This window comes from Odontesthes bonariensis, chromosome 2 (assembly GCF_027942865.1).
Source record: "Odontesthes bonariensis isolate fOdoBon6 chromosome 2, fOdoBon6.hap1, whole genome shotgun sequence".
Taxonomy (NCBI): Eukaryota; Metazoa; Chordata; class Actinopteri; order Atheriniformes; family Atherinopsidae; genus Odontesthes; species Odontesthes bonariensis.
This window is the reverse complement of record NC_134507.1, coordinates 41,456,028-41,588,054: the sequence shown is the minus strand read 5'-3', so window position 1 is coordinate 41,588,054 and position 132,027 is coordinate 41,456,028. Positions and strand designations below refer to the sequence as shown.

General features: G+C 41.2%; 3 protein-coding genes across 5 annotated transcripts; 2 read left to right on the top strand and 1 right to left on the bottom strand.

The window, feature by feature from the left end:
* Positions 1-40,462: 40,462 nt before the first annotated feature.
* nt5c2a (5'-nucleotidase, cytosolic IIa) lies at positions 40,463-112,744 on the top strand. Of its 3 annotated transcripts, XR_012772738.1 has the most exons (19): positions 40,463-40,764; positions 41,346-41,467; positions 46,472-46,545; positions 58,557-58,674; positions 58,794-58,889; positions 59,753-59,844; positions 74,059-74,116; positions 75,141-75,234; positions 75,339-75,392; positions 75,494-75,577; positions 96,529-96,570; positions 96,762-96,869; positions 97,510-97,576; positions 101,037-101,207; positions 101,372-101,423; positions 101,887-101,947; positions 102,912-102,973; positions 103,632-103,791; positions 105,503-105,555. XR_012772738.1 is itself a non-coding variant. In XM_075481707.1 (18 exons), the coding sequence occupies exons 2-18, from the start codon at positions 41,367-41,369 to the stop codon at positions 111,144-111,146; spliced, it is 1,677 nt and encodes a 558-aa protein (XP_075337822.1). In that variant the 5' UTR covers positions 40,463-40,764; positions 41,346-41,366; the 3' UTR covers positions 111,147-112,744. The 3 variants fall into 3 exon arrangements, 2 of the variants coding, with proteins under 2 accessions (XP_075337822.1, XP_075337832.1); XM_075481707.1 differs by lacking the exons at positions 102,912-102,973; positions 103,632-103,791 and adding an exon at positions 110,919-112,744 and having other exon boundaries at positions 105,503-105,679; XM_075481717.1 differs by lacking the exon at positions 103,632-103,791 and having other exon boundaries at positions 105,503-105,593.
* Positions 112,745-119,528: 6,784 nt separating this feature from the next.
* On the bottom strand, positions 119,529-125,970 carry borcs7 (BLOC-1 related complex subunit 7). Its single transcript, XM_075481730.1, has 5 exons — positions 125,805-125,970; positions 120,423-120,485; positions 120,111-120,154; positions 119,982-120,002; positions 119,529-119,866 (listed from the first exon to the last, which is right to left on the bottom strand). Exons 1-5 carry the CDS (start codon positions 125,934-125,936, stop codon positions 119,815-119,817), a joined length of 312 nt encoding a protein of 103 aa, XP_075337845.1. The 5' UTR covers positions 125,937-125,970; the 3' UTR covers positions 119,529-119,814.
* A 545-nt stretch (positions 125,971-126,515) lies between these two features.
* On the top strand, positions 126,516-131,994 carry cyp17a1 (cytochrome P450, family 17, subfamily A, polypeptide 1). Its single transcript, XM_075473054.1, has 8 exons — positions 126,516-126,827; positions 126,930-127,068; positions 127,417-127,652; positions 129,835-129,921; positions 130,445-130,663; positions 131,443-131,612; positions 131,765-131,891; positions 131,989-131,994. Exons 1-8 carry the CDS (start codon positions 126,516-126,518, stop codon positions 131,992-131,994), a joined length of 1,296 nt encoding a protein of 431 aa, XP_075329169.1.
* The last annotated feature ends 33 nt before the right edge of the window (positions 131,995-132,027 follow it).

Here is a 132,027-nt window from a genome sequence, read left to right as displayed (position 1 = left end):
TAACCATTGATGTTACTGCCACTGTGGTACTACGGTCTAGTCTCCAACGCAGTGTTTTTCTTACTGTTTTCATCGTCAGTGGTCTGTTCAGAGTTTTAGTCCCAGTGATGCAGTCTTTGTCAGTAGGTGAGGTTCCTCAGTCAGTGTTCTTTCGGTGGGATCTGGAGCATGAGTACAGCGAGTCTTGTGGCTCCAGTTACTCAGTCTGTCTCCTATCAACCATACCTTTACACAATCTGGTGTAGCTTCAGCTACCTTGTTTGGTCCCGTCCACAGAGGAGAGCCTTTTTGATGGTTCTTATTTGCTCTTTCCACTCGTCCTTGTGAAGCTGGGTGATAGACTGCACCGAGCTTATGTCCAATTCCAAACATCTGTTACATTTCTCTTAGTTCTTCATAAGAGAAGTGAGTACCATTGTCTGATCTTATCACTTCTGGTACCCCAAATATTGGAATAATTTCTCTTGTAAGCCATTTAATGACTTATTTCTCTTTTTCATTGTCTTGCCTTCCAGTTGGAGCAGCTGCTTCTTGAGTTGATGTAGGTGTTTAACAGGGCGCCGCCTGAGATCACAAAAACTTTTCTTATAAACGGATTAATCTTCCTTTTCCAATCAGAGCGGCTCAGACCTCTAATTATTTTAAATGTTCTAAAATTCTCAGTTTGTTACTATGGTTGAGTGGCATCTCTTTAACTGTAAACAGAATTTTATTTCTATTTCATCCATTCTATCCAATGCTATACTGTTTAATTCAATTATCATTTATCTGCAGGGTTAGAAACTGCTAATCGTGTTGATATATTGTTTCTCTTGTATGGCTCTCTGGTCACTCTGGCTGTTTTTGAATGCGTCATAAAAACAAACCTTATCTTGTCTTGTTATGAATCAGTCTCACTGCAGCTGTCTTTAAATGTCTTTCAGAGTTTTCCTCTTTAAGAAAGCTATTGGTGATATCTGACTCCTGTAGCGCCTTTTGTTGTGTTTTTGTTAATATCCTAATAATCTAACCTATTTTAAACCTCTCAATAAAGCACTTTGCTGCTTTGTTAAGAGAGCATTTTAATTGTTTCATAGATCTGCTGCAGTTAAATAGTTAAATGGTATATGGATATTGATAACTATTAACTCAGAATAGGTGAAGAGAGGCAGAGGAGGCCTATTTAGATCAGCTAAATTTTTGGAGTTATGTTAATATGATCTCTAAAATAATAAGGGCTAACCTTTACTGCTTTAAGATGATAACTGGCTGTTTGACATCTGACTGTCTGGCCTTGCTGTTAAATCCTGATTGTTCAACCTATGTCACATGGTCTGACTGTCTGATCTCAGTCCTGCTTCAGGTGGAAATCATAAAGTCTCACTTTGTAGAACATTTGTTTTTGTTCCAACAGCTTTTCAATCCAAGGAGGAAATATTCTGAACACTCTGCTTGTGTAAATCTTATTTCAGCAACAACTTGTATGAATGTCTTGTTTTCCTGGATTTATTTTGGACATTTTATTGCTTCTTATCTCTTCACTGTGATTCTCGCATTGAAAAGCTGTTTTCAGTTTATCTAAGTACTTTGGTATCTCTCCTAATCATATTCATGTTAAAATAACTAGATGTAGTTCTTGTACTCTTAAAGTACCGGCCAATGATCACTTAGAGTCTGTAGATAAACGTATTGTTTGGACTGTCCTCGCTCTCAGGCTGAATGAGAGAAGAAGAAGCAGGATTGAGATGAGGCACTCTTAGAGTGATAGAATTTTATGACAAAGAGAACAACTAATAACATTATGGAGCAGCTTGGAGGTTATCAGCAATCTGAAAAAGTGTTTGGAGCTTTTAATCTGTGTGATTAATTATTTAGCCAATCTTTAGTTAGAAACTTTGCTCTCAGGCCAAGTTTCCAACTCTGTTGATCTTTTTCCTTATAGGTCTCTTATTAGTGCGTTGATGCTGAAAAAAAATTATTAACTTCTGTCAATGAACCTTTGGAAAAAAAAATAAAAGATGTTACTTTGATGCTAGGTTAATTTGGCTTGTTGCTCTTGTGATTGTTAGTTTGGAGTTAGATTGATATTAGTTTTATTGCTAATGCCATAAATGCTATTTTATTGTTAATTTAGAGCTAGGTTAATGCTCAACCTGTTTTGATGTGACTCAAGCTAAAGGTGTTGCCCCAACTTTTGCCCTAACCAGATGCTTCCAATTGGATCTATTCATAGACAACAATGCACATCACAGCTCTGTAAATTCTAACCAATGAAGTTTTAACACACCGATAAGCACAAGATTTTATTAAGTCCTGGGACGCCCTATTGTAGCATTCGATGGGAGCCAGAGGCCTGATCCCAAGAATTCTGGTTTGGGTAGGGGTGGGGAGGGGCTTGCTGGGGACCCTGTTGCGGAGGAGGGTAACTATCGTACTCATATCGTGGAGTCCCTCCTTCTGATTGTTCTACGTGCTGTCCTTGGCGACACTCATTGGCCCAATGGCTATATCTTCCACATTGATAACACTTTTCATTTCTCTTTTGGTGACGGTGTTTATTTTTATCATTTCTTCTGACTGGAGATCTGTTCTGCTGAGCAGCAGGTTGGTTTTGGTAAGCAGGTGGTCCTGGGTATGGCCCATATGTGGGAGGTGGGGGGTGTGATAGCATAGCACGAGGAGGAGCCTGCTGGGGCATTTGTTTAACTTGTGCCTTGTTTTGATTTATTTTGTCTCTCATGTCTCTAAGTTGTGATTTTGCCACTTGTGCCTGAAGGGAAACCAACTCCGTTCTGTCCTATTCCTGCCCTTTCATTTCATTATCAATGTACTGAATGACGTGGGCTGCCCATAATGCATATGTCAAGCTTGCTAGTCCAACCACCTTTTTCAGCGTAGATTGCACAGAGGGAGTGAGTGAAGCTTCCACGGCTCCTCTAAACAGCATCTCAATGGTCTCGCCAGTTCTATCCTGCCATAATTCTCTTACCCGGAGCAAATAAGCTGTCCCTCTCTCATTTCTATTAGGTGGAATTCGGCACAGTTCCGCTGATCTCATATGTATAGGGAACTTCTCTCGTATCTGTGGCCACAGTAAATATACAAGCTGCTGGAGGGGCGTACTGTCTGGGTCCAGATCAGTTTGGCAGTGTCGTTCAATTTCTGTCAACATACCCAATGACGTGCATGAGGCAAATACTCGTCTGAAATCACCCAGGGCTGGGACTATTCCAGCACATGCTCCCAAGAATGCCTTAATCCATGGTGCCCCCCCTTTATTTATGTCTGGTAACTGAGATTTAATCATTACAGTGTCTTGCAAGGAGAATGGATTATATGTGGTGGTAATGCGACTATCACTAGTGGTCGCCGTTATCAATGGCATCTGATGATAATTCCGACGGGTGTCTGTGCAAGAGTGAATATTGCCACTACTCAGTTTCTGAGCAGGGACATGTGGCAGATCCTGACTTTGTGACTGGTCAATCTGATTTACCTGTTCAAGCGGTTTTCTTTGCTCGAATACGGAAGTCAGGTCACGTACTGTGGGACCACCATGTGCATCCCCTGATCTATTTATGTAGACAGGTTCAGATGGTGTAGCCCATGATCGGGTTACAAATGAATCACTTGAATGTTCTGAGGCCGGTGGTTCCAGAGTTCTGGTGGTGAATGGATTAGTGCTCTGTCGCGTCGTTACGTTCAGGTACTCTTTTGCTTGTGTTTGAGAGTTAGTATCTCCTGGGAATGGAGCTGTTTGCAGTATGCCATTTTTAACAACCACTAAAGTACCCATCGTGGGAGGTGTAGTGTTGGTTAGTGCCTCTGTCTTAATTGGTTCAATTTGAGGCATCTGTTTCTGGAGAGTGTCCAATAGCCTGCGGGCCTCAGCATAAGGAGGAGGAGAAGACAGTGTTGTCTTATTCTCCTCAGTTGCAGTTATGTTGTGTAGAGGTGTCTTATCTTTTTGTGTCAGGATGTGTCCCTGGAGAAGATTGCGGCCCTGCTGGCATGAGGTGCTGTATTAGTGCAGAAGACTGTGTCTGACAGGAGAATTTAACTTCACCTAAAAAACACTGACAGTCCGCGAGAAATATTGATGCCTTTTTCTCTTCTCTATCTGCTCTCGCTCTTTGCAGTATGCCTGCCTCTTTTAGCTGTGTTACTACTTGTTCTTTACTTCCGGTTGCTTGTTTTAAGAAGATACTGAACTCACTCATTGATCATTATTTGTGACATATTTAGATATTATTACACGTGTTAGTCAGAATGAGTGAAGGGCTCAGTGCCCGAGTGGTAGGACCCGTATCAAGAAGCTTCTACACAAGTTCTAAAACTCCTGTGCGCTTGATTCGCTCGGCGTCATTTCCCAGTCCACCACTCGTTTTACTTCACCAATTTCTGAAACACCCTATCTTACTTCCCCCCTTTTTCTATTCCAACCCCAATATGCACAAGCCAGTTGAGATCTGTTTTCTGTCACAGCAAAAATCTCTTCAACTGGCGAACCACCCCCACAGTTTCATTAAAAATAACAAAAAGTCTGTCCCTGTGTCCTTTATGATTTGTCAGTCTGACCACTCCTGTAGATAAGTTTACGGACCCTTCCCATGAGGATAACACTTTATTTTTCTAGTCTAACCACCCAACTGCGGACGTTTTTACGGACTCTTCCCATGAGGATAACACAACCAAATTATTAATTAATAGTCTGACCACTCCTGTGGATAAGTTTACGGACCCTTCCCATGAGGATAACACTTTATTTCTCTAGTCTAACCACCCAACTGCGGACGTTTTTACGGACTCTTCCCATGAGGATAACAATTTAGAAGATAACCTCTCACACGGTTTCTTTTATTTGTTCGAATTAAACTTTTTGCAGGACACTTATGTTCTTTCCCTATGTGAGACTATGTGTTTTTATACTTTACATGTGACCCCTCAATAAACCAAACAAACAGTAAATGTATGCTTTGATTTTTACTGATCAGGGGACATCTTAATTCAGACAACTTAAGTTAGCTTGTCCAATGTGCAGAAATTTCACATATATTCATATTTAAGAGGTTTTTCTGCTCACCTTTTTTTCTCGGGCGCCTCGGATTGTCTGAACAAAGTGACCCCCTCAATCAGCTCCGGCAGTCCTCCCTCGGAGTCAGTCCAATTCACGGGGTCGCGGCACCAGCTGTTAGCCCGATTCTTTATATTGGAAGCCCAAGAACCAGTTGGAGCAGTCGTAAGTTATACAAAGTATTTATTGGAGGTCACAGGTCAAGTATCAGCGCTGGACTTGGAGAGACAGAGTTCTCGCATGAAATCCGTCCGACCAAGTCCCGAGATCCGGAAACATTTCATATTTATGTTCACCCTTATCTCAGAGGTTGTACCTACATTTGACGACGCATCATTGAACATTTACTCATGATGTGAGCAGGGCATCCACCGTCTTCGTCATGTTCTTTGGATGTGATAAGCGATGTGTGTGTGTGTTGTTGTTTCAGGCGTGCATCTACTGCACCAGACCTATCTGTCCTAAGAGACGCTTTATCTGACCCAGTTATTTTATCCCGCTACGTCATCTTAAAGTGTTGGACATACATTCGCGTTGTATGAGCAGACTGTAACGTACAAACTAGGAACATAGATTATCTAGAGAACTACAGAATATGAATACATAAAGTCTAAGAATAAAGCCAATTTATAACAGCCCCTCATATTGACACGCCCACATCTAATCTACCCCCAGAGACGCCGAGCAGCCTCGGAAGTGATGAGTTTTTGTCGATTTAGCCAATGATGACCTAGAATTGTAGAAAAAAACTTGACTCTCCCACCCCCTCCTCGAAGCCGGGCAGCCCTCGGCTCGGAAGCCTGGCTGTTAGTGGCGGCTTCATAACATGATTTCCTCAGTGAACGGCGTTGATTTCAGAACAAATCACTTCATTAAGCTACAGGACAACATGTTGTAGTTATGAAAGTAAATGCAGTATTGGGCATATCTTGTGTTTTGTGAATAACTGTTTTATCGTCAATTTAACATTGAAGATGTAGCAATTTCGCCAGAGAATGGGAGAGGCTGTCCGGCTTCCCGTGTTGTCTCTGAATAGCCGCGGCTGCAGTCAGGGTACCTCTGGCTAGCAACTGGAGGGCTGTGCCTCGATTTTTATAATTGGGTCTGTGGCCTTGTCCCTGACTTCTTTAAGTGCATCTCTGACTTCTGCAGCCTGGTATCTCACAGTCTCTACACTGTTGATTCGACTCTCCCATCTTGTATCTGACCAGGATTTCAGGGTTGTGGTCACATGTTTTTTGGGAGTTTATACTTACTACTTGCAACAGTAGCAGTATAAACTGTTGTTTTAATGGAATATACCATCCAACTTCTCTTGATCTTTTCTCCATTGATTAACTGTCTATGGAAGTAGTAGTGATGGAAACTTCTCCCATCTTTTCTTTTTGGGAATTCAAAGTCTAATTTTAGCTGATATGGCCCTCTGTGGACTAACTCCACCCTCACCTTATCAGACAGGGAAGGCCAGTCAGCAGGGTCTAAAGGTGCTGCCTTGAGAGATTCTTCATGGACTTTAGGATCTGTTAACGGGGCTGGGGTGCTTGTTCCTTCACCTGCAAGAAAATCAAACACACATGCAAATATAGATATTAATCCTTCAGTATTAGTTAAGTCACACAATGATTTACAAATTACAGGACATCAGTGATCGGATATATATCTATATGTGTATATTTATTCTCATTATTTTTTTTTTATCAGAACTTTATTATTTCAAAACAAATGGGAAAAAATAACAGCTTAGTATTTACTGTTATGTGGTGGTACAGAGTCAGACCGTCTCAACCATAGACATAATATACTATGTCTATGGCATGGATGTATTATATTAACTGGATAAGGCACTGCAAAATGGCCGCCGTTGATTTCAATGGAGTTGCCCGCCTGGCGCATACGCCAAAAAAGTTTCTGACTTCCAGGTTTACTTCCGCGTTATGCGGCCCATAGAGCATGCGCAGTATAGTCACCCTTCTTGAGGCTTGGGGGCCTCCCATCATGCCCCGGGGCGATGAGGAAGTGCACGTACATACACATCACAGTGCACATACACAGCTGTGACGTCACGCCGGGAAAAGAGGCTTTTCTGGGGCTTTCTGGCCGTTAGAAAACTTTTTGAGGGATAAAAAGTCCATGACTTAAAAATATAGAATACAAAGATTAGTAAATAACAGCGGTTACAGCTGGAGGCGTCCTGTGAACAGTTTTACAGGCATCTCTTTTACTATTGCGGTCTATGGGAAAAATGCTTTTTGGGCCACAGGGGATTTTTTGTTGCAATACCATTTGTCCACTGGGAAAAATTGGCGTGCCTGCTGAGAGGCAGTGCCGAGGTGTAGTCTATGGTCTCAACTCCACACAGAAACAATGCATACAGCATGATGTCACTTTGCTGTGTGCCGTAAAGCGAAGCAGAACACGGCAGCAGCTTGAAGCTGGGGGCGCGAATGTCTGCGGTGTGGAGGTTTTTTAAAGTGGATGAAAAAAATGTTGCAATTGCAAACTGTGAGAACTTCGGATTTCAAGAGATGGCAAGGACAAGGCTGCATTCAACACAACAAACCTGACAAGGTAGAGATGTTGGTTTTCATCAAGAAAAACTTACATTTCCTTCTGTGAAGCCAGAGGAGGAGAGTAAGAATTAGGAGTGCAGTTCCGAAAAGCACATTTACTTTATAACACTGTGGCACTTTTATTTGCTTATTTGTTTAGGCTACATGTGTTGTGTATTGACAGCCTAAGTTTGTCCATCCAGGGATAAGCCTGGTTTATAGTCGGTAACGCAAGACGCAACGCAAGACGCAAGACGCAACGCAAGCCCTTGCGCGGTTGCAAGTCCCCCCTTGCGTGCTTGCGTGTGTCACCTCAATTTTCTAAACTTTACGCAAGACGCAAGCACAAGCCACTGGCTGTGTTCGAAACCGCCTACTACTTGAAAACGGCGTACTCATCGATCTGACAGTATGCAGAGCGTTTACACACAGTGCACTTCACTCCTGTCCGAGCCCAAATCAGCCAGCCTGAAAAGCTGATTTCCCTTAAGCTATAAACTCTGTAAATATATAACTTTAGCAACATTTGAAACATTTTCAGGCGAGAAAGTAGTCGTTTAGACCCCCAAGGTGTTGAAAATCTGACAAAATACCGGCTATTTACAAGAAGAAGAAGCATGAATCCACTCGAAGAGGTCCTGGCGGTGAATTTGCTTTCATCATAGTAGGCTTGTCATTGAAAAAACCCACTACTGCACCTACTGTCCTGGCGGTGAATCGCCACACAGCACACGCAACCGCCGACAAAGCAAAATGAAGTATAAACGTCTCGAGCCATTAACATACGCGCAAGACGCAAGCGCAAGGGCAGTTAAAAGAAGTATAACTCAGCCTATACTGTTACGCCTCCTGTGTTGTACGTTGTGAAGTGACGTCTTGATTCCTCTGTCCGTTGTTGAAGAGCAATACATGCAGACGTGCAATACTTCCTGGTCTCCCGTTTCCTCATTAATAGTTAAGCTTTAATATAACAAAGTATATAACAAAACTGGCGATGAGGTATGGCCTCACGTTTGTTGTTTGTTTTTTTTTGTCAGCGGAAAATCCGAGTTTAATTTGCTTGCGTACGTCGCGACGTTGAGGCTACCTGAGCGATGATGCAAGCTGGCTGCTCCGGTGTGAATGGGACTGTGCCGTGCCGGAGGACAGCGCTGCTACGGGGGGAGGAAAAAATCTCTGCGGAGGGAAGGAGACTGAAGTAAAGAGATAAGGGAAGGACTGTGTGGCACAACAGAAAGACATTAAAGCAGTAAGTCAAAGAAGAAGAAGGAAAAAAAAAAGGTAAGACTAATTACTGGAGGAACATTCTCTGAAATGGCTGCGCTAGTCAGAAATATAGGACCTAAAGAAAATGTGGAACAATGGAGTTCATACACCGACAGGTTTGAGTACTTTGCCCTTGCTAACAGCATCAAAGCTAATGTTATTGTACCCACGTTTTTAAGTGTTATGGGAGGAAAAACATTCAACCTACTGCGCAGTCTAGTGCAACCTGCCAAGCCAGGATACAAGTCCTTTGATGAAATAGTGACGATATTGAAGGATCACTATTCCCCGAAGCCATTGATCATTGCAGAGAGATTCAGATTCCATATAAGGAACCAGAGAGAGGGTGAATCCGTTTCACACTTTGTAGCTGTACTGAAACAGTTATCGGAATATTGTGAATTTGGACTTTCACTAAATGATACCATACGTGACCGACTGGTGTGTGGTCTACACAGTGAGGGTATTCAGAAACGATTACTGACTGAAGCTAATCTGAGACTGGATAAAGCCATTGAGATCAGCACATCAATGGAGATGGCTGCCAGAGAAGCACAGCAGCTAAGTGCATCAACCCAAGTGCATAAGATGTATGCTGAATCCACCCAGAAAGCAGCACCTGGTCAGCTATGCTACCGTTGTGGGAAAGCAGGGCACCAGGCACCAGAGTGTTGGTGTAAGGACTTAGACTGTAGGAACTGGGGTAAGAAAGACCACATCAAACGTGCCTGTAGAAACAAGACTCAGACACACAAACAGTTCAATGAGAAAAAGAGAGGTGGTTTTCACAGAAACAAAAAGAAACATGAATAAGATGGAACACGAACAGGATGAGTAGAGTGATTGTGAGTCTGATGAAGATACCGTGCATGTTTTATCTGTCACAGGCAACGATGATGATGGATACTGGGTCACACCACTACTGGAGAATAAACTAGTGTGAATGCAAGTGGACACTGGTACACGTGTATCCATGGTGTCAGACGTTGTGTACAAAGAGACACTGCAACAACTTCCTCTCCGAGAGACCAAGCTGAAGTTAAGGACATACACTGGTGAGCCTGTCCCAGTGTTAGGAGCTGTGAATGTGACGGTGGAATACAACAAGCAGAAAGAGACTCTTCCACTGTACATCATCCCAGGAAATCGTCCAACTCTGCTAGGTCGCCGGTGGCTACAAAAGATCAAGCTGAACTGGCAAGGAGTGTTCATGGTTATGGATGGGGAAACAAGCCCTCTACGGGAGATCTTAAAGAAGCATCCCAAGGTTTTTGATGGAGAACTTGGCAGCATGAAAGACGTCATGGTTAAGTTAACAGTTAAACCCGGCAAGACACCAAAGTGCCTAAAACCTAGACCTGTCCCATATGCCATCAAACCGAAAGTTGAAGCAGAATTAGACAGGTTAGTGAAGAGTGGGGTTCTGGCAGAGATGGGGACTCGAGTCACTGTGACTTGGACTCGAGTCGACTCGAGTCTCTGTTTTGATGACTTTTGACTTGACTTGACAAAAAATAAAAGACTTCAGACTTGACTCGGACTTGAAAGTTAAAGACTCGGGACTTGACTTGACTTGACTTGACTTGGCGGAAAGCAATTATGCACAGATTGAGCGTGAGTCACTGTCCATAGTGTTTGGAGTTAACCCATTTAGGCCTAAGACGCCTGGAAAAGAATGCCTGTAAAACCTATGGGCGATTTCAGAAAGACCCCCTAAAACCTGAAGTTTTTCTGGAAATTCGAGAGGCGTCTGGCTGCAGACCTGCACTGTCAGGACCCATGACCTGCACTGTCAGGACCCTTAGTTGGAGACATGCACTGTGACGTCATCTGCACTGTGAGGACCCGAAGCGACAAGCGAGGAGCACGTATTTTTCGTTCCCCATTTGAACTGTGGAGACGACGAGGTGAGTAAAAGTCGAGTGAAAACAACTTTCTTTCATACGAAGAAACAGAAACAGTCTTTATTCACCTTAACGTTACGTTGCACACTATATACTCTAAAGTTATATTAATTTTAAAGAATCAGGGTTTTTTTAAACTTTTGGCTAGTCTTCAGCGTTGTAATCGTATCGATAGTGCTCACTTAAATGTGCCATTTTTCGTATCGATCCACTTAATGGGAGAAAGAACAAAGGAAGCGATTATCAGTGAGATAAAAGAGGCCAAATACTTTTCTGTTATCGTTGACTCCACTCCCGATCTTGCACATGTGGACCAACTCACTTTTATTTTCAGATTTGTTGAAGCTGGGGGAGACGTTGTTGAGCGGTTTCTGGGTTTTGAGCCTATTGAGAATCATAGCGGGAGCAATTTGGCTGAGTGTGTTGTTGCAATGGTGGAGAACCTGGGCCTAGACATAAGTAACTGTCGTGGCCAGTCTTACGACAATGCAAGTAATATGTCAGGAAAGTACAATGGAGTTCAAGCTCATCTGAAACGCATAAACCCATTGATTTGTTATGTCCCCTGTGCTGCGCATTCATTGAATTTAGTTGGTGTCAATGCTGTTGACAGTAGCCCAGAAGCTGGGCGTTTCTTTGACTTCCTGCAATCTTTGTACACATTTTGTGCCTCTTCAACACACAGGTGGGGAAAGGTTTTCAGAAATACAAATGTGAAACTCACACTGAAGTCCTTGTCAGGCATTCGCTGGAGTGCAAGAGCTGAATCAACAAATGCTCTGTGGAAATATTATGCACAACTGAGAGATTCACTGAACAATATTTCCAAAGATCCACAGGAGAAACGTGACACTAGAAGTGAGGCTTCTGCATTTTGTGGCAAGCTGGACACCCTAGAGATAGCTGTCATGGCATACTTTTGGGATACAATACTGCAGCGGTTCCAAACCACAAGCCTGCAGTTACAGAAGCCTAACATCAACATAAATACGGCAACACAGCTTCTCAGTTCTCTTCGTGATTTTGTGGCAGCACAGAGAGACAATTTTGCCCATTTTGAAAGATCAGCCTTAAGTGTTACTGATTCAGTCTCCCAAGACTACAGACATGATCTCCAGCGCACAAAGAAGCGCAAACATATGGCTGATGAAAGTGCAGAGCCAGATGTTAAATTAGGTGGAAAAGAAAAGTTTCGAATTGAAACGTTCAATGTTCTAGTTGACAAGCTTGTGTCCTGTCTTGACCATCGGTTAACTGCATACACACACTTGACCAATCTTTTTCATGTTCTTTTCATGCCTGATAATATGTCAATCAGTGAGCTCACTTCAAGCGCCGAAGCACTTGCTGCAGCATATCCCACTGATCTAACCATGAGCCTGGCAGATGAACTTGTTCAATTCAAATCATTCATTCCAAAAGAACAAAGATGCCCAAATACAATGCTAAAGACCGTGGTAAATTTGGATTTGCAGTCCACTTTTCCAAGTCTTTACATCGCACTTCGACTGTTCTTGACTCTGCCAATTACGAACTGTGAAGGGGAACGGTCATTCTCCAGAATGGCTCGAATAAAAAATGAGCTCAGGATGAAAATGACCCAAAATCGTCTGAACTCCCTCTCACTTCTTGCAATTGAATCACAGTTTGTGCAACAGCTGAACTTTGATGAGTTGGTAGATGATTTTGCACGAAGGAAGAGCAGAAAGAGACTTTGGTAGGGGAGTGTGTGTCGGGGGGGGGGGGGGGTGTTGGGTTGGCATGGGCTCAGAGCGGGAGGGGGGGAGGGGGGGCCCTTGCAATCTCCTTGCCCCGGGGCCCAGACCCACCTTAATCCGGGCCTGTACACACGCTTTTATTTTGAAATTTTATTTTATTTTCGCAGCCAGACTCTCTTGGGAAATTCAGCAATTGTGTCAACGCCTACTAAATGATTGATTTCTCAGCCTCTGTAGCAGATATAAACAAAATTCAAAAAGTATTTGAGAGCTTACACCTGTGGCTTTCTTTGGAAATTGAGTTTATTTACATACACCTTCACGGAAATAGAAAATGTAAAAAGTAAAGTGCAAGAACAGCACTATTTTCAATAAAAAAAAACAGTAGTAAAATAAAATAAAAAGTCAAGTGCAGGAACAGCGCTATTTTCAATTAGAAAACAGTAATAAATAAATAATTTAATTTTATATTTAAATTATTTATTTATCTATTTATTTTATCGCCAGAAAAGTCTTCGTACTGGCAGCACAATGAGCCCATACACATTCCAATAAACGTTTTCATCTCCGGCACAGTGTGACCACCTTGCCATCTTTGCTCGAGCTGGAGTCTGAAGTACCTGGTCACTGTATCTATTCGTCTAGGAAACGAGATGCGCCCAAAGCTCCTCAGTAAAAATATGATTAAATGCCTGCAACGATGTGGCATCTGCAGGTAAATCCACTTTCACCCCTGGTGTGCGGTTGAAATCTCTCCGTCGATTACGGTGGTAATTGTAAGTCTTCCACTCACATTCAAACCCTTCAAAATCATCCTCAAACATATGTGCTGGCCATAAATCTCCATCAATTGGGTCATCACGTTCTTCAGCATCATCAAAGCCAAGAAACTCCTCACAATCGCTCCCGTCTGAAATGTCTTCCCACTGAAAGTCCTCCAAGCTAGTTCGATGAAACTTAACTTTTTTTTTCTTTTTGTCGATGTAACTTAACTTCATAACAATGACACGAGGAACATGACGACACTCTCACGTGTCTATTATAATGCATTTAATTGGCGCAGAGGTTAATAATTGGTGCAAAACAACCTTATACATGAAAAAAGACATGTACGCTTTCCCGGCCTTAAAGGTAGAATAATGCAACAGCGCCCCCGGCTTTAAAGGTAGAAATGCGGCAACGCTTTCCTGGCCTCAATGGGTTAAGAAATTCCATCAATTCAATTCATTTTTATTTATATAGCGCCAAATACAACAAATGTCATCTCAAGGCACTTAAATACAGTGGAAACCGCTTATAGTGATCACGTTGGTCCAGAGCCAATTTGAACACTATAAGCGGTTAATTACTAAAACCGAATTTGTACTGTATTACAGGTATTTCACTTATTTTTTTATGCAGAATATCATCTAAATGCCATTTGTATCGTTTTTCAATGAGAAAAATTAAATGAAACGGATAGCTTCAGCATTTACTGAATTTTATTATGCGCAAAACCACAAAGTAGCAATTCTCGACAAGTAGGAGAAATCGACTGAACACCGGCCTCCCATCTTACAAGAACCAGCCTGGAGCTTCCAGCGGTCACACGCGCAGTCAATCCGCTCTCCAGCACCCATCCTTGGACACATGCTCCTCCATGACTTCCTTTTTCCAGCCATGATTCGCGCGCTTGCTGCCCGGTGTCAACTCGTTACGTTAGCTAGCGAGGCAGAAGCACAGGGCAGAAGCAGACGTCCAGAAAGGAATCAAGGGAGTAAAAAATAAAATAGCTACACGTAGTTTTAAAATGATTTTTGCACATGTTTACATTCATAAAATGACCAAAAATGAACATTATAAGCGGATTTCTTGATTACTATAAACAAATTATTTAAACAGCATTTGTATAGAAATTATTCTGTCCGAAGCCTTTTGATCTATATAAGCGGTTGATTACTATATCCGTGACCACTATAAGCGGTTTCCACTGTAATAAAGTCCAATTCAAGCCAATTGGAATTAAATTCATTGTGATCATAATTATTTATAAAATAATCCAATTCATTCATATAGAGCCAATTCAAAAACTATTTCCTAGCTAAGTAAACCAACAGATTTTACCAAAACTTGTCTTCAGTCCAATCTCCCGTCCTGAGCGTGACTAAGGCGACTGTGGAGAGAAACGACTTCCTTTTAACAGGAAGAAACCTCTGGCAGAACCAGACTCAGGAAGGGTGGCCATCCGCCTCCACCAGCTGGGGTTTGAGAAGACAGAAAAGAGGGAAAAAAAACAAAACACTGTAACAACCATTCAAAGGACATCTGTTGGAACAGGGAAACACGAGTTAATGACCACAATAATGTCACATGTACATGTAACCCGGAGGTATCCCTGAGTCACGTGACTTCAGTTCAGTATGTCAATTTATTCTCAGTAATAAATAAATAGTTACACTTATGATAAATAGTTTATTTTTATTTTTTTTGTTTATTTGTACTTGTAAAAACACACTATATGGGATATAATGTGAAATATTGAATTTGAACATAACTGTAAAATATATGCGAGTTCATGAGGGTATCGCGGGAATTGAGGGAAAAGAGAGGGAGAGAACGGGAGGAAGAAGCTCCAGGCAGGTTTGCTAGGAGAAGTGTTTGAGAGTTACACGATTAGTTTCCTCTGTTAAGTCGTCACTTATCATTTATTGTGACACTTTGTGTTTTATGGCGCAAGCTCAATCCGGGTTTGTGAATTTGATTTATTACATTGTTTTTACTATTGGTGAAGTACTACGAGTGTAGACACCGCCATTAGGCAACGCACATGACAGAGTGGTGCATGCTAGCTAGCCACAGTAAAAGAAGTGTACACCAGCGCGGCCATTGTTGCTGGTTATTTTGATAGCAGGACAAAGTAGTGAATGTTGCTTGGTTAGCGCCTCAGACTACCAGGGACGTCTGAGGTTCCACCAGGTTAACCATCGAGGGATCAACGCGCCCCGGATAGCGCCACTGGCGACCAGGACAAAGTCAGTGGTTCCTCCGGGCACCGAGGGAGGCTCGCGCTTTGTGTCTCCACGTTTGCATGGGAGACGTGCGACACCACAGACAACCCGCTGCAGCTCGCTGGGGTCGTGAGTAAAGACAGACTTTGACAGGAACAAACTTGAGAGAATTAACAGGCCTGCAACGTTTGTTGTTTTCATAGCCGGCTTTTTGTTTCTTTTATTTGGTGCACCGGTGCATTTTTGTATGAGTGTTGTGACTGAAAGGGTGACGTAAGCCTCACGTTTTACTTTCGGGAGTGTGGGTAACATTTGGTTATATAGCTACTGTGGGGCTACTGTCTGCCATAGTAGCCTAGTCTAAGGGAAGTATTGGCCAAGTGTTTTGTTTTGTCTTTGATTAAGGGGAAGAGGCTTTTGTCAATGTTTATGTTGGGTTACAGGGACAACTTTGTGCTGGGTTAGAGGAGGAGGAGCCTACTCTTCCATGCTCTTTTGAATTTAACGGGGCAGGTACTAAAATTTAGGTACTAAAGGGCTTATAATTATGCAGAGTGTGGCCACGGTTTAGAGGTGTGGTCGGTAAAAGCAGTGAATATAGTGACATATAGTTTGAAGTGTACTATTGAGTACCTTTGCTTTATTGTTGTTTCATTTTGTGAGCTTAGACGGGGGCAACATATTAGTTGAGAGTGGGAGATTACCCATTTGTGCATTTTTTGTTTGAACTATTACATAGTTTTATTTTTTCTATTGAACATATAAGTGGTGCTTAAATAAATATTTTCTTTTGGAAATTCATTGTATAACTTGTCAGACTCCACTCACTTTAGGGTAACTGCATTACCAGGTACACATACTTACTATAGCTCAGCACGAACCCACTTTTGTCCACTTATTTATCTGAACGGTAAGACGGTAACGGTAAGACGTGTTGCATCACTTCCTGTTACCTTGCTTGTGCACTGTGGAATTTCTTGCTCCGCTTGGAGTATTGATAATCACTTTATTTCGATCTATAACTTACACAATTTTGCATAGTTAAACTCTATAGCTTACCGTTCTGTTCTAACACACTCCTACAGATCTTTATTCTCACTTTTTAACGGTGTGTCTGGTTCTCTAGCGTAGCATGGCTACCGGTTCTCTTCCTCCTTCTCCTGCTTTCACCTGCTCCGTGTGTCAGATGTTTAGTTACTCCTCTGCCTCCTTTAGCGATAATGGTACATGTAACAAATGTAGTCTTTTTGTAGTTTTGGAGGCGAGGTTATCTGAATTGGAAGCTCGGCTCTGCACTGTTGAAAATCAACCGATAGCGAGCCAGGTCCCTTTTGCCAGTGTGGAGCCACCTAGCGTAGCTAGCTCAATTAGCCTCCCCCTAGCAGAACCTGAGCAGCCAGGATTACAACGTGGCTGGGTGACTGTCAGGAAGAGGCATAGCTCTAAAGTCAAGCCCGTTGTTCACCATCGACCTGTCCACGCTTCAAACAGATTTTCCCCACTCAGTGACACACCCGCTGAGGAAAAAACCCTGGTAATTGGCAGCTCTATAGTCAGAAACGTGGCATTAGAGACACCAGCGGCCATAGTCAAATGCATTCCAGGGGCCAGAGCGGGCGACATAGAATCCTATTTAAAACTGCTGGCTAAGGATAAACGTAAATATGGTCAAATAGTTATTCACGTCGGCGTTAATGACACCCGGTTACGCCTATTGAGCTCCTGCGGTCACGTGACTTTTGGTAGTCAGCCGCCATTTTGGCAGTAAACATGACGACCGGCGCCAGCGTTCAAGATTTCCTACCGAGCGAGTATACGTGTCATTTTAATTCAAGTGAAATTCGGCTTTATACTACAAAATTACAAAGATTAAACATAAGCGACCCATATAATGCACCCGGGGTACTTTTCAAGATTATAACATCCTGCTCTGAAGAAGATTTACCCGACTTGCGCTACGCGGACATCCACAGCTATCTGGTAAACTTTCCATCAGTTTACTCCGGGGACTCCCTCAGAGCTTACAAAAGCTTGGAGGCTTACAAATGGTGTCAGTCCGGCTTCGTAATGCACATTCAACTGTGGACTCTAACATCCAAAAACGTCGGCATCATCACTGCAAGGGTAAGTCACGCTAGCATGTTTGTTTATTAGCTTGGATAGCTACTGCAGAGCATCTGTAACTTGCTTGTTTGTATTTTTGATCGTACTCAACCAAAGTGGCTGGCGTTTTCAAACTTTATATATTTTTGAATTTCATAAATAGGTTAATCACTCCCAAAGGCTTAATGACAGTCAACTGAAGCCATGGGTGGTGGTGAGGAATGACGGTGTTGTGCTGGGAGCCCACTGCAACTGCACAGCGGGACTCGGGGAGAGCTGCTCTCATGTGTCAGCTGTTCTCTTCAGTCTTTGGGAAAAAAACAACGCAAGGCACGAGGAGATTAGCTGCACATCCAAGAAATGCAAGTGGGCCTCTACCAGTGAAGATGCTGTGAAGAATGTGGAGTATCAGCAGGGCAAGGACATCATATTCAACCATACTCAACAAAATAAAAAGGGGATTTCCACCAAGTGTACCTCTGCGCCCCCATCTTTCCCACCCCTGACTGCTGCTGAGCAAGCACAGTTCTACAAAAATCTCTCACAGTGCCAGACTCAAGATGGGAAGTCCTGCAGACCTGCAGTCCTGTCAGTTGTCCGCGGGTACGCCACATCCTATGTGCCCAAGACTGTCCAGCTAAATTTACCTGAACCCCTTACCAGTCTGTACGACAAGAAGGCAAGAGACCTGAACTTGGCTGAATTACAAGAGCGTGCAGAAAGAATATTTGAAGACCTTACTGTCACTGAAGAGCAGGTACAGAACATATTCTGTTTACTAATGACTGAAATCTAAGATCTACCATGTTATGTGCACTTGTGGCCTACTATGTGTGCTAACTTGCAATGTAAATGAGTAACTGTTTGGATTGCCATGTTTTCAGAGTGATATTGTAGAGGAGGAGACCCAAGCCCAGTCCAAGTCCAGAATTTGGTTTGATCAAAGGAGTGGTAGGGTGACAGGATCTACCTTCAGATCAGCAACCAGAACAGACCTCAGAAAGCCAGCAGTGTCTCTCATAAGACAGATATGTGACCCAAAGTCCCATGTTTTCAGCAGTGAGGCTACCAGGTATTCACGAGCATAGAGAATTCCAGCCAATGTACACGGTACTGACAAATCAAGGGTAGTGTGTGAGCATTACAACTGCATGTTGAAATCAGCTGGAATTTCCCTGTAAACTAAAATAGGGTGTGCAGTGTGTAATCTCTTCTATGTGTTAACTTGTCATTCCCATATGTTGTACAAGAAAATGAGTGTGAGGTGAATGAACAGAGAGGGTAAATGCAGGCTATTCTAGGCTATTTAAAAAAAAAAAAAAAAAGCAGAAGTGTAAAACCAAGTACAGCAGTAAACATTTGTAAAGGGCAGGGAGGTAGCAATGTAGGGTGGCATTACTATTGTCCAAAACTCATATTTACATTGTTTCCTCAGATGGGGATGCAAGAATGAAGAGCTGGCCAGAAAATACTATGAGATGCAGCATCGCATATCTCACACAGACGTCCTGGTGCGACCAGCCGGATTTCAAATTTCATCTCTGCACCCATTTATCGGGGCCTCACCTGATGGGTATGTGTCCTGTAGCTGCTGTGGTACAGGGGTCTTAGAAATTAAGTGCCCATTTTCGGCAAAGGAGCTTTCTGTCAAGGAAGCGGTCAATTCTGTTGTACACTTTTGCCTTGAACCAAAGTCTCAAGGAAAAATTGGACTTAAGCGAGACCATGCACACTTCTACCAAGTGCAAATGCAGCTATTTGTTACAAAATTGTCATACTGTGACTTCATTCTGTGGACTGAAAAGGAAGGTGATTCACCCTTTGTGGAACGCATTACGTTTGATCCAGAGTTCTTTCACAAAGAACTTGAGCTTGCTCGTGAATTCTTTTTAAAATGCATCATCCCAGAACTGTTAGGCAAATGGTTTTCTGCACCAAAACAAGTAACTGCAAGCACTGATCCCCAGCAACAGTGGTGCTACTGCCGTGCACCTGCAGCAGGAAACATGCTTGTCTGCGCTTCAGGGTTCTGTGCCGTGAAGAGGTTCCACCAAACCTGCCTTCACATGAAAAGGCTACCGAAACAGTGGGTGTCCTAGCTGTAGGAAACGAATCAATGCCCAAAAAAAAAAAAACTTAAGTACTTAGTCTTACGAAAGGTGTGTGTGTACTGTGTTAATCTACCTGTACTGTACTACCTGTTCAGTGAAAACTTGAATCCTGCACCTGTAACTGAAAGCCATCACTTGATTGTATATTTTATATTTTTCTCTATATATTTTTTATCACATTAGTCATACTGTTAATATCTTTACTTTTGTAATTGTATTTATATAGTGACAATAAAGCGCTACTACTACTAAATGCGTGAATGTTAATGAACTGATATTTTATTGTAAAGTATTTAACTGTTAAGCCAATGTTGTTTTCTTCTGTCTGTAGCAGTATCTGTAGCGCTCTTAAAACATGGATAAAATCTCAAATCTAGAAACTCAAATCTAGTGAGTGAGAAAAGTAGTCACAACAAAGGTTAGAAGCAAATCAAAGGTTTATTTTCTGTTGACACAGATTCATCACTCAAAGGGCACCACAGAATCTGGTACATTTGTTAGTCCACAACATACACTCACAATTTTATCAAGATGAGTTACATCATTTTCTTTTTCTATGTCTGTGAAAGTTATTGGCACAGTGCTTTGTAAGATGGTATACTTCTGACGGAGTACTCCTATGACTCTTTCGATGTGAATCCTCAAAGAGGCTAGAGATCTTGTATTCTCTATGTCAACAGGATCCAACTGTGTTTTTCCACGAGTAAATGCTGGAATTTTTAATTCAGCCTGACAGCTTTCAACAGACTCTTTCACCAGAAACCCCCGGTCTGCCAAAACAACATCCCCTGGGAGAATATTAGGTAAAAAATTACTGTGTTCTGTAATGAACTTATCACTGGTGCGACCTCCCCATCCAGTAGAAATGAAACTAATTGAACCTTGAGGGCAAATGCCAATTAAATATTTCATGGTGTGATGTGATTTGTATCTTGAGTAACACTGTGCACTGGGTCGCAATCTACTTGGTTTCTCTAGAAAAATTTCAAAACAATCAATGATACAAACAGTCTTCTCGTAGTCACCATTTCTAAATATGTATGGAAGGGATGTTCTTAAAGATTCTCTTTCAGGCCACACCACTAGACTTGGCACCAGTCTACAATAAATCAAATTCACACAGTGTTTGAAGTGCCTGGAGACAGTAGTTGGGTCGATACCAAAATAAAAACCTAAAAAGTCAAATGTTAAGTTCATTCGAAGCTTCATCAAAGTCAACATGTATTGTTGAAAACATGTTAGCGATGATTTAAGCTTGAGAAATGGAGCCAAATTCTGAAAAATGGCCATAAGACATGTATAGGTTGCTAACCCAGTGAGGTTATTTACCTTTTTATCATCATTCCTCAAACTAATCTCTGTCAGGGTCTTCCTATTTATTTTGTCCCTTAACAACATATTTTCAGTCCTTAGAGCTTGGCATTCTAGCTCAAGACACTGGATGTGGTTACGACAGGTTTCAGAGGTGCATGGTGGTGTTGCAGGATCAGGCTGGACAGTATCTTCATCGCCCGAGTATTCCAAAGGATCTGTGATGGGGGGCTCCTTCAAAGGCTCTGTGGTTTGGTCTTCTGTTGCTGGCTTGTTCGGGGGACAATCAGTTGATGTCCTGATGAAAACACAGAAGCAGCAAAATAAGCTTTCATGCATACAATACTGATGGCAGTTTGACATGTTTAAATCATAATCATATAATATTAGTTTTTCAGAAAAGAGGCCGCACCTCGCACAATCGTGTTGACATGTTTAATGGAAATCATATGATATTAACCTTCATTAAATGAGTTAACTAAAAGTTGACTATTTAATCAGACAGGAGTTTGATCTACCCACCTTTGACAGAGGGCTTCTGCGGATAGCTTTGCCTGCTCCATTTTGTGTAATTTTGCCTTCTGCCTTCTGTTGAAAACCTCCAGTCTCGTTATTCGTCTCCTCTTCTCCGGAGATGGAAGGTAGTCAAAAATGGATGGAATAAAATCCGGACTCAACGGGTTATCACTCTTTCTCCCTACAAAATAAAAAGGAATATTTCAACACAGGGTTTGTTTACCGTTAGCTTGCTACACGCTGACTTGCTAACAGGTTACTAGGCTGCGCCAGAGCTACACTTGTTGAGTTAAAACGGGACATCACAGTGTCCGTTACTTAGCTATAACAACAACTGGGTGCTGTAATTCAAGTAGGTACTTCGGTAACATGAAACTGGCAAGAAAGTTTTTGTAGCATTGTACTGTGGTCTGTATTCCTTCACCCACCTGATATGAAGTGATCACTGCATAAGCGAAATCCAACGGCCGGGGGGTCCCATCTTTCAGACGTGTTCTGACGGCTCCTGGCTCTTTTAATCGCGCTGATCCACTTTTCCCTCCTCTCCGCTTCTTTTGGAATGCGATAAAATGATAACCCTTTCTTCTTACCTCGCCTATTTCTGCAACCTGGTGCACAACAGTTATCTACCATCCTGGCGTGTTTGTATCCTTCCCGCGATTACTGCCAAAATGGCTACCCTCATCGTTTCTCGTCACGTGACCAGCGTATATGACGTCATCCGCAGGAGCTCAATAGGAGGTCACTAAAATTAATGTTGCATCGGTGTGTAATTTTGCCAAAACAATGTCGGACTCCGTAGTTTTCTCTGGACCCCTGCCAAATCTGACCAGTGATGATATGTTTAGCCGCATGTCGTCCTACAATCGCTGGTTGTCTAGATGGTGTCCAGCAAACAACGTGGGCTACATAGATAATTGGCAATCTTTCTGGAGAAAACCTGGTCTGATGAGGAGAGACGGCATCCATCCCACTTTGGAAGGAGCAGCTCTCATTTCTAGAAATATGGATGAATTTATTTGCCACCCTAAAACATGACAACCCAGGGCTCAGACCAGGATGCAGAGTTGTAGTCTTACACACTTCTCTGCAGCTTCCCACCTGCTGCTACCCACCCAATCGATTAACACAAAAGGAGCAAATCCTCTTGTGCAAAAAGAAATTATTAAAACAAAAACTTTAACTGAACAAAAACATCAAACTATTAAATGTGGTTTGCTGAATATCAGATCTCTCCTTTCGAAGTCTCTGTTAGTGAATGAGTTGATTTGTGATCATCATATTGATATATTTTGTCTTACAGAAACCTGGCTGCAGCAGGAGGATCATGTTAGCATTAATGAATCAACTCCCTGTGACTGTTTAAATGTTCACGTTCCTCGAACCACAGGCAGAGGAGGAGGAGTGGCAACTATTTTCAGATCAGGGTTACTAACCAGTCCCAGACCCAAGATTAGTTTGAGTTCTTTTGAATCTCTGATTCTCAGTTTTTCCCACGCAAAGTGGAAATCCCAGAAACCTCGTGTGTTTGTTGTTGTGTATCGTCCACCTGGCCCTTATTCTGAGTTTCTGTCTGAATTCTCAGAGTTTTTATCCCAGTTAGTGCTGAGTACAGATAAAGTCATTGTAGTGGGTGACTTTAATATTCATGTAGATGTTGAAAAAAACTTTACTCCAGCAGCACTTGACTCTCTTGTTGACAGCACTATAGTTTCAATGCGTACAGCACTGGACAATGTTGCCCCTCTGAAAAGGAAGGTGATCAGTCAGAAGAGGTTGGCTCCTTGGTATAATTCACAGCTGCGTGCTTTAAAGCAGACTGCAAGAAAGCTGGAGAGACAGTGGCGTTCCTCTAATTTAGAAGAGTCTCAGTTAGTCTGGCAAGATAGTTTAACAATGTATAAGAAAGCCCTTCGTAAAGCTAGAACTGCTTATTATTCATCATTGATAGAAGAGAATAAGAATAATCCCAGGTTTCTTTTCAGCACTGTAGCCAGTCTGACTAAGAGTCCGAGCTCTGCTGAGCCAGGTATTCCTTTAACTCTCAGCAGTGATGATTTCATGAGCTTCTTTATCAATAAAATTGTTTCTATCAGAGAGAAGATTGATGAAGTCCTTCCCACTATTATCAGTGATGTATCATCAAGTACAGCAGCTTTAGAAGTATCTTTAGAACCTGATTTATATTTAGACGGCTTCTGCCCAGTTGATCTCTCTGAACTAACGACAGCAATAGTCTCTTCTAAACCATCAACTTGTGTTTTAGACCCAATCCCAACCAGACTGTTCAAGGAGGTTTTCCCATTAATTGACACTTCCATATTGGATTTGATCAATCTGTCTTTGTTGACAGGATATGTACCTCAGACTTTTAAGGTTGCTGTAATTAAACCTTTACTTAAAAAACCTACTCTTGATTCAGAAGTGTTGGCTCATTATAGACCTATATCCAATCTCCCTTTTATGTCTAAAGTTCTTGAAAAAATAGTTGCAGCTCAGCTTTGTGATCACTTACACAGAAATAATCTGTTTGACGAGTTTCAGTCAGGATTCAGAGTGCATCATAGCACAGAAACTGCACTGCTGAAAGTTACCAATGATCTCCTCTTGGCCTCTGATAGCGGACTTGTGTCTGTGCTTGTCCTGTTGGATCCCAGTGCTGCATTTGATACGGTCGATCACAGTATCTTATTACACAGACTTGAACATGTTATTGGGATTAAAGGAACTGCATTGGGTTGGTTTAAGTCATATTTGTCTGATGGATTTCGGTTTGTTCTTGTGAATGAAGAATCTTCCTCACACACCAGAGTAAGTCATGGAGTTCCCCAGGGTTCTGTGCTTGGACCGATTCTTTTCACTTTATACATGCTTCCATTAGGTAACATTATTAGACAGCATGGCATAAATTTCCATTGCTATGCTGATGATACTCAGCTGTACTTATCTATAAAACCAGATGAACCCAATAGGTTGGTCAGACTACAAGCATGTCTTAAAGACATAAAGACCTGGATGACTCAGAACTGTCTGCTTCTAAATTCAGACAAAACTGAAGTCGTTATCTTTGGACCTGAGCGTTTCAGGGAGAAATTGTCTAGCTATATAGTTACTCTAGATGGTATTTCCTTGGCTTCTAGTTCTACAGTGAGGAACCTTGGAGTTATTTTTGACCAGAACTTATCATTTGACTCGCATATAAAACAGGTTTCTAGGACTGCCTTCTTTCACCTTCGTAATATTGTTAAAATCAGGAACATCTTGTCTCAGAGTGATGCAGAAAAACTAATTCATGCATTTGTTACTTCAAGATTGGACTACTGTAATTCTTTATTATTGGGCTGTCCCAACATATTCTCTGAAAAGCCTTCAGTTGATCCAAAATGCTGCAGCCAGAGTTTTGATGAGAACTAACAGGAGAGATCATATTTCTCCAGTTTTAGCTTCTCTTCATTGGCTCCCTGTTAAATTCAGAATATAATTTAAGATTCTTCTCCTTACATATAAAGCTCTTAATGACCGAGCTCCATCATATCTTAAAGATCTCATTGTAAGATATTTTCCTAACAGAGCACTTTGTTCCCAAACTGCAGGTTTACTTGAGGTTCCCAGAGTTTCTAAAAGTAGAATGGGAGGCAGAGCCTTCAGTTATCAGGCCCCTCTATTGTGGAATAAGCTGCCAGTAAATGTCCGGGAAGCAGACACCCTTTCCACTTTTAAGACCAGGCTTAAAACTTTCCTTTTTTATAAAGCTTATAGTTAGGTCTGTTGAATCTGATAGTGTGTCTGCTAGTGTGTCTTGTTCTGCCTCCACCTCTGGCACCCTCTATACTTTCATTACCCCCTACCCGAACCAGGGTTTGAATCCCATTCCCGCCTATCTTACCTCTTTTATTTCTCCCCCTACCCGAACCAGGGTTTGCATCCCCACCCCGCTGTGACTGGTGTGCAGTTGGTGAGAGTGAGTTGTATGGCTTTGTTTTTGCTGGTATTTTTAGTGAATATAGGACTGTTTAGGTGAATTTGTCTGCTGTATCTGCTAGTGTGTCTTGTCCTGCCTCCACCTCTGGCACCTTCTATACTTTCATTACCCCCTACCCGAACCAGGGTTTGAATCCCATTCCCGCTTATCTTACCTCTTTTATTTCTCCCCCTACCCGAACCAGGGTTTGCATCCCCACCCCGCTGTGACTGGTGTGCAGTTGGTGAGAGGCTGAGGTAGCTTGTGGCTGTAAAAAGATGGTTGTTGTGGTGTGAGGAGCAGATCTATATAGGGAGTATAGGGAATTACTCACTGAGTCTGGTCCTTTATTTATTTATTTATTTATTTATTTTTTCGTTAGCACAAGTTTCTTGTGTTTACCTTGAATAGGGATGGCTCAGGTAATCCTGAAACATCCCATAGTTAAGCTGCTATAGGCCTAGACTGCTGGGGGGCCTCATCTGTCACACCTTTCCTCACTTTACTCTCTTTATGTATTTGTGATATTATTGTGGTCATTAACTCGTGTTTCCCTGTTCCAACAGATATCCTTTGAATGGTGTTACAGTGCCGCCGCCGCGGCACTGTAACACCATTCTATCTAAGTGCCTTGAGATGACATTTGTTGTATTTGGCGCTATATAAATAAAAATGAATTGAATTGAATTGAATTGAATTGAATTGAATTGAATTGAATTGAATTTAATTGAATTAATAGGAAGGGCTACATACATAATATCATTTCAGAAATTAAATGGGGGAAAAAGAGAGTAAAGTGAGGAAAGGTGTGACTGATGAGCTCCCCCAGCAGTCTAGGCCTATAGCAGCTTAACTATGGGATGTTTCAGGATCACCTGAGCCATCCCTAACTATAAGCTTTATCAAAAAGGAAAGTTTTAAGCCTGGTCTTAAAAGTGGAAAGGGTGTCTGCTTCCCGGACATTTACTGGCAGCTTATTCAACATAACTGATAACTGATAACTGAAGGCTCTGCCTCCCATTCTACTTTTAGAAACTCTGGGAACCTCAAGTAAATCTGCAGTTTGGGAACGAAGTGCTCTGTTAGGAAAATATCTTATAATGAGATCTTTAAGATATGATGGATCTCGGTCATTAAAAGCTTTATATGTGAGAAGAATAATCTTAAATTCTATTCTGAATTTAACAGGGAGCCAATGAAGAGAAGCTAAAACTGGAGAAATATGATCTCTCCTGTTAGTACTCATCAGAACTCTGGCTGCAGCATTTTGGATCAATTGAAGGCTTTTCAGAGAATATGTTGGGACAACCCAATAATAAAGCTTTACAGTAGTCCAATCTTGAAGTAACAAATGCATGGACTAATTTTTCTGCATCACTCTGAGACAGGATGTTCCTGATTTTAACAATATTACGAAGATGAAAGAAAGCAGTCCTAGAAACCTGTTTTATATGCGAGTCAAATTAAAAATTCTGGTCAAAAATAACTCCAAGGTTCCTCACTGTAGAACTATAAGCCAAGGAAATACCATCTGGAGTAACTATAGAGCTAGACAATTTCTCCCTAGAGCGCTCAAGTCCAAAGATAACAACTTCAGTTTTGTCTGAATTTAGCAGCAGACAGTTCTGAGTCATCCAGGTCTTTATGTCTTTAAGACAAGCTTGTAGTCTGACCAACCTATTGGGTTCATCTGGTTTTATAGATAAGTACAACTGAGTATCATCAGCATAGCAATGGAAATTTATACCATGCTGTCTAATAATGTTACCTAATGGAAGCATGTATGAAGTGAAAAGAATCGGTCCAAGCACAGAACCCTGAGGAACTCCATGACTTACTCTGGTGTGTGAGGAAGATTCTTCATTTACAAGAACAAACTGAAATCTGTCAGATAAATATAACTTAAACCAGCCTAATGCAGTTCCTTTAATCCCGATAACATTGTAGAGGCTAAGGCCACTCTTGAAGCCCCTGAGGCATTGCTTGACTTGACACCAATCAGACGCGCTTGCTCAGCAGGTGGAATCACTTGTATGCACGAATAAACAACTTGACGTCTTCTTTCTTTGCGTAATTTATTGTGGCTCACCGCAGTGTTGAAGTGTATCCAGTAGTAGTACATCCAAAGTAAGCATCCATTACAATTGTCCATTAAACGCAAATTAAACATGACAGAAGTTTATCATGCACACGCAGAGCGCAGCGGTCAAAACTGTATGTGTTCCCCTCCGTCAGGCAACACCTGTCACCTGAACAAAGGTTCCCCCTCTTTAATAAGATACTGTGATCGACCGTATCAAATGCAGCACTGAGATCCAACAGGTCAAGCACAGACACAAGTCCGCTATCAGAGGCTAAGAGGACATCATTGGTCAGTATCTCTTCGGCAGAAAATTCACGCTATTGACGGACCATCGACCTCTCACCTCCATCTTTGGTCCTCACACTGGCATGCCAACGCTGGGAGCCAGCCGTATGCAGCGATGGGCTCTGCTGTTATCTGCCCACCAGTATGTGATCAAGTATAAAGTCAGACCAACATCAGAATGCTGACGGGCTCTCAAGACTCCCTTTGCCTGTCACACAAGCTTAGCCCACACACACTGAGATATTTTACTTCAAGGATGTGACGGCTGCTCCAGTCACCTCAGCTCACGTGAAGAAACACACACGCACTGACCCAGTCTTGTCTGAGGTTATGGATATCATCGCTTGGGGGAGAAGAGGAGAGATGACACCCAGCTTTAAGCCTTATCTGGTGAGACGAGATGAGCTTTCAGTCCAGTCTAGATGCTTATTGTGGGGCTACCGCGTCATCATTCAACCACCCCTAAGAGAGAAAGTGCTTGCTGAGCTGCATACGGGACACTGTGGTGTGGTGCGGATGAAGGAAATTGCATGCAGCTATTTCTGGTGGCCGGGCCTGGATGCTGCTATTGAGGAGAAAGCAAAGTCCTGCTGTGACTGCCAGAAATTGAGAAACCTCCCACAGCTGGCGCCATTACATCCGTGGGACTGGCCTGAAGAACCGTGGCAAAGAGTCCACATAGACTTTGCCGGACCCTCAGCCTGTCTGATGAGCATGCCAGTGACCGGAGTCTGTCACTGAAAATACTCCTCTGACTGTCCAAAGTCTTGTGCAGTGGGTGGTGAACAGGATCCAGGATGGTCAGCAGCCTGCTCAGTGTCCTTTTCCCCGCCACTGTGATGAGGCTGTCCAGCACAGTGCCTGCGCCAGCTCCTGCCCTTCTCACCAGCCTGTCCAGTCGCCCCGCGTCCCTCTGCTTTATGCTGCCTTCCCAGCACACCACAGCGTAAAAGAGGACACTGGCAACAACAGACTGATAGAACATGCACAGAAGTTTGTTGCAGACATTGAAGGACCTCAACTTCCTCAGGAAGTAGAGCCGGCTCTGACCCTTCTTATAGATAGCATCTGTGTTGGTTGACCAGTCCAGTTTGTTGTCCATGTGAACTCCTAAGTATTTGTAGGTGTTGACCACCTCCACACTGACCCCCTCAATGAGGACTGAAAGCAGAAGAAGAAGCAGAAGAAAGCAGAAGAAGAAGATTTAAGATTTTACAAAAACATTTTATTTACATTTTAACAAAGAACATTCCACTGTGTAAATATTTCAAACAGAATAAATTAATTTTGGAGAAAGTGGGCAAAATGCAGTTCATTTTCAACAACAGTACAAAGGATATTTTCACAACACGAGATCCTTTTAAAATTTTCTAAATCATCTGTGAGTTTGTAAAAACTCAATTCTAGCCTCAGTCTGCACCTGAGGTTGCAGCACCACACTGAGACTGCCTCCTGACCTGCTTTGTCTTGTACCTTGTTCCTCCTGGAGACATAAATAGCCAGCTTTGCTTCACCAGAGACAAAATTTAATAGCAGAAACTCTTTTGTTGGCTTTCTTGTACCCTGCGCCATAAATAAAACGTGTAATACTAAAAGACGCGTTAAACAGTTTAAACACAGTTGTTAAAAGAGTGAAGAGTACTGTGAGTCTCCTACACTCGCTAAAAACATGAAAAACTGTCTCACGAAGGAGACTTAAAGGGCACTGGTTTGATACAGCAGGGTTTAAAATAGAGATAAAGCAATGGCACCATGTAAAATCCTCCACTGGAGGTCCGCAGTTTTCTTCTTGATGGGAGGTTTATACAGAACTCGCCACTGTGGACCAGCTCCCTCTACTGCTAACCTGCCAGTCCAAGCAGTGGGCTCTCTGTCACAAAGCCCCCTCTTGTTTAGTACTTTCACACAGTTGTAGTAGAGATTTTTCTTCTCAGCTGTACAAAAGCTGAGACTCTTGGGGTCCTTGAGAAGAGGTCCACTGACCTCTGGGAAAGGATCTCCAGGTTCCGGTTCCACCACTCGGTTGTAGTCCATATGGAGGCCTCTCTCACTCTCGGAAAGCCTTTACCCTCCAAAGCTACAGGACCCTCTTTGCCACCCTGGCGGACCTGATGCCCAGGAGAGAGCCCACAGCCTGTGAGTCCGTCAGCGCTGGCCCTGCAGTGTCCACCAGTTGCTTGAGCACAAGTGTTTTTTCCTTGCACAGTGCTGTCATCAGTCCAGGTGTAGCTCCGCTGGACACGTCCAGCCGGGCTCCATGCACCAGTGGCTCCTTTAGCAGCCAGAACTGGGAGTTTGTGCTTTTTTGTGAATCACGTTTAAAAAGGACGCATGACTTAAAAACACTTTGATAAAAAGGAGGCAACCCGTTTAACTTTTATAAAGTACAATCAGTTAAAAACAGTGCATTTTATCTCTGACAGCACCTTTCTCAGTAGTTCTCAACTTTTCCATGCCTGGGCTACCTCCTCCACGCTGCACAGAGAGCCACCAACCCTGATGCCATGCTCCGGGATAGCATGGAGAAGCCACATGACGCCATTGTGGCTTCCCAGCAGAGCTTGTTGTCAACAAAATGACAAAAGACTTAAATTAAACTTGCAACACACTACACAAAGTACTCAAAACCAACACAGCTAGGAAACATTGAACAAAGAAAGACAAGGATAGAGAAAAAAAAGATAAGAAAACCATTTTTACTCTCAGCCTTTCTCTCAGCTCTTCCACTTCCATACCTCTCACACCGAAGAAGAAGAGTGAAAGACAGGATCCCATGGTTCTAGAGCAGGGTGTCGTGCTCTTATGAAGACACAAGAGGTCTGGCACCTCCCTCCTCCCCACCACTTTCTATAGAAATAAATTATACAGTTCATCATAAAAATATTTTCTAATTTTGTCAACTCAGTACCTTTGCTGGCATTTGTCATATGTGCTTAATCTTTTCAGTTATCTTCCTGTTAAGTCTCCGTCATTCCTCTACAGGCAGCATTAAATGCAAGGTGCATCCTGTGTCATCTTTTTCAGCAAGAACTCCCCAAAAAGCCCCTATGGCCTTTTCCAGAAAGTTGAAACAAACTTTTTTCCCTGTTCTCTTACATTTCCTCCCAGAAAGACACATAAAACATACTCCAGGCATTTTTAGCAATGGATTCGACTCTCCAATTCTTTTTCTTTAAATTTCTAAACTTAAAAATGCAGAGTCCTTTTATTATTATCCAAAATGTCAAGGTGCGGGTTGGCAGGACACGGACTCAAGAGGTAAAAGCAAAACTAGTTTATTCACAAAAACAAAAAGCGCAGCTGAGTCAGAAGACAACACTAAACTGTGGGATCAAAAACATGATTATAACTGTGACATGAAAAATTATAACAATACAATTTTTTTGGAAACTGGGAAGGTGAGAAAGCATCAGAGCTGGTAACATTGCTGCCTATATGGAGTCACATTAGGTCAGTGGGTGGTCCCTGAATGCGTCCCGAGGTGTTCAGATCATAAGAATGTGGCCGTGTGAGTGATTGGATCTGAATGCATCCTCAATCAAACACAATCATGATAGATATTTTGATCTGTCCACTAGTGATAAAATTACCCAGGATGTTAGCAAGAGTTCTGCAAAGGACTTCAGTTCTACTTTGTTCAGAATTTGATTATCCTTCACCCCTAAGAATTTCCACAAAATTAGTTCAAAGTCCCGCCAGTCTTTGAAAAAACCTTGAGCAGAATGATGTGGTTATAAATCTATGTAAATTTCAACAGTGGATTGAAATGCTTATTGGGATGTAATGTATCTGTCCTATTGCCATGTCTCACATCAAGTAAACATGCTTTCACTTCCACTGAAATAAATCTGGAGACATGTCAATTGAATCCATACTTTCCCACTGTCCATATCAACAGACACATTTCCGGCTCACCATCCTAAAGACACTTCTTGCTCTTACACTTCACCTGTCAGTCATTCCTTGGTCCCTGGTGTTTAGTGGACTACAGGCTTCTCAGACCTCCAACAGCCCATCAAAGAAATGTCCTCCCTCCTGTCACAAGCCCTACCTCAACCCCCATCCTTCTCAGTCTTGCAAAACAAAAGTAAAAGTCACAATGAAGAGAAAATGGACAAGGCTTTGCAGTGAGGGCTGCTGCTTTGCAGATCAGTCAGTGGATACCTGATTGTCCCTCCTGGATGAAGTTCTTAATCCTATTGTTTCTCTGACAGGATTACTCTTTGTAGTCCCTCTCTCCCTGTGGCTGCACGTGGGAGAGAGGTCAGATTAAGGGGATTACCATGTATCCTCCTGATTTACCAAACTAGGATGTATGAAACCACTGACTTCATTGGAGGACCCTGAATGAGGAGAGGGAAAAAAAGTGCCCATGGTGTAGGTCATGAAAGACAGTGTGAACAATCCAAAATTCCTTAGATAACAATGTGATTTGTTTGCTTTTGTTCCCTCAAACTGGTCATGAAAATTAAAAGGGCCAGTCCTGTGGAGAACTACAAACCAACTGAGATGGGTTGACAGAGGAATAGTCTTTTTCATTACTATGATATTGCTTATGTGGAGTTATTAAACGTTGGTAAACCTGCTACAAAATTTGCAATTGACAAACACATACATAGGATCATGCAGTTCCTGATATTCAAGCAAGGAGTATCAATATCTTAAATAATAGCTTCAGTATGGACCAGTGTGCCATTTCCTGATCAACTTCTATGACACATCTGGTCTGATTAATAGTCCTTGAGGAAGGCAAATTGTACAGTTTATTTACTTTCACTAAGTTAACAGGTTACATATTCATTACATTTTAATTCATGTAAATATTCATGCAGGCTGGATGTCCAACTCAATATCTATTAAAATGAAGAATTATTATCCTTTTTCATTACACAAATATTTTACACATACACAAATGTACATCCTTTTCAGGTTCTATCATTGATACATGTTTTTGGTCTTATTTGAATTATGTCTCAATATAGACAATATAAATTTGTTCAGATAGAGTGGATCAATCAATCTTTATTTCTAAAGCAATTTTCATACAAAAAAACATGCAACACAAAGAGATTTTCATAGCCAATAAAATGAAAATGAAAAAAACGCCATTTTACCCATACAATTCCCCAAACCACACGTCCCACATATACATACACACACACACATGCACACAAATATACACAGAATGACGTTCTCTAAAAGCGCTGTCTTAAAGCTGCAGTCTGCAACTCTTTTTCAAGCATAATGCCTGGAACTGTCCGGGGATTCTGAAAGTAGTACATTAAATACCCCAATACAAAAAAAATGAGTTCTCTAGGTCCCCTATTTGTCCCGCTAGGTCCCTCCAAAGCCAGCAGGTTTGTTTACAAAATTGCAGACCGGACCGGTAAAAGGTAACCAATCAGGTTACGAGCTGGGCTCTGCTGCCTGTCAATCACCGATTGTGCACGCGCGATACAAGGTAGGCTCGTCCCCACGCTTATTTATCTGGAATATTGAACTTCATTTCGGGCTAGTCTACTTACTGTGTCTTCCATGATCGCAAATGACAGGTGAGTTGATGAATGAGGAGTCGTGTAGGCGCATCTGGCGTGCACGTAGACGTGCACGAGTTCTCATGTATTTTGAAGGGGCGGGACAGGAAGTTGAATAACTTTTTATTTTTCGGTTAAAAAATAAGCATTTCTTGCATTTTGCGACTACGGAGGTCACCGTTTTCAACTTCAAGCGTTCTGATAGATCATGTAAACTCTTAAAATGCCAAAAAGTAGGACTTTACGTATGACAACAACAAATCTTGCAGACTGCAGCTTTAACCCTCATTGACAGTATTGGGGAAACAAGAACACTGGGAGTTTGAATAAAAAAGAGAAAATTTAAAAATGGAAGATTAAAAGCTTTATTAAAGGTAGGTCTTAAGCTTTCTTTTAAAACTATCAACACTGGGGCGATCGGTGGTGTAGTGGGTTAAGCAGGCGCCCCATCTACAGAGGCTACCATCCTTGCTGCAGCTGGCCCCGGTTCGAGTCCCGCATCAGATGGCCCTTTGCTGCATGTCATTCCCCCTCTCTCTGCCCCCTGCTTTCTTTCTCCCAATTAAGCCTCAAGTTGTTCCACTAAGACATTTCAGCTGCATCTAAGCAAGGCTTACATAGCAAGTGCCCGAGGAACATAGGAAGCCCTGGCGAGTGGATGGTGGAAAAACAGAAATGGCAGAAAAGGAGAGCAAGACAAGAGCTGTCATTTTTCGGCAGCTGAACAAACAATGCTTATGGAGCTGTATGAGGATTTTAAAAGTAGGGATGGCAGCTGAAGCCTCATGAAGCTTCCACAGGGTTCATCTGATTGTGCCAGAAAATTAACCAAAGTTTCGGGGCTTTGAAACCACACAGAACAGCGACATCTGATGATGCACTGCAAGTATCATCTGCTTCAACCAGCCTCGTTGTTCTTGTTATACTTTAATACGTACAAAATAAAAAACGTAAAACAAAACAATTTTTGATTTATGTGAGAAGCGCTTGTGTTACATTGTGAATAATAAGTATAAAGTGAGAGGGGTGTGTGCTTATGAAACAGGGCCAAGCTAAAATGACTGCATGGGATACATTTCACAGATTTTTATTTAAAAACAGGATTTTCTCAACTGTGCTGGGTTTCAGCCTGTTTTGTCTTTGGCTGAAGACTTCGCCAGCCTTGGAGAAAATCCTCTCATAGAGCACAGAGGAAGCTGGTGTGCACAAAAAGTTCATCGCCAGCTTGTAAAGGTGTGGGTATAACACCTTGTGGGTGACCCAATTACTCAGCACATGTGTAAAACACATTATGTGCTGAAGACGCAGTAGATTAGCACATGCAACCATGTTGGCAGCACAGTCTGTGACCAGGGCTGTCACCTGGAGGAAAGATTACAACATGTTCACAAATCAGGTACATCAGTTAGTAGTAGACAATATTGCAGGATAATCTTGTCTTTTATTGGTCTCTCACCTTCCCTTTAATGTCCCACTCTTCCATGAGGACATGTTTGGCCTCAGCCAAGTGAGCTGCAGTGTGGGTTTGGGGAAACTTTTGAACCCCCAAGACCACAGAGGACAGCTCCACCTACAATGTGCAAAATCAGAGTGAGAGACATGAACCACAGCAATACACAAAGTAGCGGGTACTTACCTCTTCAGTGATAAAATGGCAGGTTACAGCCAAGTTGGCGTCCATGTTAATGGACGTCCACATGTCAGCTGTCAGCCAGAGGCCCTGCTCACCAGAGCTAAGGCCTTCTCCTTCGTCGCCTTGTACTTGTCCTCCACCATTGTCCTCAAGGCCTTCCTACTAGGAATTATGAAGGTGGGGTCCAAAAGGTTGACAAAGGCCTAAGGGTGACATTAAATGAAATACAGCTCATTAGGTAAACATGCATTGATACTATAAATGCTATAGAACTACTAGCCACCGTACCTTGAAACCTTTATCTTCCACAATGGAAAATGGTTGCGCATCCATTACAATCCTATCCACCAACGCAGAATCAAGCTTTTGCTTCCTTGACACTACAAAAATAAAATTCTGCATATCAAGGAAATAAACGCAGGGCAAACTTGTAAAATGCTGGATTTGAACTCATAACCTTCAGATGCAAAAGCCACCAAGCTAATCATTGAGCTATCAATTATGTGAGTGTTTGGACCCACCATCCACATACAATAAATAATTACCGGCAGAAGGAGGATTGAAGGTTTGGTTTGTTGTCCGAGGTGTCTCAACATGATGGATGGACCGGAGGTGTCCCATCATGGAGGATGTGTTTTCATGAAACGCCAGTTCTTGTGGGCAAATCAAACACAGCACCTTCAACAGACAGAAAAGAAAGAGATAAACAATTACTTTTTAAAATTAAGGACAAACATACTCCAATTTAAAGACATCATCAATAGCTAAGAATAATAGTACACTTTAGTTGTTTTAAATCATTCAGAGACACTTTGCGTAATAAACACACCTTTCTGTCAGAACACAGACAGAGAGGCGTTTGGTACACAGGACACAGCTGTGTAATAATGGCCGTAAGTGCTTTGTTTGTGATATGCACTAAATAAACAAGTCCAAAAATTAATGTATTGTCCTACATAACTTAAATTCTTAAATGTGCTGCCCCCTTATTTTAAGAAGAGAAGTATATTAGCATGCATACCCATAATAATAATAAAGCTTAGATTTACACTTGAAAAACAAAAACAAGCATTACCAATTATTACCTTATTTGGAGAAACCAAGGTGAATTGATCTCATGTCACAGAACGTTTCTTGCCAGAAGCCATGGAAAAGAGCAATGAATTTAATTCAATTCTGACAGGGCAACAGAACTAGTCGGGAAACGTCGTTTGGGATTCATTCTCCTTTTATAGAGAATAGTGCGCCCCAAGTGTTGAAACGATGAGAGACCTCTGAACCGTGGTTCGACCAAACAATGCATTCGGCGCTTCGGACGTCATCAATCACGTGATCAGCTCCATTTGCTGTGAAAATACGGGCCGTTTCTCAATATACGTTCTTGTCCGTACTTGTGTTCTTGTGTTCTTGTGAAACGTCATCAGTCGCAGCCCAAGTACTGTCCCAATACACAAGTTCGCATTTCGCCGAGAACGGTGAAAGTTCCCGGATGTGTTCTCGACACACCCATTTTACCGAGGATGCATCGGTAGCTAACTTGTGCTAACTTGTCAGCGCAAATATCCCACAATGCACTGCGCTCCTACCCGAGCCGAAATCAACAGGCTGAAGCTGATTTCATTTTAGCTCTAAACTCTTTAAATATATCACTTTATCTACGTTTAAAACATTTTGAGGCGAGAAAGTAGCCCTTTAGATCCCGATTTTATCGTTAATTTGTCTTAATACCAGCTATTTACAATTTTGTTCGGAAGAATTCTGCGCCTCAAAATTGTCAGCGCTTGGATGAAAAAGCCCAGCTGTTTAATCAGAGCAGGCTGCCTCGGGCACGAAGAACGCATCGTCTCAAAACTGAAAACGGAGCATGTGTACTTGTGATCTCCCAAGGTTCATTCTTCCGAGGTTGACTAGCAAGAACATTCTCCTCAAGAACACAAGTCTGTTCTTTGCATTCTTGGTATTGAGAAACGGCCACGGTAAAAATTTGGGGTGTTATGATTATTGTACTAGGGTATATACAACTTCCTCAGTCGAAATAAATGCCATGGGGGGGCATTGGGGACCCATCCAAGATGGCGGCCGCGCTGATACGTCAGCTCCAATAGGAAGCGTCAGTCTATGAGGCGTCTACGTATATTAGGTCTATGTGTAACATCACAGACATATAAAGATTTATTTATTTTTTTTCTTTATATGTCTATGTGTAACACGTGCTTGTGGTGTGCTTCCTCAAAAACGGTCCGTGTGGAACAATGATCCCTATGTAGAGCAGGGAGCATAAAAAGAAGCTTCGAGGCAGAGTTTTTGCCTCAAGGATTTTTTATAATCGAGTTACTCGAGTAACTTGAGGAATAGTTTCAGCCCTAAACATAACATGTGTCACTGTACTGCTGTAACCTGGTAAAGTGACATGTCCAAACAGCTTGCTGGTAAATATGTGCAGCTCAACACTTGATGCAACAGCCATCTCATTCACGGTGAATACACACTCCCATTCAAGGTATGTTAATGCATCTATTTTAAGTCTTGTCATGTGTCTGTAAGCACACCAGTTTCAAATTTAACATACCACATCCTTCTTTGCTGGGTTCTTATTTCTGGCATCTGCAGTTCCTGTAGGCTCTCATAACCTCTTGGACCAGCAGCATAGGGAATTTTTAATGTCTTCTAATTGTGTCATTGCTCCATTTAATTTAATTTGTAGTTAGTCTGCCTTATGCTTTAATTTGGTCTTTTGAGTAGGTTTTCTTCAGTTTTTGTTCCCTAATTTTTATTGTCTTTCAGAACTGATTGACTGTCTCCCTATTACACTGACTGGTTGTGGACTGAGTGGATGGTGTCTGCTCTACCTGCCTCTCTTCCTTATGGCCCTGTCACACTGTTGCGTGTGAGAGAAGCGTATGAATTGCGTATGAAAATTAATAATATAATTTTCATACGCACGAAAAGTCCTTGAAAATAAAGAATTGTGCGTATACTTACCGTATTGAACCTATGAGTAGCGTATGAGTAGCTTATGGTCAGCATATTGACAGCGTATGGACAGCGAATGTTAGCAAATGTCAGCGTATGGCCAGCGTATGTCAGGATATGAACAACGTATAACCAGCGTACTCTGCGTATGACTAGCGTATGAGTAGCATATGAACTGCGCATGCCCAGCTTACGTTTCAACGCGCCTATATCAGCAACCTTTCCACATTGCTCCATTATTGCAGTAGACGACGCGCTATCAACATCTCTCGAGACATTCATCTCGATCATGCCTCCCAAGAAGCAATCGTCGTTTGCCCGGGCCCTGGGCCGAGGCCGAGGTCGAGGAAAAGGCAAAAAAACACAAGAATCATTCTCACCCAAACCTGCTGAAATGCCTGATGCACCTGCGGCTGATGAGTTACATGCTTCTGAGCGATCAAGATCCCCAACTCCTCCTCCTGACCGCTCCCGTGAATCGTCGGTTGCCTCAGATATGTCAGTTGCCGCCTCCATCTCCGCCCGTCTGGCTGATGACAAGGGGAAAAAGAAGACCTTCATGCCAACATATGGCAACTTATGTCCAGCGTTCTCGACCTATCAGTAACGTACCTATATCGTACCTCTAGCGTATTCAGTGTATGCCTAGCGTATGCTTAGCGTATTAACCATACGCTCGCATACGCACAAAAGTTTTGAGCATGTTCAAAAATTTATTTCTGCCTCAGCGTATGCCAACGTATGCCAGCGTGCTTGAAACGTATACAACCTATGCCTAACGTTCCCCTAGCGTATGTCAGCGTATACCAGCGTATGAGTGATAATTTTCATACGCTGGCATACGCTAGTGCCATACGCAACAGTGTGACAGGGCCATTAGCCATGGCCACACTCTCTTCACCCTCACGTTACCTTCTGTCAGTGTATTTATCCTCTCTATACTCCTGTCTTTAAAACTAATAAAAATAGAATACATGGTTCTGGTAAATTTCAAATACTCAAAATAATAGTAATGATTAAATGTTTGTACTTATTGTGCCTGTATCACCTGTAAAGCAATAGCTGTGATTAGCAGCTGTTTGTTTTTTATTTACAACGTATGGGGCATTTTGTTGGGCAGGCACTGACACTTGTGATACTTAAATATGTTGATACAAAGTTGATCATGACAACTAATGAACTCCCATAAATTAGATTTGGGAACACAAAAACACAACACCTCTTCCAAACCCATTTTCAACGCAAACATATACACGAGTGCTCATTTTCTCCTTTGTCATTTTCTCCCTAACTCTCAACGTGGAGTGATTCAGTGAAGCCTGAAGACTCCCATCAGGGAGACAGCACCCTCATCCTTGTCTCAGCTTCTCAGATTTTTCCAGCACCTCCCTTGATTTTAATAAACTAATCTTCTCAGTGGTGTGGTCTTTGTTTGTGAAAAAGTAGTGTTTTGATATGAAAACCTCACTTTTTTTCTTTGCTGTCATAAGTGTCAGATTGCTTCTCCTAACTTGAGCCACTATTTGTTTCTCCTTCCAACATTAGTGGAGAAACACCTTTTTCAGATCAATTGCATACCCATACCCATTCAGCACAACAAACCATGGCGGTTTGTTTGACATGCTGTTCATCTAATTTCAATTAAAAATTGATTTAATTATTGTAGAAAATAAGCATATGTTGAAAAGACAAAAATTATTAATTTAGATGGTGTATTTTAATGTACAAGTTTATATCACAGGTTACTGCACATGCAAACCAAAAAAGAAACCTCTTCTTTTTGCATATAAAGTGAAAGGTGTTGCCTATTATTGCCTATTTATTTCAGTCCACTGATCCATGATATTGTCAATAGACAGTCATTGATAATCATCTGTTAGTTTCCTTGTGTCCTTGCTGAAAGTGACAATCTAATATTAGTCAACAGGCCCACAGTGTTCAGAGAAATTGCTGATACAATGATTTAGATAAACCGTAGAAATTTAATTGTATTTTTTAAACCACTCCTTCTCTCAATCCATCTTTTTTCTAAACCCGCTTAATCCACTTCAGGGTTGTAGGGTGGCTCCCATTGGGTAGAGGTGGGATACATCCTGGACTGGTCAAGACAAACAACCATGCACGCTCGCACTCACTCCTATGATCAATTAAGAATCATGGGTCAACCTAACATGCGTGTTTGTGGACTATGGGAGGAAGTTGGAGTAAACAGATAGAACATATGCAACATCCCAGCCGGGATTCGTGCCGGGATCCTCTTGTTGTGAGGCAAAAGTGCAAATCATGCAGTCCCTCCTTCTCAACATAACACTGAACATTAGTTCTGATCTATCATGCCATATGAGTACACAAAAGTACCCGAATATACATTTGGCCGTTGGCAAAACTCTCTGTAAGAGTTCCAGGTCCAATTACATCCTGTTATACATCTTCCCGCACAGTAGGTGGCAGGATGCACCAGAGTTGAGCCATAGCTCAAGAAGAAGAAGACAGACGAACGCCTGAGGAGAATTCGTGTGGGCTAGTTTGGATCAGTCAGAGGAACTCTTTACTGCAAATGGCTATTACAAAAGGTTGATTATGTTTATGAATGAGTTTCAATGATAAAAAAAAATCTTGCCGTAACTTTGAAAACTATATCTTGCACAAATATGTCCAAGGACAAGACTTTGTGATCCTTCCAGATGATCCAATATAACAGAAACCATCTTTGAAGGTGCAAAGCTATGCGCACGATCGAGACACAAAGTATGTCGCCAACTTGACATGTAAAGACTGTAAGTCGTGATATTAACAAACTGTCTATACTATTTGTGCATAGATGGATACTTTTAAATGTATTTTAATTAAGATTGATAGCTGACTTTAGCAGCTACTTTTAATTATTTGTATTCCGACTTTAAGTGTCTACCAAATTTATGCTAAATTACTCTGAATTTATTTCGTTTCTCATTGAGACAATTACTTATAGCTAAGAAGTCTCAGTAACGTCGTATTGCGATTTGCATCACTTAGCTCGCTGATTATTAGCAGTAGCATCTGAACTTTCATGACCATTACAGAACACTAAGCTAACTTGAACTGAGACATATTTCTGCTATTGAGAGAAACTATTCTCGGTGAGCCATCGATGATCCACGGAAATTACCGTAGATTGGAAGCTCCAGTCTCAAATTTATAATTCTATTTCAATGTTTCTTCTTCAATATATTAACGTCATACATGGTTTTGTTTATGTTATGTCAGGATGTCACAGGTACCCATCATTTGTCTGTTTTAATGGATGTCACTGCTTCCACAAATAAGGCAACTTATTGTGGTTGAACAAGGTTTAAATAATCAACTAATTTCACCCCAGAATCATTCTGAACGGTTAAAGATGACCACTTCGTGGAGTGACCGTCTGCAGAACTTTGCCGAACTACCAGTCAACATGGACGGAATGGCTATGAAAAAGTATCGACGTGAAGTTCACCACAGGTATAAAACTGCTTTAAATAGACGGAAAGAAAAATCCTGTGGAGTTCTTGAGCACTGATAAGTCTTTCTAACCACAAATGTTTATGGCGGCAACGATAAAGACAGTTTTAAAGTCAAATATTTACAGCACACTGGAAATGCTACATATTTTTGACCTTTTGTCAAAACAAATTCCCATGTTTTAGCGAATTTCAAACATTTACTTCAGATTTGAGATGCATTTATAATAGATATTTCTTAATACACAACAAAAAATTTGTTCCCCACACATTTACTCTATGCTGCAGAAATGATTTATTGACAATTAATTTGTAGTGGCTGTAAAATGATGACTTGCAGTCTGAAAAATATTCATCACTTTTATTTTAGGGGTACAGGGGTACAGTTAACACATATGGGCACAGCATGCTCTCTCCCAGTTTTTCAGCTTTTATTTATATGTTGCAGCTAAATAGCAATTTGAAGTATAATGTATGCTTGAAATAAACTTCAGTAGAAGCAATATGAAAATTAGATGAAATAATATCCCCAAAAAGTTCAAATGATTAAAAGTTTGTTGTTAATGTCTCACTCTCCTTTCCGCTTGTAAATATGATCATCTCCTCACATGAAAATGCATTTATAACGCTTATTCCACATTGTTGGCTGTTAGCAAAGTACCGTCCTTCCATAAAACACAAAAAAATGTCATAGATAACAATTAAATGAAACACAACTATAATGAGTAGCATTGGCACATTTAACACATATTGGCAGTAATCAACCTGTGTCCAGAGCTATGTTTAGGCTACATGCACAACAATATTCTGAGTGAGGACCTTTCTCTGAAAAAGATATCAACTTGTAAACATCAGTTACTGATTACCCTAACCCAAACAAAGTCATTTACAAATTAAGTGATGAGGAATATGTAGATTTTACTATGCTTTATCTAAATTATGTAGACATGTACACAACTTATTTGCAGTATTATACCCAGAGTTTTTATGGCATCTTGCCATGGCCACTACTGTTTTACAATGTATGTTCTAGTCTCAAGCTTTTATAAAAGGAAAGGTGGAGAAACAACGTAAACTGATTACGTTGTGTTTAGAACGTTATGGATGTAATGAAGGTTTTGTGCCTAGGAAACGTAATGTGGGTATACGTCATTAATTTGAGTATGCTCTGTAACATGTAAATGGGATTATTAATAGAATATCCTATTTGCAACTTATGTAGCAGCTCAATTTAAATATTGTCTTATTGAATTAGAATATTGCTATAAATGTACACATAGTCAATGTATAAAATGATTTGCACATGAAGGAGTGGACATAATAGTAGTACTATTAAAGGTGGGGTATGAGATCTTTGAAAAACGGTTCCTACAAGCTATATTTTTGAAAATACACAACCTTGCCTCTCCCTTCAGCCCACCCCTCGAAACCACGCCTTCAAAACATATGAACGAGTCGGGAGGGGTGAGGGTGGCTTACGGTTGATTGGCACAGGGTGCTTGCGCAAGTCTTGAAAGTCTTAATAAGTATGGAAATTTGTAGCACTGTTTTCCATACCTTGAAAAGTCTTGAATTTTGTGTGAAAGTCTTAATAAAGTATGGAAAATAAATGTATGGTAGAATTTTACAGTATGCTCAAAGGCATTGTGAAATTAGAACTAGGAAGGTAGGCTATAAAACTATAATTGTACTAACTGGTCACATACTGTATTAGCCTAATGGGATGAGATGTGAGTGAAGAGACTGAATTCTACATACAATCATCCATCCATTCATTTTTTTTATAGATAGTTTTTGTGACACTTGTTTGATGTGAAATTCATGTACTTGTGATTTTCATGTTTTGAAACGTTTTCATCAGTAAAAGCATAATTTACTGTGAATAATGCATTTGTTCATTGAATACTAGCTTATAAAAAATAACATTTCTAATAAACACAGTTGGTACAAACTCAACCAATGAAGTAGGCAGTAGGCACACAAGTTACAAGTACATAAAGTTAAGGTCTTGGGGGAAAAAAGTATCAGTTTTAAAAAAGTCTGGAATTTTAATTTGGAAAAAGAGCAAGCACCCTGTTGGCATGTCAGAATCCAATAGAAGTAACTTCATTACGTCTATTGGTCAGACATTTCCTCTTGCTACACCCTCTACAATGGACTAAAATATTATTTTTTTCCCCAAACATTCTATTTTAGTGGGTGCAATGGGGTCGTGAGGAGGTTTTCAGACAATATGATAAAAAATGCTCCAGAAAACATCTCATACCCCATCTTTTAATAGTAATAGTATCCAACTAGTATTTTAAAAAAAATAAAAAATGTTAGGTGTTATTCTATTGAGTGAGAGCACTGGGAACAAGGGTCTGAATAGTGATAATGTAAAAGAAAATTCCCCTCACTTTTACATTCTCAAAAACAATATACCTGCTAGATGCGACCTGAGGCAATTGCATATGATTAAATATGATTACAATTAATTGAATTCCAATTGGCTTGAATTGGACTTTATTATCTAAGTTCCTTGAGATGACATTTGTTGTATTTGGCGCTATATAAATAAAAATGAATTGAATTGAATTGAATTTCTAAAGTGCCACTGGCTTACGATGACTGGCTTAATTTTTTTTACCTGATATTAAATGGACATAGGTGGTATGAGACTAAGTGAAAATTGAAAAGAGTGCACCAGCCATAAAGATAATTTTCAGCTCGAAGATTTAGGAATGTAGTGCCTTTAACAGGAATGTGAACAGATTTTACCAAAAATTATCTCAGATTTGTAGATAATTTATACACTATATGTAGTGTCATTGAATTCATCCTGAATCAGATCTCAAAATGTGCTCATGTTTTTGTATGGTCTGTTACAAAGACCTTCACATGAAGCAACTATATTTAGATACCATTTGGAACCTTTGATTTAACTTTGAATATATGCTCTTAGATGTATATTCTAATGATACATTTAATAATAAGGTGACCTTTCTTTAAGTACAGGTAATGAATGACTATATAAACAGCAACATTTGTCAGTATCTTCCCAATTTAAGCCCCGGCTTGTTAAATGAGGAACTTTGAAACAAAGAGGGAACTAAATTAAAAATAAAGGAAATGCTTTCAACAACAAAAGTAATTTTTCTGTCATGTGTTTCCTTTAAATTTCCATCTGCAATAAATAACATAACATAGATGAACATGCTGCCTCTGTATGTTGCATATTTTCTCTTAATCATGATAAAGAGCATTAATGTAAATGTTTCATCTCTTTTGTTGAAGGAATCAACCAGAGCTTCAGTTCCCTCTGATTGATAGCCTACACATAGGGGTGAAATAACCAGGATCAGATTCTTTGCATGAATTTACCCACACATTAGCTACTATACCAGCTCAGCCTAACTAACAAGTCAGTACAAGAGAAGTTATCACTTACCAGTGGCAATGACAAAGCTAACTCTGAAAGAATACAGTATTGGATAATATCTCCATGTGCTTTGTGTAGGCAGTAAATTAGAGGAGATGGACGTTTTGGTTGATCCCTATAATAAAACTAATAGTTTATATACTTCAGACATACTTTAATGCTCTGTAACGATACAGAGCATCGTGACTGACAATATAATATACAACATTTGAATGGCTTTGTGTTCATCTGTGTTATTTTATTGATCAGAGATTTAAACAAAAGTTAGCCATCAATCCTGTTTCACACTAATATGGAAATGAGTTCTTCTCGCATAAAGTTTTTTCGGTCATATTATGTGAATTTCATGCAAAGATTATGGAAGTTTGCAGCCTTTCAGTTCTTCGCTGATTTGCAATACAATATATAGTATATAAAGTGTGTGTATCCTTCAACTTCAAACAGAAAAGTAAAACTGCAAAAAAATATTGTTTTGTCCTCTTGTCAGCATGTTTGTTCATCACATATATCAATTGATGCAGTCTCATTCTTGGTAATTCATGTAATGTTACCCCACCTTGTCTCTTGAGATGTTTGGTGGTTTCTTTTTTCAGTCTCTAAAGCATAGCAGCAAATTCATGAATATGGATTTTGGGCAGGTAGAGGTTTGTTTCTATGACAGTTTTTCCATTTTGGGTCAAAGGGCAAATTTTGGCCATTTTTCAGATTTACACACCTCGTAGAAAAATGTTCACGCCCCAGGGATTTTGAGCTACGGACTTCATCTTTGGTCGGTATGCAGTTAAGGGATGGGGGAACAAAAGTTATCAGAAATCTTGAGTTTTTGAGTATGTTTAGGGGGCTTGGCCAAGCGGCAAACTTGGCTTACTCGCCACTGTAAACGAAACGCTATAACTTTAACGTAAAGACTTAAATCTGCACCAAACTTGGTATGAGTCATCCATGTTGGATGCATGACGGTCCTATGTGGTCATATGCTGACATCATATTAGCCCCGCCCCCTCAGAACAGGAAGTCCCTTTGTTAACGTGCCAAACGTTCATCACATATATCAATTGATGCAGTCTCATTCTTGGTAATTCATGTAATGTTACCCCACCTTGTCTCTTGAGATGTTTGGTGGTTTCTTTTTTCAGTCTCTAAAGCATAGCAGCAAATTCATGAATATGGATTTTGGGCAGGTAGAGGTTTGTTTCTATGACAGTGGCGTTACATCCCTCAACTGTAGATGGAGTCAAAAAGTGCCAAATTCTTTGGTGTTAATCCAAATGACACTTTCCTTTATACTACATCCAGAAATATGATGAGGTAACTGCTCTTTAAAGAAGCAGAACGCCATACATTTTGATATTTTGGTGTGGAAACTTAAACATAGCCTACTGTTCTTTAGTTTTCCATTTGTAGCTTTAGTTTCTAACAGGACATTTCCAAAACAAAAATAAAAAACAAGGTTTCAGCAGATGAATGCTAGCGGAACTCACCTGACTATTCACAGTGAGTTTGATTGTGATTGATTAAATGGAGGAAGTGTATTTAATTCAAATTAAAATCAAATTCACTGTCAATACATTTTTCCCTTTCCAGAGTGTTTGTCAACCGAAGCTTGGCCATGGAGAAAATGAAGTGTTTTGGTTTTGATATGGATTATACTCTTGCAGGTAGGTGGAGTTATTTGTCTTAATTGATTTAACTGCATTAGAAAACATCAAACATGACCGGTTACATAAAGGCTGGATATTTATTAACTAAGCACTCAAGATAACTGCAGCCTGAAATAGACTAAATGTGAAACATGATCATCAACACAGAATGATATTTTTAGGATAAATTAGAACTATTCCAGAAGTGTGGGATATGATGAATCGTAATATCGATCAAATAATTACAGAAAAAAGAATCAATCTGACTCAATAACTTGGACGTTTAACTTTGACGTATTGTGGTTAAATAGTCAGTTATAAAGTATCAGGATACGTTGGAAGACGATATACCTAAAACTTTAATCAAATAGGAAAATTATAAAGTTTCATTACATTGCATTTTTCCTTTCCATTTAGTTAGTTACTGTGACTAATGAAATGAAAAAATGTAATGTAATGAAAATATACTTTATAATTTTCTTTTGGTAGTGTTTCAGTATTTTGTTGTATGGTTGTAGCTGCTGGCAGAAATTACCATTCTGTGTTGGGGCAGAGCTTAAGAAATCTTGTTGTTTAAACAATGGGCCTCATGCAAGAACGTTTTCGTATTTTTATTCTAAATTTCTCTTACTTTTTTCGTAAGAAGGTCTCGTACGAACAGATTCAACAAACGCTCTTAACTTCGGAGAAAGTGTGTAAACGACCTGCGTAAATGATGAATCCCACTCGTGCGTATCTAAGTGCACGTGCACGAGGATAGTAGATTTGCATTCTCCACGCCCAAAATGATACCATATTAGTAGCTGTGCTTCCTCTCTCCTGTGCCAGGAAGTGTTGAGTGTTGAGTCATGAGAATGGCCTCAAGGCGCAAAAATAACAACTTTACGGGCTCTGAGATTGAAGTTCTGCTTTCAGAGATCCAAAAAGGTAAATCTGTCATTTTTAGCAGTGTCAGCAGTGGAATTACGGCACCTGCTAAAGTGAAGAAATGGGAAGCAATTACGAGTGCTGTTAATACCATGTCACCTGTAGTTCGTAATGTCACCGAAATAAAAAATAAATGGTTTGATATGAAAATGGCTTAAAAAAAAAAAGTCTCGCCCTGGGCAGGCGCTCTATGACTGCAACCAAAGCTGTGATGTCAGTTGTTGCCTCATGATGGCACTTTGATGGGACGGTCTATGAGGGGGGTCTCCTGGCACCACACCTTCTGGTCTGCCTGGGCTGGTTCAGGTTGTAGGAGACCCTCGTTCATGGTAATATTGTGCAAATCTGGCATGCCTTCTCTGGGCTATAGAGCAGTTTGCCCCCCGCTGTATCAAGACACACCCACCTGGCCTTCAGCTCAGTGCGCTCCACAACAGGGGCACGGGTGCTTTGATGCGTATATGTGTCTCGTGCTCCAATTATGATTGGCAGTCCAGCCACGGCATGAAAGTCCCTCTTTATTTGTACTTGTTGGACAGCAGTGTATGGGAATTTGATGTACCATGGGTGATAAACTTATGAGAGTTTTGATGACCAAGGGGAGCGCATGACTCACAGAGGACTGGGACACACCCGATCTGTCTCCAATCTCGCTCTGAAAGGTTCCCGTGGCCAAAAATCCAAGGGTGGTGAGGACCTGGACGTGTGGTGGAATTGGTGTTTTTCTCTGGAGTTGTGGCTCTAGCAAGCTGCATATTTGCAGTAGCACAGTCCTTGGGAATCTTAATCACGATGTCAGCCATTCGTCTGTCTCCGCACGGGTATCTACACGGTCTCTTCCAAGAGCCTGATGCACTAAGGCATCCAAAAGTAGCAAGTCAGCCGCTGGTTACGCTTCCCATTGACCTTGTTATATAGAGATTCAAATGAACCTTCAATTAGTGCATAATTTAAGTCAAACAGAATAATGTCAGCATAATTATTGGGTATAATGTATATTTAGGCCCGAGTAGCTAAGCGCTGCGAAGGCCTATTGTATCTGTAGGATTTCACTACAGTGGAAACCGCTTATAGTGATCACGTTGGTCCAGAGCCAATTTGAACACTATAAGCGGTTGATTACTAAAACCGAAGTTGTATTACAGTAGAGGTATTTCACTTATTTTTTATGGAGAATATCATCTAAATGCCATTTGTATCGTTTTTCAATGGGAAAAATTAAATAAAACGGATAGCTTCAGCATTTACTGAATTTTATTATCATGCAAATTTAATTACAGTACTGCGCAGTGCGCAGACATACTGTAGGCTAACTCAAATACAGTACGTTACTTATTCTCTGCTGTGCCGCCGGTGCATTTTTTTTCTTACAAGTCAGAAAATAAAGTTTGAATTCAATCCGCCTTTCAGCACCCCTGCTCGGATCTATGCTCCTCCGTGCCGGTGTTCTGTCGATTTGTGCTACTTGGCGTGAAAACGAAACTTAGAAAATCGGCTTGGCGCATGCGCAAAACCACAAAGTAGCAATTCTCGACAAGTAGGAGAAATCGAATGAACACCGGCCTCCCATCTTACAAGAACCAGCCTGGAGCTTCCAGCGGTCACACGCGCATTCAATCCGCTCTCCAGCACCCATCCTCGGACACATGCTCCTCCATGACTTCCTTTTTCCAGCCATGATTCGCGCGCTTGCTGCCCGGTGTCAACTCGTTACGTTGGCTAGCGAGGCAGAAGCAGACGTCCAGAAAGGAATCAAGGGAGTAAAAAATAAAATAGCTACACGTAGTTTTAAAATTATTTTTGCACGTTTACATTCATAAAATGGCCAAAAATGAACATTATAAGCGGATTTCTTGATCACTATAAACGAATTATTTAAACAGCATTTGTATAGAAATGATTCCGTCCCAAGCCTTTTGATCCATATAAGCTGATTGAGCCGGTTGATTACTATATCCGTGACCACTATAAGCGGTTTCCACTGTATTATCATTATTCCCGGCTTCTTTTTCTTTTCCACGCGGAATCGCAAATGGCGGGGCCTGAACGTATTCGAAAACTCACCAAACTTTACCCAAAATTGTCCCCCGCGTGAAATCACATGATTTTAATGGAGTCGAAAGTGGGCGTGGCCAAACTGCTCTACAGCGCCACCTAACGTGAGATAGCCCGAACCGTACATCGTAGAGATCTGAAACTCGGTATGTATGTATATCGCCTCAAATCAAGAACAAAAGTCTCTTGGGGGTATGCTCTAAAATGTACAAGGAGGCGGCCATTTTGGGTCAAAGGGCGTAGAGAAATGTTCACGCCCCAGGGATTTTGAGCTACGGACTTCATCTTTGGTCGGTATGCAGTTAAGGGATGGGGGAACAAAAGTTATCAGAAATCTTGAGTTTTTGAGCATGTTTAGGGGGCTTGGCCAAGCGGCGAACTTGGCTTACTCGCCACTAAACGAAACGCTATAACTTTAACGTAAAGACTTAAATCTGCACCAAACTTGGTATGAGTCATCCATGTTGGATGCATGACGGTCCTATGTGGTCATATGCTGACGTCATATTAGCCCCGCCCCCTCAGAACAGGAAGTCCCTTTGTTAACGTGGAAAGCTCCATCTCTGGCCCCCTACATCTAATCAACATGATCTTGTGTCAGAATACAGATAACAAGTTGGTCTCACTTGCTTTAAAGCACCAACAGTTTTCAGTTGAAGGCGTGGCTCTGGCGGCTTGGTGAAGTCAGACATCACGCCGTTACCATACGTTTGGCTCTAAATTTTACAGTTTTGAGCCGAGATGCACCAAACTCACTGGGATCGATCGTAATCCACCCCCCAACAGGTGTGCAGTCCAATATTTGATGGGCGTGGCCTAATGCCTCCACAGCGCCCCCTAGAACATCTAAAAACATCAGCCCCAAGCCATAATTTCACCGACAATCATGAAACTCAGCCAGCCTGTGCGTCTTGTCAGGACCTACAAAATAGTGTGGGCGTGGCAGAATGGCAAATTCCAATCCCTCGTCGTTTGCATACGTTCGGCTCTAAATCTCACACGCATCATCCGATTTGCACCAAACTAGATATGAATGACCGTTGTTAACCTCTAAATAGCCCAATAGGATTATATTGGAGTGTGACTCCAGTGCGCCCCCTATATCATTTAAACAGCTATATCTCCTTGAGACATCATCCGATCTGCACCATATTTTTTGTGCATCATTACGGAGCAGCGCTTCACACGTTGGCGTGGTACATTTCTGACGTCGCTAAACCCCGCCCCCACAAAACAGGAAGTGACGGTAACTCCTGTCTGGAAGGTGAGATATCGCTCCAACTTTGAACACGTGCCACTGGTGTCGTACTGACGTGGACTGAAGGCCATTTGGGAGATTCGTCGCATGCGTGACGGCGTTGATAACCATGTCGGGGCGGCGGTGCCGGCGGTCAGGCGGTCGCAAGGCCGGAGCTGCGCTTGGCTGCGAGGGCCGATATCACTGCTCGCAGTTTTAATAATTTTTTTTTTCTTCAAAGTAATTAAACATATAATCCATTAGTCAAGCAAGCTTGATTTGAATAACAGCGGACTATTTTACGAAACTCCTACGACAGGTCTGGATCACTCGTAAATTCAGTTCGTACCTGAAAGAAAACGTAAAATACGAAAAGATTGGTGAATGCGCATATTCTCTTAAATCACTCGTACGGACGATTTAAGAACAAATCTGTGCGTACGAACGGTTCTTGCATGAGGCCCATTGTCTTGTTGAGCTTGGACATTATTGTCCATTTTGTTAAGCAACCTGCACAGCATTCCTTTGCAAAATCTGCTCTAAGGGCTCCAGAGCAGGTTCTAGCATACAGTCAGTCCTTTTTTTTTTTTCCACTGTTTGGTCAGTTTCTAAGATCTTGCAATGTATCTGGGCCGATTTTTATAATGTTTGGGGAGTCGGCTTTTACTCAATATATGTACTTAATCCCCCTGCATAATGAATTTGTGAATTTAGACCGGCCCTAAAAATTTTGAATGGAAAATGGATGACAAGCAATTTAATGGTCAAACTCCACAGTAAAACAAAACAATTTCCTGCTTTTTAATTTGTAGTAAATGACTATTGTCTAAGCCATGCAAATTTTTTCCTTTTAAATGTGTGTGCGAGCTTCTGCACAAGTGGTACAACAAGGCAAACATTTTTCATTGTAAATATTATGTGTTTATCAATTAATGAAATTGTCCATTTGAAAATCGTCTTTCCTTGATCAAACATTTATGGTCATCTTTACAGACAAATCTGTTTTTCGGAGAGACAATTATTACAACAATGTTATTCATGGATGATTCGGCTTTATTGAAAAAAAACAACAATTTAATAAGTATAAATGTGAAATACACTAGTATAACTCTGAATGTTAAAAAAATTGCAATTTACATGTACACATTGTAATAAATGTTTACATGTAAAGTTAAATGTGTGTGTCAACATAGTCTGAATAACAAAAACAGTACAACAATAGGATTAAATTTATAGTGATGAGGTACAAAACCAATTAACTTTCCATGTGTATCGTTGTGTAAGCTCTCCCTGCAGTTCCTACACATACACCAGGATACAGCTTTTGTCAGGGATTCAGCATGCTACCTCTGGAGTTTCAGCGGTGCATCAAAAAGTAGCCTCGGGGCCTTGGAAGAAAGTGGAGCAAACAGAGTCTGGAGTCTGATAGATAAGTTCCTAGGCAGACAGATCAGAGATCCTATGAGGTTAGGTTAAAATTTTACATCACAAACTGCATATTTCAGTATTTCAAAATGTATAGACATTGTAAATCATTGTGCAATATATTAATTTAAATGTTAAAGTCTATCAGGGCCTAGAAAGTAGTTAAACTAGACAGCCTCACAGACTGTATCACAGACAACCTAATCTTCTGTGTGAAGAATGTTATATTCAAAAGGACTGTATGGGGTTTCTCCAACAACAAACCTTGGATTAGTTGTGACATTGAGGCCCTTCTGAGGATAAAGAAGAGTGACTTAAAGGACTTAAAAGGGCCTTTAAATCAGGAAACAAGGACTAGCTGAGGCATTGGAGTGGACAATTCCATCATCTTCCTCCCTCAACAAGCTCCATCTCACCTGGAGACTCCTTGGAGCACTGTGGAGATCAGATTTATTTTTATTTATTTATTTTTTAAATTTATTTCTCCATTGCCTTTGCCATGTAGCCTCATTAAAGATGGGTATAACAGATTGTATGGAAAATTATTCCAGGAATTTGTGGACTTGTGCCAGCAGAACCACATCTAGATCAATGCGGGTAAAATAAAGGAGCTGTTTTTGGATTTCCACTGGCACCCCCACTCCACACTGATACCAGTGAACATCCATGGAAGGGACATTGAGTTGGTCAGTGGGGTTTCATTGCACTGAAAGAATCGGATTAATGGCTAAATTACAATAAGAATAATAGTTATTAAATTCATGTATAGACCTTAGTTCAGAAGGTCCTTTGTTCCCAGAGCCATAAGGGTTTTTAACAGTGACTGCTGAGTTCTTCTCAAATTGATTGATTGATTGATTGATTTTTTTTTTAATGAATTTTTTTTAATTTATTTTATTTTATTATTATTATTATTATTATTATTATTATTATTATTATTTATTTGTTTATTTAGTCATTTATTATTATTAGTTAGTTAGTAGTAGTATTTTTACTAGAAATGGTATTATTATTGTTGTTGTTAATATACAATCATTGTAAATATTTATAATTTTTTTTGAGCTACTTGACTAATCTGAATTTCCCCCATTGGGGGATGAATAAAGTATTTTTCTATTCTATTTCTATTCTATTATATTCTATTCTAGTTTGACTAAAAATTGGATCGGATAGGGTTACTCGCAGTCGGAAAGACCCCAAGATAACTTGGTTGAAAGTCGCACTAAACGTGGTTGTAGATTTGCGTTCTGCGCATGCTCGATATTTTTTCCCGGGGTCGTGACCCAGAAGTCAAAGGAGGCGATATTACTGTTGTTGTCGTCGCCGTCGGAAAGAAACAAACAACGCGATGGAGTATGCGCCGTTGTGCTTCGCGTTTGTGCAATAACCACCTCATCACAAACGAAATGTAGAGGGAAGTAGCTACATCTTGCTCTTCGTTCCCCAGCTTTCTCTAATGCCTGAGTTTGTTGTTATTGGTGGTGAAGAGGTCAACCGGAAGTGGCTCTATTAGCAATCGTTGAAATGGGTACAGCACCACCTATTGTACAAGGGTATGACATGCTTTGTGCCAGTGATTCCATTTACTCACAGCCATATATACTCGGATAATTGCCCTTGCTCAAATAAGGATCATAATCCAACTATAGCTATAATCAAAGGTAGGGTTAAATACACCTTGAGGACTCATTTTTGCAATTGTATATGCAGTTCATGGAGATGTTATTTTACGGGGTGTTGATGGTTACAACGTGGGATGCCGCCGAAGAACATATGCGGAGAATACAAGAGCACTATAGTCCCCGAAATGTGGCGGTAAATAACGTCCTCTGCTCGGAGGCTGAGGAGCTCGCGGACCTCCTTTGTCTCCCCAGTTGGCCATATTAAAAAATGTCTCGAACTTGATGTAGGCTAAAACAGAGTAAAACTTGTCCTCACCTGTCGCTGTTGTTCTGAATCAGCTGTCCATTCTGTCTTTTAAACTCCTCACGTCACGCCACTCCCACGTCCGACCCGCGTCGATTGCGTTCACACCAAACTCGGCTTGGCAAAAAGACTAGGGTCCGACGCGGGTCGAAAGGCGAGACGAGTTGACGCGGCAGCCCGGGTCGGCAGTGTGAACGCAACAGCGGACACGCTAAATTCGCGGATTAAACGCGGGTTATTCGTCAGTGTGAAAGGGGCTTTAATCTTCTCAGAAGGTTCAGGGGCATTCCTGAAGTCCTTCTTCAGGGCTGTTGGGCATCAGCCATTTTGTATGGAGTGGTTGAGTGTCGGGAGCATCGTCACAGCAGTTGACAGGAAGGAGGCTTGGCAGCTCTGTCCTGGGATGCTCTCTTTTAACCTATCAGGTTATTACTTCTTAAAGGTGTCAGACTCAACAATGAACTCTGCTCCTCCTGCCCCAAGTGACAGGCCACATAAACCAAATAAAATAGGTAATTTTTTTGGGAGTCATTTCTGTAGCTTCCTGTTGCGATGCTATGGTCAGTTATGTGTTAATTTAAAAAAATAAATAAAAATGGTGAGCATCTCTACTCATCCACTCCAAAGACTGGCTTGTGTGTGTGGCTGTCTGTGTTGCTTTGAGTATGATGCATTAGAAAAAAAAAAAAAAATCTTTTCCTTTGAGTCACACATCCATTTTATTTGAAATCTCGGAAACATCTCAATTCTTGTCTTTAACTCGACCAGGGGTCGGCAACCAGCGGCTCTGGAGACACATGTGGCTCTTTCATCCCTTTGCTGTCAAGAGTATCTAATTGTAATTTTTTTCATTTTAGTTCATTAGTTTTTTGTATGTAATTCTAAATGTGAAGATTATGGTGATCTTGTAACATTAAGATATAACATGTTTAATTTTTTTTTTTTAAATAAAAATCTGTTTAGTAAAGGATTTTTGAAATATCCAAAGTGCAATGACAAATGGACATTACAGAAACACGAGTAGACATGAATACAACACATAGCCCCAATGTGTCCAGATAGACATGAATTGGGTAATATGACTTAAAGAAAAGACAATATAGCAACCATTCTACAGAAAAGAAAGCAAATAAAATCTTCAAATGTAAAATAATCCCTTCCTAGTCGCTGCCAATACACCACACTAATATGAGCACATTGCCACATCTAGAGTCAGCGCTAAAAAAAAAAAAAGCATAAACCAAGAATGCATAGCGTGTTGTTAAGCTGCACCTAATGGCCAAGTCTTCACAGAGTCTGGAATGCATTAAGAAAAGGACCCCACGCTTAAATGTTTCAGCTAGTATCTAACAGTCTCCAAATTCAAGCAGGACATGATTTCTTCTAGCCATTGTGTATGAGTGGGGGAGGAGGCATCCCTCCACCTGAGTAGGATCAGTCGTCTAGCTAGCAGAGAAACAAAGGATATAGTACGTCGTTTTTCTATGGACAACTCGACCCCTGCCTCCATGAACCCAAAAAGAGCAATCAATGGGCTTGGTTCCAACCTAATGACTATCACCCGACAGAGTGTATGGAAAATTTCCCTCCAATAGTTGTTAAGGCTCGAAGACCAGTACATGTGGATGAGTGAAGCCTCAGCAAATCTGCATTTGAGACAATGTGGGCTAATATCAGGGTACATAGAGGATAGTTTTGCCTTTGAGAGATGAGCCCTGTGCACCACTTTGAACTGAATTAAGTTGTGACGTGCACAGAGGGAGGTCGAGTTAACCAGTTTAAGAATGGAAGTCTAAGTGTCTTCTGATAAAGAGAGACCCAAGTCTTCCTCCCATGCTGTTCTAAGCCTACCTGTGGAGAGGCTCCCAAGATCCAACACCATGTTATACAGAGCTGAGCTGAGAACTTTTTTTTAAGTGGATTGACAGAGAGGACTCTGTCAACAGGGGTAAACTGAACGGTCTTGATCGGTGTGAGTTTGTGCGAATTGTGGTTGTGGGTGTGTGAATCAAGTAACTTAATCCATGAAGTAAATTTTGAGCCAAAGCCAAATTTGTCCAGCACAGCAAATAAGTACACCCACTCAACCCGGTCGAATGCTTTCTCTGCATCAAGAGAGACAACGCATTCTGGGATATCTTCAGAGGAAGAGTAGATAATGTCAAGCAGCTATCTTATATTGAAATATGATTCCCTGCCTTTAACAAAGCCAGTCTTTGGATATGATTGTAGGAAGGGCAGAATCCAATCTATGGACTAGGACCTTGGCTGCAATTTTAGCATCCGTGTTAAGGAGGGAAATAGGCCTGTAGGAAGAACGTTCGGTCGGATCTTTACCTTTCTTTGCAATGAGGGTAATACAGGCCTCAGTAAATGATGGAGGGAGTGAACCTTGCCTGTAAGATTCAGAGAGGACTGAGTATAACAGTGGGGAAAGCAGCAGAGAGAATTTCTTAAAAAAGGGAAGCCATCAGGGCCCAGGCACTTGCCTGACTGCATTGAAGACATGGCTGAAGCTATTTCTGTCTGGGATATAGGCTCCTCCAATCTTTTCTTTATGTCTGATGAAAGACTAGGGATGTTGAGACCACTTAGAAAGTCAGAAATGGCATTAGAATGCCATTTGGTAACCGGATCTTAGAAATATTTCGTTTTGCTTTATGGCCTTTGAGTTGATTGACTAATAGTTTCAGATTTGTCTCCATATACATAAAACATGGTTTTACTCTTTAAAAGTGATTGTTCAATTGAGTAGGCAGTGAGCAGATCAAATTTGATCTTAAGTTCTAACTGTTTTTTATACAAATCTGGACACTTAGTCTGGACACTGTCAATCTCTCTGATTTGGTGGGCAAGGTCTGACTGCTCTTGGCGGGATTTTCGCTTTACTTGAGCAGTATAGGCTATAATCTGCCCCCGAAGGTAGGCCTTCAGAGCACCCCATACAATTGGACAAGAAGTGTCTGTAGACATACTTTTAATAAGAAAAAAGGCTATTTCCTCCTGCATGAATTTGATAAAGTTATCATCCGACAGCAAAGTTAAGTTGAATCGCCACTGTCTGTTCCTCTGAGTGAGGCCAGGGAAAGACATGGTCAGGACAATAGGGCGTTATCCGAGATGATAATACTCTGATAAGCACATAAGTGAACCAGTGGAATAAGTTCGTTATCAATTAATAAATAATCGATCCTTGAGTAAGTGTGATAGACGTGTGGAAAAAAAAGAGTATTCTCTGTCATGTGGATGCAAAGAACGCCATATGTCACAAACACCATAGTTAGAGAGAAAATCTTGAATAAAACGGGCTGATCTACTTGCTGCGCTGGGGTTAGTGGAAGATCGGTCCAAAACCGGATCTAACTAACAGTTAAAGTCACCTCCGAGGATAAGAGAGTATGTATTAAGATCTGGGAGCAATGAGAACAAAAAAAACTACATTATCCACATTAGGAGCATAGATGTTTACGAATACCAGAAGTGTGTTATGTAGTTTACCTGATACAATGACATACCGATCGAACCTGTCAGATATCACATTATGTTGCACAAAGGTAATATCTTGACAGATGAGAATTGAAACTCCCCGGGCCTTGGCTTGAAAAGAGGAGGGAAATCCCTGCCCCGACCATCGTGACAACAGATGGACATTATCCGAACTGCAAATATGGGTTTCTTGTAGGAAAGCTGTTTCTGTTTTAAGTTGTTTCAAATCTGAGAAGACCTTTCTCCTTTTTACAGGATGGTTCAGACCCCTAAAATTCCAACTCAGTAGAGCTAAATGTCTGTTCATACCGCTTGATAAATAAAGTTAGAACAAGAGCGCATTGACCTAAGCCGAATATTGAGCGATAAGGTGTGACTAGTGCATTGTGCTGGATTTTAAAAGGGTATTAAAAAATTACCGGCAGTGACATATAACCCCAACCCACCCTCCCCAACCAAGACCGCTGCTATAAAAAAAAGCAGCAAGCTCTTCAAAACAAACATTGTACAACAACACCTCTTCCGTCTCACACACAACTAACTATTGCTCCTGTGTTTTCTAGCAGTTCATTGATTTCATCAATGGAACACACTATAGTTTTTTTTTTTTTAATTCATTGTATAAAGGTAAAAAACGATGAATGCAGTGTTATCTTCATTTTTGATGTTAAAAGGGTTTTGTGGCTCCCGGTGTTTTCCTTTCAATGGGAAACGGGTCCAAATGGCTCTTTGAGTGTTGAAGGTTGCCAACCCCTGACATAGACCATAGATCACAGCAAAATTGTCATAGATGGCGGCTGAAAGTAGTATAATCTATTATAATCTAAATTATACTATATATTATAATCTATTAAACTAAAAAAAATGTTAGTACTGGAATTTCCACATTGTTCTTGTTGGAATTGTATTTTTTTCGACCACTCTTTAGTGTTGTGTTTGTGAATATATCTCCCTTTCTGTGTGCATTTTGTAGTATATAAGTCCCCTGAATATGAGTCATTGGGCTTCCAGTTGACAGTGGAGCGTCTGGTATCCATTGGGTATCCACAGGAGCTGCTAAACTTTGTCTATGATCCCTCTTTTCCCACTAGGTAAGTACACAAAGTCCTGTTTTTTTGGACTCCTTATTAAACAATCAGTGTAACAAATTTTGTATGAAGTGTGGCTGCAATGGTGTCTGTCTTCACTCACGTGTCTCCATTCTTCTTAGAGGTCTAGTGTTTGACACAATGTATGGGAACCTGCTCAAAGTGGACACCTATGGGAACATTCTTGTTTGTGTGCACGGGTTCAATTTCTTGAGGGGGTAAGTTCCTCACTCTTCCTTCTCATCTCACTTTAATTTTGTTACTTAGATTAATATTAGGCAAGACTTTAGAGTCTGAAACCATTTAAGCACCCCTAGAGTACTGTGCTCTCATAATAATACTACACTACAGGCATGTTGAAGTTAAGCAGGTATTAGAAACACCATCTTAATTCAGCAAATTCGCATTCTGATTTTTGCTTCCAGAGGGGCATAGGAATGACATTAGTTTTGCAGTTATTTGGTTATTTTGCATTCAAGTGTTGTACAAGTGTTTTTTGGATTTTGACTTGGTGATGATGATTATAGAGGATCAGAAGATCACAAAAGTTTTAAATATAGCTTTCAGATTGTTTTCCTTTGTGTCTGTTGTTTAGCTTTCTTTAACAGTCACTGTTAAACTCCTGAGAGTTAAATTGTACTACTGGAACAGTGTAGTGGTAAACATGTCCCATGACACAAAACAAACATCCAAAAAAGTCCTGTCGATAGTTTTCCCATAACAATATATAACATGCTTGTGTTAAGCAACATGGCCATGGATGGAAGCAGTTAAAAATATGAATATAATGAGAAAGAGAGCAGAAGCGTCATATGCAATACAGACACTCTTAGCACAATCTTTGCTTCCTTTGTTCAGCGTTATGAAAGGTATTGCAGCATAGGTAAAATTAAATAGGAAATCCTTATGACCAAGGTAGTTTAGACTTATTGTTGAAAAATTATATGTATACGTTCTAACTCTGACCTTCTCAGATAGCGAAATAATACTAACAAGAACCAGTGTGCTTGTTCAGACATAACAAACACATTCCATTGCAGTTAGATTTATGGCTTAATGACTTGCTACCAACTCTGCACAGACCTGACATCAGAGAGATGTACCCCAACAAATTTATTCAACGTGGAGACACAGACCGCTTTTACATCCTAAACACACTCTTTAACCTGCCTGGTAAGTAAAAATATTTCACATAAATAATAAGTTTTGTTATCTTGAAATTAAAAAAGGTTGTAAAGTGTAAGGTATTTGGAGGAGACCTAGTTGACTTTGGTGTTTTTCCAGTATTAAAGAACTTAAAGGCATAGTTTGTCTCTTTTGACATGAAGCTGTATGACATCCCATATTAGCAATATCATTTATGACCATTTTCTTACCCCCTGTGAGCCGAGTTCCGGCCTCGTTTTGGCGTTGACGAAGGTAGGCTAGTTGGCTGGGGTTGCAAAAATTTTGCAAGTGTTTTGCTTCTTAAAACAATATGTGTTCAAAAGAGTAATACATTTGCATCACAAACTCGTTCTCCAGGAAGAAGTCAGACCTCACAATCGCTTGGCGCTATTTTCTCTCCCTTCGTATCACTGCGTGCTGCCACCTGCGGATAGCCGCACCTGTTTAGGTGTTTACTGCTCGGAAGCAGGGGACTGCTCGGTCTGCACTTCGGTCTGCACGGTCTACACAGCACGCAGAGGTCGGCAACTTTCTGTAGAGTCAATCGCTACAGGTAGGGCTGGGCGATTTTGAGAAAAACAATAATCTCGGTTAGTGTTTGCTATATCTCGATATACGATATATATCTCGATATCTATGCAGTAAAAAATAATAATAATAAAAATAAAACAATCGCACCAAATTCAGCAAAGTTTTTTTTATTGAAGTGCAAACAGGTAGGCAGCCAAGTGCCTAGAGGTAGGTACTAACAAAGTGCTTGTGCACCATTTTTAACATCAAACCAAGGAAGAAATATATTGCCTTAATGTAATTATAAACATAAAATCTGAGGGTTGACCATTCTTATGAAGTGCTTCTTTAACATTTAAGATAAAGACAAAACATGTCTATGAAAAGACAAAAAAAATCCCTCATTTCATAGTAAAGTGCCTAGAAGTAGACGGGTACTAGTAACAAAGTGCCTGTGTACCATTTTTAACATCAAACCAAGGAAGAAATATATTGCCTTATTGTAATTATAAACATAAAATCTGAGGGTAGACAGTTATATAGTGCTAAGATAAAAGACCAAAAAATGTAAGATGAGACAAAAAAAATCCCTCATTTCGTAAATAAAAAAATAAATAATACATATTGCCTTCCTTTTCCTTAAAAAACTATTTGAACTAAAAAAAACACTTTACCTGTAGTGTAACATTTTTACATTTTGAGATTTTGAGCAAGGAACACCAATCGGTCAACTGTGTCAGGCTTGAGTGATGCCCTTTGACATGTAACTATATTTCCACTGCAGCTGAATATCCTTTCTGAAGGACTGCTGGTGGCAGGCACACACAGGTACTTGCGTGCATGGCTGCTTAGTGCTGGATAGGCAACCTGGTGTTCCCGCCACCATTGTAAAGGATCTGCCTTACTGTCCAAACATACAGACTGCAAATAGCTTGACAGCTCATTCTCAATGGACTCGCGAGGTGTAAAGGCAGAGGAGGGGGTTGCATCTTGATCAAAGAAGCTGGCCAGGGTCTTCCTCTTAGCAATCTGGGGAGTCGGATCTGCCATGACTCTCTGTTCTGCAGCAGACTGCCCGGCTTGGTTTGGAGCTGCAGCAGCAAGCAACTCCTCGGCTTCATAGATGACCCCCTCTTTCAATGCAGCCAGCTTCTCACTGCAGACATACGTCCCCCGAAACCGGGGGTCGACAAAGGACGCCATGTCCAGTAAATCAGAGGTAGAGGGCTCTGAGTATTTATCATTCAGGTAAGTGACGATGGTGTGCCTGATTGTGTTTGCCAGCTCACCGTCACCTTCCTGAGGAGCAAGGAGCTTGCTGTTGAACAGGTGCAGCACGGGTCGTACGTAAGAAAGGGTGACGTATCCCTCCCCAGACAGCGCGTCGGTGAACTCCTGGAGGGGCTTCAGTGTTTTCTGGATCACCTCCAGGACCTCGATGTCTTGCCATGTCAGGACTAATGGCCTTGTTTTCTTGTCAGCGGAGAGGACTTTGGCGAGCGCCCTCTCTTGTTCGAGCACGCGTTCCACCATCTGCAGACGAGATCCCCACCGCGTTCGTGACTCGGTGATGAGCTGGCGGGCTGGCAAATTCATCTGGACTTGTGCTTCGGCCAGCTCCCTCCTCCTTTTCCAGCTATAGGAAAATGCAGCCACATTCTTCTTGCACACGTTAATGGCCCGTGTAATCTTTGAGTTTTGCATACCATGGCCTGTAAACACAGAAAAAGCACACATTAAATCCATTGTTTTTAAATATACATTAATTCCTCAATCCATGAATTCTCTGTTTTGTGACTGTAGTACATTTTATATTTGTGTATTAGTGTGTGTTTGATTTAACACAATATTCTGCATCAGATTTTTTTTCTAGAAATACTATATTCATTTATTAGAACCATTAAAACGCAAGTGTGCTTTAGAATCAACACCACATACCTGACTCACCCAAATATTTCACTCACTGGCAACACACACACACAAAAACTCACCGATCGCCAAATGCAGCCTGTGCCCAAAACATTGCATCCTCAGCCACTGCTTGCTCCGTACAGCACTGATGATGTTGCTTCCGTTGTCGGTGGTTATGACCACGGGATTTGGATTCAACGTCCACGTAGTCGTCACGTCACCGAGGGCCTCCGCAATGTTTTCTCCAGTGTGGTCTTGAGGGAAATATGTTGTCTGCAGGCAGGCACTTTTAATTTCCCACTTGACGAGATAATGGATTGTTACGCACATGTATGGTTCACATGTCCGGCTGCTCCACATATCTGTGGTCAGGGCATAGTGGTCGACTTTTGCGAGGTCGGCAGCAAGGCGCTCTCTCTCTCTTGAGTACATTCGGGGAAGCTCTTGTCTTGCAAAAAAGTGGCGACTTGGGAGATTTTATCTAGGGTCAAGCGTTTTTAGCATTCGTATGAAGCCCGGTTGCTCAACAACCGCTATGGGCATCATGTCTTTTGCGATATGAAAGGCAATGGACTCCGTAATGCTGGCCCACCTTGCACTTGTTTTTTCATAGGGTAGACACCGGGTTAAAGATGTTTGGAGCGTTGTTTGTTGTGTCTTCTTAGATGTGGTGGTGGTGTTTGTTTTTCCCGCGAACCGCAGCCTTGTACACTCTTCGTATAAGAGTTTGTGATGGTACTGTAAATGGTTGAAGAGATTCGTGGTGCTTGATGATTTTGACGGCACCAGTTTCTTGCATTCTCTGCAGAATACCTCCTTCTGCTCTTCATCAGAGGCTCTAAATCCAAAATAACGCCATATAATTGAGCCGTTTGTCCTTTTTTTTGGAAAAAATTCTGTCTTGTCGGCTTCTTCTGCGGGCGCCGCCATGTTGAAGGAAATAACAACACGCCGCAGCACGCAGCTTACACGCAAGGGGAGGGGGAGGGGGAGGCGGGGCGGACAGCTCCACAGCACAGAAGGAAAATCAGAGTGGCGAAATCTTGTTCATTTAGGTTCTACAGCATTAACTCGAGAAATTCGATATGTCAAAATCTTTCTCGAGTTCATAAAACATCTCGAGAAATCGTAAAACTCGATTAATCGCCCAGTCCTAGCTACAGACCTCCAAACTTAATGTGACCTTCAGATTAGCTCAAGAACAGTGCGTAGAGAGCTTCATGGAATGGGTTTCCATGGCCGAGCAGCTGCATCCAAACCATACATTACCAAGTGCAATGCAAAGCGTTGGATTTAATGGTGTAAAGCACGCTGCCACTGGACTTTAGAGCAGTGGAGACGCGTTCTCTGGAGTGACGATTCACGCTTCTCCATTTGGTAATCTGATGGACGAGTCTGGGTTTGGCTGTTGCCAGGAGAACGGTAATTGTCTGTCTGCATTGTGTAAGAGTAAAGTTTGGTGGAGGGGGGGGGGGGGTTACGGTGTGGGATTGTTTTTCAGGAGCTGGGCTTGGCCCCTTAGTTCCAGCGAAAGGAACTCTGAAAGCTTCGTCATACCAAGAGATTCTGGACAATTTCATGCTCCCAACTTTGTGGAAACAGTTTGTGGATGGGCCCTTCCTGTTCCAACATGACTGCGCACCAGTGCACAAAGCAAGGTCCATAAAGATGTGGAGGAGCACGTTTGGTGTGGAAGAACTTGACCGGCCTGCACAGCGTCCTGACCTCAACCCGATAGAACACCTTTGGGATGAGTTAGAGCGGAGACTGCGAATAAGGTTGTCTCATCCAACATCGGTGTCTGACCTCGCACTTCTGGAAGAATTGTAAAAAAATTCCTTAAGCACACTTCTAAACCTCGTGGAAAGCTTGCCCAGAAGAGTTGAAGCTGTTATAGCTGGAAAGGGTGGGCTGACGTCATATTAAAACCCTATGGATCACTTAAGTTCATATGCGTGCAAATGCAGATGAGCGAATACTTTTGGCAATATATTGTATATTGAATTATGCACCTATCACTTAAAGGTATCCTTCTTTGTGGAATTTGCATATTCTCCTTTCATGCATTTTAAGTTAATTAGTCTAGATTAGACAAAGATGTGAATATGAGCATGCATGGTTTTTTGCATCAGACTACAGTCCCACACCACCAATAAGAGGATAAATTGGATATAGAAAATGGATGCAGGAATTAACATCAGCACTGAGTTAAAAAGGGCTGTATTAATAACCAAGGCTAGTTCAAGAAAACAAGCTTCGACTTTCCAAGTTGAATTGACTAGCAACTTCATATCATTATAGAGAGTACAGATAATGGTTGATAAATAAATGGCTTATAAATTTATGTGGTCAGTGTAGCTACATGACAATGAAACAAACAATGAAATTGTCTCACAGACAGTGGCGCCAGCAGAAATAAATCCTAAGGGTGGCTGGTGGGGGCAAGGCAAAATCTTGGGGTGGCATACCTGACCAAAAAACCCCCCAAAAAACCACCTATTTATTGATCTACTGAATTTACAGTATATTCATATATTAAAACAGGCATGCAAACTTGCCACCTTTCGGCGAAATTCGCCGTTTTGAAATCAAAATGGGTCATTCTTCTGAATCGCGTAGATCCGAGGAGAAAAAAAAATAGGGGGGGGGGGGGGGGGGGTGAGCATGTCAACTAGCGAGTGGAACTGTGAACCTCAAAACTACACTAGACCTATGTGACAACAAATGACTGACAAGAGTGGCGTGTGAGAGAACCACTATCACCAATCAGAAGTGAGGAGGGCGAACCCCTATTCACACCCCCACCCCCCCCCCCTCCCGGACCACCCCCCTGCTACAATTTGACTGATGTCCTGAAATAGTCTTCATAACGAATTGTGTCGTTAGATCAATTAATGTGCTTTTAATAGTGTCTTTGATACAAGTGTCAGCTAAATGTCTTGATAACAGACTTGAAATAGTCAACAATTCCTCGATATTTCACCGCCTCACAGAACGCTGTTTGTGTTAGTGCTACTCGAGGTAACTGTAGAGTGGCTAACTAGCGCCTTCCACACAAGTTCAGGGCTTTGCTAATACTTTTAGCCAACGTCAATGGAGACCTTAATTGTCGCCGGACTTGGCTTTTTAACGAGGTATGCCCCTTCATAATACCCTCCGATAATCACGGAAAGGGAACATTTTGCCCATTTGAGGAGGTCGTTTCATTCGTCGTGAGTTTATCAATGCAGAGTCCGGAGAGCTCTGCCACAGGTCGTATTTGAGAGTGCGACCCCCATCCCCTCGCTGTTCGCCCACACCCCCGTTGATACCCCCGTTGATGATGACAGCCTACAGGTGCACTCGTGTTCATCCAGTATGATGCACCATCAATCGAAGTTAAAAGGGGGCACAATGTAGGATTACGTAGTGCTCGTGGCATGCATGTCTCAAAACTTACACTGTCATGAAAAAATGCCGTTTAACTAAGCTTGCCGCGAGAATGTTTTTCTGTTAGAGTGCCAGCTGTCGATACAAATTTGTCTCTGGCGGTACGTCAAGTGAATTGCTGATATAAGTTTTTCCCGTGGAGCTCGTTTGGCTCGGCATGCCAAACGTTCACTTTCGTGGTTTAATGACAGCGGACCGTGAAAGTGGTCGGGAGAGTCATCGTTCAGGCTATTACTAAGCATAGGCTGTCTTGGGGCAGTAATTAATTAAACGTTTAATCCTACATACTTGTAGTATCCCTTTAAGGACCATGGGACTAAATTTTTCGTTAAATTTAATGTAATTAAATGTATGATACTACAGTTAAATGCTTTTGAAGACCTGTGATGTTATATATCAAACACATAATAGTACAGTAAATGCAATTGATAGGCCTACTGTACCTATAAATTCATCTTTTATGCTGCACAGCTGTTCTCTACTTAATGCAAATGGGACATACTGTATATTTTATAATATATATTTTGTATAATTTACAACTTAATGCGTCTCATGTTTCCGCTTTTCCGCGCGTGCCGTGTGTCCGTGTACCCTTCTCACCTTTTTCACCCCTGACCAGTTTGCATGCCTGTAAAACGCTGATTTCTTATTATTGCTGTCACACTTTAATAATATTAACTTAATATATTTAGGTTATTCAACATGACAGAATACAATGACTGACACAAATTTGACAAGACTGTAATTGCTTCCTGCAGACTAACAGGCCAGCGTCAGGGTATGGGAGGTACCCTATATCACCACAAGATGGCGCCATTGCACAAAAACCTTGGGCACAGTGTTCTGGCAGTTTAAGATTTATTAGTGCAATTAGTACCTACATTAATTTACTGGTCTTTGCCTTGAAAATCACTTAACTTAATGTTTAAATAAAAATCAATGCATTTGAACACACCAAAAATTGTTTTCATTACTCCTTTATTGTACGGTGCACAAATTTCACCTCATGTTCAAAACCATTTCTGCATTTTTATACAAATAAGAGCAGAATATTTTATGTACAAATCAGAGCAGGATATTACATGTACAAATTAGAGCAGGATTATTTTAATACAAACTACAAGCACAGTGCAAACCTCCGCCAAGGCCATGGGGTCACTGACGCCATAACATCTACACACTGTGCCTATCATATAACTTACAACCAGATCCAGAATCCGCATCCGATCAACACTCAACTTTGCTGTTTGATAGAACATTTGACTATGTTACACCCTAATTTTTTTTCAAGTCTTTCTGACTTGTTTTTGTGGAGTTATCCTGCTGACAGACAAACAGACAGACAAACCAACGCGAGCGAAAACCTCCTTGGTGGAGGTAATCAACGTAGGATATTCTATGTACAAATCAGAGCAGGGTTATCCTTCAGTTCTTGTGCCTTTTCGCAAAAACATCCACAAATTCATCCAAATTTATGGCCTTTGACCACCTGGATTCAATACTCAGCAATCCTAAATTGCTTAGACGTTCGTCAGACATTGAGTTTCGCAGCACTGTTTTTATCAATTTTAAAACTGAAAAACTGCGCTCACAGGTAATGCAAGTGCAATCTTGCAGATTTTGAACATCTCAGGGAATACCTCCGCATATGGTTCCAGGAAAACAGTAAGGTCTAATAAACTGGATGGTGTGTCAACACCACCAGTTTTCTTTCTCTGCAAGACTCTTTTGAGTTGGGGGATTTCATGTTCAAGATCATCTGTCTTACATTTGTATTGAGAAGCCAAAGCCAAAATTAGACTTAATACATTCCCTAATCCACACAGATCCAATACGCTCCCTTGTGGTGGCTAACGGGGTGGCAGCGAGTGATCTGATGGTGGCTGTAGCCACTCCTAGCCACCACATGGTGGCGCCACTGCTCACATTTCGTTACAGTCAGGATTCAAAAAGATCACAAGCTCTAAGGTGAAAGAGAATCAGACTGATGGAAGTCAACTAGTTTCCCCCCCGCTGTATCGAGACGCACCCACTTGGCCGACAGCTCAGTGCGCTCCCCAAAGGCACGGGTGCTTTGATGCGTATATGTGTGTAGTCTAGTGCTATTAGTCTATTATGTTTGGCAGTCCAGCCACGGCATGAAAGTCGCTCTTAATTTATACTTGTTGGACTGCGGTGTAAGGGAATTTGATGTACCATGGGTGATAAACTGATGAGAGTTTTGATGACCAAGGGGAGCGCACGACCCGCAGAGGACTGGGACACCCCCGATCTGTCTCCAATCTCGCTGAAAGGTTCCAGTGGCCAAAAATCCAAGGGTGGTGAGGACCTGGACGTGTGATGGAATTGGGTTTGATCGCTGTGTTTCTATCTGGAGTTGTGTTCAGTTCAGTTCAGTTCAGTTTACTTTATTGGTACCCGTAGGTAAACTGGTTTTGCAGTTTAAGAGAGAGATGGGTGTCCTTACATACAAGCTACAAGACACATGACACATATAAACATGGAATCTAAAAACACATATAGGCTACACAAGAATAAATAATACAAGGACAGTGCTGACATATAACATACAACATATATGTATGCAAGAAGCAGAACTGCAGTGGGATGACCATAAGGCTTCATGCAGTTATTGAAGAACTATGGCAGTTAAAATGCAATTTAAGTGCAAAAGCATTGCTACAAGTAAATACATAACCTACAAGTGCATTGGAAACATAATAATCCACAGGAAATTTGTCTTCCAAGCTTCCTTTTCTTTCGAAGGTCTTGGAGAAGGTGGTTTGTGTACAACTTCAGTCCTTTATTCTGGAAAATGGTATTTCCGAGAAGTTCCAGTCTGGGTTCAAGTCGCGCCATAGCACGGAAACAGCACTTTTAAAGATTTTTAATGACCGTCTTTTGACAGCTGACTCTGGTAACTCTGCTGTCCTGGTCCTTTTAGATCTTACAGCAGCGTTTGATACAGTGGACCATAAAATTCTTCTGGATCGACTAAACACTTGTGTGGGCATTAGAGGCACTGCTCTGAAATGGTTTCAATCTTATCTCTCAGACAGGAGCTTCTCTGTCCACCTGGGCCAGTACTCTTCGGCCACTTCCCCACTAAACTGTGGAGTGCCGCAAGGTTCTGTTTTAGGTCCCCTCCTCTTCTTCTTATATATGCTGCCACTGGGGTCAATTTTTAGAAAATATAACATCTCCTTTCACTGTTTTGCTGATGATGTTCAGATCTATTTGCCCCTAAAGACGAACGAGCAGACCTCTGTTCAGGCTTTGCTGGATTGTCTTAATGATATCCGGACCTGGATGGAGATAAATTTTCTGTCCTTAAATAAAAGCAAAACAGAAATCATTTTATTTGGCCAGCAAAATCTCCTTGATGGCCATGACAGTGCCATTGGCTCCCTTAAGTTTTATTGTCGTCCCTTTGCTAGGAATCTTGGTGTCATTCTAGAAAGGAATTTTAAGTTTGATGAACAAATATCGTCTATAGTCAAGGCAAGCTTCTTTCAATTGCGGCTGCTGGCTAAAGCTAAAGCTTACCTTCCGGGGAATGTCCTGGAAAGGCTGATCCACATGTTTATTACGGCGCGCTTAGATTATTGCAACTCCCTGCTTATTGGCCTTGACCAGGCAGCACTGCGCCGCCTGCAGGTTGTGCAAAATGCTGCTGCCCGCTTGCTCACGGGTAGGAGGAGGAGTGAGCACATCACGCCCATCCTTGCCTCTTTGCATTGGCTGCCAGTTAATTTTAGGATTCAGTTCAAAACTTTATTAATTGTTTTTAAATGTATGAATGGGTTGGCACCACCCTACTTATCTGAGCTTCTGCAGCTACACAACCCTGCCAGGGCACTTCGGTCCGCAAACCAGATGCTCCTGGTGGTACCTAGATCTAGGCTCTCGACTCGAGGGGACCGAGCTTTCGCATTCGTGGCTCCATCTCTGTGGAACGGCCTACCTTCCCACGTTAGGGCTTCTCAGTCGGTGGAACATTTTAAAAAACATCTGAAAACCCATTTGTACTCTTTGGCATTCCCTACCAGTTGATTCTTGGCTCTCTCTCCTTCTCTCTATCTCCCTACTCTCTATTTTATTTTTTAATGTTGTATGTTTTTATTCCCTGTGGTTTTTAATTCTTTTTTATTGTTGTTTTGTTTTATTTGATTTTACTTCTGTTCAGCACTTTGGTCAACTGTGGTTGTTTTAAATGTGCTTTATAAATAAATTTGACTTGACTTGACTTGACTTGACTTACATCTTATTTAGCAGAATAATTGCAGCTGGGACAAAACTGTTTTTGAATCTGTTGGTTCTACAACCAGGAACTACCAGCCTCCGTCCAGAGGGGAGGTAATGGAATTCATTATTCAAGGGGTGTCGGCTATCATCCAAGATACCCATTGCTATCCGCTGTAGTTGTCTTGTGTATAGGGAAGAAGGGTGCAGCTGTGTCTCCCCAATTAGTTTGCTTGACCACTTGACAATTTGGTATAGGCGGTTCTTGTGTGTAAGGGGAATATTGCCAAACCATGATGCTAAAGAAAAAGAAATAATTGATTTAATAAAAGAGTGATAAAACAAAATCATCATGGTCTTGTCAACATTAAACTGGTAAAGCTTCCTCAAACAGTGTAACCGCTGTTGTCCTTTTTTGCATATAGCCTCACAATTCTCCTTAGTTTGGCGTCGATGATTGTCCCTAAGTATTTATAGGATTTAACTTGTTCCACTATTTGACCTTTCATAGTGGTGGCCTCATGCCTAGGATTTTTTTCCAAAATCAATGTGCATATCCTTTGTTTTTGCTATGTTCAGTTGAAGATATGATTCCTCACACCACTGTACAAAATCTTCTACTATTGGTCCATGACCTCTTTCGTTCTTCTGTAGCAAGCTTACAATGACAGAGTCATCTGCATATTTAATTATGGTCCTATTAGCAAAAGTACTCTGACACATGTTTGTATACAGGATGAACAGGAGGGGTGAGAGTGCGCACCCTTGTGGCGAGCCTGTGGAGGAGCAAAGTTGACTGGAAATGACTCCATTTACCCTGACTTCCTGTGTCCTATTAATTAAAAAGTCTAAAATCCAACCAACAAGATTAAAACTTAAAGAAAATTGTGTAAGAAAACGGTTTATTAAAAAATTCTGCTATATTTTAAAAGAAATTGTTTAAGGTATGCAAAGTCTTAACAAACAAAAAAATATATGTGTTGTTGTAAGTGTTTGTGGCAGATTTTGATGCTTGATGACTGATATTGGGGGCTCCCTTTTAAAGCACAGCCATTTTCACAGTCATGATGGATGACAGAGTTCCATTCAGAGCCAACGTGTTCCTGCTCTTGGTTTTATTGAGCCCCACCATGGAAAAAACCCTCTCTGCATCAGCATTTCAGTGCGGCAGAACTAATACCAGTTTGGCAATTGTAGATAGCCTTGGGAATCTGCTCATACCAGTCACCTTTGAGAAAAATGAACCACGGAAGCCTAATTACACTCCTACATATTTTTCATTTTTCATTAAGTTGCTCATGTCAAAGGGTGTGTGCTGAATATTTAGACCTACTACTCAAACGAACACTTTAATAGGCAGGTGTTGGTCTTTTACAAAGAGTAGGAAAACTATAGTAACTAATAAAAGATTCAAATAAATGCAGATATGACCTGCTGATGATCCTGACGGTTCTCTTCCACCTCCAGCTCGTCTACAACTTCTGCACGCGTGCTTGCAGCTGAAAGCTATTTCAGACCTCACCTGGCAACAAGAAATTCTGTTTTCTGATTGGCTGAGAAATTCTATTTTGTGATTTACCGATGGGTTGCTAAATCAAGACAGCTGTACCAGAGCTATAGTTCTGAGCTGTACGAGCGCACAGTAACCTGCCATTGACTCGTTTATAGTATAGGCCATTAGAATTTCTGTGCGACGAAGTTGATCATTTCTCAGCGTGAGAAATGGCATGTGCGTTTGAGCGTGTGAACTTGTTGAAATGCGTGTGTCTCATGCTCATTGCGTGAGACTTGAGAGCCCTGGTATTGAGTCATATTCAAAACGTCAGACTTTTTCAAAAAAATTGAAAAAAAGGGGACATGCCAAATGTTTCCAGCTTTGTCTCAGTATTCTTTACTTTTAAGAATTTCCAAGGAACTGGGACACTGTATTTTCATATAAAGAACATTTTTGTGTGAATAGGGTGAGCCCTGGATGGCAGAAGTGGTGGCAAAATGTAATTATATGATAATTCCTGGGGGGGCGTGGGCTTCGATAATCTCACTCCTTTTTGACCATACCTCTGTTTGCATCCCTGAGAGTGATTGTAATTTATGCATGACATCCGAAATAACATTGCAGGCAGTGGTGGCATTTGCCTTCGGGTGAATGTACACGACTGTTAGAAAGATTTGCGGAAATTCGCGTGGCAGATAGAATGGACGCATTGACACGGACAGGAGCTCAATGTCGGGTAAACAGATGTTTTCTCTGACAGTCACAGAAGTACAGTAGCGCCTGTTCAGGTATACACATACCCCTCCGTCGAGCGTCTTCCCCGTTATGTTAGCATCTCTGTCCGTCCGGATAGGTGATCCAAAACCGTCGATCCACAGTTCGCGGTCCTGGTCGTGCCCAGACAACCAGGTCTCCGTGAAGGCCAAGACGCAGCATTCCCCAAAATCCTTCTGCAGCTGGACGTTTCCCTGCAGCTCATCGAGTTTATTCCTAAGGGATTGTACATTTCCTAAAATCATGGTGGGGAGGGGGATCCGTTTCAGACACCGCTTCCTCAGGCGTAAACGAACACCTCCGCGTTTGCCCCGCTTCCTCTTTTTTCCCTGCCATGCCGAGTGTTCGGGCTTGTAATCTTTTCTTATACAGTCTGGTAAGTTTAAAACCGCATCTGGTGTGTTGTGCACGCCGTCAAAGCGAAGTTGAAGCAACTGGTCTCTGCTGTATACAGTTCTTGCTTGGGCGGCCTGCATTGTGTCTCGGGCAAGCAGCAGGCATGACACCAGAATCCAAGTTACAACCAGATAGAAAAGTTCCATTTTTGTTTTGTATCGTCAGTTCAGGGTGAAATGACATGGACAAACTTTAAACAGACTTCAGACAAACGTCAGGACTCTTAAGACTTATACAACCGATTAAAACAAACAAACATATCGGACGCCAAACTCTCTCCCTGCCAGTCGCTGCGTGCGCAAGCGCCTATCGCCTATCCTCTCTAGCAAGTCTCAGCAAGCTGCATATTTGCAGCAGCACTGTCCTTGGCAATCTAAATTGCGATGTCTTCTGTTTGTCTGTCCACAAGGTCTCGGAGCACACATGCGCTAATCCAAAAGTAGCAAGTCAGCCGCTGGTTACACTTCACATTGACCTTGTTATATACAGTCAAATTAACCTTCAATTAGTGCATAATTTAAGTCAAACAGAATATTTCAGCATCATTATGGGGTATAATGTATATATTTATTTAGTTTTTCTTCAAAGTAATTAAATATACAATCCATTAGCGAAGCAAACTTGATTCGAAAAACAGCGGACTATTTTATGAAACTCCTACGACAGGTCTGGATTACTCGTAAATTATGTTCGTACCTGAAAGAAAACGTAAAATACGAAAAGATTTGTGAATGCGGAAATTCTCTTAAATCACTCGTACGCACAACTTAAGAACAAATCTGTGCGTACGAACGGTTCTTGTATGAGGCCCAATGTTCTCTCCCTCCACGTCTGTCTTCACACTGTAGGTTGTCATGGTTTTGGATGACTAATAAATTTGGCCATATTTTTAGAAATGAAAGCCCCTTCAAATTGGGATCAATATGGTCTCTCCTAATCAGACCAGGTTTTTCCTGGAAACCTAGCCAATTATATATGTAGCCCACATTGATTGCTGGACACTGCCGAGCCAGTGTTGCATACCAACGCACAAGGATAACATGTACGTTGGTATGCACCAACAATTTTAAAGCAAATGTCAATCTTAGTAGATAGCATTAGACTTTGGAATTCTCTGCCAAATTATTTAAAAGATTGTTTAAATCTCTTCCAGTTTAAAGAAATGTACAAAAAGAGAAAGATTGGACTATTTCATTTTGATTTTTAATTTTTTCAATAAGGTTGTCTTATAGTTTAAACCAATTATGTAAACTGTGTAATCGTTCTTTCCTGTCATGTAATAAAATGTTGTAATATTCTGCACATCCACATAAAAAAATCTATTATTTAATTAATTTGTTCCATTCTTTTAATTCACGGAGTGGTATTTACTCTTCTTATTACATTGTTTATTTGTTGGACTCACTCCACTATGGTATACGAGTTTATAGGTACATTTTTTTATTTAAAATTTTTGCCCACAGAAACCTACCTCTTTGCTTGCCTCGTGGACTTCTTCAGTAACTGCTCCAGATATTCAAGGTACTATACACTCATTGTTGATTAGAGAATGATGTATCTCAGGAAGTACGGAATGGGCTAGACTAAGAGTGATTCAAAGTCCTCAATGGATACTCACAAGCCCCTGGCTGAGCACCTTGATGTTGGAGACCCGCTGAGTGAGAGGGTCGTCTCACTGCGACTGCAAATTGAACGAGGCAAGAGATCATTGCGAGACCTCCTCCACAGCCAGAGCTATGAAGGCTGACAGATGTAAACAAACCCCAAAGGAGTGGACTTGTTGAGTTGTGAAGCATCATTGAGTTGTTGCCATGTTTTGATCAAACAGAGAAAGTCAAACTTAAGGTTGACGAGGAGATCCCGCATGAGATTCCCTTTGCTCGTGAGTGACTGGATGTTTAGTTTTCTGAAGTTGAAAGAGGTGTTGTTACATTTGACGAAGATGTTAACCAACCTGGCTAATAACCATGGTCAACAACCGGCCAGTGTTGCATGGAGAGCGTCATGGGGTGGGCCAAAAGGATTTTATTGGTTTGGAGTTGTCAGAGTAGAAATTTCGGCGAGACCCCCAATGGATGAATTTACAAAGAGTCAGGAGACGAATAGAGGTGCAGCACTGCTGAGGGTCGATGAATGAAAGCCAAGTGTTCAGACAAGAGGTGACAATACACAAGTCTTACTAGTTTGCATTATAATTGAGGATACGTGCAACTCAGGCGGCCAGGTGAACAAACAAGGCAGGGCCATAGCGGAAACAGAACAGGTAGGCTTATCTTGTGTGCACTCACACAAAGACATGCATAAGTGTCAATTGAATCGTCAACTATATCATAAAAGATTAGGGAAAAATATCTCATACGAAAGATAATTGCAGGTTTCCTGTCTGATTTAGAGCTGTTTCATCATTTTATTAATGTTTAGTTTTATTTAGGTATAATACATAGAAACTTTTATTGATTTGAAAGGGTTCTGGAGGAAACCAAATGTTAATTCATGTCAATTTTAAATATTCACTTTGTTACAATTATTTAAACTCTGCCTTTAGTTTTGAAGCTGGCTTCAAAGATGGGGACCTTTTCATGTCCTACAAGAGCATGTTCCAAGACGTCCGAGATGCAGTGGACTGGGTTCACTTCAAGGTCGAATCCTTTCTTTTTCCTAATTTAAGTTTTTTGTAGACAACTGCTTCAATACTTACAATTTGTTGATGACCTTTAGTCACCTGTCATTATATTTTTTACAGGGGTCCTTAAAAGAAAAGACAGTTGAAAACCTGGAAAAGTATGTGGTAAAGGAGGTAAGTTAAAACCTACATGCTGTCGTAAAACTTTTTTTTCTTTTGCAAGTAAGTTGACCTTTTTTTTTTTTTTTTTTGGTGCTTCTGTTTTTTCCATCAAGCCAAAGCTTCCTCTGCTTCTCAGTCGCATAAATGAAGTAGCCAAGGTGTTTCTAGCTACCAACAGTGATTATAGATACACTGAGGTAAGTTAAAATAGATACTCATATATTACTGATCCAGTCTGACACTTGATTAATGGTGTCACCTAATCCTTGATTGTTGCTTGAAAATGTATTCAAAATGTATTATTTTTCCCTCCTTTTTCTCTCCTTGTACTATGAATATAAAAAGCTATTTTTTCCACATTATTCCACACTCTTTCACCCCCTGACATAATAATCGCGTCTTTCTGAATTTCCAAAACCGATGCTTTTGCTTGCTCTCAAGCCAAGTTTAAAATTTTAAGTTGATTTTTGAGCCGACTATCAGTACTTTCTGGACACATGGATGAATTGTTGGGATTAATCTGTTTGTTTGTTTTTTTTTTTTTTTTTTTAAAGATATTGAAGCATTTTTTATTTTTAAATGAGTATGGTCTACACACAGCAGAAGCCAGATTTTTTAGTGACTGGGAACCTAACACTTCTCTGTAACTAAGTAGTAGAAAAATGTCCCCCTTTTCCACAGGAGACTTAAACAAACTACTGCAGAGGACCGACCGCTTGAAACTAGAATGTACAGTTTAGAGGTGAATGCCAATGACTATGGACTATGTGGGAATAAGACCTTTCATCTCAGGATTACGAACAGGAGCAAATTACCACACAATTAATTAGCACCAGCAAGATTACCATGAAACATGATGAATTTGCACTAAGACAATGAATCTATAAATTGTCCTCCTGGGAACTCACCATGAGCAAAACTAAAGAGTAAAACATCTCCATAGGTCATAGGAATAAGAGTAAGAACCAGAGTGTGTTGGAAATGTCTGTTAACAAAGCACAGTGAGACCGCATCAACGTTTCCAAAATTTGATTTGTACTTCATAAAGGAGAGTGTCAGCTCTGAAGGAGTCTCAAATTCATGACTTATTTATAGACACAAAAACAGGGTGTTACACAAAATAGGATAACCTGCATGGGACAGATTTAACTTAACCTCTAAAGCCACCTCAGTTGCAAACAACTGATGTGACCAAGTAACCCCCTCCTATGGATAAACATGTATTTATATATGGAAAAATACAGTTTAACACACCCTTTCTCTGAACTAGAAAAACAACACCCAGCACATGCTAAAGGAAAATTAATAATTTTCCATCACACAGAGGTCCAAGATTTGTGATGTAACTGGTTGGCCTGCATTACCATTCCGGCAGAAAAACAGCTCGTCAACAGTGGGTAACTACAAAACAAGAGGCTATTAACAAACATCCTAAACAGCGAAGTTTGCCTCAACATAACAGATTTTCTCTACTCATGCAGGACCCTGAAACTAGGGATGTCCCGATCAGGTTTTTTTGCCTCTGTCATTTGATTTTGTGTATCTAAAAAGAATTGAATAAATATACATATATAGATAGACTATATATCCGATCGCTGATCGGGATGAAACGTCCGTTAATGATCGAGTCAGAAACCACGTGATCGGCCCCGATTTCCGATCACGTGATCGGATCGGGACACCCTGAAACCCTGCCTGATGAAGTGGGTGGGCATTGATCTTCAAACAGGTTAAGATGCAAAAGGAAATCGGTAGCGGAAAGCTACCGGCTGGATATCAGCAGGTAACTGGACAGCGGCTTTATACTTCTAGAAATTTCTTGGGTTACATACGTTCAGGTTTTTTTTAATGTGCTTTTTTTTTTAACTAGGAAAACTGCACAGTCTTTTGTTAATGAGTCCTAGAAATCCCAGGCTTGTTACATTAAGTTTAGGATATTGTGGATATGCATCCAACTTGGAAATGTAGTGTTTACAGAGAAATTAAACTTTAAAACAACAGTTTAAAATACTCAAAGGACTCACAGATCTGTTTCCAGCGGCCCTTCTCCCATCCACCAGTCAGAAAGTCAGTTAAAAAATGTACGACTCTAACCTCATGGCTCTCAGCTGCTTGACTGCAGACGTCTTTTTAAGCCTGAAGAAGTTTACCTTAACAAATAGAAACAAAACCTTTCACCTGTAACTTTTTTTTAACATTCTACGCCACTCCTCTGCTTACTCTGCCAAGAATAAGTTACAAGCTGATTTATAACAGAAGAAAGAAATAAAATAATGCAGCAGAAACCTTGAAAGAGAGCTGCCCTCAGTCTATGTCTAATAATCATGAGGAAGATCAGTATGAACTCAGACCTAAATTTCAGCCATTATATCAAGCCAGTTACGAAGGCAGCCAACTGACAGGTGAGGGTTGAGGGTGAAGGACACTGATGCGGATTTTTCAAAAGGTAAAGGGTGATTTATTAACAAACAAAACAAACAAAGTTCGAACGAAAGGCGCGGCTTAGCCGGATTCAAAAAACAGGCTGTGAAAAAATAAACAAAGAACTAAGCATGGCATGGAATAAATACTTAACTTGGGAAGATACGGGTTGTGGCATGGCACGGAGGGCAGGTGACATACAAGGAACCAACAAACAGACAGGGGAGACAAGAGACTAAATAGAGGGCTGGGAGTGATTGGAGAGTGCAGCTGGAGACAATGGACAGGTGAGGGGAATGAACTAATTACCTGAGTGAGGGGAAAAACAATGGCAAAACTAAAAACTCAAAACCAAGACATGAACTGAACACAAAAACATAACCTAAAACATGAAACTGAAAATGAGTCCCTGGGCGTGACAGAGCCCCCCCCTAAAGGGGTGGATCCCAGACAACCCTTAACAGTCTGAGGGTGGGAGGGAGGGGCTCGAAGCCGGTCAGGAGGGGGACCAGAAACGGGCATGTGGTACCGGCTTCGGCGAGGCAGGAACAGGCGGTGGTCCGGCGGACGCCCGGACCCCCCTTCAAGGGATGGATCCCAGACATCCCCAACGTCTGGGGGTGGGAGGGAGGGGCCCAAAGAGGTGAGTCCATGGGCCGGGGCCCCATGGGCTCTGAGGCTTTGTCGGGCCCTGCCGCCTCTTTGTCAGGCCCTGTGGCCCCTTGGTCGGGTCCCTGGTTAGGTTCCGGGTCAGGCTCGTGGTCAGGTTCTGGGTCAGGTTCTGGGTCAGACTCGTGGTTAGGCCCAGTAGCCTCTTGGTCAGGTTCTGGGTCAGACTCGTGGTTAGGCCCAGTAGCCTCTTGGTCAGGTTCTGGGTCAGACTCGTGGTCAGGCTTGTGGTTAGGCCCTATGGCCTCTTGGTCAGGCTCGTGGTCAGGCCCTGCAGCCTCTTGGTCAGGCTCGTGGTCAGGCCCTGCAGCCTCTTGGTCAGGCTCGTGGTCAGGCCCTGCAGCCTCTTGGTCAGGCTCGTGGTCAGGCCCTGCGGCCTCTTGGTCAGGCTCGGGGTCAGGCCTTGAGGCCTCTTGGTCAGGCCCTATGGCCTCTTGATCAGTCCCTGTGGCCTCTTGGTCAGGCTCGGTGTCAGGCCCTAAGGCCCCTTGGTCAGGCTCGGGGTCAGGCCCTGAGGCCTCTTCGTCAGGCCCTATGGCCTCTTGATCAGTCCCTGTGGCCTCTTGGTCAGGCTCGGTGTCAGGCCCTGAGGCCCCTTGGTCAGGCTCGTGGTCAGGCCCTGTGGCCTCTTGGTCAGGTTCTGGGTCAGGCCCTGTGGCCTCTTGGTCAGGCCCTGTGGCCTCTTGGTCAGGCCCTGAGGCCCCTTGGTCAGGCTCGTGGTCAGGCCCTGTGGCCTCTTGGTCAGGTTCTGGGTCAGGCCCTGTGGCCTCTTGGTCAGGCCCTGTGGCTGGGGCCAGCTCTTGGACGGCTGGGTCGCTGGACACTGTGGCTGCTGGGTCGCTGGACACTGTGGCTGCTGGGTCGCTGGACCCTGTGGCTGCTGGGTCGCTGGACCCTGTGGCTGCTGGGTCGCTGGACCCTTATGCTGCTGGGTCGCTGGACCCTTATGCTGCTGGGTCGCTGGACCCTTATGCTGCTGGGTCGCTGGACCCTGTGGCTGCTGGGTCGCTGGACCCTTGTGCTGCTGGGTCGCTGGACCCTGTGGCTGCTGGGTCGCTGGACCCTGTGGCTGCTGGGTCGCTGGACCCTGTGGCTGCTGGGTCGCTGGACACTGTGGCTGCTGGGTCGCTGGACCCTTATGCTGCTGGGTCGCTGGACCCTGTGGCTGCTGGGTCGCTGGACCCTGTGGCTGCTGGGTCGCTGGACACTGTGGCTGCTGGGTCGCTGGACACTGTGGCTGCTGGGTCGCTGGACCCTTATGCTGCTGGGTCGCTGGACCCTGTGGCTGCTGGGTCGCTGGACCCTGTGGCTGCTGGGTCGCTGGACACTGAACCTGTGGACTGAGGTGTTGAAGAGGTGAGGGGGGATGAGTACAGTGCAGCTAGCTGATGTGGCTCCATGCCAAAGATGTCGAGCGTTGCAGTGCGCTGCATAATCCTCGCCCTCCCCCAGATCCGTGACAGGTCCACAGGCCAGGTCTGGAGAATTTTCTTTTCCAAAAAGAAATCAATAACATTATTGGCCACGTCCAATTTTTCCAAGGAGGTGCTGTCTTGCTCCCAGCAGGAACAGAGGTCCTCGGCCAGCCGCAAAGCAGCTTCAAAATCCGCCACGTCCATTCTTTGGTTGGTTCCTTCTGTCAGGTGTGGGTTGAGGGTGAAGGACACGGATGCGGATTTTTCAAAAGGTAAAGGGTGATTTATTAACAAACAAAACAAACAAAGTTCGAACGAAAGGCGCGGCTTAGCCGGATTCAAAAAACAGGCTGTGAAAAAATAAACAAAGAACTAAGCATGGCATGGAATAAATACTTAACTTGGGAAGATACGGGTTGTGGCATGGCACGGAGGGCAGGTGACATACAAGGAACCAACAAACAGACAGGGGAGACAAGAGACTAAATAGAGGGCTGGGAGTGATTGGAGAGTGCAGCTGGAGACAATGGACAGGTGAGGGGAATGAACTAATTACCTGAGTGAGGGAAGTGAGGGGAAAAACAATGGCAAAACTAAAAACTCAAAACCAAGACATGAACTGAACACAAAAACATAACCTAAATCGTGAAACTAAAAATGAGTCCCTGGGCGTGACAGCCAACTAATTGCCTGAAAACTATTTCTGGGGCTTTCTGTCCATCAAAGAGTTAATTTAAAATGCTGCTGTTAGTATTTAAACAGTTTAAGGCCAGAATAAATGTCTGATCTGTTTCGACCTCACTCTGACCGTTACTACGGTCTTAAAAACGAATGATCACCTTCGTTCTGCCTATCACCGAAACCATATGTCAAAAAAGTCACGCCCGTGACCTCCGGAAGCTGAACGACCTGCGCTAACAAATAGCAGGGATTGCTCCCGGTTCAGTCTCTCACCTTGATCGCCTCAAAACCGGACCAGGTAAGAAGCAGATATTTTTTGCATACGCTACACAGTCACAGAATTCACTACCCGAGGGTAACAGGTGCCTTGTGTCCCTGTGAATTGGACTGTGCAGTTAAGCTAATATCACGTTGCCGTGAGCCTGCTTTAATTGCGTTCGCGCTCTGTTGCAGATCACCGTAGCGCTTCACTTGTTTTGTTATTTATTGTTGTATATACGTTGCGTGCCCTATACCACTGTTCGCAGCCGTGGGGTTAGTGTGCGCCTGCTAGGTGCGTTTGCGCACTGGTGCAGGCCGCCAGAGGAAGACTATTAAGTTTTTTGTTGCTGTTGGTTACCACTAAGTGAGCCTTCTTAACGCGTTTGCATATGTTACAGGCCACCCTAGCGCTACACTTGCATATATTTTATATTGCTAGTAGCATATTGTTTTCTAAGTGTAGTGTGTTGTTTAAGTTTAACATTACTCTACCGCTGTTGTAACTGGTGAGTTTGTGTAAGCCAGTAGGTGCATGCGTGCACTGTTGTGGGTAAGCAAGTGCATTTGGGCATTTTTTGTTGTTTTAAAACACTGTTCTGCACCTGTATATTTTTTTGTTCTGTGTGTTACTTTGGCCACTGGAATTTTTCAGGTAAGTAGCCAGATAAAGTAAGGATTATTGTTATAAGTAAATGAGTGTTGTTCAGGTAAGTACAGATTGGTGCTTACTGATTATTGTTTACTGTTTCAGTGGTGAAATAAATAAATAAATAAATTAATTAAGTGGTTAATCAAACAGCACCCTATTGCCGCTGTTCGCAGCCGTTGGGTTAAGTGTGTGCCGGTTAGGTGCGTTCGCGCGCTGTTGCCGGCCACCAGTTAAACTTTTTTTCCTGCAACTCGCCATAATGGCCTCGCACCACTGCAGAGTCTGCATGGTTGCAATGAGCACCGCAGACGGGCACAGGGAGTGCCCTACTTGCTTTGGGGCCGCCCACGTATTGGAGGACGTGGACAACCCCTGCAGTGCAGCAGTTGACCTGCTTAGGGGGGAACGACTTCGCTGTGCCAACCAGGTGTCTGGTCACGGGCATGAAGGCAGGGCGGAAAGGCGACGCTCACCCCATCGGTCGGCCCCTAAACATGGGCGTAAGCCATCTGCTGTCAAGGGTATTGTGTGCCTCAAAAATTCTTCAGCCCCCCACACCAGACCCAGCTCCTTATGGGGGTGTTTGGGAGGGTGTATCTCACTCTAGCCCCCCACCTTCTATTCCCGTGGCGGAGGACTACACCAATATGCTGAGGACCGCTTGGGGTCCAGTTTAACCCAGGCTGCCATCAGTTGGCAATGGCTGTATACCCTGCTGAAACAGGGCTGGGAGACATGCCACCAGTGGAGGCGTCAATTGCCTCTTGGACATCACTTGGGCCTGCGCGGGCATCCCCTAAACCACGTTGCCCGGAGTGTGCAAAGACAGACCGCCTGGTCACTAGGTCTTATAACGCTTCGGCACGAGCAGCCCGTATGGGCAATGCCCTTGCTATGACGCTGGCGGCTCTGCGTAAGACGATAGACCCGGCAGACGGAGATGCCATGGCCCTGGTGGAGGCTGCTCTATCTGCTCACTCCCAGCTCACACGGGATGTAGGAGACTCGATGGCCTCGGCAGTGTTGTGCCATCGTCAGGTGTGGCTTGCGCAAACCTCTCTGCCAGAGGCTATTAAAGCAGAGCTGATAAACCTCCCTGTGGCACCTGGGGGTGTTTTTCATCCAGGATCCCAGGAGGTGCTGGACCGTGCCGAACGTGCTGCGGCTTCAAGGGAGGCTGTCCAACGTGTATGCGTTAGAGCAGCTCCCGGCGTCCACCGAGCATTAGTGGGTAGGTTCAGGCAACGGCAGCCCGGCCGGCTTCCTCGGGCTAGTATCGCTCAGGGCCAGCGTTTTCAGGCAGTTAACCAGGGGCCAGCCCCACATCCCCAGTTCAGGGGGAGGCGGGGATCAAAAACAAACAGGGGCAGAAACGCAGGCCGGGGCGGTGGTCCGATGTAGCAGTCAGGGGCTGCCCGTCGGATGCCCTTCCCAGCTATCTCGGATCCGAGCCCTGCGTCCTTGGAGGAACAGGGAGTTCCTTCTCAGTGGCGTCCCCCTGGGGGGTCATCCTCACAGGAGACAGGTCATCTCGGCGGATGCATCCCTAACGGGCTGGGGGGCTGTCTGGGAAGGACGTTCAGTGTGGGGCATTTGGCAACCTCCATGGACGTGGGAACATATCAATGTTCTCGAACTGAAGGCCATTTACCTTGCGCTACAGCGGTTCCTGCCAACATTACAGCACAGCCATGTTCTGGTGAGATCGGACAGCACCTCTGCGGTGTATCACGTCAACCACCCGGGGGGGACAAAGTCCCCGAAATGCCTCCAAGTGGCAGAGGAGCTCCTAACATGGGCATGGCCACGACTGGCGTCACTGAGGGCTGTGCACGTCCCAGGCGTGGAGAACGGTGTGGCCGACATGCTCTCCAGGACTGGTCCACTCCCGGGAGAATGGAGACTGCACACAGATGTGGTCAACCAGATCTGGATGCAGTACAGGGTTGCGCAAGTGGACCTGTTTGCATCAGCAGAAACAACCCACTGCCCGGAGTGGTACTCCCTCAGGGGGCAGGGGGGCAGTTTGGGCCTGGATGCTCTATCGAAAGAGTGGCCAATAGGCTTACTGTACGCTTTTCCTCCACTCCCTCTCATCCCTCAGGTTCTACAGAGGATCAAGGAGGGCCAACACACAGTCCTGCTGGTTGCCCCACGTTGGCCAGCGAGACCCTGGTTCTCGGACCTGCTCCAGTTACTGCAGGGTCAGCCATGGCAGTTGCCAAGCAGAGCAGATCTGCTGTCACAAGCAGACGGGAAGGTCTGGCATCCGAACCCAGCCGCCCTGCGCCTTTGGGTGTGGCCGTTGCAGAGCCGGTCGCTGATCGCTTAGATGAGTCTGTACAGGAGACACTCAACAACGCCAGGGCCCCATCTACTCGAGCCAGTTATGCGCTCAGATGGGGAATCTTTTCTGACTGGTGCCGTAGTATGGATATTGAGCCAGCAGCAACTTGCCCTGTGCCTCATGTGTTACGCTTCTTGCAGTCCCAACTGGATCAAGGCAAGGCGGTTAGTACGGTAAAAGTCCATGCTTCAGCCATTTCCGCTTTCCACCAGGGGGCGAACAACGGGCCTCTCGGAAGGCATCCTTTGGTTGGCCAGTTCTTGAAAGGGGCACGCCGGTTACGTCCAGCTCGTACCCTACGGGCACCAGGCTGGGACCTTCCGATGGTTTTAACTTCACTCACGGAAGCTCCGTACGAGCCCATTTCGGATTCCGATCCACGCTCTTTGTCACTCAAGACTGCTTTCCTTCTGGCTCTCTGCTCAGCAGGACGAGTCGGGGAACTGTGTGCCCTCTCTGTCAGTGACGACTGCCTCAGATGGAGGGAAGACGGCACTGGTGTGTCACTGTGGCCAAATCCAGCCATTTTACCAAAGGTTATTAACAGGCAGTCCATCAACCATGTTCTGGAGGTGGATCAGTTTCAGCCTGCCTCTGCCTCACAGGCAGAGCAGGAGAAGTTACTCACCTTGTGCCCAGTGAGATCCTTGAGGGCTTACACAGCTTACACAGCCACTGAGGAGAGCACACTCCCAACTTTTTGTCTGCTATGGGGCAGCAAAAAGGGGGTTGCCTCTTTCAAAGCAAAGGCTGTCCCATTGGCTAGTAGAGGTTATTTCCCATGCCTATAAGGCACGGGGGATGCAAGCCCCTCCTGGTATAAGAGCTCATTCTACCAGAAGTATGGCAACGTCCTGGGCTGCCCTCAGGGGAGTACCATCCGTGAGACCGAGGGATGACCGTCAGTATCTTTTGTCGCTCAGAACAGCCTGAGGCGCTCAAGGTAGGAGACTGAACCGGGAGCAATCCCTGCAATTTGTTAGCGCAGGTCGTTCTGCTTCCGGAGGTCACGGGCGTGACTTTTTTGATATATGGTTTCGGTGATAGGCAGAACGATGGTGATCATTCCTTTTTAAGACCGTAGTGACGGTCATCCCTCGGTCTCACAGATCCGTAGTTACATTCGTAACTTACGATCTTCTACTATATCATAAACCTACCAAGCATCTTAGATCATGCTGAATAGGTTTGCTTTCTATCTCCATAGTTAGAACTAAATATGGAAATGTCATTTCATGTTGGAACAATCTTCCAGACAACTGCAGGTACTGCATTTTGATTTACTTAAATTCAGTCGAAGGAATTTTGTTCATAACCTTCACTGCAATGTTTTGTCATTTTTCTTTCGTAAAACAACAACTTGCACACTGCAGAAACGTCACACCACTTTATAAACCATCCGACAATAAAGTCACAAGCCTTACCATCAAAACCATATGCATGGTTCTCACATTACTGGCATGGGGACGTTACAAAACAACTTTATAAACAGCATGTCACTTACCTCTTGTCGGTAGGCGCGCGCATGTGAAAGCCCAAAAGAGTCAATGGACGATAATCCCATATACAAAACAATTATCTTCTCTAGAAAAACTGCGTTCAAGTATTTAAAACATTACAACAATACATGCCCAGTAATATTGTTGTAATGTTTTAAATACTTGAACGCAGTTTTTCTAGAGAAGATAATTGTTTTGTATATGGGATTATCGTCCATTGACTGTTTTGGGCTTTAACATGCGCGCGCCTACCGACAAGAGGTAAGTGACATGCTGTTTATAAAGTTGTTTTGTAACGTCCCAATGCCAGTAATGTGAGAACCATGCATATGGTTTTGATGGTAAGGCTTGTGACTTTATTGTCGGATGGTTTATAAAGTGGTGTGACGTTTCTGCAGTGTGCAAGTTGTTGTTTTACGTGGAAGGTTTAGCGCTTGCCCCTAGCCACCACGTATTTGGTTAGCATGACAGGCTGCGCAAACAGCGCAATCTCCGCACAGGGAGCGCCGATTTGCACCGGTCTGTGTCCTACCGTCAGTATTTGACAACCTCTAGCAATGGAAATGCGCTTCAAATGACCCGGAGTTCCCCTTTAATGAAAAGGATCCTGACACATTTTTTTGCTTTGTTTAAGAGATTGGCTGATGCTAGAAGCTGGCCTTATATAGATCGCACAGTCATGTTGCAGTGTGTCTTAACAGTGAAGGCACAGAAGGCACTGATGGTGTAAATTATGCCTCAGTTAAAGTTGCTGTTCTCAAAGCTTATGAAATAATTCCTGAAGCTTCTCACCAGCAGTTCAGGACTCGCCGCAAGGAGGGTACACAATCCTACCTTAAATTTTCACATGATTTGTTGACTGCAGGCTAACAGCTTCTGATGTGGAAACATTTAAAGGTCTGTGTGATCTGATGGTTTTGGAACAATTTAAAAATGTTGTTCCTGTTCATGTTGCTACTTATCTAACAGAACAGCAAGTCAAAACTGTTGGTACGGCAGCTGCTCTAGCTGATCAGTATGTATTGACTATTGGAAATGGGCGTTATCTTAACGATAAAACTAATCGTGAGTGGTTGTTTGTGCCCTCAGAAAGGTTTGTCACTTTTGTCGCAAAAAAGGGCATGTGAAAATGGATATCTAGTATCACCTGTCACCTGGACTGCGACCATGTATAATCAAATTCTGTGAGAAACGCTGAACAATGAATGCAACCCCCTGCAGCCACCAAGAGAATGGTGCAGTATTTGTTCAGGTTTATCCTCACGCTGATTATCCAATACTTGTAATAAGAAGAACTCAATTCTAGATTTTACAGGGAGCAAGTGCAGGGAGGCTAAAACAGGAGAAATGTGATCACTCCCGGTGGCACCAGTTAAAACTCTGGATGAAGTTTCTCACAGTGGAGCTAGGAGCCAAAGCAATTCCATTAAGAGTAACTAAATGCTTGTATAATGACTATCTGAGGTTGTTATGGCTAAAAAACTAATAAATATGACCCAAATCAGTCCAAAGCAGTACTCTTGATCCCAATGTAATGTTTATGTCTTTGTAATAGGATTATAGGTCAGTAGAGTCAACTACTGATCACTGATATTGAAAAAGACAAGGACAGAGATGAGACGATTAATCAGAGGCGATGAAAAGGTCGTTTGTAACTTTGACCTGTGCTTTTTCAATACTGTGGTGCTGTCTAAATCCAAACTGAAACTCCTTATACAAACAATTATTTTGTAAATGGTTAGTAAGTTGTTTAGTCAAGGAGATTGGATATGGGTCTATAATTCGCTAAAATATCAAGAATAAGAGCGGGTTGTACAGCATATTTAAAAGCCTGTTGTGCATAGCCAGTTAAGAGACCAGTTAATCTGGTTGATTACAGAAGTATATATTAAGTAATTTCTAAGTAATATATGAAGTAAAACATTGTTGAAAAGTTCAGTTGGGATAGGGTCCAACTGACATTTTGAGTATTTTGAATCCCTGATTTTTTTTTTTATATTTTTTTCTTTTTTACATTAGTTCAGATCAATGGAAGAAAAGCTATTTCAATTCAAAATTCAAAAATACTTTATTTATCCCAGAGGGAAATTAAATGTTGATGTAACTCAATTAAATCAAGGAGTTATTATAGATGCTGATGGCTGTGGGCAGGAAAGATTTCCTGTAGCGGTCCGTTTTGGATCCAAACCGAAGAAGCCTTTGACTGAAGAGACTCTGTTTTCCGATAAGTCTCATGGAGAGGATGTTCAGGGTTGTCCATAATTCTCTTGATTTTATGCAAAATCCTTCTTTGCATTATTGTCTCCAGAGGTTCCACAGTCGTCCCCAGAACAGAACCAGGCTTCCTTATCAGGTTGTTGAGTCTTTTTAGGTCCCTGGTTCTGATGCTGCTGCCCCAACAGATGACGCAAGAGGAAATGACGCTCTCAACAACAGACTTGTAGAAGATCTGCAACATCTTGTTGCAAACCTTGAAGGACCTTAGCTTCCTCAAGAAGTACAGTCTGCTCTGTCCTTTCTTATAGATGGCTTCACTGTTGTGTCTCCAGTCCAGTCTGTTGTCCAGATGAACACCAAGGTATTTATATTCCTCAACCACCTCCACTTCTTCTCCCATGATGGAAACAGGGTTTGATCTGACCCTGTTTCTCCTGAAATCTACAATCATCTCCTTTGTTTTGTTAACATTTAAGATGAGATGATTGTTCCCACACCATGCCACAAAGCGGTCCACCAGCTCTCTGTACTCAGCTTCTTGTCCATCTCTGATACACCCGACAACTGCATAGTCATCTGAATATTTCTGTAGATGACAGGAGTCTGACTTGTACTGGAAGTCTGAAGTGTACAGAGTGAAAAGGAATGGTGAGAGTACAGTCCCCCTGTGGTGCTCCTGTGCTGCTGATCACCTGGTTAGACACAATTCTTCAGTCTGACAAACTGTGGTCTGTTTGTCAGGTAGTCATTAATCCAGGTGATTGTTGAGGCCTCCACCTGAGTCTTCTGGAGTTTCAGACGAAGCAGATCATGCTGAATTGTGTTAAATGCACTGGAGAAATCAAAGAACATGATCCTCACAGTGCTGCCTGCTTTGTCCAGATGACAGTGGGTTTGTTGAAGCAGGTGTATGATAGCGTCTTCAACTCCAACTCCATGGCGATAAGCAAACTGCAGGGGGTCCTGATATGTGCTGACACCATCTGGACCTGCAGCCTTGTTCCGGTTCAGTCTCTCCAACTGCCTCTTCACCTGACTTCTAGAAACAGAAAAGTGGGAGGGGGAGGCAAAGGGGACAGCAGCATCTCCTGATTTGGTTGAAGACAAACTAGTGGAAGCAGAAGAATCCATGACTGAGGTGGAGGTGGAGATGGTACAGGAAAGCTGTGGGTCAGAGGAGAGTGGGATGTCTCTTTGGCTGGGAACAGGAGGGGAGGATGGTGAGCTTGTTCCTGAACTGAACCTGTTGAAGAATGTGTTCAGCTCATTTGCTCTGTCCAGACTTCCATCCATCCGATCCTCACTCTGCTTGAGGCCTGTGATCTTCTTCATTCCTGACCACACATCTCTGATATTGTTCCTCTGCAGTTTACTCTCAAGCTTCTTTCTATACACCTCCTTGCTCTCGCTGATCTTGACTTTGAGCTCCTTCTGTATGCTCCTCAGTAACTCCCTGTCTCGCTCCCTAAAGGCTCTTTTTTTCTTGTTCAATAGTTCCTTTAGCTCACTGGTGATCCAGGGTTTGTTATTAGGGAAGCATCTCACTGTTCTGGTGGGGATGGTGTTGTCCATACAGAAGTTTATATAGTCAGTCACACACTCAGTCATGGCATTAATGTCCTCTCCGTGTGGCTTACAAAGAGAAATCCAATCAGTTGCATCAAAACAACCCTGTAAGGCTTCTTCAGCTTCCTGTGACCACTTTCTAACAGTCCTTTTTGTGACAGGTAGTCTCTGGACAGGGGGTTTATATGCTGAACAGAGAAAAACAAGGTTGTGATCTGATTTACCCAGGGGAGGTCTTGATTTGGAAATGTATGAATCCTTGACATTTGTGTAAAACAAATCCAATGTCTTGTTTTCTCTGGTAGAGCAGCTGACAAACTGTTGAAAAGTTGGCAGTGTAGCAGAGAGTGAGGCATGATTAAAATCACCAGATATTGCCACAAAAGAATTGGGGTGTTGTGTCTGTATCTTAGCAACAACGGAACTGATGACATCACATGCAGTGTCGGCAACAGCTGAGGGTGGAATGTAAACAGCCACCAAAACAACACAGGTGAACTCTCTTGGCAAATAATATGGACGAAAACTTACTGCCAATAGTTCAATGTCAGGACTTCAAAGACGACTCTTCACAGTAACATGTCCTGGGTGACACCATCTGTTGTTGACAAGCACTGCCAATCCACCCCCTTTCCTTTTCCTGCTACTCTTTAAATCTCGATCTGCTCGTACAGTCAGGAAGCCCGGCAGAGAGACGCTGGAGTCAGGGATATGATCCTGCAGCCATGTCTCAGTAAAACACATAATGCTACATTCCCGATATTCTTGCTGAGTCCTTGTCAAGGCTAGAAGTTCATCCAACTTGTTAGCTAACGATCTTACATTGCCCATGATGATGGATGGCAGAGATGGTTTGAACTTATTCTTTCTCTCTCTCCTCTTTGCTCCTGCTCTGCATCCACGACGCCTCCTTTTCAATTCCAGTGGGATTTCTGGCTTCAGTTGTCGAATTATTTCTGCTTTTCCAATGTTAATCAGGTGGTCCCTGTTGTAAACCACCCTGTTGCTACGGTTATGCATCATAACAAAAGAGCAAAATATTCAAAAGTATTGGTAAAAATCAATCCAGCTGCACAGCATCCAAGGCAGGAAGGAACAGTTGTCCAAAAAATGCAATTTCTTCCAAGAAAAAACAGGAATGAAATTTAGAAAAAAGAAAAAATCTCAATGTGAGGTACAGAGCTACTCCAATGTGCTGCCACCCTCAGCGGCGCATTCTAGAATATGCTTTAATTAATTAATTAATCGCTTATTTAAGTAAGCGAAAAACTCAGGTCTTTCACTGTCTAATTTCATTAGCCAGACATGAGAAATGTACTAGATGTAGGATGTCAAGCGATCAATCTTTTCTCTGATAAATTAAATTTTGTCTGTAAAAATCATTACTGCTGAGGAATACACTATATTGCCCAAAGTATTCGTTCACCCATCTAAATACTTAAATTCAGGTGTTCCAATCACTTCCATGGCCACAGGTGTATTAATTCAAGCACCTAGGCATGCAGACTGCTTCTACAAACATTTGTGAAAGAATGGGTCGCTTTCAGGAGCTCAGTGAATTCCAGTGTGGTATGGTGATAGGATGCCACCTGCGCAAGTCCAGTTGTGAAATTTCCTCACAACAAAATTTTCCACAGTCAACTGTCAGTGGTATTAATGTATTACAATAAAGTGGAAGTGATTGGGAACGACAGCAACTCAGCCACGAAGTGGTAGGCCACGTAAAATGACAGAGCGGGGTCAGCGGATGCTGAGGTGCGCAGTGCGCAAAGTTCGCCAACTTTCTGCAGTTAATTGCTACCTCCAAACTTCATGTGGCCTTCGGATTAGCTCAAGAACCGTAATCAATATCTCCCCAAACTTATATATGTACTCTGCCAGTAATAACATACTAACTAGCAAGACAAAAAATCCTTACCTTAAAAATACCATTTCAGTCTGGTTTAAAGTCTGTGCACATTTAGCTGAGCCTCCACAAACATTAACACAGTTTCCCCCCATTTATGGCAATAATGCCTTTCAACCTGGTAGGTCTGATGCAGGATTTAAATTTTGGGCATCTCAGGGTATAGCAAAGGTAGCTGACCTATACGATGATAGAAGAACTTCAGTCTAAGTACACAATCCCTTCCAAACACTTCTTTAAATATTTACAATTGAGAAGCTTTATCCTAAGTCGCCAAGGCGGTAGCTTACAACTACCCCCTCTTTCTACTTTAGAAAAAATAATTCTCAATTTCTTCAACTCCAGAGGACAGGTCTCTTTATTGTATAACCTCCTTGTGGGTAATTCCTCAGAATCATCACATAATATCCTTCAAGCTTGGAAAGCAGACTTCCAGGAGGATATCGCAGAAGAAGACTGGTCTGAAGCATATACTTTAGCTCAGTCACAAACCATAAATATAAATTCTAAACCAGCGGTCCCCAACCACCGGGACATTCCAAACCGGGCCGTGCGATTGGGGGGGAAAGAAAAAAAAAAATGCACAAAAAAATTATTATTTTTTTTTTTTCAATGATGACTGTCTGTCTGTCATCATATCCTAATTAGTAAAAGCGTCTGCTAAATGTAATGTAAAAGAAGTGAATGCATAATGCATATGGAAATACCCCCCACCCTCAGTGTCTGTTGAACGTAAAGTACAAAAAAAGTAACCAACCCCCCCCCCCCCCCCCCCCCGACCAGGCCACAGGAACAAATTGCAGAACCAAACCGGTCCTTGGTGCTGAAAAGGTTGGGGACCCCTGTTCTAAACTACTACAATACAAATGGTTGAATAGACTATACATAACTCCAGCCAAGCTGGAATATCCCAATATTCCAGACACCTGTTTTAAATGTAAACATGGCAAAGGGTCTTTATTTCATTGTATGTGGGAGTGTCAACATTCCTTTTCATTTTGGAAGAAAGTGACAGAGGTTGCTAGTCGGATCATCAAGGAAGAGGTGCCTCTTAAACCAAAACTATGCCTACTGCACATCTATCCAGAAGACTTTACCCCCTCTAATAATGCACAACACTTGCTGAATATTTGTTTTTTGGAGGCTAAGCGCTGTTTGGCCAAAGAATGGAAAACAGAAGTGTCCTGTGTTTTGGCGCAGTGGTTGAAAGGAATGTGCTTTTATTTTGCTTTGGAGAGAATTAGTTATACAGTGGAAACCGCTTATAGTGATCACGTTGGTCCAGAGCCAATTTGAACACTATAAGCGGTTGATTACTAAAACCGAATTTGTATTACAGTACAGGTATTTCACTTATTTTTTATGGAGAATATCATCTAAATGCCATTTGTATCGTTTTTCAATGAGAAAAATGAAATGAAACGGATAGCTTCAGCATTTACTGAATTTTATTATCATGCAAGTTTAATTACAGTACTGTGCAGTGCGCAGACATACTGTGGGCTAACTACAGTATGCCGGTGCATTTTTTTTCTTACAAGTCTGAAAATAAAGTTTGAATTCAATCCGCCTTTCAGCACCCCTGCTCGGATCTATGCTCCTCCGTGCCGGTGTTCTGTCGATTTGTGCTACTTGGCGTGAAAACGAAACTTAGAAAATCGGCTCGGCGCATGCGCAAAACCACAAAGTAGCAATTCTCGACAAGTAGGAGAAATCGAATGAACACCGGCTTCCCATCTTACAAGAACCAGCCTGGAGCTTCCAGCGGTCACACGCGCATTCAATCCGCTCTCCAGCACCCATCCTCGGACACATGCTCCTCCATGACTTCCATTTTCCAGCCATGATTCGCACGCTTGCTGCCCGGTGTCAACTCGTTACGTTAGCTAGCGAGGCAGAAGCAGACGTCCAGAAAGGAATCAAGGAAGTAAAAAATAAAATAGCTACACGTAGTTTTAAAATTATTTTTGCACGTTTACATTCATAAAATGGCCAAAAATGAACATTATAAGCGGATTTCTTGATTACTATAAACAAATGATTTAAACAGCATTTGTATAGAAATGATTCCTTCCCAAGCCTTTTGATCTATATAAGCGGTTGATTACTATATCCGTGACCACTATAAGCGGTTTCCACTGTACCACAAAAGGCAAGCTAGACAAGTTTTGGAAGATTTGGTGCATATATTGCAACTTTCTTGAAAATAATAATATTAAAGTAGAAAGCTGGGATACTGTTGGAATTTGAAATGACCCCCTCCCCTTTTTTTTAACTTTATTTTATTCTATTCTAATTTATTATTAATTATTAGTGTTATTATTATTATTATTGGTTTGTTTTTATTTTAATTTATTAAATTTTTATGTGTATATGTATTTTCCTTTTCCCCTTCAAAGAACCCACAACTTTATCAGTTCTTTACCGATTGCTTTTGTTTGTGTGTATTCCATTGAGGCTGAGACATTAATCAGCTTGACATGATATGTAATGTGTCTTGGAACATACATTTGGGTTGTTTTTGGACCACACAACAAGGACTTTCTGTCTTTAAGAGACTTTATTACTTTATATCAGGTGGACACTTACAGAGCTCATGCTTTCATGCTTTTTATATTATTTCAGTTTGTGCCTTGGGTTTGGGGTTGTTGTGTGTTTGTATAAAAGAACAAAACCTTAATAAAGAAATGTTTAAAAAAAAAAAAAAAGAACAGTGCGTTGAGAGCTTCATGGAATGGGTTTCCATGGCCAAGCAGCTGCATCCAAGCCACACATTATCAAGTGCAATGTAAAGCGTCGAATGCAGTGGTGTAAAGCACGCTACCACTGGACTCTAGAGCAGTGATAACGCGTTCTCTGGAGTGACGAATCACGCTTTCTGGGTTTGGCGGTTGCCAGGAGAACGATAATTGTCTGTCTGCATTGTGTAAGTGTAAAGTTATGGTGTGGGGTTATTTTTCAGGAGCTGGGCTTGGCCCCTTAGTTCCAGTGAAAGGAACTCTGAATGCTTCGGCATACCAAGAGATTTTGGATAATTCCCTGCCCCCAACTTTGTGGAAACAGTTTGGGGATGGGCCCTTCCTGTTCCAACATGACTCTGCACCAGTGCACACAGCAAGGTCCATAAAGACATGGATGAGTTAGAGCGGACACTGCGAGCCAGGCCTTCTCGTCCTACATCAGTGTCTGACCTCACAAATGCGCTTCTGAAATGGTCAAAAATTTCCATAAACACACTCCTAAACCTTGTGGAAAGCTTGCCCTTAAGAGTTGAAGCTGTTATAGCTTCAAAGGGGGCCAGCGTATTAAACCCTATGGATTAAGAATGGGATGTCACTTAAGTTCATATGCGTGTAAAAGCAAATGAGCGAGTACTTTAGGCAATATCGTGTACGTTGTTCAATTGAGCTAAAGCTCTTTGTCAACCTGGCCACAGTGTTAAAAAGAAACCTGGGGATATTCTTATTTTCCTCAATTAACTGCAAGTAATATGCAGTACTTGACCTGTGCACGGCATTTTTATATGTTATGAAGCAAAGTTTCCATGCTCAGTATCAATTATCTGACTTTGTAGAACGCTTTTTCCTGTTCTGTATCTTAATTTTTTTGAGTATGCAATTGTAAATTAAAGCAACACTATGTAACTTCTCAAAAAGCCCATTATGGAGCTCCCCCTACAGGCTTGGAGGTAATGTACGGTTACGACACTGCCTCTCTCTTTCTCTTCCTTGCTTCATCAGTCAACGTCTTCTTCTGTTTATTCGGTGCCTCTGCCATGATGATCGTACTGACAATGTTGCGCTAGCTTAGCCTTATACCTGGGAGCGTGAGAGGGGTCTATTTGTTTTTGCTAGTGATGCTCCGATCAGCATTTTTTGGACCGATCACCGATCACCAAAATCATGATCTGCCCGATTGCCGATCACTGCCGATCACGGAAGGAATCTGACATTTCCATGCCTTTCATCTAGCAGAGAGTGCACCATAAATAGAAATTAAACCGCCAGAGGTAGCTGGGGACATGTAGAACATTTGCAGAAAACAATTGTTTTTTTTATTTTCTATTAATATTTTAATCTGCCCATATACACCATTCATTGGGTATGATTTCAACATCAGATTATTAAACAATGATGCAGTGAAATGACTTGAAAATCACCACAGAGGTAGCTGGGGACATGTAGAACAAGAATCTTGTGGAGTCGGCAGAGAACATTTTGATTTGGTTCTAAATGAAGTTTTCAAATCTGACTATGCAGAAATGAGTTTGATTCTGAATATGCTTCAATAATTTTGTTCTATCATTTTATTTTAATCATTAAAAAGAATGTAGTAAAAAAACAACCAAGTAATGACAGGTGTATGTATTCCAACAAATGAAAAATCAACTTCGATATAGATTTCTGAGTTTACGGGGTGCACTTGAATGCACCATAAATCCGCTCAGACGCTTTACCGTACAACGCGATGTAAACGGGCACTAGATTTTCAAGTGTAGCTGGCGCGACCGTGCCTCTCCGAAGCACAGATGGCGTGACCGCAGTAAGTTTCACATCTTTCTGACACACTTTGAAGAAATTCCAGACAGGAGAGGTCATGTTGTCGAGATGCACTGTAGAGGTTTTGCCTGTTCGGTTCTGTACACACGTCACGTACCACATTAGAAAGTGGTCGCTAGTAATTTACGTCAAAAAAAAAAAAAAAAAGCTAGTAATTTACGTCACGTGATCGGTTTTTTGATCGGCATATTTTTCCGATCGCCGATCAGGCTATTTTTGGGCATTATCGGCCGATCATGATTGGCAGCCGATCGATCGGAGCATCACTAGTTTTTGCGGTAGGTGTGCCAGAAAGCAAGTCGAAGTACTTCCGCTCAGCTCCCGGGCCGGTCCAGCAAAGTTACATAGCGCAGTTATTCCAACTCAGACCCCCGAAGGGCATAAGAGACAGGCCAATCGTAATATTAAAACTCATTCTAGCCGCACATTTTTTTTCAAACTGTTATTTTAAGGTAGAAATGTTACATAGTATTGCTTTAAACCAAGGAGTATATCTGATCTGAGTCACTGGTTTCTTCTTTAATGAAGCAACAGAGTCAAGAGTAAAACGTAGGGAGGCTGCAACATTCTCAGCTTGGTTGTCAATTGCATGGGAATTGGGATTGCAGAATTGGTCATTATAAAAATAACAGATGGAGATTAAGTTGACAGTCCTTCCTCAACAGTTGGATTAAGCAGGTATAGAAAATGGATGGATGGATTAAAAAAAATGGAATCTGTCTGTATATCACTTAAAGGGATTTCTCTAATCAATGTTTCAGCCATTTTTGACAAAATGTTGTCTAAAAATGTTGTTTGTTCATTTTCTGAAAAGAAACTATTCAATAAAGTTCCATAATTTGACTACAAATTTGAATGAATTTACAGTGAAACAAAATGCGAAACTGAATACATACAGTGGAAGTCATGGCTAACAATTTGTTTTGATGTTAATTGTATTTTTCCTGTCTTGTTCCAGAAAATTATGACCTACCTGTTTGACTTTCCTCATGGTTCAAAGGTAACACTTCTGACTTAATCAGGTGTATATTCTTGGCATCCTGGATAGAATGAAATGCTTATATTTTCAAACACGTTTGATCAATGTGTAATATAGAACATTTTAAAGATGCCATTTAAAGAATGAAACTAATATTTACTATATGTATTGTTGTAATAATACATGATGCTGTGTGAATGTACTTACTGCAGCCTGGTACACCCCACCGTCCCTGGAAATCCTACTTTGACTTGATCCTGGTGGATGCCCGCAAACCTATGTTTTTTGGAGAGGGTACAGTGCTGCGGCAAGTAGACACTGTATGTCTTGCCTTTAAAAGTATTTATTTACTACACGTGTGTGTGTGTGCGTGTGTGTATATATATTAGGCCTGGGCGATATGGCAAAAATATCACAATATAATTTTCTACATTCATTGATCTCGATCTTGATCATGATATAGAGTTGGCAGCCACAAATGATTAAATTATGCTTTTCTGTTTGATGATAGCGTTGCAAAAACAGTTGCACCAAGTTGCATTGCTTTTTAATGCTTTCTCAATGGGGTGATACCACATGATTAAACAAATTAGTTGTGTCTACCGTTTTGGCGTTCACTAACCAACAACTCTCAAAAACCAAAATTCTCCCATTATTCTGTTCATATTTCATACTGAATCCAAACCGCTTTCATGTCACTGACATTGTGGGACCTTGTTTGTTAACTACTTAGTCTGAGAAGATGATGTGAGTGAAGTTTTCAGTCTCACCCCCACTTTCATTGCTCTCTTTGGCTAAACTAATTTCCTTCCTCAATCTGCTTGTAGGTAAATTTCATTACGTTCTAATTTTGAGATTGTTTTTGTACCCAGCCCTAATATATATATATACAATACCATATATGATTCACCCATCTTCTGATTGTTTATTTTGTTCATTTATTTATTTAAATATTTTCAGTCAACAGGCCGGCTTAAGATCGGGACCTACACTGGACCCCTCCAGCATGGGATTGTTTACTCCGGAGGTAACCTTCTCAAGTGGTTGTGTGCAAACAAATGTTAGATTAGATCTCAGTCTAAGGACAATTTACTATTCTCAGTGCATCATATTAAGTATAATATATTCATTTTAATTTATCTTTTTATCTACTTCATGTGGTTTTAATAATTATTTAAGTTTTTTTTTAAATAGATTGGTGACTGAAATAAGTAATAATAAAATAAGTGTAATAAAAAAGAGTAAATTAAATAAAAGAGTAATTAAATAGACATGATGTGCTAACTTTGATAACTGTCACTTTGTTTTTTAAAATAGGCCTCGAATGATTGAGATCGGAAATGGGGATGGATAATAGCGCTAGAGGCTAGTTTAACTTGTAGTCAGAACATTGGCCTGACATAAGTCATCTGTGTAGCGTTTTGTAGTTGTTTGTTCTAACCATATTGATCTGGAGTTGGCTTTTTGTCACAGAAATAGCATGAATCATGAATGCTACCGATGATACCCTTAATGCAGATGTCTGAATTGTGTCTGGCAACATGTCAATCGAGAGACTATATATACATTATATTGCCAAGGTGAAGTGCCTAGAAAGGATAGAAATTCACCTTGAAAATATTTGAAAGGTACCCTGTGGTTTTGTCCAAGACTAATATAACCACTTCTTTTCCTGTCAATATTACAGTATGTTTTTTCTTTCAATTCTATGATCACATAGGAAAGTATAGCATTGTCATCAGTACAGACCAACCAAGTTTTCTTTAGTTATTGTCCTTGGTGACTTTAACAAATATATCATTTCTATATCATTTCAGTGATAGTAGTTAGATTATTATCACTATTACAAAAGTGCATAAATCTTACTGCAAAAAATCCCACTGATCTTTTTACATTTTGTTTATTAATTTCTTTTACTTTTTTCTTTACTGCTTTCCCCCAATGTCTCAAAAAGATTGAGGCTGCAAGATTGTTCCGTTTAAAGCTAGCTTTAACTCCCTTCAATGTCTGCATCAATACTTTGCATATCTTCTTTAAGTCTTTGGGGGAGAGTGCAGCCTGCTTTGCAGCCATCTACTGGTGCAGCCACATCAGAGCCAGTGAATTAATTAAACTTAACAAACTGATATAGAAGGCTAGCTCAGTGCTGGGGACTGCTTTGGAGATCCTGGAGCTGATTGTGCAATGACAAATTGTGTGGATTAATACCGGACTCTGCGCTGCAGAACTTTCTGGCAAAGCTAAAGGTGGAGGAATCTGTTTTTACATCAACAGTGGTTGATGTGACAGTGATCCAGCAGCACTGTTCTCCTGACCTGGAATCCTTCATCATAAACAGTAAGCCTTTTTATTCACCCTGTGAGTTTGCTTCATTCATTCTTGTCGGTGTTTACATCCCGCCTCGTGCCAACGTGCAGGACGCACAGTGCATGCTCGCCGACCAGATACTGTGCGTGGATCGGACCAACCAAGTTTTCTTTAGTTATTGTCCTTGGTGACTTTAACAAAGGAAATCTCAGTCACAAACTTCCTAAATATAGACAGCTTATTAAATGCCCGACCAGACGGGAGAATATTCTGGATCACTGTTACATCACAGTCAGGAATGCTTATCACGCCGTCCTCCGTGCTGCACTGGGCCACTCTGACCACGTCATGGTCCACCCGATTCCTGCTTACAGGCAGAAACTAAAGCTCTGCAAATCTGTAGTGAGGACATTAAGGAAGTGGACCAGTGAGGCTGTGGAAGATCTCCAGGAGTGTTTGGACTCTACTGAATGGGATGTGTTCAGGACTGCTACCAACAGTATGGATGAGTACACAGAAGCTGTGACATCATACATCAGCTTCTGTGAGGACTGCTGTGTTCCATCATGCACCGTGGTGAGTTACAACAACGACAAACCGTGGTTCACAGCCAAACTAAGAAGGTTATGGTTGAATAAGGAAGAGGCCTTCAGGAGTGGGGACAAGACAGATTCAAAGAGGCGAAGTACAAGGTGCTTCGACAGACAATGGGACAGTCCTGTAACCAATACCCACCTTAAAGGCCCACCCACCTCAGTGACGACTCTTTCCGTCCATGAGAGAGACGTCAACAAACTCTTCAGGAGACAGAACCTCCGGAAAGCTGCTAGACCAGATTCTGTCTCTCCATCCACCTTGAAGCACTGCGCTGATCAGCTGTCTCCAGTGCTCACAGACATTTTCAGTACCTCGCTGGAGACATGTCATGTGCCAGCCTGCTTCAAGACCTCCACTATCATTCCTGTTCCCAAGAAGCCAAGGTCCACAGGACTTAATGACTTCATACTCGTCCCCCTGACCTCTGTGGTTATGAAGTCCTTTGAGCACCTTGTGTTTTCACACCTGAAAGAGATCACCCCTTACAGATTGCCTACAGAGCCAACAGGTCTGTAGACGATGCAGTCAACTTGGCCCTCCACTACATCCTCCAGCACCTGGATTCCGCAGGTACCTACGCCAGGATCCTGTTTGTGGATTTCAGCTCTGCTTTTAACACCATCTGCTTCAGGAGAAGCTCTCCCAGCTGAGTGCGCCTGACTCCACCTACAGGTGGATTACAGACTTCGTGTCTGACAGGAAGCAGCACGTGAAACTGGGAAAACACGTCTCCGACTCACAGCTCATCAGCACTGGTTCCCCCCCCTGCTGTGTTCTTTCTCCTCTGCTCTTCTCCCTGTACACCAACAGCTGCACCTCCAGTCACCAGTCCATCAAGCTCCTGAAGTTCGCGGACAACACCACTCTCATCGGACTTATCTGTGATGGTGACGAGTCCACCTACAGGTGGGAGGCTGACCATCTGCCGACCTGGAGCTCAATGCTATAAAGACAGCGGAGATGGTTGTGGACTTCAGGAAGAACTCAGCCTCACCTACCCCCATCATCCTCTGTAACTCCACAATTGACACTGTGGAGTCATTCCGCTTCCTGGGAACTATCATCTCCCAGGACTTCAAGTGGGAGCTGAACATCAGCTCCCTCATCAAGAAAGTCCAGCAGAGGATGTACTTCCTGCGGTAGCTGAAAAAATTCAACCTGCCAAGGACAATGATGGTACACTCCTACTCCTCCATCATTGAGTCCATCCTCACCTGAATTCAATTCCACTTCCTGTAATTCCGATTCAAATACAATTCAACATCCTGTAGGGCGGAGTCAATTCAAATTGAAAATCAAATTCTTTCCTTGAATTGGATTAAATTCAGAATTTTGTACAACCCTGGTATGTACAGTATGTGTGTGAGGTGCAGAGAATAGGTATCAGCACTGTTCATCCTTGTTACCTTGCACTAATTTAATTTTTACCAGAGCTTACCAGATACCTGGCCATTAGCACATTAGATGTCACATAAACTCAAGGGTCATATAGTAATATAGTAAGTTTATCATATAGTTTCAAGGTGTCTTGACTATGTGGCTCAAATCTCCAAACTGAAAAAGTGGTATTGTCATTTTCTTAGGGTCTTCAGACATGGTTTGTGACTTGCTTGGCGCAAAAGGAAAAGACATCATCTACATTGGAGACCACATTTTTGGTGACATTCTCAAATCAAAGAAGCGTCAGGGCTGGAGAACTTTCCTGGTTATACCTGAGCTGGTCCAGGAGCTCCATGTGTGGACAGAGAAGAGCTGTGAGCTACAGTAACACTTACCCGTAAAAAATGAATGGGTAGAGGTGTCCAAATGTTTTACTGGTGCTGTACTTGCACACATAGTTTCATTTTATTCAAAATGTGTTTTTCACACTGCTGGTGTTGAGAAACTTATATACTAATTCCAGTGTTTGTTTTTCCAGCCATTTTTGAGGAACTTCAGTCATTAGACTGCCTCCTGGCAGAGCTTTATAAGTAAGTTCTAATTGATTTTTAAAGGATTTTGGTGAAAGATCATTCTATTTTTTTCTAATTGTCTAATCAAATTAGATCCTTGCTAAAGATTCTAAAGGCTACCTCCAACTACCCTCAAATAAAGAGGAGAGCCTCCACCTTAGGTCACTTTATTTAACTAACCGTAACAGTATTATCTTTTGGTATGTAGCTGTAATAAAAATTGTCACTGTACAAATATTTATGGACCTAACTTCAAAGTTAGTGATACATAACTGATCTGGGATGTATGATGTCAGCAGAAGATAAGATACTTTATGGTCATTACATACTGTATTTCTACATAATGAAATTCTGATTCTTTAAATTTAGAAGTTAAAACTGGCAACATGTATAATTTTAACTTGGGAAACTTGAGCAGCTACATTTTAAGTAGTTGGGCTCAAAGATTAAATAGTACCACTTTTTTTTTTTTTATCCTTAGGCATCTGGATAGCAGCAGCAATGAGAGGCCTGACATCAGCTCATTGCAGAGGCGCATTAAGGTACAGTTTGCATAGACACATATTTCTTCATCCATCATTTTTATTGCAAATATTGCTTTTCCACATCCTTAGGCAAACAAAGCTGTCACAGTTTGCTCATTGCTTGCAAGGGTTTTATTGTACTTGCAAGCATACTGTAGCTGTTATCAACTTGAGAAATATATGGTATTTTGCTTTACCTGAAGACTGTCTCTGTGGTCTCTCAGCTGTTCGTTGTTTGTGAGAGAGTCAGTGAGATGACCTCTGTCATGTCAGGATGTTGTGGAGGGGGTGTTTATTTTTGTCCTTAAAACTGAACAGCTTCCTCCTTATCTGCTGCTCCACCACAGTTCTTAGGGGTCCAGCCCCCTGCCTGGCATAGGACTGGCCTGGTTCGGACTCTTAATTAAATTGGACTGTATCATTGAAGTGTGTTGGGAAGCTGACCAGAGCGGCATAAGTAGGAGGCAGAATCACGGCAGTTTGTCCAAAAATCACCACAAGGTGTTTATTTACAAGTGCCTGCTTCACGTGTAGCAAAATATATATATATATACAACAAGAAATATAACTGAACAGTTATCTTAGTTGAACTAAATAAAACTCAACTTAGAACTAAACAAAAAAAAAAAAGAAATTAAATCAAATATACATTGCTACACCCGATCAGCACGACAGTTGCACTCCCTCTCCTCCTCGACAGACTAAAGGCCACTGCTTAAATAGCCTCACCTCACTGGGCACTGCCTCCTTGGTTGTACCAACAGAGGAGGTGAATCCACTGGCTTTTAACTTCACCATTTCACTTTTCCACATGTCACAATTCATACACATTACAGTAAAAACATACCTGTTTTACCTCTTCATCTACATGTTAACCTTACAAAAGTAAATACCAAATAAACCTAAATAATATCTTAACCTAATGTGTCTCACCTTCCTGATGTGGACTAGTCCAATGACCTCCCCCAATCGTGTTTCACAGAATATAAAAGCAGAAATATTGCAGCACTTCCTCCCTTTGTCTCTGAGCACATGGTGGGTATGGTGAGTAGCACACTTAAATGTTCATTTAACTGATTCTAAGGAAATATAAATCAATAAATTATAATTGAATTTAACAATACTTGTCAGTGTTTATTTGAACCAAAGATGTTGAACTATGAAATATAACCAAACATAATACAAAACACAAACAAACCCGGGATAGTCTGTATCTGTAAAATGCTGATTACTGATAGTAAAATGATTGAAAACAATTAAGTATGGTGAACTAAAGATGATATTAATAAATGAGACAAATGGTCTCACCCACTTTGTCACAAAGTGCCTTGAGATGACATTTGTTGTGATTTGGCACTATATAAATAAGCTGAATTGAATTGAAAGAGAATTGAGTTCAGTAGTTTGTCCACACGCCTACAGTTTTCGTCTGTAGTGCTACTTCCATAGCAGACAACAGCAGCGAACAGTGCACTTGGAATCGTACTATTATAGAACATGCACAGCATGTTACTGCAGACATTAAAGGACCTGAGCCATTTCTGAAAGAAGAGGTGGCTCTGCCCCATCCTGTACACTGTATCTATGTTGGCAGACTACTCCAGTTTTTCATCCAGTACCACCTCCTTTGTAGGTCTGCACAGTCTTTATCTCTTCTCCGTCAATGCAGACTGACTGGCATGTTTTTGGGTTTTTTTTTTAGATCTCCTGAAGTCCACCCCCAACTCCTTGGTCTTGGTGGTGTTCAGGAGAAGACAGTTATTTTTGCTCCGGTCATTGAAGGCCTCCACAAGGTCACTTTACTCCCCCTACTGTCCACCGAGCACACAACAGCCACAACAGCCGTATCATCAGAAATACCAGTATGTGGCAGGACTCTGAGTTGTACCTAAAGTCTGATGTGTAGAGAGTTAAAAGAGACAGAGCTAAGACAGTCCCCTGTGGAGCCCCAGCAGTGGGTTAGAGTGTCCCAGAAACACATCTCCCCATTCTGACATATTGCAGTTTGTATATTTTTTTCCTGTGCATGAGGAGTGGTGAGAATTCTTTTTTTTATGTAACCCATCTGGCTACGTTCACAGTCATGTATTGAAATTGGTATATAGCTAGGACGTAACAGGATCAAGCTAACTTTTGATCAACTCTTGGTGGATCCTCAGCCTTACACTGGCCTTGGCTTGGTTAGTTGAGAAGTGGTCTATGTATTCTTTGTGTGCTGCCAGAGAGAGAAACAGAGAAGGATCCAGGCCAAATGCAGGTCACTCTGGTCCTGTAGGCTGTGAGAGCAAATTGAGCAGAGGGCAGGAGGCATCTTGGAATCATCTGAGTCATAATGGCATTGTTTCTTAGAGATGCATTAACAATTAAGCCAGCTTGTCCGTACACACATAGGCTGTTTAACCTCTGTTATTACCTTGCTTGACAGCTCAGAGGCATATCAGCAGCAGATCAGCTTGGATCCCTCTGTAATTTCACACATTAGTCCTGTCTTGAAAGGCATGTGTGAAAAAGCCTGTATTGCATTTGCAACATAGGCAAATTATAGTTCATAGAATTCAAGTGATAAAGGATTTACAGAGTAATAATGACAATGGCCAGCCAGCTGTTATGTCAATTTAGCATTGTTTATGTTTATGCATTTGGCAGACACTTTTATCCTAAGCGACTTACAGGTAGGGTAAGGGGGTCTTGCCTAAGGACCCCTACTCGAAGTAGGTATGAAAAGTACCTTTCATAAAGGGGATTTGAAACCAAGTCACCTACACGAAAGGTGGCAATCTTACCACTACACTATCCAGTCCCAGCATTCTATCTCTGCTGCAAAGGCAACCAGAAAAAGAGCCCTTGAAGATATGCATCCTTCAAGAAGCTCCCCAGTTCCCATAACCCTCAGCAAGCAGATAGAGCTGAGAAAGAGAAAAGCTGCCTAATTTTGATTCACATATATTTATTACATCTTTTGAGGCCGTTGCTTGCTCCAGAACAAGCAATAAGCTTGTACCATGTACCAGCTTGTACCAATTACCATGGTATTTACTATCTTTTTTCTATACAGTCTCATGACAAATCATGAAATATTCATAAATATTCATATTTCATGAAAAGGTCACATTTGACTGTTACATCACGGGTCAAACATGCACATTTGGGGATCAGAGAGGCTGGAGGTTGTCACTACACACCTGACTGCCAAGGGGAAGAATAAAGATTAAGTCTTGAACACAGGTGCCCTGAAGAAACTGTTCTTTAGAATGGAATTTAAATTTTTGCTTTTAATCCAATCACTTTTGCTTTCAATGAGTTTTATTTTAAAATGTTCTTGCATTCAGTTGCTGTTTTTTTGTTTGTTTGTTTGTTTGTTTTTTTGTTGTTTCACTCACTTGTTGCGGTTTTACACTATTTGGTTTTGACGTTGGGTACTAACAACAAGATGGTTAAAGTTAGGAAAATATGGACCACAATTAAACTGACACTCATTTCACATCACATGCACATGTTTTTTTCCCAGATTACTGGCCAATGAGTCCCGTCCTTGGACGAAACATTGCTTTGTGTGTTTTATGTTCTCTCTAGAAAGTTACTCATGACATGGACATGTGTTATGGCATGATTGGAAGTCTATTTCGCAGTGGATCCCGTCAGACCCTGTTTGCCTCTCAGGTGATGCGCTACGCCGACCTTTATGCCGCCTCCTTCATCAACCTGCTCTACTACCCCTTCAGCTATCTGTTCAGGGCAGCCCATGTACTGGTGAGATAATTATTATATCATTTTTATGCAAAACATGCAGAAACAAACACAAAGACATTGGGCCTCATGCAAGAATTGTTCGTACGCACAGATTTGTTCTTGAGTCATGCGTACAAGTGATTTAAGAGAATTTGTGCATTCAACAATCTTTTTGTATTTTACGTTTTCTTTCAGGTACGAACAGAATTTACGAGTGATCCAGACCTGTCGTAGGAGTTTCCTAAAATAGTCCGCTGTTATTCCAATTAAGTTTGCTTGATTAATGGATTGTATATTTAATCACTTTGAAGCAAACATAAATAAATAAATATATACATTATATCCCATAATGATGCTGACATTATTCTGTTTGACTTAAATTATGCACTACCGTATTTTCCGCACTATAAGGCGCACTTAAAAGCCTATAATTTTCTCAAAAAACAAAAGTGCGCCTTATAACCCGGAGCGCTTTATATATGGATTTATTCTTGTTAGCTTACGGACCCCGAAACGATTTTGTGTGGTACACGGCGCTCTGTCAAAATGTTTTAGTAAGACTTTGGTAAACTACAAAGCCGCACCGCAGCATTACGGCTACAGTAGTCATGAGCATAGTCTCAACTGTGGTCCGAGCTTTTACGAAGGCTGGTGTTCAGTCGATTTGTGCTACTTGTCGATTGCTACTTTGTGGTTTTGCGCATGTGCCGAGCCGATTTTATAAGTTTCGTTTTCGAATCATCACTGAACTGCCAGGTAACAGCAACGACACTGTTTTGTTTCGCTTAATGCGCCTTATAGCCCGGTACGCTTTATATATGAAAAAAGATCGAAAATAGACCATTCATTGACAGTGCGCTTTATAATCCAGTGCGCTCTATAGTGCAGAAAATACGGTAATTGAAGGTTAATTTGACTCTGTATATAACAAGGTCAATGGGAAGCGTAACAAGTGGCTGACTTTCTACTTTTGGATGCCTTAGCGCATGTGTGCTCTGAGACCGTGTAGACAGACAAATCAAAAATCAAATTTATTTATATAGCACATTTCATGTACAAACAATTCAAAGTGCTGACATCGTGATTTAGATTGCCAAGGACTGTGCTGCTGCAAATATGCAGCTTGCTAGAGCCACAACTCCAGAGAGAAACACGCCGATCAAACCCAATTCCACCACACGTCCAGGTCCTCACCACCCTTGGACTTTTGGCCACTGGAACCATACAGAGCAAGATTGGAGACAGATCAGGTGTGTCCCAGTCCTCTGTGAGTCGTGCGCTCCCCTTGATCATCAAAACTCTCATTAGTTTGTCACCCATGGTATATCAAATTCTCATACACCGCTGTCCAACAAGTACAAATTAAGAGGGACTTTCATGCCTTGGCTGGACTGCCAAACATAACGCACTAGACTACACACATATACGCATCAAAGCACCCGTGCCATTGTGGAGCGCACTGAGCTGAAGGCCAGGTGGGTGTGTCTCGATACAGCGGGGGTAAACTGCTCTATAGCCAGATTTGCACAATATTGCCATGAACGAGGGTCTCCTACTACCTGAACCAGCCCAGGCAGACCAGAAGGTGTGGTGCCAGAAGACCCCCCTCATTAACTGCCCCATCATGATTAGGCAACAACTGATGCAACGGCTTTAGTTGCAGTCATCGAGCGCCTGGCCATGGCGAGACGTTTTTTCTTTTTTTAAGCCATTTTCATATCAAACCATTTCTTTTTTTATTTCGGTGACACTACGAGTTACGTAATGTAACACAGGTGACACGGAATTAACAGCATTCGTAATTGCTTCCCATTTCTTGGCTTTAGCAGGTCCCGTAATTCCACTGCTGACACTGCTTAAAATGACAGATTTTCCTTTTTGGATCTCTGAAAGCAGAACTTCAATCTCAGAGCCCGTAAAGTTGTTCTTTTTGCGCCTTGATGCCATTCACATAACTCAACACTTACTGGCACAGGAGAGAGGAAGCACAGCCTAATATGGTAGAATTTTGGGAGTGGAGTATGCAAATATTCTATCCTCGTGCACATGCACTTAAATACGCACGGGTGGCATTCATCATTTACACAGGTCGTTTACACACTTTTTCCGAAGTTAAGAGCGTTTGTTGAATCTGACGTGGCGTGTTCGTACGAGACCTTCATGCGAAAAAAGTAAGAGAAATTTAGAATAAAAATATGAAAAGGTTCTTGCATGAGGCCCATTGATATCACACAATGTCATCTCTTTGTGCTATGTATGTATTTGTATGCCCCTAATGATAAATTAAATCAAAATAAGTCTTTCCTAAATATCAAGGTAAGTGGCTGATTTAGGAGGTCGTTGATTTTTTTTCTTTTTTTTTTCTTTTTCTTTTTTTCTGAACATAATAAACACAAACAATACATACAACTCCATATCAGAAAAAGTTGGTATAGAATGGAAAAAGCAAGTATGAACCCAAGACATTTCATGATTTTTCTCATCAGTTCGATTTAATTGTCATACATCTAGTTTTACATTTTAGAACTGCAACACATTACAAAAGAAACTTTGGGAAGGGGTCAGTTTAGGGATAGTAGGTTAATGATAGTAATAATGAGGTCATATCAAACAAGCCATATCAACGGGGGATTCTTATCATAATTCGATACAATTGAAGGTTTGTCAACAAATGTGTGGGAAACTGATAATGAAAATCTGGGCTCAGAGACATCTGGGATTGACCATCTCACAGTATAAATATGTCTTGCTGTCAGACCAAATACTATTTAAGATCTGTTTGGTAAGTGAGCAAAGATGAAAAGGACAAACTGTCAGCAACAAAAGGACCATCCAAACTGTTATTAGCAACAAGTCCCAAAGCCAGACTCTGTTATGGTGTGGTATTGTATCAGCACGCTTTTGAACCGCTCTTGCTGACTGTTATCAGCAAGTGTTTTAGAACCACCTCATGCTTGATCATGGTGTTTGTAATGGACTGTCCATGTCTAGCACAGACTTGAACAAAAGAACAAAACACCACTTGGGTTCAGGTCATGGATGCTGTTTTTTTCCAAAAGCATTTCTCCACGTCACTGTAATCACAAACATGGGCATTGAAGTCCCTTAGGAGAACAATGGAATCCTCAGGTGGCACCTCTAGGACACCACCCAGAAACTCTAAGATGGTTGAGTAATCTGAACTGCTGTCTGGTACAAATGCACAAACCACGGTCAGAGCCTTCCCTGCTGTAACTTGAAGCTCCAGAGAGGTCACCCTCTCACTCACCTGGTAGAACTTCAACATTGAGGTGCTCAGCCAGGAGTACCCAAACTCACCTGACCCCTCTCTATCTGGGCAGCTTTGGAGTACGAGAGAGTCCAGCCCATTTCAAGGAGTCTGGGACTAGAGCCCACGCTGTGTGCATACAGTGCACAGTGAAAATGAGTACACCCCTGTTGAAAAGTAACATTTTGAACAATATTTTAATACACACACAAGTTATTCCCAAAATGTGCATAGAGTAAGTTTAATACAACATCTGTTCAGCTTACAACAGAAAAGAAAGGTCAATAATATAACTTCAATGACATATTTGTCCATTTTTGTGAAATTATGCTGGTGCAAAAGTGAGTACACCCCTATGTTAAACTCCCTGAGAATGGGCCGTGTTGGCCCGAAATGTCATGAAATGAAAAGGCATTAAAAGGGAGGTCATCGTTGTGCGTTTCATCCTTGCCTTACATTGAAATTTTACATTTTGAGTCTGCACCAGGCTAAAAGAGACGTGTGTGAGATTTGACCGAAATCCTATGGAGAGTATCATGATCTGCTTCAGTAGTCACAGTACATGTTGACAAGCATGTTTCTTTTGGTGAAATTCAGATTCCTACTGTTGATGGCATCCATACAGCCCCAAACCATGTCACTCCCACTACTATGCTTGACTTTAAGCATGGGGCACCTTTCTTTGTACAAATCACTTTTTACCACCACACAGGCTTGACACCATCTAAAGCAAATTTGTTCATCTTGGTGTCATCAGATCACAGGACATGGTTCCAGCAATCCATATCCTTAGTTTGTTTGTCTCTGATGAGACAATGATAAACAAATTTGCTTTCGATGGTGTCAAGCATGTGTGGCGGTAAAAAGTGATTTGTACAAAGAAAAGTGCCCCATGCTTAAAGTCAAGCATAGTAGTGGGAGTGACATGGTTTGGGACTGTATGGATGCCATCAACAGTAGGAAGCTGAATTTCACCAAAAGAAACATGCTTGTCAACATGTACTGTGACTACTGAAGCAGATCATGATACTCTCCATAGGATTTCAGTCAAATCTCACACACGTCTCTTTTAGCCTGGTGCAGACTCAAAATGTAAAATTTCAATGTAAGGCAAGGATGAAACGCACAACGATGACCTCCCTTTTAATGCCTTTTCATTTCATGACATTTCGGGCCAACACGGCCCATTCTCAGGGAGTTTAACATAGGGGTGTACTCACTTTTGCACCAGCATAATTTCACAAAAATGGACAAATATGTCATTTAAGTTATATTATTGACCTTTCTTTTCTGTTGTAAGCTGAATAGATGTTGTATTAAACTTACTCTATGCACGTTTTGGGAATAACTTGTGTGTGTATTAAAATATTGTTCAAAATGTTACTTTTCAACAGGGGTGTACTCATTTTCACTGTGCACTGTAGATGAGCCTCACTATATTTAGGATGCACACCTCCACCTCACACCAACTGGCTCTTTTGCTGCCAGCGAGGTGAAGTTCAGTGTCCGAGGTGAAGTGTTTGCAACACTGGGAATCTGCAATCCCAGACCCCCATTTTCACCTGCAACCCAGGAAAACTGCACTCGATCTCGATCAATTAGTGCAGTGTATGGTATGCTGCATTGTAGCTGAAAGAAGTAACAAGTTGGTGAACTTTTTTGCTCTTAAGGAGCAGGTCTTCCGGTCTCAACCCATACATAAACACCCTCCCCTCTCCCTGTACAACATCTGGGGTGAATAACCTTAAAAAGTATTAAGAGTTCAACTATGTTGAATACAGTGATAATTCTTGATGTAAACTGCAAACTAAAAGAAACTTTTGATGGATATCTCATAAATTAAGTAAAAAGGATTATATTTTCTGTCACTTTTAGTACTCTTAATGATTAACTTCTGTTACTGTGAGCATATATAGCGATCATTGTGTGACATAATTGCCTCCTCCTGATTTAAAAAAAAAAAAAATAAATAATAATAAATTTCCCTTTTAGATGCCTCATGAGTCGACAGTGGAACACTCGCATGTCAATATCATTGGCACGGAGTCGCCGCTTGCCACACGATCCCGCCATGATGTCGACTTTAAAGAGATGGAGTGCAAACGGCACCAGTTTACCCAATCCATCAGCGAGATTCAAGCACCCCATTTCTTCCCTCAGGCTCCACAGGAGATCACCCACTGCCATGATGAGGATGATGAGGAGGATCAGGAAGAGTAAATTAAAGGAGATTAGGCTTTCTCTCACGTCAAGCACATTGTTTAAATGTTTAAAGTTTATCTCTCTGTTTATAGATACTGTTCTGTAGCAGCTTATTATAATCATCAGATCCATTTGCTGTCTGGCTGATACATTTTTAACCTTATTACATTTTGAAACAATGATTACAAAGGATTGAGAAACTGTTAATGTCAGTTAGCTACTGATCATTAATGCCGGACTCATTTTGCTTTGAATTAACGGTACTTTCTAGAAATGTTTGATGTGTCATTTTTATCTGACTGAAGTGAAGAAAAGCAGATAAAAAGATAGTCTGATAAAACAATACATATGCCAGTTAGAATTACAACAACTATATTTAGACTTTTTTGTCAAAAAAGTATTACCCATTAAGAACTTAGGCACCTTCTAAACATGGGAACCCTTACTTAACCCACTATCGCATGGTGCTGCCCTTAAGCAACAAATCCCCCCCCCCCCCAAAAGTTTTTTTTTCTCTGTAAACAATAAGTAAGGACACAATACATGTTGCTGTCTAATGAAATGAAGAATAAAGAACAGCTTAACTTTTGATGTGGGGGTGGAGCAGTACTTTTAGGAACCGAAGCTGCAAAAGCCACTGCGTCCCACAGCGCCAGCAACTGGCAAGATAAAGACATTTTGTTATGTTTAAATCAAAATAACTTCCTAAATGAAAACAAGTGCACGGAAATTTAAAAAAAGGATATTTTTCTCGTACTTCCTAACAGCATTTTTTTTCCTTCGTTGCCTGAGCTGATGTTCTAAACAACTGTCATGATTCATGGTTTTTTGTGTTTTTATTTTCTTGTCCTTTGGGTTTCTGGTCTTTTCTATAGTTTAATTATTTCTTTTTCTTTAATTTACTCTGATTTGTGTTATTAGTTGGTATTTTGTTGGACCTTCTACCTTGTGTTTTAAAATCTTGTTCTGGTCATTACTCCTAGTTATCCTCAGTTCCCCTGTTTTGGTCCTCAGCTCCATTTTACACACCTTTCTTCACTCAATCACCCACAGCTGCAATCACTTCCTCACTTTGTTCCCTCAGTATATAATCCCCTTGGTTAGTCTCAGTCGTTGTTAAATCCTCGCCATTACAATCGTTTTGGTAATTCTTTGTAGATCTGTTTTCTGCTTATCTGTTTTTGCCATCAGAGGGGTGTTCCACAAGGGAAAGCCAGGCTTATCTCAATAATTCTGGCTCATTTAAGAGAGAGTTTCTTTCCACCAATGTGGCTTATTTGAATGCCCGCTGAGTAACCATGGTAACTTATGCCGCAGAACTAGACTGCTCCTGGGCAGGCTAACGTTCAAGTTTAGCTCAGCTGTGTCTCAAATAATGTCCGACCGGCTGAAACGAAAGAAAGTTCCACCTGGTAAAATTCCGCGCTCCCGCAACTCATGTATTGTATAAAAAACAAAACAAACAAAAAATTGTTGTTATCATATCACCACTTTCACAGTCACGTAAAATCACTATCAATCAGTCAGTGCAACGAAAGAAACGCAACTATACAAGTACTGAACATGAAATTAAATGAAAAAGAACATGGTATTCATTAAAACTAACTAATACCTTATTACATCTCCGTCCCATATTTCACAAACACCTGACCTACGCCCACCCAGGACCAGACTCAGAAAAATGGGGAACAGGTCCTTCTCAGGCTGCTGCTCTACATTTACAATAGCTGATAATGTAAAACAACCTACTGGCTGAAGTATTTGCATTAAGTTCATTATCTCCCTCAGGCTTCCACAATGTTATCGGTGCGCTAGACCGATAACGCATCCAGGCCCCTGCTGGACCTGTGGAGGCCGACTACGTAAACTGTATTTTTTTCCATAGCCTAAATGTACAGGTATGAATTTGGGATACATTTTCCATAGACTCTGAACTGGATTTCTCATTTTGAAAAACACTACATCAACCCCTTTGAGTAATACTGAGCAATGTTACATTAATGCCCTGTGAAAGCAAGTACCTCATCATTGACTCCTCGGCAAGGCAAGGCAAGGCATCTTTATTTATATAGCGCATTTCATACCACAGGCAACTCAATGTGCTCCTATCCTCCATGCATACAGATGATCTGTGATGGAGGTCATTTAATTTCCAACATTGAGGCTAAATGGCCGGGATCGGTTCATGATTCTAGGATCTTCCGAGCATCCTCACTGGCACAGAGGTTTGCACAAGAATTTGACTTACTCGTAGGAGTGTACTTTTCAAGTAAGGTGTATATAGCATCAGAATAATTTTGGTAAAGTTGAGAGGTCAGGTGTAGAGGTCATCTTAAGGAATTTAAAGTGGTTATCATACTTTCTTATATGCCTTATATGGATGCAATATGTGCTATATAAGGCACATATTGCCAAGTCTTAACACATGTATATCCATCCAACATTTCTCTTATTCTGCAGGAGAGTTCAATAGTGTCCTGCTTGGGGACAGAGGCTATACATGCTTGCCGTACCTTCTCACGCCATATCCTGATCCAGGAAAAAGAGGGCATTCAACCATGCACATGCTAAAACAAGGGCACGGATAGAAATTACCTTTGGCCAAATTAAATCCAGGTTCATTGCTTAAAGTTCTCAGGCACCAAGGATGGCTTCTGACAGAGCTATCTTAAATTAATAGTATACTTCATATTTTGTACATTTTGTCTTGGTGACAACTTTTCAGGCTCAAGTCTTTTCTTGCTTGATTTCATGCAGGTTCCAGTGCTTGAAAGGACTCAGAGTTTCTCCTGACACAGTGAGGGACCTATACAGGGAAACTAATTTCCGTTGATCCTTATTGTTATGACCTTTGAGTTTGAACTTCTTTTCATAATTTAGCAGTTTAAGTTAGAGCAAGTGTAAGGAAGCTAAATGGACAGAGATGATTTATAATTCGAGTTAAAGTTGTGTTGAATTGTTTAATTATTCATATATTTCAAGCTGTGGAGAGAAAACATAATTAAATACAGTTCACACCATGACCTTCTCCTTTATCTGGATTTATACTTATATCCCTGCCCAGTTTCATAATCTCTTTCTTGATCTTTTTTATTTTCAGTTTCTTTCAATTCAATTTGATTTATATAGCACCAAATTACAACAAATATCATCTCAAAGCACTTCAATAATTTAGTCCAATTCAAGCCAATTGGAGTTCAATTCATTGTAATCATAATCCAATGAAATCTAATTTATTAATTTAAAATTAATCCAATTCATTCATATAGAGCCAATTCAAAAACAATTTCCTAGCTAAGGAAACCAAGAGATTGCACCAAAACATGTCTAATCTCCAATCTCCTGTCCTGAGCATGCCTGAGGTGACTGTGAAAAGGAATGACTCCCTTTTAACAGGAAGAAACCTGGCAAATCTGGCAGAAGCAGACTCAAGAAGGGTGGCCATCCGCCTCGACCAGCTGGGGTTTGAGAGGAAAGAAAAGAGGGTACAACAAACACCATTCTTGTATTCCATATCTAGTTTGGTGCTCTCCATACCCAACAGAAGTTTCCGTTTGTACAGAGTTCGGACATCCTGTGATAGAGGAAATGTGCCTGTGAGCAACGAAGTATGTAGGTAGTGACAGTAATGTGAAGAGTTACTTCACTCTTTGCTGCTGGAATTTGTGTTCCTGTTGCAACCTGCTGTAAAGTGTATTGGTGATAATTAGGCCTATTGGTATAGAATAGGTAGACTGCAGACGCATCCAAACCGTTTCACATTTTTAATAATAAATATCCTACCTGTGGCATTTCTATGTCTACAGACATCATTGAATGCCCGAGATGTGCTGGGACCATCAAACTGCAAACGGAGAAACTGCAGTTGATAAAGTAGGAGATCACAGGGATGCATAGTATTTCCGTCGAAAGAAAATGGAATTGAATACAACTACTCACACATGGGTTTGGGATGTCCTCTGTGGTCTGGGGATCAAGCAGGCATTTGGTGACTGCTATGGTATTATAATTTAGAGACTGACAATTTGAGGTAAAGTGATCAATACCTTCTACATCCTGATCCTACACCCTTTTGGGAACATATCCCGAGGAGATCCCTCCCTGTATTCCTTCCACCAGTGGCTGCCCTCGATTGCTGGTTAGAGCAAGTTCCTCTGCTGTTGTGAGATTTTCGTGTGGAGGACCCCCACCAGTGGCAATTCAATTCAATTCAATTTTATTTATATAGCGCCAAATACAACAAATGTCATCTCAAGGCACTTAAATAGTATAGTCCAATTCAAGCCAATTGGAATTCTATTCATTGTAATCATAATTATTTACAAAATAATCCAATTCATTTATATAGAGCCAATTCAAAAATAATTTCCTAGCTAAGGAAACCAACAGATTGCACCGAAACTCTTCAGTCCAATCTCCCGTCCTGAGTGTGCCTGAGGCGACTGTGGAAAGGAACGACTCCCTTTTAACAGGAAGAAACCTCTGGCAGAACCAGACTCAGGAAGGGTGGCCATCTGCCTCGACCAGCTGGGGTTTGAGAAGACAGAAAAAAGGGGGGAAAAAAGCACTGTAACACCATTCAAAGGATATCTGTTGGAACAGGGAAACACGAGTTAATGACCACAATAATGTCACATATACAAATATACTGGCCCTGCTCAGTTTAATAACCAAATACTCAACACGCATCATAATCCTTTGTGACTATATTATCGTGAGTGTGTGACCCACATATTATTCACTGTTACAGAGGCCTCTGCCTTTTTTTGGTTGCTGCAGTGCAACATATTTACAGCTCAACACATTTTGTGGACAAACACTTTTCGTCAAAGGCTACTTACCACTCTGAAATATGTTGTTGTACTTTACTTTCACCTGCTGCCAGGTACGCTTTTGGCTGTTAAGATTGCTCCTGTTGAGATGTATAATATGTACAGTGAATAATATGTGGGTCACACACTCACGATAATATAGTCACAAAGTATGATGATGCGTGTTGATTATTTGGTTATTAATAAACTGAGCAGGGCCAGTATATTTGTGCATTACATCTCATACAGAGACAATTCATGCCATAAAGGGTTAACCTAGATAGTCACAATTTCATCGGTGTTCAGACTTGCCAGATTAATACTTTAGAACGCTGGACACGGTCTCTTTCTCTTGTTTTGCATAGTTGTCATAATAACAGATGGTGAACAAAATGTGAAGAAACGGTGAAAGAAATCTGTATTCTTACTTACAATATGCAAGCAATAAAGCTCAGAAACAGCTAAATAAGGGTTTATTATTCCAAATTTTCTTACACGATTGTGTAAGAAAAGAAGCAGTGCAGTGCTCACACCTCTCGACACAAATCAGGAGCTTTAATTACTGTTTACAGCAATTACCAGATACCTCAGGTGATTTCTCTTTACAACTGAGCAAATAAGAATGCACCACATCCAACCTTAAGGATGAGTACATGTGGTGTTCTAAAAGGATAAGAACGCCACGTTTCACTAATACAGAAGAGCAGCAAGTAAGAAGGATAATGACAACCTATTCATTTCTGAAATTAGGTGAGCTAACCAAGAAGGACTTAATAACACTTGAACAATGAGGAGGTATTGTTGCTCATGCTTGCATGTGCTGATCTGATATCTGGAATACACATGTTGACTCGTCCAATGACAGGTTCCCAGCAGAGGGAGCTGATATTGCTGTAGGAATTAGGCCCAGTCATCACTGTCATGTTTGAATACTTTAAAGAAAAAAATAAGATTGGGTCTGCTTCATGTTAGTAGCAGTAGTTTGTTTAGTACTCTAAAAATTGAACATGATTGAAATTTTAAGTCAACCAAAGATCATTTATTTGTAGGAAAACTATCTTTTCTACCAGATAATTCATTTATCTATTTTGTATACCCATTAGAGCCAAGCTTCCACTAAGAACCAGGGTGCACCCTGGAAGGGTGTTATGGTAAGACAAAATAGACACAGACAGCAATGCAAGTGCATACCTGCAGTGAGTTTAGAATCTTGAATCAAATATACATGTATTTCAGGACTGGGAAGGAACCTGTTCCACTGCACTGCAACAAACATAATATCCTCTGAAATTCTGTGAACAACTGATATCATGGGGTGAGAAAATTGTGTGACCCAAACACATTCATGGATTATCTGTCACAAGAGGCTTTACTTTATTTTTAATTTCTATACATCTTAATTCAAGGGTGTTTGTAGGTGTCAAGATAAATTTGGCTGACACGTTAAAAGGCCTGCGTAGTCAGCTCAGCCAATCTTAAGGCTTAAGGTCCAGAGGTGAGTGGATTTCTGAGTTGTGTCCTCCAGCCATGGAATTTTATCCTTGCTGATGACAGGGCTTTGATAAGATAGAGGGCTATCATAGAGATAAACCTTATTTTCACACAAAGAAAAAAGCTGAGCATGGCCTGACAGTACACAGGATAACCCTTGTTCCTGAGGGGAGGTATGTTGCTTTTCCAAAGTAAAAATGAGGTAACGTGATTATTGCTGATTGTTTGTTGTAAAGATAAGGCAAAAAAACAATTTGAATTCTAAGAAAACTGATGGAGAATTGGAACATTGGCAAAGGAGGAACTCATTAGATTTGAGCTCAGACATTTGTTAAAATTGTGAAATACAGCACTTGCTTTTGTTGAGCATGGTCTCTTTTGAACACTTAATTTTCTGTTGGTCCTAAAAAAAAAGAAGAGTTTTCTGTATCAGGAGTTTTAAAAGTCAGCCTCCACTCAGTTAAAGTTAGGACAAAACACACCATGTCTCTCATTGTCTTGCTTTTCAAAATTCAAGGATGCCTACAGAATCCTGATACACTCTTAAGTGTGTGAGCCAAGATAAGCACATATTGCTGTTTTACATTACCAGACAACACTGAATACAAAAAAATTGTCTTTATTTATCTGCCACTGGGAGAAACAGCCAAATTCCCCCAGATTTTAATTCCCTTGATAGCTAATGTAAAATTGCCTCAAATCCATTTGGAACCTCCCCTCAAACTGTTATGAGACATCGTGGGAAGGCCCATCTCACACTTTGAAACCATCCGACACATTAATTGTGAGAATTGGCTAGATGCATCTGAGGCAGAGTCAATAAAGATTATGGAATTGTTTTTCTTTCTTCAAAGCCATTTCACTATCAACAGTGAAGCTTAAAATACAACCCCATAGAACAACTCTTTTAAATTTCCAATAAATGGCCCTTCTCAAGATATGGCCTTCCTTTTTGAAAACCAAGGAAGCAATTTTAGTTACAATTTTACTCCATCATACACCATCTATCTATGAATTCTGCTGTCAGTGAATCCTCTATGTATCGTGAACACACGGAGCATGTAGTAACAGGACTCAGCATGGTCTCAGGGATACTGTCAGGGTCAGTCAGCTGTCTGGCCTTCAGACTTCTGATATGTTTTTCACTTTGCTCATTATCATGATGCTGAGTCAATGAAAGAGTCATGGCCATTTCTGAAGTCTGGGAATTAATTTTAAATGTCATCTTGATTTCAGTCTTTCTCTCTTGATAATATACTGTACAAAACTTTTGAATAAATACTTTTGAATATTCAGCTCTTGCTGCTGTGAGATGGGTCTTGTTTGATTTTTAAATGGAACACTCCTTATACATTTTTGCTATCACAAAACATCCTCAAATAAAAGTTGACGCAAAAAATAGTAACATACAAATTCTTAATTTATTGTTGAACCTTAAGTGCACTTACCCAGCGAACCTAGAAGGTTAATATGAAAGCTGGGTTCAGTATTACCAAGGATGACTTGTCAGAATTTTTGAATGACGTATCATAATTTAGTCTGCCAAAACATTGTACTGCAGGTAATTATTTTTCGAGTATACATATGCTGGGTATTCACAGGAACAGTTATTCCCTAAAAATATCCCATACCACACTTATGCCATCTTAAAATCAGCGGCACAGCATTTGTTTATCGTGTGCTTTACTGCTCTATTTCAGCTGCATATGTGCATTCACACTACCGCATTACAACTAAAGCCTGCAAATATTTTTACACAATACCTTCAATAGTGCACAGGAATGTCTGCACTCAATGGTTAAAATAACTTAAACAGTGAAGATATGAGAATTTAGCCTTGCATTTAGCTGAGGAGTGCTTCCCTGATGCTTATCTCGTGCTTCAAAAATAGGCAGTGGTGGAATCTCAATGTAATAAGGTTTTGGTAAAGGTGTTTCATCTCACATTCATTGGTGACCTATCCAGGGTGTACTCTTGTCCAGTGGCAGCTGGGATAGGATCCTGGCCCCTGTGACCTTGAATTGGATTAAGCGGGTATAGAAAAAGCATGGGTGGATGTTTCATCTCACACCATTTCACCAGTCATTAAAATGTGCTGTTTGATATGATTCACAGAAATTTTATTTAAGTGTTTTAATACAACTGATCAAAACATTTTTCACAACACAAAAAAAGTGTTCCATGGCCCTTGCTTTGTACAAAAATTCTTAAACACTAGCACTATGTTTGTATTAGAGTAGCACTTCAATTCAACGAATAACCTGAGGGCAGACCCTCCAAAGGTATGTAAGATATCAAACACTGAAGCCTTGAATCCTGAAAGTATTAACACAGGAACCCCTTGTTGTTTGGCATCTGTAATCATAAACTCCGTCACTTTACTGTCACTTCAGAAGATGTGTCAGTTGGTCCTGCAGGTTTTTAGAGTGCTCCACACTGGAGAAATAAGAAACAGGAGAAAAAGTGCATGTCATAAGTTTGTGTTATGGCTTACTTGCTGAAATAGCAAGGTCAGCTATTTCCCCTCAAGCCTAAATAGTGTTAGACTTACTTCTTCTGGATAGCCTCCTGCCTGTAAGAGAGAAAAGGAGATACACTTACTATAATTCTGACTTCCATAGTTTGAACCAAAGTGAATGACTTTCATGGAAACGCACTCAAACAGCAGATTTATACTCACTGGTATTGTAAATGTGTGGTGATAATGGACATTTTTCTCAAACTCTGAAAGACATATTATAAGGACATTTAATATTGTGGATTATACAAACAGGAACATAAATCCTAATTACCTCTCTGAGTTGTAACACACAGTGACCTGAAAATTATTATTATTATTAAATGTAATCCTAGTTAAACCTTGTCAGTTTCCCGTAAAAATTAAAAACTTTTATTACTTTCTCTTTTATTTTCATTTGTTTTTGTTTTTTTGAGATGACCCTTTCCATGTTAAAAAACTGGAGGGTACCGACTTCTTCATTTAAACACTTACATCCTCAGAGTGCAGAATGGCATCCTCTTGAATGACCATATTCCTTGCTGCTTGACCAAGGAGCTGGAAGAGAAGATAGTAACAAGTGTTTTGGACTGCAGTTATTAATCATTAACCTGTAAATGATTTTCTGGATTAATTGCTTGTGGAATATTATAGTAATGATAAAACATATAAACTATAGGTATCATCTGGTACCCGCTTTATCCAGTTCCAAGGTAATGGGAACCTATCCCAGCTGTCACGAGGCAAGAGGCAAGGTATACCTTGAACAGGTCGCCAGTCCATCACAGGGCCACACAACCATGCACACTCACGCTCACTCCTAGGGTCAGTTCAGAATTACCAATCAACCAAACATGCATGTTTTTGGGCAGTGGGAGGAGTCGGGAACCAAGAGAGATTCCACACTGGTATGGGTAGCACATGCAAAAAGCTCCAACAGAGGTTCGAAACAGGAATCTTCTTACTGTGAGGAAACAGTGCTAACAACTACACCACAGTCCAGACCCAATTAATGTTCAGACTCTCATTATATATTTAGTTTAGACAAGGTGGGCAAAAAAGTAATAAATTATTGAAATAAAATGACTAGGAAAGATGATTCTGATAGAAAACAATGCTGCACCCAAGATTGTAGACAAAGCTGCAAATATGGATATTGCTCAACGAAGAAATCAATTCTAAAACATAGATGCTTCACACACATCACTTCAACAACATAGATCATAATCACCATAGTCTCAAGATGGCCATGACTAGTCAACAAATTTAGTATCCAATATTATGTGGACTCATGGAAATGTGGACACAGATACCCCCTCTGCAGGTCAGTTGTGTCCCGTGCAGCTTCACTGTGACATCACTTAACTGAGATAAGTGATGTCACAGTGAAGCTAATCATTTCATTATAAAATGTCATGGCATCCTTATTTTAGGCATCACGGATCCAGCCAACTGTGGTCAGTTGATTTTCAGCATTACTGGCCATGACAGTATTTTTTTTAATGTATTTATTCTTTTTTATTTTCTCTAACAGGTTGAGGAAAAAGATATGTGATTAGTTACAGGAACATGCACACACACCTGTTTAGTTGTTAAAGAGAAGTGTCTTCATTGTAAGTAAGGATGACCCAAAGCTCACAATTTGTCATATCTGTAATGGGCCTCATACACCAAGCAAACATTAGGCCATGGGGCACATCTGGTATACCTTTGAATGTCTTTCTCTTATTTTCAGTGTATGCACACTGTTGCCACTGTTTAACTCTGTCAACATCTTTTCCAGGTGATTAAACGTGTAAAATCAAAGTCAGCTTTGGCAAACAGGCAAACAGCTAACTTAACATGTCACTATACTCTTCTCATTTCCATTTCCTCAAAACAAGCAACACTTTTTAATACAACATGACCATGTGGACTAAATAAATTGAAGAGCAACTGATAATCATGATTTCAGAGAAATCAGCAATGTATGGCATTACTGAAAAACATAAAGCACATGCTGCAATATAAACTTTTTCCCCCATTTAAATCTACATAGTCTATTGCTGTTCCTTATTGTCTGACATATGTAGCCTATCACTGCTCCCTTCTTCACTGGTGACCTTCTTGCGCAGGTGTACATCTTGACCAGAACTCGAAGTCAAGTTAACAGTGTTAACAGTTTTCATATGCTGTTTCCCCATTACCAGTCTACAGCCTTTTCTTTTTTCTTTTTTACTGATATCAACAATATGTTTATGCATTTGGCAGACGCTTTTATCCAAAGCAACTTACAAATGAGGATATAACATGACAGCTAACGGTAAAGCTAACAATCAGCTACATAGAAGGAAAACCACGAGTCAGGCTCTGTCAGAGGTGACAGGGATGACAGTGTAGATATAGAGTGCAGGCATAGAGGTAAGTAGAGAAATAGAATTGCAGTAAAGGGGTTAGGAAAGTACAGGGTAACTGCTTGGATAGATGCTCTCTAAGAAGCTGGGTCTTCAAGAGTTTCTTGAAGATAGATAGGGTCCCTGTTCTCATTGCGCTCGGCACATGAACATATGAAAAGAGTCTGGATTGTCTTGTGCGTGGTGTAGGCACTGCTAGACGACAAGCCTTTGACAACCGGAGTGACTCAGTCGTGACATAAGCCTTTGCAAGAGCATTCAAGTAGATGGGAGCTGTTCCATTAAGCACTTTGTAGGCGAGCATAAGTGACTTGAATTTGATGAGGGTAGCCAGTGGAGCTCAAAGGGTACCCAGTGATGTGTGCTCTTTAAGGCTGATTGAAGATCAGACGCACTGCTGCGTTCTGGACTATCTGCAGAGGTTTTACACCACAGGCTGGGAGACCAGTTAGGAGGGCGTTGTAGGTCAGTAGATGACCATATACTGCACCAGGAGCTGGGTGGCATGTTGGGTTAGGTACGGCCTGATCTTTCTTATGTTTAACAATGTGAAGCAACATGAAACATGAAAAACGTGATTTCTTTAAGGTCAGTTGGTCATAAATCATGACACCCAAGTTTTTAGCTACCTTTGGCGGAGCAAGATATAGGTATTCAGTTTGGATGCAGATGCTGTGGTGCATGATTGGTTTGGCTGGTAAGATAAGCAGTTCAGTTTCTGAGAAGTTTAGTTGGAGGTGATGAATACACTTGAATACACCATGTCGATATATCAGAGAGACAGTCTGAGATTCGTCCTGAGACCGCGTGGTTATCAGGTGTGAAATACAGATGGAGCTGGGTATCGTCAGCATAGCAGTGGTATGATATAAAAGGTAATGGCATTATAAAGAAGATCATTAAATTCCTTGCGCAAGACCAGCAGTTTTCTGTAGTTGAGGATAGAAATTTAACAAACTTGATACATCACCTGAGCAAAAGATACTTCTGGGATGTTGCATGATCATAATCATTCAATCTTGTTTTACACACACAATTAGATGTATAACAGACTTGGAGGTAAACCGTAATTTCTTTAAACTTGGATTTTATTTATACAAATACCTCAGTCCAGGGAAACATAGTAGAATTTTCAAACTAAAACACAAAATGGAATCAGTGTATCTCCATTAGTAAATACACTGATTGGCCCATAATAAATGTCACCACCTGGATTCAACTCAGCAAAAGTACTGCTGTGATAAATGTTTCAGTTGGCAACAAGTTTTTTTTTTAAACTCTAAATGACACTGAGTAGCTTCTCATTCCTTAAACAACCATGTGGTAAGACACATAAACACATCCTGTGGTCACAGAAAAGATGTAACTCTTTTTCATTAGTATCATATTATTGGCATGCATCAAGCAAGCAAAATTAAGGAGATTGTATATACTGCTAAATTTGGATAAAGAGCTGCACAACATGTTATTAAAACTTTGAAGAACTGTGCTGAACAATCATCTTCGAAGAAGAAAGGTGATAGGGAAAAAAATTGGATGATCATGATTGGATATCATTTAAACGTTTGGTAAAATCAAATTGAAAAAAACTCAAGAGTAGTAAAAGCAAAAGTATGCACAATGCAGAGAATTCAAGTATTAGGACTAAAAGCTATGTAGCCTTGAGAAAACCACTTATCAGTGAGGTGAATAAAAAATAAGCTTCAATTTGTAAGGGAGCAGAAGATTGGATTTTGGAGCAATTGAAAAATGTCATCAATTAGTCTAGATTTACCTTGTGTCACAGTGACAAGTCATTGGGGTAAGAAAAGGAGTTGATGACATGCCGTACCCATAAATGAGATGCGCCTTGTGCTTACTGTACAAGCCCATGGGAGTATAATCTGGGATTGCTTTAGTTGGTTATGTCTAGGTTCAGAAACTTTATATGCCACAAATTTTGGTAAGCTTAATACCTTGATATACTTTAAGGTTTTCCCAACGGTGATTACAATCCAAGGATTCATCAAGTTCAATTTGTAAGAGTGGTTCAGGGATTCACATCTCTCATATCACACAGATTGGCCACCACACAGTCCAGATCTTAACACCATTGAGAATATTTGAGGTAAACAAGAGGTGATTTTATGCAGCAGTCTTACTGTCCCATCATCAATGCAAGGGCTTGACAAAAACTTCATGGAACCCTACACAGAAATGATTGTTGTGACACTCCATAAGCTTATCAAAATAATATCATGTTGACTGTGCGCAATAATCCAAACTGGTCCAACATGATAATAGGGTGCAGTGATCTTTTTTGGCTTGGTAGTGTAAATTTGGCTTTACACATAGGAGGTAACAGTGAACTTGATCTACGGCCAACACCTTCTAACCAGTTATGCTTGAGTTCAACAGAACATGTATGACACATAACTATTGTGACATTTAAAATTGGTTGGAATATCACAGGAGTTCAAAGTAAAGTTAGAAGACGAACTGGGCAAATTTGTCTTAATAGGCTTTAAATTACAGTATTAAGATAATTTAAAATTAGCTTTCTGTCATCTGGTGAATCTGGTTATACTTTTACTTTAAACGTATAATTCACAACATATAAGAGAAAAATATTGTGCTTTAACATCATTCTATCACTTCAGACTAAATGGAATGCGGACGGAACAATCAACTCAATCAAAATTCAAAAGATACAAAAAAGGCAAAATCTTCTTTGTGACCTAAATCAATTAGCTTAGTCTTCTTACGTCTTGTTTCCATTGTATGACGCAATAACTGTAACTAAAAGCTTGAAAAAGTGTGATAAGTAAATTATCAATATTTTGAAAAACAATCCTTGTGTTATGAGAAAATGACAAACACTTAAGCAAAGTTAATTATTTACAATAAAACACATACGTTTAAACTCAAGAAATTTTTTTTTTTTTTTTTTTTTTTAAATATTGTAGCTTCATTACATAATGAAAAATAAAGGTTTTCGCGGTCAGTTTAAAGCTTCTCAAGAAATCCTCTGGTTTTAAAAAGACTATTTCGAACACTTTTCATGTTTTTTATATTTGGCTTAAAGTCTAAATGTAGCAGTAAATAAATGTAGCAGTAAATTTATGTTGATTCGGTATTTTCACAATGGTAAATTACTCACTAAAGACCCACCTCCATTCACTGGTGTCTGCACTTAAAGGCGTCTGATTACTTACTTTCACCTTTTCACTGCTAAGGTTTATTGCCCGAATAAAACAAGAAATTAATACAGCTGGTTTTCTTCATCAATGTCAATTTCACGAAAATATAACCACATGTCTAATTTTCAAAACTAAATCCCTTACGACGATGTCATTAAAAAATATGTTGTCCTAAAAATAAATGCTTTAATTTTGGAAAATCTTCATCTATTCTTGTGATGTTTCCGGTTGCTACATGGGCTAGTACTGTGAGCAAGACACGATCTGCAGCTAGAAATAAGGTAAAATTACTCATATTGCTTTACCTCTTGACTGCGGGACCCCTTCAGTACTTGGCGGGTGAGCGCGATTACATCGCCGCTGCAGGAACCCACTTTGTCGGATAACAAACCTTTAACAGACTGGCCAAACCGCGGAAGAGAATCAGTTGAAGCCATATTTTTTTTTTTTTTTTTTTTTGTGGCGAGTAACGGTGTGTGGAAAGGGTCAAATTTCACCGAAATGCGTTCAGTACACGCCTTTAATGAACAAAGTAACCAAAACAGTGTAAATGAAAATACTATTATTGGTTTATATTTACATTTAATTTGCATTTACTGTATGACCGGTACATTTTAAACTGACAGAGTTTGGTTTATGGCTCAGAGCGATCATGAATCTAGCTAGTGTTTTACATAATTTGCCATTTTGATAAAAGTTTAATATATGTTTAATGGTCTAATTAGATCTTATATTGGGAATATAACATACAAAAATTTTCTTATTAAACAGACCTTGAAAAAAGACGAAGTTTATATTTCCTCTGTTTTTTCCCTCAATGATTTAGAGAGACAAGTGTGTCTTATCTTGTTTGATTTAGCACTGTCTTAAATAATCAGAGTCAAGGCTTTGGCCTTGAAGTTGATGCATAAAAACCTGGCCCTGGTTAAGCTTTGCACCTTTCCTCACAACTTTTCATTGGGATGCATGGACACTGCCGAACCAGAGTGTGCTGGTAGTGCCCTTTTAACACAGCTATGGATTGTTTTTTGTGTCTATTTCTGTTTACAGTCATAGGCCTGACTTTGTTTGCATGGCAGTTGAAACTTAAGTCTACAAAGGGCTCCCGGGAGCCACCCTGCCTCCCAGCACTACCTTTGATTGGCAGTCTGCTAAGTCTGCGAAGCCCACACCCTCCTCATGTGCTTTTCAAAGAACTACAGAAAAAATATGGACAGACATACTCTCTGATGATGGGTTCCCACAGAGTCATCATTGTCAACCAGCACATGCATGCCAAAGAAGTCCTGCTGAAGAGGGGAAAAACATTTGCAGGGAGACCCAGAACTGTGTGTATATGTCTTAATAGGTCTTCTGCTTCTTTTTTGGTTCCACAGGGGTTATTTCTGTTTTGTTAATTTTGTTTTCCATTCATGTCTTGTGTGAAAAAGGTAACTACAGATGTTCTAACTAGAGGTGGGAAAGACATTGCATTTGGAGACTACAGTGCTACCTGGAGGTTCCACAGGAAAATAGTGCATGGAGCTTTGTGCATGTTTGGAGAGGGTTCTGCCTCCATAGAGAGGATCAGTGAGTACATTTTGCATTTATTTTGCTGAAATAAAAAAATGTATTTAAAATAGAAAAAATATACATGAAAAAAAAAGTAAAACAGGCACAAGGATAGCACTTATGCTTATATATGGAGCATAAGTGAACCCCCCAAGATCCAATAATGTTCTGTGAGATTGATTAAATACATGTAGTCGTAGCCCATAACAAAGCCCAAACCTTTTGACTTGTTGACATCTCACTCAGCTCTATGGTTCACAGGAATAAGATGTATCAGACTTTGATACACACAGACAAATTAAGTAAATGTTTCATTTTTAGACTAAGCTATAAACATATCACTAACTGGAGATGTGTCTTGCTCAGTCCATGCAGAAGCCCAATCTTTATGTTCCATCCTGTCAGAGGCAGCAGCTGTGGGACTGGCACTGGATCTGTCACCTGAGCTGACTCGGGCAGTCACAAACGTAATCTGCTCACTCTGCTTCAACTCCTCCTATTGCCGAGGCGATCCAGAGTTTGAAACCATGTTGCGCTACAGTCAGGGGATCGTGGACACAGTGGCTAAAGACAGCCTCGTAGACATTTTTCCCTGGATACAGGTTAGATACTCAAAAAAGAAACAATACACTTTCAACATGAACAATAAACCCATAAACATTTGAGATGGGAGATGGGCAGTGGTGTAAGTGCAGGATATACATGGGTATATGAAGTATACCCATATATTTTACAGAATTTTACAGTAATTACCCACTTGTTTTATAGCCTGTTGCTCTGCTGCATCAAAGAACAATAGAGGAGGTCATTCTTGCCCACGGCAATAACTTTACACAATGGCTATTTACAATTACTAATGACGAGGACTGGGCAACGATTAAAATTTTTTAATCTAATTAATCACATGATTTCCCTGATTAATCACGATTAAACGCATTTCTACGCAAAATCCAAAAATGAATTCAAAAGTAGTGTATAGCTTTTAGCATTTAGTTATATTTTAAATGTACTGCAATATGAATGAAAGTGCCATAACATTTGTTGTGTAAACACACTTTTAACATCAGCATTTCTATGTAGTTTTTATGTAGAAGCCTCGCTCCACTGTCTGTTTCGTTGAATTACTTGCTGGTATCAATTGTGTGTTTTGCCTTTAAGTGATATTTTAGACTGGAACTACTACTCTATGATAAGACAATTCAACTTGGCAGTGTTTACAGATGACTTTGGTTCTGTCGACTCCACCATCTGGAAGAACTTTAAAATGAAAATGGCCAAGTAAAAGTTCCATACCCTTCTCCATGTCTGGTGGATCCGTCAATTACTTTCTTTTCTGGTTCCACAGAAAACAGCAACAGACTTTTACAAAATAAAAGCTGTGAGCAACAGACTTCTACAATAATAAAATAAATAATAAAACCTGCGCTAATGCGCGATAAAATATTTATCTGTGTTAAATAATCAATGAGTTAACACGATAATAACGAGTTAACTCGCCCAGCCCTACTAATGACTAATGACAGCTATCTATTATTGATCGTCATGCTGCAAATCCCTCTGGGAATTACAAAGTGTTTTTTGTTTTTTTTAGATAACTTCTTCCAAATCCCTTGTGATCACATTCAGAACTGGGATCCAAGTCAGATTTCTTTCCTTTCCTTTCTATACTTAGTCTGTATAAATAGTAGTTTTCTTCACTGGATGGTTTAATAAGGTTTAAAAGTTGTTTTCTTATTGATTCTTACTCCCTGACGTCAAGCCGCAGGATATATCTGACAATGTCCAGATATGGTACTAGTAGCTCGTGATTTGGAAGCACAAGCTTTTCCAAATCACTGTTTATGAATTAGTAAAAAAAAAGTAGTACATCCTATTTCACTGCAGACAGGAATACAATTTAAATTTAGTTGTCATTATTTTGATGTTTAAAATTATTTTAATGCCTTTAATGCAGAATAGGATATTTTACATGATCATCCGATTAAACTATATGGAGGACAGTGAGAATTAAAGTGTAGTGTTTATAGATAGACTTTTCTTTCCTATTCTTCTTCCTCTTCTTTTCTTTGAGGTGGATGTTTACATGGACAGCAGATATGGAAATGCTACATCAAAGTTGTCTAAAAGAAGGGATAGAGCATGTTGTAAGAAAGCTTAGGTTATTCAATGTTTGCAGGAAGATGCTGCATATAGATCTCTGGTGGAGAGTACAGTCTACTTTGGAGCCATCTGTTGAGCAGCAGTATCAGCACCACTGACTCGGGGAAGCTTAATAAACAAATAAAGTAAGCTGGTTCTGTGGTGGGACTACCCTGGAGCCCCAAGAACTGATGCTTATACAAAGAGGAAAGCTGCACAAGTTATTAAACATATAATGGAGCACACTTCTCACCTTCATAGTGATCAAACAGCAAAGTGTGTTAAGTAAAAGGCTTCTTTGGCTCTGCTGCAACAAATTACAGATCATTCCTGTCAACAGCAATTACTTTACACAATTACTTTTTTACAGTTACTTATGAGCTTGAATAAGGCAACTGGATTAAAGTAAATCCAGTAAGTCCAGTTGCCCTTATTCAAACTCTTATGATTACCATGACCTGGGTGACTGAGAATGGTCATCAACTTAATGACTGATAGCTATTATTGATTGTTATGCTGCAAATCCCTCTGCGTGATTAATAAAGTATTATCATTATTTTCATTATTATCATTATTATTATATGAAATTGTCTCTTTGTACATGAGATTATAAAAAAATCAGTGACACCTGTCTCTATGTCACAGATTTTTCCCAATGCAGACCTGCATCTTCTAAGGCAGTGTGTTGCAAACAGAGACAAACTTCTACAGAAAAAGTATGAAGAACACAAGGTACAGTCTCCAATAATTGTCAGTGCTGCCAGTAATGAGGTAAAAGTATAGTTCAGAGGGGTATACTGATTTGTACTTCTAAGGATGTGCAGAATTAGTACACTTTCATTTTATTCAAATTAATTGGTTATGCAAGCTTCCTCGTTTTAGCCAATTCACAATTTAGGTGAACAGTAAAAGATTTCACTTTTCAGTTTCTTTTTCCTTATATTAATTGTGGCCTTATAGTGTTATGAGGCCATAACAAAATATGGCCTCATCACAAAATATAATAAACACAATATTGGCCATTACGTAAGGAACCCAATCAGTCTGTGTTAGCATACTAATTTCTATACTTCCCTCTTACAGTAATGTGGTTGCCTGAGTTTGTCATTGTTATGGCACAAAGATAAAGTTAAGTTACACTCAAGTTCTGTTTGCTTCAGCATAGATCTATGCTAAATATGAACCTCATGAAACATAGTATACAGTTTATTATGATTCTATGTGTCCTGTACATTGACAAAGTCCTACCTCCCAGGCTGACTACAGTGACCATGTACAGAGAGACTTGATGGATGCCCTGCTAAGAGCCAAGCGCAGTGCTGAAAACAACAACACCACAGAGATTAGTGCTGAGTCTGTGGGTTTCAGTGATGACCACCTCCTCATGACAGTGGGAGACATCTTTGGAGCCGGTGTTGAAACCACCACTACTGTGCTCAAATGGGCTATCACCTACCTCATCCATCACCCAGAAGTAAGGTTGAAGCCACAGCGGTTTATACAAGGGGTGGGTGAGGTTACCCTTGGGTGTAAAATATTTTTAATCAGAAAATTCTTTTCACCCTCACATATTATTTGTTAGGTTAATAAAAATATTAGTAGTAGTGCTTACACCTGTTTGCTGATGTATTCTGTCTAGTCTAGAATATATTTGGTCATCTCTTTGCATGTGTGTGTGAGTCTGTCTTTTTTTACTTTACAAACAGAATTTAGATGCTTTAAGCTGGGGGTCCTGTATAGCCTCCTATATGCAACTCTGACTCGAATGAAACACAGTGTTACTGAAATGCATTTGTTGTTAACTACGCATGCACGTGTTTATCATGGCTGCTTTGCATATACTGCATTTGTTTGGTATATCGGTTGCGCACATTCTCAGAAGTTAACATTACGTCACCTACATATTGAAGCAATATGAAGGGGCATCTGTAAGCTTACTTTTTATGTTTTCGATGTTTTATATAATCAATTTCTCGCACCGTGTTTGGTTTAGAGGCCTCACATACCATCTACGATACTTCCGCTGTCCCTTTTTCTGTTGTGACCTTAAGATCAACAAAATGCTAACCTATTGTATTCACCCCATATTTACCGTTTATCAGAATGCTTCTGCTTACATCCTATAAATCAGGCAGCAGCTTCCAGTCTGAGTGATCAAGTGTGCTCCCTTGTGGAATCCTATCACAATTTATTATTATTTCAATTAGTCATTGATGTTCAACATTTTCTTTTCTTTTTTTTTAATAATTTTAGGTGCAGAGACGTATCCAGGATGAGCTGGACAGTAAGGTCGGGATGGCCCGCTCCCCTCAGCTTAGAGACAGAGGTAGTCTGCCCTACCTGGAGGCCACCATTAGGGAGGTGTTACGGATCCGTCCTGTGGCTCCCCTACTCATACCCCATGTGGCCCTTAGTGACACCAGGTACACTAAACATGATATTCATTCAGAGCTTTTTATGCTTGTGATTTCTTCTTAAAGATAACCATCTTTGCCATTGACAAGAATTTCAAACCTACAAACATTAAATTTGACAAGATTTTTTCTATGAAAACTCTTTTCTGACCTCTTTGTAGTATTGGGAATTTCACAGTGAGAAAAGGAACACGAGTAATCATTAACCTGTGGTCCTTGCATCATGATGAAAAGGAATGGAACAACCCTGAGCTCTTTGATCCTGGTGAGAGGAAACTTCTGTCCAATGTAATATGTTTCTTTCAAGAAAATTATGAGAATTTTTTATACAAATTCCATAAAACCAAAAAATTTGTGGTACTCACAACAAAAATATCAACATCAGATCTAATGTGTCACCCAAAGCAGAAAGAAATGCTATATA

Excerpts from the sequence above, each read along its gene's own strand:
- nt5c2a (XM_075481707.1), top strand. The coding sequence starts at position 41,367 with ATGACCACTTCGTGGAGTGACCGTCTGCAGAACTTTGCCGAACTACCA. Across the intron at positions 74,117-75,140 it reads AACTGCTCCAGATATTCAAG|TTTTGAAGCTGGCTTCAAAG; the intron begins GTACTATACACT and ends CTCTGCCTTTAG. Across the intron at positions 101,208-101,371 it reads TGTGTGGACAGAGAAGAGCT|CCATTTTTGAGGAACTTCAG; the intron begins GTGAGCTACAGT and ends TTGTTTTTCCAG.
- borcs7 (XM_075481730.1), bottom strand. The coding sequence starts at position 125,936 with ATGGCTTCAACTGATTCTCTTCCGCGGTTTGGCCAGTCTGTTAAAGGT. Across the intron at positions 120,486-125,804 it reads AGGGGTCCCGCAGTCAAGAG|CTCCTTGGTCAAGCAGCAAG; the intron begins GTAAAGCAATAT and ends CTTCTCTTCCAG. Across the intron at positions 120,003-120,110 it reads ACCACACATTTACAATACCA|GCAGGAGGCTATCCAGAAGA; the intron begins GTGAGTATAAAT and ends TCTCTCTTACAG.
- cyp17a1 (XM_075473054.1), top strand. The coding sequence starts at position 126,516 with ATGGATTGTTTTTTGTGTCTATTTCTGTTTACAGTCATAGGCCTGACT. Across the intron at positions 126,828-126,929 it reads TTGCAGGGAGACCCAGAACT|GTAACTACAGATGTTCTAAC; the intron begins GTGTGTATATGT and ends TGTGTGAAAAAG. Across the intron at positions 127,653-129,834 it reads ACATTTTTCCCTGGATACAG|ATTTTTCCCAATGCAGACCT; the intron begins GTTAGATACTCA and ends TCTATGTCACAG.